The 144179-nt window shown below is 43.2% G+C and overlaps 2 protein-coding genes across 5 annotated transcripts; one reads left to right on the top strand and one right to left on the bottom strand.

Moving 5' to 3' along the window:
• The first annotated feature begins 23568 nt into the window (after nucleotides 1–23568).
• brd10 (bromodomain containing 10) lies at nucleotides 23569–102403 on the top strand. Of its 3 annotated transcripts, none has more exons than XM_078214097.1 (8): nucleotides 23569–24655; nucleotides 49504–49704; nucleotides 58791–60247; nucleotides 74208–74290; nucleotides 82463–82552; nucleotides 92198–92313; nucleotides 94747–94868; nucleotides 97795–102403. In XM_078214097.1, the coding sequence occupies exons 1-8, from the start codon at nucleotides 23805–23807 to the stop codon at nucleotides 101448–101450; spliced, it is 6576 nt and encodes a 2191-aa protein (XP_078070223.1). In that variant the 5' UTR covers nucleotides 23569–23804; the 3' UTR covers nucleotides 101451–102403. The 3 variants fall into 3 exon arrangements, with proteins under 3 accessions (XP_078070223.1, XP_078070221.1, XP_078070224.1); XM_078214095.1 differs by having other exon boundaries at nucleotides 94684–94868; XM_078214098.1 differs by lacking the exon at nucleotides 23569–24655 and adding an exon at nucleotides 35195–35283 and having other exon boundaries at nucleotides 94684–94868; nucleotides 97795–102402.
• A 7643-nt stretch (nucleotides 102404–110046) lies between these two features.
• On the bottom strand, nucleotides 110047–139360 carry mlana (melan-A). 2 transcript variants are annotated; one of them, XM_078215340.1, is made up of 5 exons: nucleotides 118761–118868; nucleotides 118363–118460; nucleotides 111284–111380; nucleotides 110677–110790; nucleotides 110047–110267 (listed from the first exon to the last, which is right to left on the bottom strand). In XM_078215340.1, the coding sequence occupies exons 2-5, from the start codon at nucleotides 118434–118436 to the stop codon at nucleotides 110199–110201; spliced, it is 354 nt and encodes a 117-aa protein (XP_078071466.1). In that variant the 5' UTR covers nucleotides 118437–118460; nucleotides 118761–118868; the 3' UTR covers nucleotides 110047–110198. The 2 variants fall into 2 exon arrangements, with proteins under 2 accessions (XP_078071466.1, XP_078071467.1); XM_078215341.1 differs by lacking the exon at nucleotides 118761–118868 and adding an exon at nucleotides 139266–139360 and having other exon boundaries at nucleotides 110058–110267.
• Nucleotides 139361–144179: the final 4819 nt, after the last annotated feature.

The raw sequence follows: 144179 nt of genomic DNA, 5'->3' as shown, positions 1-144179 counted from the left end.
TGAGGGTCATCTGCCCTTTCCAACATTCCAGACTTCATTCACCTAGCGGGGTGGCCAGTTATAGAGTCGTACAAAGAACAAAGAACAGTACAGCACAGGAAACAGGCCCTTCGGCCCTCCAAGCCTGTGCCGCTCCTTGGTCCAACTAGACCAATCGGTTGTATCCCTCCATTCCCAGGCTGCTCATGTGACTATCCAGGTAAGTCTTAAACGATGTCAGCGTGCCTGCCTCCACCACCCTACTTGGCAGCGCATTCCAGGCCCCCACCACCCTCTGTGTAAAAAACATCCCTCTGATGTCTGAGTTATACTTCGCCCCTCTCAGCTTGAGCCCGTGACCCCTCGTGATCGTCACCTCCGACCTGGGAAAAAGCTTCCCACTGTTCACCCTATCTATACCCTTCATAATTTTGTACACCTCTATTAGATCTCCCCTCATTCTCCGTCTTTCCAAGGAGAACAACCCCAGTCTACCCAATCTCTCCTCATAGCTAAGACCCTCCATACCAGGCAACATCCTGGTAAACCTTCTCTGCACTCTCTCCAATGCCTCCACGTCCTTCTGGTAGTGCGGCGACCAGAACTGGACGCAGTACTCCAAATGTGGCTTAACCAGCGTTCTATACAGCTGCATCATCAGACTCCAGCTTTTATACTCTAGTCATATAGTCGTAGAGGTTTACAGCATGGAAACAGGCCCTTAGGCCCAACTTGTCCATGTCACCCTTTTTTTTTTAAACCCCTAAGCTCGTCCCAATTGCCCACATTTGGCCCATATCCCTCTATACCCATCTTACCCAAGTAACTGTCTAAATGCTTTTTAAAAGACAAAATTGTACCTGCCTCTACAACTACCTCTGGCAGCTTGTTCCAGACACTCACCACCCTCTGTGTGAACAAATTGCCCCTCTGGACACTTTTGTATCTCCCGCCTTTCACCTTAAACCTATGCCTTCTAGTTTTAGACTCTGCTACTTTTGGAGAAAATACATTGATTATCTAGCTGATCTATGCCCCTCATTATTTTATAGACCTCTATAAGATCACCCCTCAGCCTCCTATGCTCCAGAGAAAAAGGTCCCAGTCTATCCAGCCTCTACTTATAACTCAAACCATCAAGTCCTGGTAGCATCCTAGTAAATCCCTTCTGCACACTTTCTAGTTAAATAATATCCTTTCTATAATAGGGTGACCAGAACTGTACACAGTATTCCAAGTGTGGCCTCATCAATGTCCTGTACCACTTCAGCAAGACATCCCAACTCCTGTATTCAATGTTCTGACCATTGAAACCAAGCATGCTGAATGCCTTCTTCACCACCCTGTCCACCTGTGACTCCCCTTTCAAGGAGTTATGAACCAGTACTCCTAGATCTCTTTGGTCTGTAACTCTCCCCAATGACCCACCATTAACTGAGCAAGTCCTGCCCTGGTTCAATCTACCTAAATGCATCACCTCGCATTTATCTAAATTAAACTCCATCTGCCATTCGTCAGCCCACTAGCCCAATTGATCAAGATCCCGTTGCAATCCGAGATAACTTTCTGCTCGTCTGATAACCAGTTATCAGAAGTGACAACCTGCCATCCATGTTATTTAATGATCACTTATCTTTTTCAAATGCAAAGCACTATAATTAATCATTGTAGTAAAATCAGATACAACAACGCTACAGCATTTCATTATGACAGTGAAATAGACAACATCTTTTGTACTTACCTTTCAGTTCTCACCTCCAAATCATGTTTTACCTATGGCTCACAACATCTCAATGCTGCTGTGATTCATATCTTCCACTAAAGTTCATCCTCCTCCATCAAAACTGTGGAAGATTTGAAATGCCCACTTCCACAATGGTGCTAGCAATATTGGGACAACAGCATGTAGGTTCCTGACCCATCCCCTTACCCCAAGCCGAAGAAAATTCCCGGCATTGGGAATACAGGCAGGATCCTGGATTTTTAAAACCCAGCTGAATCACTTTGGCTCCACATTGGATCCGGAAAACCCTGCCCAGTGTGTGCAATTCTGAAACCTTGAATAAGAGGAATGGATGTAGCTGAACTGGGAATGAGGCATCATGAAGTCCGAAGCATAGGCTTGGTGCTAAACATCAGATGGTTCCTTCATGAAGAGTTAAGGTGAAGGGGTTAAGAATCATCTGGTGCCTTGATGAATATTTTTGTCATGATAGTAATATAATTGCTCTTCATTTTGACTCAGAGACGAAATAGCTGACACTGGGAGAGGCTAACAGTAAAGGGATGTGTTCAGATTGAACAAGAAGAAAACATATTATAAAAGTACTTGAATGAAGTTTATCTCTCATACAGATCACTTTGTGAGGTGGAAGATTATATCTTTATACATATAATATATAGTCCCCTGGTTATGTGATCAAAATCTAAGTTAAATGACATGCCACATTATCCCTATTTCTTAGTATTTTGAAGTCCTATTTTAGTGGCACTAATTCCACAGAGGACCGAACAATAGCCAATCTGGATTCCAAAATTATGCATCCGAGCCTCTGATCCAACAGACAGTTATATGCTCTGTTGACGTACCAGTAGTTTTGGGGGTAAGTTTCTGATCATCATATAGACTAGCAGCCCATTCTGAGCCCTGCAACGCTGTGATCTGCTTGGTTCAATTAATTCACCCCTGTACCCAAATAGTGCTATATTCTTTGTGTCAGAGGGGTGCAAATTGAATAATCCTATGGTAGAATATGTTGGTACCTGGACTAATATTGCTGAGCTGCTTGCATGGTATTGCCGATGCCTGATTTGTGATGTGGCTGACACTGCTGCTTTGTGGATCTACGTACTTGGAGGTCATGATCCGTTCTTTGCTGTGAACAGAATTAGATTCGCGTCATAACTACCAACTATGAAGACAAAAAATATATTGACACAATAATTTAGGATGAAATAATGGTTCACTTTTATATTCCACAAAACTTGCAAAGAAACAGTTTGATATTTGTAAGAGTCATAAATGCGAGGAAAACAATAACCACAATTAATTTGCCTCTACCTTCCTTTAATGAAAATCTGGTCAACTTACCCTACAGCCATCAGCTTTTAAACTCACAGGAATCCTTTGAGTAATAACCCTTTCTTGAAAATCTTTTTCACTTTTGAAATGCTTCCCTTTGTCCCAATCTGTGAAAAATTGCATAAGTAACCTCTTCCTGTAGTTTCATAGAATAACTACAGTGCAGAAAGAGGCCATTTGGCAGATTGAGTCTACACCAACTCTTCAAAAGAGCATCTCTCCAGGCCCTCTCCTTGTAACCCCACATATTTACCCTGCTAATCCCCTGATGCACCATCAATCAAGCAAAGACTAGTTTGTATGCAAGAACAAATAGGCTTTTATTAGCAAAAGACTTGGAGCACACCCATGTCGATGAACTGGTCCAGACTGAGGCAGGAGGTGGGGAGCAGTCGCCTTTATACCTGGACCGGGGGGGGAGGAGTCCCGGGCAGGGCCGGCAGGGACGTGTCCAGGCATGTCACACACACACAGGCAATAAGCTAACAGTGGTTTACCACATCCCCCTAACCTACACATCTTGGGACAATAAGGGGCAATTTAGTATGGCCAAGCCATCTAACCTGCACATCTTTGGACTGTGGAAGGAAACCAGAGCAGCCGGAGGTAACCCACGCAGACACAGGGGGAACATGCAAACTCTACAGCTATGTGGTCATTTTATACATAAGCTGGGTGCACAATTAGGTTTAGTATTTGATTAATCAAATCTAGTGGGATAAAATTGAAATTAAGGAGAGCACATGAACATGTAAAAGTTCCAAACTATCATTAAATTAAAATTAGATAGATATAAATAATGGGTTAATTAATCTATACAATAAAGGAGCTGATAAACAAAAACAAGGAGCATCGCAGAATAAAAACAAGAATTGGCGTCCCTTAAAAAGAATCCTCCAGTTTTAATTTTATGGTAATTAAATTATTAAATAAATGAAGCAATGTTATATTGGGATAGCAATGCGGGTAATGTATCACAGTTGCACCGTGTGGGATTTGTGGAGAGCATTACGATCCTGGGCATCTACACCTTCAACAAACATCTGCAAATTGAAGTGATTTAGCTTAGAGTTGTTGAGCCAGAGTCTGAGGTACAGACATTGCAGTTAATCAGGGAGGTGGAGATGTACCTGGACACTAGATTCAGGAGGAACTTAGACGTTTTAGGTTAGGTCGTGAAGCAGGTTTGGTTAGTGTTCAGGGACAGAGGGATGTGACCACGACTCAGGCAGGTGATGGGGACCCCAGGTGTAGTGCTGGAGGAGACTCAGCCTTTCCACTTATCCGAGAGGCATGAGACTCTTGCCGCCTGTGCGGATGAGGCCAAAGGCGGCAGGACAAATGAGCAAACTCAATATTGCATCAGGTACAGGAGGTCGTACAATGGGGTGGGATTCTATAGGAATATGGTCGTGATAAGAGACAGTAAATCCAAGGGGTAGATACTGTTCCTATCAGCTACAACTGAGAGTTCCGAAGGTAATGTTGCACCCCAGGCTAGGGTTCAAGACATTTTCTTACTGTTGGAGAAGAACATGGAGCGCGAAAAAGAGGATCCAGTTATTTTGGTCAATCCAAGAACCAATGACATAGGTAAAACAAGGAATGAGGTTGGGCTGAAAGAGTCTGAGAAGCTGGGGTCAAAACCAAAACACAGAACCTCACAGGTAATAATCTCAGGATTACTACCAGAGCCATTCACAAATTGGCATAATGACAAACAGATTGGAAGAGTAAATGCATGGCATTTGTGGGAAATAGGGGTTACATTTCACTGGGGAAGGAGGAACATGCTCCACTTAAACCAGCTGTAACAATCAGGCTGCAACCAGAGTCCTGACAAATCCTAACGAGGGGTTTAAAACAAGTTGAAGAGGCGAAATGGGGGGAGGTGGAGTTGATTCAGGAAAGGGTAAATTCAAAAGCACTCAGAATAATCTGAAAGCTGTGAAGCTAAGTACTGATCTGGGTAAAATAAACAGCGAGTCAGCAAGGAACAGAGTATTTAAAAGTAATGGGCTATTAGTGACTAAAATGACATCAGGGAAAAATAGAGCAAAGTAAAAGCTAATGTTACTCTACCTGAATCCACAAAACAACTAATTAGAATTAAAAGCAAATAGAAATTAATGGGCTTGACCTATGAGACATTCCAGAGATGTGACTGTAGAGTAACCAAGATTGGGAACTAAACATTCCAAGATAGTTAGCTTTTAAGAGAGATTGGCAAAATGGAAAAGGAAGGAGGGCTATCCTTGATAATAAAGGATGGGATAAAGAGAAAAGATCTTAGACGGCGAATCAGGAAGGTTAGTCAGTTTGACTAGAGCTGAGAACAAGGGGCTGAAAACCCTGATGGGAGTATTGGCCCTTACTGTTGGGCAGAACATAATTGTGGAAATTAAAAGGACATGTAACAATGATAACTATAGTAATCATACAATCCTACAGTGCAGAAGGAGGCCATTCAGCCCATCGAGTCCGCACCGACGACAATCCCATCCTTGCCCTATCCCCATAACCCCACGCATTTATCCTAGCTAGTCCCCTTGACACTAAGGGGCAATTTAGCATGGCCAATCCATCTAACCCGCACATCTTTGGACTGTGGAGGAAACCAGAAGATCCAGAGGAAACCCACGCAGACACAGGGAGAATGTGCAAATTCCACACAGACAGTGACCCAAGCCGGTAATCGAAACCGGGTCCCTAGCGTTGTGAGGCAGCAGTGCTAACCACGGTGCCACCATGCCGCCCTCGGAAGGTATTTTAATCTTCATGAAGACTAGGCAAACCTAAGTTGCAGTGATAGTGTGGAGGAGGAGCTCATGAAATCTACCCAAGATAGATTTATAGATCAGTTTCTAGATGTATTTCGGGAACCAACTAGAAAACAGGCTATTTTAGATTTAGTATTATGTCATGAAGAACCTTTGTAAAAAGAGCCTCGAGGGGAGTGTGACCATAATATGATAGACTTTATATTGAGTTTGGTAATGATTTATTTACGTCAGAAACCAGGGCCTTAAGTCTGAACAAAGAAAACTACATTGCCATGAGTGGCAAGTTGGTTAAGGTAGACCGTGAAACTAAATTAAAAGATATGACAGTACATGAACAATGAGAAACATTTAAAGAGAAAATTCATAATTTGCAATAAATATACATTGTCTTATGAAATAAAAATCTCACAGTTAAGGTGTTTTAACTGTGAATAACAGAGAAAAGTCAAAGATAATGACCCAAATCTTCTGTTATCTGGATTGTCACAGAATGGTTGCACTCCAGAAGAAGTGCTACGAGACCCCTACGATGTCCCAGAGCAAGGACTCTGCAGCCAAGAGAAAATGCTGGAAAATCTCAGCAGGTCTGGCAGCATCTATGAGGAGAGAAAAGAGCTGACGTTTCAAGTCCAGATGACCCTTTGTCAAGGTTTTCAGATGCCAACAGCCGCAGTAATTTACTTTTATTAAGGACTCTGCAGCAACTGCCTGGAATGTTTCAACATCTGATGAACGAGTCCACTGTGTTTGGAACCCTCTGACAAAGTCTCTAACTCTGAGTTAGCGTCAGAGTTCCATCTTAGTCACCTGGATAGTTACTCAGGAAACGTGAGACTGAAATATAAAGGTCTAACTCCTGGGTAATTATACAATTATAATTATCCTCTCTGATCCTCTGTGACCCTCCGACTTTTCCTCACTCTCCAAGTCTTTCTGACCCTTTGACTCTCCCTGACCCTCCCACCATCCTGTCTCCATCCCTGACTTTCTGACTCTACCCAACTCTCCGAAGTCCCAACCCCAACTCTCCGACTCCTCTCACCCTCTGAATCCCCCCCCTTTTTCTCCAAACACTCTCCAACCCCCTCTGACTCTCTGGGTGGGATTTTACAGCCTTGCTTGTCCCAAAACTCGTAAAATCCTGTCCAAGGTCAACGGACCTTTCCATGGACTGCCCCTCGTTTGCTCCGATTCCTGAGATGGGCGGGACAGTAAAATTCTGATCTCTAACTCCCCCTGACCCTCTCACTCACTCTGACTCTCCGACCCCACATCAACCTTCCTATCCCCTCAATTCCTCCCTGACCCTTTGACTCGCCCAACCCTCTGACTCCACTCATCCTCTGCCCCACCCCCCCCCACTCCCCCGACTCTCCAATTGCTCCCCAACTACCCTTGATCCTCCTGCCCCTCCTTCACCGTCCAACTGCCAACCTCTCTGATTGACCCTCTGACTCCTCTCACTTCCTCTGACCTTCCAATTCTCCCCGTCACGACCTGAACACTTTGCTGCCCACCACCTCCCTACAACACACACCCTGTCACCCTGCCACCTACGCTCTAGCCGCCCTACCCACCATGCTACCTTATCCACCCTGCCCAGCTAGCTTCCTACTATCTTGCTACCCTACCACCCTGTCATGCAACCCACTTACCTCACTCACTCTCATTCACTAACACATTGAAAAGGAGTTTCAACATCCCAAAGCTTTTCAGTGTCTTAATGAATTTAGTATGGCCAATGTCATTGGTCAACACGTCTTTCAGACTGTGGGAGGAAACTGGAGCACCCGGAGAAAACCCACGCAGACACGGGGAGAATGTGCAAACCCCGCACAGACAGTGACCCAAGACAGGAATCGAACCCGGGTCCCTGGCGCTGTGAGGCAGCAGTGCTAATGAAAAGAGACAAGTAAATCAGGCCTGTCCAATCCATGGTGTGCAGGCCACATCCAGCCCCTGATGCCCCTCTTCGTGGCCCCTGGAGTCAGTTTTCAAAATGCCAGTCAAATGGACAAGCTGGAGTGGGGGATTCTGCAAGGAGCTGCTCCCCCAATCACAGGCCACTACTCCCCATATTTGCTGCTGATGGGCTCGCGAGTGATCGGAGGAGCAGGAAACACGAGCTGCAGCGATGATGCAGGAGAGAAAGAGCAAGGAGAGGCTGGCTGACAGGGCCCGGGGAGGAGAGGCTGGCTGACAGGGCCCAGGGAGGAGAGGCTGGCTGACAGGGCCCGGGGAGGAGCGGCTGGCTGACAGTCCCCCAGGGAGGAGAGGCTGGCTGACAGGGCCCCAGGGAGGAGAGGCTGGCTGACAGGGCCCCAAGGAGGAGAGGCTGGCTGACAGGGCCCGGGGAGGAGCGGCTGGCTGACAGTCCCCCAGGGAGGAGAGGCTGGCTGACAGGGCCCGGGGAGGAGAGGCTGGCTGACAGGGCCCGGGGAGGAGAGGCTGGCTGACAGGGCCCGGGTAGGAGAGGCTGGCTGACAGGGCTCCGGGGAGGAGAGGCTGGCTGACAGGGCCCGGGGAGGAGAGGCTGGCTGACAGGGCCCCGGGGAGGAGAGGCTGGCTGACAGGGCCCGGGGAGGAGAGGCTGGCTGACAGGGCCCGGGGAGGAGAGGCTGGCTGACAGGGCCCGGGTAGGAGAGGCTGGCTGACAGGGCTCCGGGGAGGAGAGGCTGGCTGACAGGGCTCCGGGGAGGAGAGGCTGGCTGACAGGGCTCCGGGGAGGAGAGGCTGGCTGACAGGGCTCCGGGGAGGAGAGGCTGGCTGACAGGGCTCCGGGGAGGAGAGGCTGGCTGACAGGGCTCCGGGGAGGAGAGGCTGGCTCTCAGGGCCCGGGGAGTAGAGGCTGGCTGACAGGGCTCCGGGGAGGAGAGGCTGGCTCTCAGGGCCCGGGGAGTAGAGGCTGGCTGACAGGGCCCGGGGAGGAGCGGCTGGCTGACAGGGCCCCGGGGAGGAGAAGCTGGCTGACAGGGCCCCGGGGAGGAGAGGCTGGCTGACAGGGCCCGGGGAGGAGAGGCTGGCTGTCAGGACCGAGGACTGAGACAATGCAGAGCCCGAGATCACAAGAAGAGTTGATGGGGAAGAGGTTGGCGGGCATGTATGAGAGAGAGAGAGGTAAAGAGGGGTGAATTTTCCCGTTCCGCCCATCAAGGGAATTGTAGTGGGCGAGGGGCGGACCATGGAAAAGTCCTTCGACTTCGAGCAGGATTTTCCAGTTTGAATGAAGACTCAGCAAAATAATTCCGTACAAAGGGAGGCCTGCATTGGCTTCCCCTGCACTGTGATGAAGGACTCTGAGCACAGCTGCACTCCTCATTTCTGAAGAGGGTCAGTTCAGAATTTCGAACCAGAAATGTGGGGCTCCACCTCAGCGAAATAATAACAGGAGCAGAGTGGCAAGGCAACAGTGATTGCAACTCTGCGCAAGGTGGAGAGAAGAGGCTTCTAATGTTGTCAATGAGCAAACATGAGGATGGTGAGGATTTTCGAATTGAACAATGGATGGCCAAGAAATTGGTCCAGAAATAAAAGGGAATATGAGAAAACGAGCAAGAGGAATAAAAACAGATTGTAAAAACTTCAATAGCTATTTAAAAAGGTAGAGATGACTAAAAGTACACATTGATCTATTAGAGACAGTAACCGGGGAAATTATAACAAGGAATAGGAAATGGAAGACAAATTAAATACCGGGCAGGATTTTCCAGCGGTGCTTGCCCCAAAATCAGAAAGTCTCGCCCGAGGTCAATGGACCTCTGCATGGTCCGCCCCCCACACCCGCTATGATTCCCATGGCAGGCGGGGCGGGAAATTTCAGGTGAACAACCTTGCATCGGTCTTCACAGTGGAAGTATTCAGAAATGTTCCTGAAAGATTCTAGTGGAGTCCTTCACTGAGGAGCGTAAGAACGTAAGTGATTATTCTTGTTCTGTCTGTGTAACTGTGGAAACTACAATATTTTACTAAAAGGAGTGTAAGAAACGTAGGGCAGAATTTTCCAGCCCCGCCTGCCACTGGGATTGTCTGGTCCTGTTGAAAGTCAATGAACTTTTGAGTGGGTCACCAAATCTCTCAGGGCCAGAAAATGAAAGAAATAATACTGGGGAAATTAATGGGAGTAAAATTCGACAGATTATCTGGTCCCGCATTGCCTTCATCAAAGAACAAAGAACAGTACAGCACAGGAAACAGGCCCTTCGGCCCTCCAAGCCTGTGCCGCTCATTGGTCCAACTAGACCGTTCGTTTGTATCCCTCCGTTCCCAGACTGCTCATGTGACTATCCAGGTAAGTCTTAAACGATGCCAGCGTGTCTGCCTCCACCACCCTACTTGGCAGCGCATTCCAGGCCCCTACCACCCTCTGTGTAAAAAACGTCCCTCATCTGAGTTATACCTCGCCCCTCTCACCTTGGGCCCATGACCCCTCGTGATCGTCACCTCCGATCTGGGAAAAAGCTTCCCACTGTTCACCCTATCTATACCCTTCATAATTTTGTACACCTCTATTAGGTCTCCCCTCATTCTCCATCTTTCCAAGGAGAACAAGCCCAGTTTACCCAATCTCTCCTCATAGCTAGGACCCTCCATACCAGGCAACATCCTAGGACTACAGAGATAGTGAATACATTGGGGGCAATTCTCCCATTCTGGCCCAATAATTTTTGGTGGGTTCGGTCGGGAGATTCGTGTGAGCGCCGATTCGTGGGATTTGCGCATGTGTTCCCGAAGCATGTGCGTTTCCCACCCCTGGAAATCAGATGTGATCGGGACCACGCAGGAAGCCAGCGGGAAGTCATTTTAATCTATTTTCAATGTTATTTGCATGTAATCATCGGGCCCGGGACTGAATTCTCCGGCCCGATAGCATCTCCCACCCCGCCAGTACAAATTCACTCTGACGGGGTTTAGAGTAGCTCCCCACTTTTGGGGAACTAGTGGGAGACCCCGCTGGAGTGAAAGGGGGCAATCAGGGCCCTTCAGGGGGTCGGGCGGGGGGGGGGGTTAGGGTCTCCTGGGCATGGACACCCTGGCAGTGCCAGCCTGTAGCCCCTGGCACTGTCCGCGGGACAAAGTGTCCATGCTCAGGGCGCACTTTGGTACTGCCCACCGGGCATGAGGCAGTGCCAAGGGGGCGGGGGCTCGGGGTAGGGCCTTGGGTGCAGCACCTAGGTGCGATCGGTGGGGATCCAGCTGCCACTCTGCCATTTGGATCCGGTCGGGACTGGAGGGAGGCCAGTGATCGGGGTAGGTTATAGGAGGGTTCTCCCATTTGTGTCTGCCTCCTGTGGGGGGGGATGACTGCCTCCTGGGGCAGGTCTATTTCCTGGGGGGGGTGTCTACTGGGGTGGAGGGGATCATCACTGCTGGGGGGGGGGGCTAGAGATCAGGGCGCTCTGGAACCGAGGGGGGCTTGACGCTGGCCAAGTGGCATCAAGCAGTACCCATGCCCGGGGGCACCATGGCACTGCCCACTGGATATCGAGCAATACCAAGGGGGTGAGGCCAAGGGGGTGGAGCTTAGGAAGGCAAGGGGACGGGGCCTAGTGGACAAGGGGGTGGGGCCAAGGAGGCGATCGGTGGGTGAGGGAAGTTCAGCTGCCACTCTGCATTGGGAATGGGCGGAGTTGGAGGGAGGCCACAATCGGGGCGGGCTGGGGGGTTGGTCTGCCGGCGGGGTACACCTCCCGGGGGAGTGGGTCTGCTTCCCGTGGGGGGAGGGGGGGGGGTCTTCCTCTCAGGGGGGTCTGCCACGGGGGGGGGGTGGGGCGATTGCCACTGCTAGGGTGGCGGAGGGGCTGGAGATCGGGGCGCTCTGGGACAGGGGGTTGGCTATGGCCCGGGAATGTTTAGTGCGGGGTGCAATCGGATTGCAATCAGGCCGGGGGGACGGAGGGGCAGCACTGTGGGGTTCCGGGCTGGCCAGCGATCAAACTGGCCAGCAACCTGCGATCTGACAGATTGGGGCTACTGCGCACGCGCAGAGTTCTGGAGCTGTCAGACTCTGGCGGGAATAGGCCCCCCCCCCCAACGCCCCGGGTTTTAATGATATTCATGATTGAGACCTCTGCAGTAAACAGAGTGAGGAGATTCGAGTCTGAAGTTCAACTGAAAAAACAGTCGTGATTTGCACCAGTTTTCTTGCCAATTCAGCACTTTTGGGAGAATCGCTCCCACTATTTCTGATCCTCTTAGTAAAATATTGTGCAGTTTCCACAGTTACATAGACAGAACAAGAATAATTACTTTAAGTTGCAAGTGAACTTGTTTCAATCACATTATACTTTTTAAAAGTAACTAGAAGTGCTCTGCTGTGGTTAACACGTTGAGCACGGTGGCACAGTGGTTAGCACTGCTGCCCCACAGAGCCAAGGAGCCAGGTTGCATTCCAGCCATGGATGTGCAGATTAGGTGGATTGGTTATGCTAAATTGCCCCTTAGTGTCCAGTGATGTGCAGATTTGGTGGATTAGCTATGGAAGATGCACAGGGTTACAGGGAGAGGGGAGGGCCGGGGTGGGATGCTCTTCCGAAGAGTTGGTGCAGACTTGATGGGCTGAAAGGCCTTTTCTGCAACGCCGGAATTCTATGGTTCTACGGAATACTGCAGGAAGGCAGGTGAAAGCCACATTGCCTCCATTAAATACAACCTATAGTATTTCCATATCTTTCTGCCTGTTATGGGGAGGGGGGAATGGAAAAAACACCGTTGCTAACTTTAAGTTACATACTTCTGCTTGACTAGAAAAATAGATCGGTCCCTCCGTTGAATATACCGTCTGTTTCAATAATCTCAGTGTAACACATGAGGGCTGCTGATTTTCACTCCTCGTCCTTTCTCACTCAGCCAAACTAAAGCATGGAATTTGGAGCAATGAAGCAGAGGTCAGTCTGCTCAGCAATGATCTAATCTCGGCTGCAGAAACTGTTTCTAGTTGTACGGTGTTTATAATGGGTATTTTTATTTTCTTTAGCTCCCCTGGCCACGCACTGTTCTTGGCAAAGTTGGTGAACTCGCTCACGGGGAACTGCGCTCCGCCCCTGCCTTCCAAGCAAAACACAAGGACAGGATTGTGCTTCTAGGTTTACCAGTATTTTCTTTTTGTCTACTGATATGGAATTTAATCCGCTTCTCTTCGCATACTGTAAGGTGGTATTAAAAAAAAAGGTTCATGCGAAAGCAAAATGTTTGAAATCAGAAATAAAAACAGAAAATACTCAGCAGGTCTGGAAGTATCTGTGGAGAGAAACACAGAGGTAATGTTTCAAGCTGCCAATCTTTCATTAGAACTGGAAGAATGTTCGCCATGCATCAGGTTTTATGCAAGTACGGAGGCAAGGAAAGAGAAGAAGCAAAGGGTAGGTACCTGTGTGATAGGGGTGAAGGCAGAGGAGATTAAATAACCAAAGATTGTAATGCAAGACAAAATTAGATGGCAAAGGGACAATTCAAGAAAAAAATAGGAATCGATGTTTGGACGGGAAAATTGCACCAATTATCTGAGCTGCCTTTTTTCAGCGTGCATGGAGATTTTCCAGTTTCCCAACAATTTTCAAGTGATTTTTGAGCAGAGGAGGTGGAAAATGTGGCAAGCGGGGTTTCACTGCCAGCTCCCTGACCTCCTCCAGGTCGGACCATTGTTGCTCACTGTCCGGATAAAGGATTTAGACTCGGGGAATCAGATGTATAACTTCAACATTTTCGATGAGCAACAAATTGGAGGACATAGTGTTACTGAACTTGCAGAATAGACACATAGTTGGCAAGTACACTTCATTGTAGACAAGTGTAAAATAATACATTTTGTAGGAAGAGAGAGGTAGAACTGAAAGGTAGAGAAGATATGCTAAACTTGTATAGCACTTTTGTTAGACCACAACTGGAGTACTGTGCACGGTTCTATCTCCAAATTGTAAAAAAGATGTAGAGCAGTGACGAGCAAACCTTTTCATCACATCCAGGTGTGGAAATTGTATTGGGGCCATAAATGCCCAAGAAATGAATAATTAAAATAATTTCTCGCACAAGTAAATGTTGAATCTGTGTATGGTTTGCTTCATTTATGCAAAGACTTAATTTTAAGATATTTCTGCCTATGTAACTAACTCTGCTAAGCTTAAAAAATTAACTTGATTACATTTTAAAACTCAGAAGGCATGCTGGGTTAACTAGAAATTGACTGCATTTTTGAAGAGTATGATGGAAGCAAAACAGGCTTTCATAAGCCAAACAAAGCTTTTCATAAACAACATCTGTGAGGCCAGTTTCTCCAAGTTAGAGACAGCATGTGCCAAACAATTTCGATAACAAGATAACGAATCACATATATTGTAGTTTCAGCTCTATATTTTCAGTTGAGTCCAATCCAGTTTAGCTTTGTTCTTGAGTTCTGTTTTTGATCAGTACAGGACTGGCAGAAGAAGCCAGTCTTTCTCTCTCTCTAGCTTTTTTCTCTTTCTGTTCGCTTTTGTAATGATTTAATTTTAAGTTCTGTTCAATAAAAAATTCATTCAAAACTCCGTACCAGTGCCATCTTCGTCTATTCAAAGGTATGAATGGTCCCTACAGTAAATATAAAACTTTTATTATGATAATTATAGCATTTTATTTCATTTAGCAAATACAAACCTCCAAAGCCAAGCAGCAGTCCAATTTTTCTGACATTAAGTTGATTAATCCGCCACTTAAATCTGTAGAGGCGACACACCTCAGTCATGTTTTTCCAGAAGGGGTTTGTACTGTCTCCCCGGCAGTCAGGGTTGACTGCTGACAGGCCTTGGCCTGTCCTGAACCTGTTTAACAAGGACCACTCTCGCTGTGGTAGTACGAGACCTGCCATTTGGCAGCTGAGGTTTGTCACAAGGAACTTGTCTGTGACTTCTCTTGTTCCCCATTCCTTGATCCAAAGGATGTTGGCTGGTAAATCTTACTCAGGAAGGATGCTCCATATGGTGCTCCATATTGTACCAACATAACAATGCATTACAATAATTAAAGCAAACCTTTTTCAGGCCCTCTTGGCTCAAGGTGAACAATGCAATCAAAGGCATCAAAGTCCAAAGTCAAATCTGCAAAAAGAAGCTGTGACGCTGGCCAGTTAATTAGGATTCCGTGAGATTTGTGGTATTCCAGCAGGGAAAATGTGTTTACACACGTGGGGAGAGCCAAAGATTTGTGTGCCAGCTTGCAAATGTTTGGGAACTTAGATTCACTCAAGGAAACATTAAATTAATCCAGCTTTTCTGGATTGCATTTTTCCTTGAAGTTGATATCTTAATGTTAGATATGTCCTGTTACATCTGTAGTTTAAGGATCTGGCACATAAAGGGTTAAGGTGGGACTGAGTCAGCACCGCCCACACTGCGATGTAAGAGAGCACATGACCCACACCTTGGGGTCAGGCTAGTGTTGGACGAGCAAGCATGGGGATTGTTCCTAGCTTGGATCTTTACTTGCACTTATGTATATGATTTCTAGTAGTTAATAAGATATTCATCATTGAACTACCTAAGACTATGTATACCTACTAAACTATGATCAACGTCTTATACCATTGTCAGCCTTTTGATTGATTCTTGCACTCCTTGGGCCTCCAGGGAGTTATATGAAGCAGATCTCTTACATTTTCATGACTATAGGGTGTTAGGGAATAATAGATTGCAGCCAGAGAAAGTTAAATGTAGCCAAGAATTCAACCAAAAAATTGATGTAGAGAAGTGCAGTCAGTCAGGTCTCTACACAACAGCCAGACCAGGTTAGGATGGCAGATTTCCTTCTCTGAAGGACATTAGTGAACCAGATGGATTTTGATGATAATTGCTGATAGTTTCATGGTCACCTTTACTGAGGCTAGTCTTCAAATTCAAAATTATTAATTGAATTTAAAATCCCCCAGCAGCTATGGTGGGATTTGAATCCATGTCCCGGGGCGGCACTGTAGCACAGTGGTTAGCACTGCTGCCTTACAGTGCCTAGCACTGCTGCCTTACAGTGCCAGGGATCTGGGTTCGATTCCCAGCTTGGGTCACTGTCTGTGTGGAGTCTGCACGTTCTCCCTGTGTCTGTGTGGGTTTTCTCCGAGTGCTCCAGTTTCCTCCGACAGACGTGCTGGTTAGGTGCATTGACCATGCTAAATTCTCCCTCAGTATACCCGAACAGGCGTTGGAGTGTGGCGGCTAGGGGATTTTCACAGTAATTTCATTGCAGTGTTAATGTAAGCCTACTTGTGACACTACTAAATAAACTATAAAACTATAAACTCTGAGTTACTAGTCCAGTGACGTTACCACTACACCACCATTGCCTCATAATTATAACAGAAATATAGATGCAAGATTTTTTTAATAGCTTATAGATATATATCCATTATAGTGAGCATTCTGCAGTGTATTACTATGTCAATTCAGATCCAAGGGTCCCAGGTTAAAATACTGTGCTCGAACTGATCGAATCCAAGACAGCTGCTATTGCTGTACTGCTTTCCTCATCGTTAAAAAGGACACCAGCTTGAACTTGTTCACCGTCTCTGGGAGGCTGACTAGAGTGCCAACGCACACTGTGTCGGATTGTGTATGAAGAGTAGCTGCTTAGAAAAGACACTGAGGGACTACCAGCACTCATGGCACCAAATCTTAGCAAGAATCAGCACCTTCAGGTGAAAAAATGAGAAAATTGGACAAACCAAACAAAAACAGAAAATGCTGGAAAATCTCAGCAGGTCTGGCAGCATCTGTGGAGAGAGAATAGAGCCAATGTTTTGAGTCTGGATGACCCTTCATTTGAGCTGGGGGAAAGGTGTGTTGAGTGGTGGCATCATGCTGGAGTTGGTGGAAATGGTGGAGGATGATCCTTTGAATGCTCTGATGAAGGGTCATCCAGACTCAAAACTTTGATTCTATTCTCTCTCCAAAGATGCTGCCAGGCCTGCTGAGATTTTCCAGCATTTTCTGCTTTTGTTTCAGATTCCAGTATCAGCAGTATTTTGCCTTTAATATGAAAGTTGACTTGACTTTCCGATTACATTTTTAAAACCCAAGTAAAAAATAAGCTGAAGTTTTGAAAGTCCAGCGTGTGTACTTCGAAACCTATCACACAAACTGAAACTGCAGTAATCTAGTCACTTACCTTGAATGCACACTTTCCCTGCGCTGCTTTCCGTGCTCCTGTGTATGCACTCACCTCCTCCAACAAAGCAGCTGCACCCCTGGAGAAATGCTCACTTCCGACCACAATATTGCCTTGAACAACTTCCATTTGAACCCTTGGCATGGCCACAGACCGTATCAGAATAGTTTGCCCATCCCTGAGACAGAAGTACTGGTGAAGGTGCAGAGAAGATTTGCTCGAATTATACCAGAACTGAGAGGGTACGCTTATCAGGAAAGTTTGAACAGGTTGATGTTCTTTCATCTAGAATAGAGAAAACTGAGACGTGATCTAATAGAAGTCTTTAAGCTTGATAGAACAGAGGTAGATAGATGTTTCATTTTCAAGAGGAGAACAGAACTGGGGGCCATAAATATAAGATAATCACCAAGCAATCTAATAGGAATTTCAGGAGTAACTTCTTTACCCAATGAGTGGTTACAATATGTAACTTGCTACCAATAGTTGCAGTTGAGGTAACTAATATAGGAATTTTCACAGTATAGGGGATTTTCACATCCTCCGGGTGCTCCAGTTTCCTCCCACAGTCCAAAGATGTGCGGGTTAGGTTGATTGGTCATGCTCAAAATTGCCCTTAGCGTCCTGAGATGCGTAGGTTAGAGGGATTAGTGGGTAGATATGTAGGGATATGGGGGTAGGGCCTGGGTGGGATTGTGGTCGGTGCAGACTCGATGGGCTGAATGGCCTCTTTCTGTACTGTAGGGTTTCTATGATTTCTATGATTCTATGAATAACTTCATTGCAGTGTTAATGTAAGTCTATTTGTGACACTAATAAATAAACTAAACTAATATAGGTTCTAGATAAATAGATGAAAGATTTGTTAACCAAGTTTGGGGAGTCAGTGGCGTAGTGGTAATGTTGCCGGATGAAGTAATCCAGAGATCTGGGTTATTACCCTGGGGGTATTGGTTCAAATCCCACCATGGCAGCTGACAGAATTTAAATTCAATTAATACTTCTGGAGTTGAAAGGTGTTCTCAATAATGGTGACCATGAAACCTATTCGATTGTCATTAAAATCCATCTGGTTCACAAATGTCCTTTAGGGAAGGAAATCTGCCATTCTTACACTGTCTGGCCTAAATGTGACTCCAGATCCACAGCAATGTGGTTGAGCCTTAACTGCCCTCTGAAATGGCCCAGTAAGACACTCACTTCAAGGGCAATTAGGGATGGGCAACAAGTGCTGACATCCACGTCCTGTGAAAGAATAAATAAAGTTAGATGAAGGGGAGTGGGAGGAGTTTCATGTGGAGCATAAACCCGTGCATAAAGCCATTAGACCTGCTTCTGTGATGTCAATACAATGTCATTTTAGAATCATACAGCACAGAAGGAAGCCACTCGCCCATCGTGCCTGTGCTGGCTCTTTGTAAGAGCTACACAATTAGTTCCACCCCCTTGCTCTTTCCCCATAGCACTGCAATTTTTATTTCCTTTTTAAGTATTTAACTGATTCTCTTTTGAAAAATTACTATTGAACCTGCTTCCACCATCCTCTTAGCATGCAATCCAAATCACAACTATTCAGTATGTAAAAAGCATTCTCTCTTTACCCTTCCCGCCCCCTGTTCTTTTGCAAATTATCTGAAATCAGTGAGCTTCCTGGCAGTGAAAACAGTTTCTCTCTAACTACTCTTATCAAAACCTCTCATAATGTTGCAACTTGGACTGCACCTTCCATTAACCTTCTCTTCAACAAAGAGAACAATCCCAGCTTTTCTGGAGTCTCCACATAACTGAAGACCTTCATTAGCATTCTTGTAAATATTTTCCACATCGTCTCCCAACACCTAAATTCCCTTCCCAAAGTGTGCTAGATTTGGACACAATGGGTGTACTTTTACAGGACCGGTGGAGGCAGGTTTTTAAAAAAGTTTTATTTATTAATGTCACAAGTAGGTTTACATTAAGACTGCAATGAAGTTACTGTGAAAATCCCCCAGTCGCCACACTCCGGTACCTGTTCGGGTACACTGAGGGAGAATTTAACATGGCCAATGCACCTAACCAGGACGTCTTTCAGACTGTGGGAGATAACCGGAGCACCCAGAGGAAACCCACAAAGACACAAGAAGAACGTGCAGACTCCGCATAGACAGTGATCCAAGGCGGGAATCGAACCTGGATCCCTGGCAGCAATGCTTACCACTGTGCTGGAGGTAGAATCGGGAAGGAAATCGGAAATGTTGGCGTCGGGTTGGTCGGCCTGGAGGAACATCACCGGCGATGCCTCTGCAAAATTCTGCAAATTCAATGGCAGGACAAGCGCTCCAGTATCAGTGCCCTCTCTCAGAACAACATCCTTGGTATTGAGGCACTGGTTAATCAGCTACGTTGGGCGGGCTTCGATGTCTGCATGCCTGATGCACGACTCCCCAAACAAGCTCTCTACTCCGAGCTTCATCAGGGCAAGCAGTTACAGAGAGTTACAGAGGAAACCTTTCAAAATGTCCGCAAAGCCTCTCTAAAAAGATGCAACAAGCCCACCGATTTGAGGGAATCTTGCTGAAGATCATCCAACCTGAAAAAGAAGCATCCGCAAAGGTGCCAACTATTTTGAACGTCTCCATAAAGGCCCAGGTGGAGGAGTGTACCAAAATCCAAGCATCCCACCCACCCGCCTCATCAAACACCACCTGCCCCACCTGAGGCAGAGTGCAGATCCAGCACTGGAATACTTAAATCACCTCAGGAACCGCAACCCGGAGTGGTAGACAGCCATCCTCGGTCCCAAGGGACTGCCTAAAAAGAGAAGCCGATGCATTCCCTCCTCCAATTGATCATACCAGATTATGAGGATGATTGGGGGACAGGGAGGACTCCACTGGGATCTTCACAGCCTACCACTGAGTCCAGCAGCGTACTGGAGGCAGCCTCCAGGCAGCAGACCCGATGGCCATCAGGAACGACTGTATACACGGCTCAAAGAGATCCACCAGAGGGGCTTTCCATCCCTCTAGCGGGGCCTACTGGCTTCATATCTCACCATTTCAAATATTGCTTCATGTCTCCAGGCACGTCTTCATGATGATGCACTCTCCTCGTTGCCTGAGCAGCACTCAGCTCTCCTGTTGGGGCTGCCAACCTTCCTTAGCGACATGTCCTCAGATTGCAATATATGTACAAAGTACTGCAGATGCTAGAAGTCTGAAATAAAAACAGAAAACGCTGGAAAAGCTCAGAGAGACAAACAGAGTTAACTGGAGGAATCTCATCCACCCTACTCTGGCATAGATACTGTATTTGACCTGTCAACCATATAATTCTTTCAAGTGGTATGATTGATCAACATTGCCAATAGTCCCCATCCCTCCCTTCTTTCTTTCACTGTCAATTCTGAAAGCCTTGTAGCCTATTTCTATCTCCGTAACATTGTCCAACTGACTTCGCCTCTTTCTCAGCTCATCTGTGGCTGAAACTCTCTTCATGCCTTTGTTACCTCTAGACTATTCCGCTGTGCTCCTGGCTAGTCCCCCATGTCACCCAAAACTCTGCTTCCCCTAAATTAACTCACAGTGAACCCAATTCACTTATCACCCCTGTGTTGATCTGATCTTCTTACAAAGTTCAGTGTCATACTTTGTTTTATGATGCAGCATGGTGGCAGAATGGTTAGCACCGCTGCCTCACAACGTCAGGGACCCGGGTTCAATTCCCGCCTTGGGTCACTGTCAGTGCGGAGTTTGCACATTCTCCCCATGTCTGCATGGGTTTCCTCTGGGTGCTCCGGTTTCCTCCCACACTCCAAAGATGTGCGGGTTAGGTTTACTGGCCATGTTAAATTTCCCCTTAGTGTCAGAGGGATTAGCAAGGTTAATACGTGGGGTTGCGGGGATAGGGCCTGGGTGGATTGTATTTGGTGCAGACTTGATGGGCTGAGTGGCCTCCTTCTGCACTCTAGAGATGCTATGATTCTTCTATTCTATGTAAGAAGTCTCACAACACCAGGTTAAAGTCCAACAGGTTTATTTGGAATCACGAGCTTTCGAAGCACTATTCCTTCATCAGGTGAGTGGAGAGGTAGGTTTCCACTCACCTGATGAAGCAGCAGTGCTCCGAAAGCTCATGATTTCAACTAAACCTGTTGGTGCTGTGAGACTTCTTACTGTGCCCACCCCAGTCCAACGCCGGCATCTCTACATCTACTCTCTGTCCCTTGGGATATTTTATGTTAAAGGCCCTAGTGAACCAGAGAATAATTACAGCACAGAAGACCATGCGATCCATCGAGTTCCAATCAACTCCCTGCAAGTGTTGTTCAGCTAGTCACACTCCCTGGCAATTACTTTTTTTATTTCAGGTGCTTATCCAATTCCCCTTTGAAAGCCACAATTGAATGTTCCCCCTCCACACTCTCAGGCAATTTTATTCTACAGCCTATCCACTCGCTTGATCAAAATAATATGTTTTCTGATGTTGCCTTTGGTTCTTTTGCCAATCACCTTAAATGTGTAATAAAAACGGAAAGTGCCGTGGGAAAAAAAACACAGCAAATCTGGCAGCATTACAGAGAAACAGAGTTAACTGTTTCGAGTCAAAGTTGATCCGTCTTCAGAGCTCGCCTTAAATTAATGTCCTCTGATTCTCGACCCCTCTGCTAAATAAACGTTTGTTGTTGCAGTATGCTAGTATCTGCGGGGCGGGGCGGGGGGTTGGGGGGGGGGGCTTAATAATAAAATGGAGGGCAAGGAAAATAAAATATTAAAAAGAAACTTGGAAAAGAAAGTTAATCATAGAAACCCTACAGTGCAGAAGGAGGCCATTCGGCCCATCGAGTCTGCACTGACCACAATCCCACCCAGGCCCTACCCCCACATATTTACCCGCTAATCCACGCATCTTAGGATTCTAAGGGGCAATTTTTTACCTGGCCAATCAACCTAACCCGCACATCTTTGGACTGTGGGAGGAAACCGGAGCACCCGGAGGAAACCCACGCAGACACGAGGAGAATGTGCAAACTCCACACAGACAGTGACCCGAGCCGAGAATCAAACCCAGGAACCTGGCGCTGCGAAGCAGCAGTGCTAACCACTGTGCTACCGTGCCGCCCCTAACGATGCAATGAACGAAAAGACAAACCCCAAATTGCATCAATGGTCTCAGGAACGGAAGGTGTATTGCGTACCCTCCAAAGACCATCTGTGCATTAGCATCTGTGAAGAGAGAATAGACCCAACGTTTAGAGTCAGGATGACTTTGTCAGAGTTCAGATGCTGTCAGACATGCTGAGATTTTCCACATTTTCTGTTTTTGTTTCGGATTCTAGCATCCGCAGTAATTTGCTTTTACTCTCCAAAGTCAAGTCTGGATGAGGCAAAAGAAGGAAAATTCTCTGGGACAAACAGCTTCCACCTTAAGCTTCGGAGAAATTTGGATCAATGATAACAATTCCCATTCTAAAAGGTTTCTAAAAAGGCACTGACTGATTCTGCTGCTCCTATAAATGGCCCAGTCACTGCAGTCCTGGCAATAAACCTTTACAGAAAATGCTGGGGGGAAAAAAACTCAGCAGGTCTGTCTTGGCAGCAAAGTTAAAGTTTATTTATTAGTGTCACAAGTAGGCTTACATTAAGACTTACATGAAGTTACTGTGAAAATCTCCCAGTCGCCACACTACAGCACCTGTTTGGGTACACTGAGGGAGAATTTAGCATGGTCAATGCACCTAACTAGCACGTCTTTCGGACTGTGGTAGGAAGCAAGGGCACCCGGACGAAACACAGGCAGAACAGGCAAATTCCACACAGACAGTGATGGAAGCTAGGAATCGAACCCAGGTCCTTGGCGCTGTGAGGCAGTAGTGTTAACCACTGTGCCACCTCTCTTTTGGAGAAAGAAACATGAATTAGATGTTTTGAGTCCATGTGACCCTCCTATTGAACTTTGAAAAAGTTTGTGGAAGGCCATTGCAGAGGTGCAGTACAATTTGGAAGAATCTCTGAATAGGGCAATTTATATAGGTAATATTTATAATAAAGACTAGTGCAATATGATTTAGTACAAAAAGCAGCATCTTTATTGAATTGTACACTTTGCCTTTTATTTGTATGTAACTAATATTGGATTTTCACAGTAACTTCATTGCAGTGTAAATATAAACCTACTTGTGACACTAATAAATAAACTTTAACTCACAATGCCTGTTGCAATGAAACGCTATGTACGTATCACCTGCAGAGACAGGTTGCAAACCTCTAACGATGCTTGGAGTGAGCGACCTCACCCCGCACGGCCGCCTCGCCAGCACCGCGCTGTCCAATGGCAAAAGGCCAGTCCCTGTCAATCAAAGATGTTAACCAATGGCGTGCGGACTCTTGCTGTCAACCAGAGGTCTCAGCCAATGGCGTTCGGGCGGTCCGCCTTCAATCAAGCGGGCCGACCAATGGCGTGCGGCCAGCTACTGTCAATCAATGATTTTAACCAATGGTGTGCGTCCTCTTGCTGTCAATCACGCGGCCTCAACCAATGGCGTCCTGCCGATGGCTGGGAGCCAGCTGTCAATCACGCTGCTCCAGCCAATCGGAGTGAGCGGGGACAGCGAGCAGAGCCAGGCCGGAGCCCGCAGTGTTGGAGAGTGAGGCGGACAGGCGAGCGGAGCCGAGCCCGGGGGCTAGAGAGGCCGAGTCAGGGTTAGACCCCCTCCTCCCCATCGGGAGAGGGGGGCTGGGAGCGAGTCCCCCGGCTCCGGGGCCTGTGTCAATCAATCGGACTCCCCCACCTCCCGCCCCCCCCCCCCCCTCTCAACCCCCGGCATCACTCCAAGGCCAGGGCGGCCTGGGGCCGGGATGGAGGAGGAGGCGGCGGCGGCGGCGGCGGTAGCAGGTGATGGAGGAGGGCCGGCCGCAGCGACCCGCGGCCCGCGGAACAATGAGCCCGCGGCCGATCGCGAGGACACGGGGCCCGAGGACGAGGCGGGCGGGAGGAGAAGCAAGAGGCCGCGGCCTGCGGGAGAGGAGCCGACGGGCCCGGGGGAAAGAGCGGCGGACTCGAGTTCGGCGGAGTCACCGCGGGACGGAGGCCCGAGCGACGGCCACGACCCCCAACGGCAGCCGGGGCCCGAGACCAGGGCCCAGGCGGCGGCGGCGGGACCGCGGACGCGCTCGGCCAGCGGCCGGCTGCCCCGCGCTAACGGACTGGCCAGGCGGCCGGACGGGCCGGGGGCTGCCGGCGGCGGCGGCAGGTGTAAGGCGGCCGAGCCATCACCACCACCACCGCCCCCCGAGCTGGGCAAGCATCAGGCGGACGGTGAGGGAGAGGGCGGCGAGAGCGACCCAGAGCAGGAGGCCCCCAACCCCAGCTACGAGTTGCAGCAGGGCCGGCGGATCCTGAGCGAGTTCCTGCTCGACAAGCACAAGAACCTGACGGCGCCCTTCGCCCAGGCCGGCGAGGCGGCCGCCGCCGGCGGCGGCAGCGGCAGCCTCCTCCTCCCCCCTCAGCAGCAGCAGCAGCCCGTCTGGCTGCACAAGATGGAAGAGAAGTTCCAGCAGAACCAGTACCTGGGCATCACCGACTTCGTGGCTGACTTCAGGCTGATGCTGGAGAGCTGCTACCGGCTCCACGGCGTGGACCACTGGCTCTCCAGGCAGGCCCAGAAACTGGAGATGATGCTGGAGCAAAAGTTGACGCTGTTGTCAAGGTGAGTGTGAGCTCCCAGAGAGGCGAGGCACTTATGCCCAGGCTGCCTACACACACCAACAAGACATGGTTCGGCTTGGGAGGGAGGGGAGGATTTTAAAAGTTCGTGTTTATTACTGTCACAAGTAGCACAGTGGTTGGCACTGCTGCCTCATGGTGCCAGGGACCCGGGGTTCGATTCTTGGCTTGGGTCAATGCCCGTGCGGAGTCTGCAGCACGTTCCTTCTCCCTCTGTCTGCGTGGGTTTCCTCCGGGTGCTCCAGTTTCTTCCCACAGTCCGAAAGACATGCTGGTTAACCTGGTGTTGTGAGACTTCTTACTGTGGTTAGGTGCCAGGCTAAATTCTCCCTCGTTGTGCCCGAACAGATGTCGGAGTGTGGCGATTAGGGCATTTTCACAGTAACTTCATTGCAGTGTTAATGTAAGCCGACTTTTAAAGTTTATTTGTTAGTGTCACAGGTAGGCTTACACGAACACTGCAGTGAATTTACTTTCAAAATCCCACAGTCGCCTGTTTGGGTACACTGAGGGAGAATTTAGCATGGCCAATCGACCTAACCAGCACATCTTTCAGACTGTGGGAGGAAACCCACGCAGACGGGGAGAACGTGCAGAGTGGGCTCAGACAGTGACCCAAGGCAGGAATTGAACCCTGGTCCCTGGCGCTGTGAGGCAGCAGTGCTTTATCCAGTGATGGGGACCAGCATTGGTTCAAATGTTGACATAAGGCGACCGTATTCTTCTGAACCCCTTCTAAGCTTCATCCTCGTTATTCAGATGATCCACCCCTTCACTGTCTTTACTCAGACTGCCACCTCATTAGGGCTGAGTTCTCTCTTATTTGACTGTGTGGGTTTCCTCCGAGTGTTCCGGTTTCCCCCCTCAGTCCAAAGATGTGCGGGTGAGGTTGATTGGCCATATTAGATTGCCCCTTAGTGTCCCAAGATGTGTAGGTTAGGGGGATTAGCAGGGTAAATAGGTGGGGTTACAGCGATAGGGGTTGGATGGGATTGTTGTTGGTGCAGACTTGATGGGGCCAAATGGCATTCTGCACTGTAGGGATTCTATGATGTAAAAAAGTTGTGTCAGACTCCAAACCTTAACTTTGTCTCTCCTCAAAGAGGCTGCCAGACCTGCTGAAATTTTCCAGCACTTTCTGTTTTTGCTTCAGATCTCCAGCATCTGCAGTATTTTTGGTTTATTTGACTTCTACAAATGGACTGAGTGGGTGGGAGGAGGGGGGGGGGGGGGGGCGTGAAACCATCCCATGTGAATACTGGCGGTACTGAATCTTACAACCATACCAACCTCTGCCCACTGCAGTGATTTTCGTCGTATTCTGCCCATTTGGCCCCCATGGGAATTTGCAGAACAAACAGGTCCAGGAAGGCAACTATCAGGGCAGCGCGAGAACCATGAACTATGTGCGACGGTCCTGATGTGCTGCTGTGATCATGCTTCACACTGGCTTAATCATTGCAGTATTATTGAGAATCATCCAGTCGCTGGATACGTTCACTGACAGAATCACAGAATCTTTACTGTGCAGAAGGCGGCTATTTGGCCCGTTGAATCTTCACAAGCTCACTGACAGCATTCTCCATAATCCCATTCCCCTGTCTTATCCCCATACCCTTGAGCATTCATTCTTTTCAGACAACAACCCAATTGTCTTTTCAGTACCTTGATCGAACTTGCATCCACCACACTTTCAGGATGTTCATTCTGGACCCTAACCACCTGTGGTGAAAAAAAATTCCCCATGTCACTCGTACTCCTTTTGCCCATTATTTTGAGTCTGTGTATTCTAGTTCTTGATGTACTCTTGAGGGAGAACAGGTTTCCTGTCCGTACCCTCCACTTGAATACAGTGGAGCCCCGATTTTACACGCCCCGATTTTTTAGTGCGAAATCGGATATTATGCGATCGCGCGACGGACGCTTTTTAAAAAACTATTTCCAGTTTAGTGAATTAGCGCGACCCCGATAACATTCACGATCACATTTTATGGACCCCAACCACCGCGTTAAAATGGAGCTCCACTGTGCTTCTATCAAATATTTTCTCCAAGGAAAACAGACCCAATCTCTCCAATCTTTCCTCATAGCGACAGTTTTTAAATGCTGGAATCATTCTTGTGAATCTCCTTTGCACTTTCTTCAATGCCCTCACATTCTTTCTCAAGTAAGGTGCCTGGAACTGGACTCAGTACTCCATATGTGGCCTACTTGGTGGCTTATACAAGTTCAACGTAACCTCATTGCTCTTGTACTCAGTGTCCCTATTAATAAAACCTAGGATACTATATGCTTTGTTAACAGCTCTATCAACATACCCGACACCTTCAATGACTTCTATACACGCAAACTGAAGTTCCTTTGTTCCTGCATTTTCATAAGAGTTTGTCCCTTTATTTTATGCTGTCTCCACATTCTTCCTGCCAATATAAATCATCTCACGTTTCTCTGTATTGAACTTCATCTGCCACCTATCTGCCCAATCCACATATAAAATGTTGCCTCTTTGAAGTTTCTATATCCTAAAATAGTGACCCACTCGTTACTTTATCTTTGGAATTGGAGTGAACAAACGTAAACCGAGAAAGCGAAGAGAAGGTAAATCTATATATTGGAATTGCCAGTGCAAGGAAAATCAACTGCAGTTACAGTTTGCAAAGCTTGAACATGCATACTGTTTTGATACTATGAAATCAGTCCTCCTGCAGTAAACCAGGTTGATTCTGAAATCTTGGAAGTGGTGTTGCTCCTTGAAGTAGTACAGTTTGTGTGGTGGGAATGTCAGGGGAAAAATTGCACTTTATTTTGCCTGAAATTACCACCTATGCACTTTGTGTAGTGATACAACAACCAGTTCACACTCAGCAGAATGTCCCATTAGTTTGATGTTTTGAGGGGAGGAATGTTGGCCAGGGCGCCAGTAGAACTCCCTGTTCTTCCTAAGTGCTATGGGATGTTGCAGATTGATCTGAACAAGCCGATAGAGGTTCTGTTTAAAGTCTGCGTGCACCTTCAGTATTGCATGGAAGTTATAGACTGTTTATATACTGCTGTCTTGACATGCTAATTGAACCCAAGGCCCTCTGATTCAACTTGAGTGCCACCACCTGTACCGAGTTGGCATATCTTTTGATTTGTTAATTTCAAAATGTATGTCACCAATCCACAACATCAGCCTTCTCCAAATGTTCTGTAAACACACAACTTTCTGAATAAAGGTGCGTGTCTGATTAAGCAACTACAGTACTGTTTTGTCCTTGCAAGCATCCCGTCATCTTGCATTTTAGTGACCATTTAACTTGTATTAGTATATTCTGTACTATGCCTGCCCCATAGTGGAGTTCACAAGTGCAAATCTGAAAACATTTCTTGTTGAATCAGTAAGTGTCTGCTCTTCAAGCAAACTAAAGATTTTGGTCTGAAGGGCACAACTTTACCCTCTGTAGTGAATTTTAGGCAGTTCTTTCAGATGCTGAAGTGATTATAAGTTGCAGGAGCTACAACCAACATTGAAAATACAATCACACAATTTTTTACATGTTCTTTCATGGGATATGGGCTTTGCTGGCAAGGCCAGCATTTGTTACCTATTCCTTAATGCCCCACCTTGTTGATCTGGTGTAGGTACATCCACAGTTCTTTTAGGAGTCAAGTGCTCGTTTTTGACCTTGCGTTGGAGAAAGAACAGCAATGATAGTTCGGGGGGCAGAATGATGTATAACTTGGAGGGGAGCATGCAGATGGTATTCCACAATATTTGTGTATGTTTCTTGATCCAAATTGCATTTTTGAGGTAGTTTGGCTGGGATCCAGTTGCCTGACTTAAATGTTTAACTTGAAAAATCAAGTTAACTTAGTGCTTCAGCATAGAACAGGCATGCTGTTTCTCCAAGATCTATATAATATGCTTTCAGTTTGTTAGCCATGCCCTACCTGTGCTATTTAGTGATCAACAACACCTGATGGTCTTTTTGATTGGTCTTCTCTTTCCCTTCGTCAGGGTACTTTCAAGATGTTGGCAAAATATAAGAGGTGACTGCTTTCTCTCGAAGCCATTCTCACCCTGGAATCTGGCTAGAGAACTTGTTTCATTTGAAAAAAATTATCTTTACTTGTCAAGTCCAATTCTTACAAATTTCAGGTTTCCATCATTTCTTGCATAGTTGTTTTGCAATTTAACCTTTTGTGTCTTATTTCTGTTTAGCTTGTGCCAATTTTATTTTCATTTGTGACTCAACCCTAAAGGGCGGCATGGTGGCACAGTGGTTAGCACTGTTGTCTCACCGTGCCAGGGGCCCGGGTTCAATTCCTGCCTCAGGTGACTGTGTGGTATTCCTCCGGGTGCTCCCGTTTCCTCCCACAGTCTGAAAAACATAGGTTGACTGGCCATGCTAAATTGTCCCTTAGTGTCAGGGGGATTAGCAGAGTAAATATGTGGGGTTACAGGGATGGGGCATAGGTGGGATTGCGTTGGTGCAGGCTCGATGGGCCGAATGACCACCTCCTGGACTGTAGGGATTCTGTGAAAATATTCTATTTTCTCTTGGTCCTAACTTCTATGTTCATCAGTTAGACTATAAGGCATTGTGGCTCTCTAAATTAATTTTAGAGCACTTGGTCTAGCTCTATAAATATGTACCATAGATAATGAATGATGTGCTATGTCTGTGTTCTATGTTTCTATAAGGATCAAAGCATCTGGGGGGGGGGGGGGTGAATCAGGATATTGAAGGGGGGGGGGTGAATCAGGATATTGAATTTTGATGATCAGCCATTATCATAATGAATGGTGGAGCAGGCTTGAAGGGCTGAATGGCCTACTCCTGCATCTAGTTTCTACATCATTTGGAACAGAAAGGGGAATGCTAAAGCATCCATCATAAACATTTTAATCTCCAAAATTAGCACTTCTCAACTATGCACCCCCTCAATTGATCATGTAGTACCTACATCCCTGAACTGTCCATTTTCCAGCTTCTGACTGAAGTATTTTCTATAAACTGTTCACCTTTTCAAGGTTCAACCTGTGTCCCTTGATTCTAAAGTTTCTAGCAATCAATGAGACATCCTCACAATAGCGTGCTGGCAAGAGTTGTAAAGTGTACTAGATATGGACATACCATTGCCTAATGCAGACTCGCAGATGTTGGGATTTGTTAGTTCATTATAGACACTGTGATACTAATTTTAATGAGCTATCTACCATTCAACTCGTATCACTTTAATGTTGGGCCGGTAGTCTCTCATGACCATTTAGTTTATATTCCCACGTGGGTTTCCCCGTGTTAGTTTTGCTATTCCCATTGGATTAAAATCTTCCCAATTGTTTGAATCTTTCCTCCTCAGGTTTGGTGTAACATGTAAACCTCAATAACTTTGCTTCTGTTCCCAACTGTTTCGTAACTGATTTTGTGAATACATCTGAATTTATCCATGCAGGATCCCCTTGTCTTTGTTCAGTTTTCTCTGCCTATCAGTGGTTTATTTATCTCATCAATTTGAATGCAATCCCAGCCTGTGTTGGATTGCTGAACTGAGTTAGGGTAGCAATTGACATCCTCAAGTTGGCCTCAGATACGAACTAACCCAGATAAAGCCTCTGTTAGGTCCAACTTCTTGTCTCGACTTAGCATTGAAGAGTGGCCACTTGAATAAGGTGCCTAAGGCGCCAGACCTCGAGGTTTGGTTCGCACCATCATCATAGCAAGCAAGAAATTGGTTTGTGGGAAGGAGCAATATTCAAACTGGTGCGCTCCCTTAAGAAAAAAAAATGTTCACAAAATCTCTACCTCTCATTTACAAGTGTATTTCTATTATTGACCCATCTCTTGATTCTGGGGCATGAATATGAGTTTGACAACTTCCTCTGATCCTTCTCCATAAGTGGTGAATATTTGAAGGATGTTCAAAATTTGGGAGGAAGTAAACTTTAATGATGCCAATGTCTTGTCCTGATCTGATTTATATTATGATCAAGAGCAGTAACACTAGCTGATTTTATTACCATCTTTACCTCTCCCAGTTTTGGGATACAGATACTTGTGTCTATTATTGCTAGACTAAGATCTGACTCGGCACAGCGCAAAGATCCAGTTGGAGGCTGGTGCAAGCAAGGAAAGCTGGAGGTGACATCTTTCTGACGTGTAATGAGTGATATTTCTTCGCCGTAATGATGAAAAACTCAAACAAAAGCACACACATCTGTATATGAGTATACGTTCAAAACTAGAGCGTATGATAAATGCCATTTATATAATGACATTTGCACATTTAATGGGGAGGCAGTGGCGTAGTGGTATTGTCATGGGACTAGTAGTTCAGAAAGCAATGTCTGGGGACCTGGGTACATATCCCACCGTGGCAAATGGAGAAATTTGAATTCAACGAAAATCTAGAATTACAAGTCTAATGATGACCATGAAACCATTGTCGATTGTCGGAAAAACCCATCTGGTTCACTGATATTCTTTAGGGAAGGAAATCTGCCATCCTTATCTGGTCTGGCCTACATATAACTCCAGATCAGCAGCAATGAGGTTGACTTTAAATGCCTGCTGAAATGGAGGGCAGTTAGGGATGGACAATGTATGCTGGCCCAGCCAGCAACACTCCCCCCCCCCCCCCCCCCCCAAGTCTCATTTTGGTTTTGTATTTATATTTTTCAGTTGAAATCTGGTTCTTTTGCACACAGCCCTGTGTTCAGGCTGTTGTTTCCGTACTGATATCGCCCATATTTTTCAGTCTTTGTTAGTTCAGAACTGTCAACAGTTGGTAGTGTTGTGTTTTTATTGATTGTATAAACATATTGGAAGGAATTTGAAGAGGCAACTTCAGGTCTTATCAGTGAGGAATTCAACTTTGCTTTTCAGTCCACAATGTCTGAACGTCTGCATTTTTCCAACATTTGCAGCTTGATTATAGAATCATAGAATGGTTACAACACAGGAGGCCATACAGCCCACCATTTTCTACCTGCTGTCTGCAAGCCTAGTCCTTCTCCTCTGGTGTCCTGCAATTTCTTTTTCCCTGTTCAGGTGCTTATCCAATTCACTTTTGAAAGTCACAATTGACTCTGCCTCCTTGGTACTCTCCGGCACTGTGTTCCACATGCTACGTGAAGAAATGTTTCCTCTTGTCATCTTTGGTTCTTTTGCTAGTCAATGTCCCCTGATTCTCAACTCTATTGTCAATGGGAACAGTTTTTCTCTATCTACTCAGACCTCCTCATGATTTTGAACACCCCTCAATCAAATCTCCTCTCTGCTTTGTTTTTACTAAGGAGAGCAACCCAATCTATCCAATTAACTAAGTCCATCATCGATGGAACTGTTCTCAAATCTTTTCTGCACCCTCTAATGTCATCGCATCCATCCTTCTGGTGCCCATAATTGGACACAATACGCCACTTGAGGTTGAGTCAGTGTTTTATTAAGGTTCACCATAACCCTCGTTGCTTTTGTGCACTCTCTCTAAGACCAGGATGCTGCATGCCTTTTTAACCTGCCCTGCCACCTTCAGCAATTTGTACGCAAATATGCCAGGCCCCTCTGTTCCTGCACCTTTTTCGAATTGTGCCTTTTATTTTGTATTGCCTTTCCCTATCAAAATGTATTACTCTGTATTAAACTTCATCTGTCAGATGTCTGCTCATTCTAGCAGCCTGTTTGTCTTTTGTCACTCGCTTCCTCACAGTTCACAATTTTGAAATTGTATGCTGCTCACCTAAGTTTTTAAGTCAGTTAATATATATTAAGATAATCCTAATACCACTGTGCATCTTCCTCCAGTCCCAAAACCATGTTCACCAGCAACTTTCTTTTCTGTCACTTGTCCAACTTTGTAACCATGCTACACTTTCAGTGGCATGTTATCAAATGGCTTTTGAAAGTCCATCTACACCACACCAGCCACATTACCCTCATCAACCCTCTGTTACCACATCAAAAAGAACTCGAGCAAGTTTGCCCAAAAAATTTGTTTCCTCAATAATTAATTAATTACTCAACCATCAATTATTTTGTGTCTACAACAGAGCCTGTATATGTTACACAACAAGTAGTGGCAGATTTAGCGTTGGAAGCTGCTCTCAACGTTAGTTTTTAAACTTCAATTGCAAAGTAGTGGATAAAGATGAAATTTGTTCTGTTTGGTTGGTGCATAACTGGAATATATGGATTCTGGCTTTTATAATCTAATGTTTTGTCATTTTCATTACGTTTTGGCTGTGTGTTTCCTAGATCCTACTTGCATGGATTATAGTCCATTGCAAATGATAGATCCCTAGTGTGCTTACAATTTTGGCAGATTGTATGGAGAGGCTGTAAGGATGGATAATGGAGAAAAAATCTTTACTAGCTTTATTTCTGACACACTCAATATCACTTTCAATTTATACATTTGTTCCTTATGTAATTCATATTCAATATAGTTTTATGGAAAGCATGTACTTTGTCTTAATCATTATGTTGTTTTAATGAGCCCTTTGATATCTTGGGGAGAAAGTACAGAACAGAGAAGAGAGGAAACAGCAAGGTCTAATAGCTTGATTCTGCCCTCGGCAATGCCAATGCAGCGGATATTAAAATGATCATTTTCACTGGTTTCTTTCTTGTTCAAATACTGAACTCGAGTCCAGAATAGAATTGCTCAGTTGTGGGGTCAACGCTAGCTGTATGTTTTTCTCCCAATGTTGACAAAGAATCTCTCTCAGTATCCATCCCCATTAAATTGGCAGCTTGGGCAGAATTGTGCTATAGATCGATTGTAACAGTGGTCTGCAGTGCACATCTCCATTGGACAACATGATAGATTGTTGCTGGCTTGTGGCTGACTCTCTGCCCATCGGTTCCACAGGACAACATTCCCAATATCTTGGTTAACGATTGTCCTTGCTAGCACCTGTGTTAATCCCCGCTGCACAATTATTGGACTCTGATCCTGGCTTCTCCCAGCTGGCTCCATGCTGTCTACAGTTGATTTTATCCATCCACAAAACCTAACCTAAGAAACTTGAGACTTCAGTTTTGGACTGTTGCATATTTTTTCTTCTGCATTCTCTGAACAATCCCTTGAGCTATTCTTTATTGATTCCTTTTGAGCAGGAACCCCGCTTTATAACCTTCCCAATTGATGTGTTTGCTGGGTGCCAATATCACTACCATCCTTCTTACCCCACTTAATACTCAACAGATGCACCATAGAAAGCATTTTTTCTGGTTGTATCACAGCTGGTAAGGCTCCTGCTCTGCCCAAGACCGCAAGGAACTACAAAAGGTCGTGAAAGTAACCCAATCCATCACGCAAACCAGCCTCCCATCCATTGACTCTGTCTACACTTCCCGCTGCCTCGGCAAAGCAGCCTGCATAATTAAGGACCCCACGCACCCTGGACATTCTCTCTTCCTCCACCTTCCGTCGGGAAAAAGATACAAAAGCCTGAGGTCACGTACCAACTGACTCAAGAACAGCTTCTTGCCTGCTGCCATCAGACTTTTGAATGGACTTATCTTGCATTAAGTTGATCTTTCTCTACACCCAACTATGACTGTAACACATTCTGCACTCTCGTTTCCTTCTCTATGAACAGTATGTTTTGTCTGTATAGCACGCAAGAAACAATACTTTTCACTGTATGTTAATACATGTGACAATAATAAATCAAATCAAATCATTGCCTTTCTCCTGCTTTCTTCTGGAAAGCCTGAACAATCATCCACAATGCTGTATCTAAATACTGCCTTTGACCAAACCTTGATTTACAAGTAACAATATTTTTCCCTTTATGAATCCCCTTGACTGGCTATGGCTCTTCATCACCAAATGACACCTTGGTTTCTTTCCCTACTTCGTTAAGACTGATTAAAGAACATGTTGCCTTAGTACATTTTTTTTTGCTCTTACGGTTTCTGTCAACTGCTGAGGACCGTTCCACCCCACTTTCAACATCCTGGGGATGATCAGAAACTGAACTGGACTAACCATACAAATACTGTAGCTACCAAAACCTGTCAGAGGCTAGGAATCCTGTGCCAAGTAACTTGTCTCCTGATTCCCCCAAAGCGTGGCAACCATCTACAAGGCACAAGTCCTGAGTGAGATGTAATACTCTCCACCTGTCTGAGTGAATGTAGCTCCAGGAACACTTAATAACCTCAACATCATCCAGGACAAAGCAGCCTGCTAGATTGACACCCCATCCACATTCACCCTCACCACCCGAGGCACAGTGGCAGCAGTGTGTATCATCTACAAGATGCACTGCAGGAATTTAGCACATTCCAAACCCATGACCACTACCATCTAGAAGAGCAAGGCAGCAGACACATAGGAGCTCCACCACCTGTAAGTTTCCCTCCAAGCCACTCACCAATCCTCACTTGAAAATATATTGCTTTTTCTTCAGTATCACTGGGTCAAAATCCTGGATCTCCATTCCACTGTAGATGTACCTACACCTCTCAGACTGCAGCAGTTCAAGAAGGCAACTCACCACCACCTTCTCGAGGGTAATTCAGAATGGGCAATAAATGCTGGCCCAGCCAGTGATCCCCACGTCTCATGAATGAATAAGAAACAATTCTATGCTCCTTCTGCAGCATCTTCCAGATACAGGTGCCACCTTGCATTCTTTGCTTTTCTGACCATTGCCAAGTTTGCATATTTTCTCTGCTGTTCTCCCATTAATGGGCAAGCTTTCAGCCATCATGGTCTAACTCGCTCTTCAATGCATTCCACCATGAGCCATTGCTCTCTCCTTTAACAAAAATACTGCTACTTTGTGTCCATTTTGTTGTCTTCTCCCTTTATTTAAACGAAAGCCATGGACATTTTCTGCAGCATTGAGCGCTGTGAGTTACTTGTATCAAAAACAAAATATTGATGAAATTTTACTTGATGCTTGGTATTTAGATACTTGTTCTATACTGGTGAGAAGAGGGGAGAAATCGAATTCGGCATGATAACTTAAAGGTTTTAATAAAGTCACGCAAATCATACATTTTCTGGACGTTTTATCGCCATGGGGCTCCATTGGTCAGAGGATGGAGAGTTTCTTCACTTAAAATGAGGCTTTGGAATTTCTTGGGGTCCAGGATACAATTTAAGCTTGAGGTTGATGCCCATCATGATGTCAGCACTGCTTCAGAGTAATTGGTGAGAAGTCTCACAACACCAGGTTAAAGTCCAACAGGTTTATTTGGTAGCAAATACCATAAGCTTTCGGAGCACTGCTCCTTCGTCAGATGGAGTGGAAATGTGCTCTCAAACAGTGCAAACAGACAAAATCAAGTTGCAAAATACTGATTAGAATGCGAATCCTACAGCCAGCCAGGTCTTAAAGGTACAGACAATGTGGGTGGAGGGAACATTAAACACAGGTTAAAGAAATGTGTATTGTCTCCAGACAGAACAGCTAGTGAGATTTTACAAGCCCAGGAGGCACCCACATCAGAGTAATTGGCCATAGAGAACACCATCATTGTGTTTAACATTCAGTTCTGTACTATAGTTGGACAAAATTGTTCTCAAATCATCGGGTTTATTCCTGGCAAAACTGTTTATTTGAATTGTGTTTTTTACAGTAGTTGATGGAGAATATTGGATAGGATGTTGGCTTTTTCAAGGAGTGCCATGAGATTTTTAACATCTGCCTGAACTGTTAAATTAGTTGAAACACACAACAGACTGATTCTATGATTATTTAATTTTAAACATTTTTGGTTGCACAAAATTACTGATCTCTCATAACTATGAAATATTAGACCTGAAGTTTTCTCTGATCTGGTTGGTAATATTTGGCTAAAAACTTGCCTGATTATTCTTGGACTACTAAATTGTCTGAGACACCAAAAACCTGTTTCTTTTAACTTTAAGTATACTCAATAATGAAACATCCGCAGCCCTCTGGGTGAAGAAATTTCTATTGGGTGGAACAGTAGTTAGCACTGCTGCCTCACAGCGCCAGGGACTCGGGTTCGATTCCTGCCTTGGGTCACTGTCTATGCAGAGTCTGCACGTTCTCCCCGTGTCTGCGTGGGTTTCCTCCGGGTGCTCCGGTTTCTTCCCACAGTCTGAAAGACGTGCTGGTTAGCTGCATTGGCCATGCTAAATTCTTCTTCAGTGTACCCAAACAGGTGCCAGAATGTGGCAACTCGGAGATTTTCACAGTAATTTCACTGCAGTGTTAATGTAAGCTTACTTGCGACGCTAATAAATAAACTTAAACTTAAAAAACTCATGATCAGCCCATTATCCCGAGACTGTGCCCCTGATTTTCATCGACTCCAGTTTTGTTAGAGCTCCTGGGTGCTACACTAATATCAAGGGCACTCACTCTTACCCACCTCTGGAGTTCAGCTCTTCTGTCCATGTTTAAGCCAAAGCTGTAATGAGTTCTGAATTATTCCTGGCACTGTAGACACTATGTTCTATCACTTTGATCGAGTGCAGACTGATGGGGGGGTGATAATTGGTTGGATTGAATTTGTTCCTCTTTTTGTGGACTGGGTTAATTTTCCACAATGTCTGGTAGATGTCATTGTTGTAGCTATACTGGAACAGCTTGACTAGGGGCATAGCTAATTCTGGAGCTCGAGTTGTGTATTGGAGACGTATACGCAAGACGGACCTTGGTTAAAAACAAATGGAGCGTTATTGATGGTGTGTGATCTTTTCCTTGGCTGTCGCTTCTCTCTCATTCCTATGCTAGGTCTGTTACATCATTTCTGGTGCGTACATTAATACAGCATAGCTGTGGTGAGCCAATAGGAATAAATACAAATACATAACACAAGTCTTCAGTACTATTGCCAGAATGTTGTCAGGACCCATAACCTTTATCGTATCCAGTGTCTTCAGCCTTTTTTTTTTATATCATGTGGAATGAATCCAATTGGCTGAAGGCTGGCATTTGTGAAGCTGGGGACCCAGGAGGAAGCTGACTGAGATGGTTCATCCATTCCGTACTTTCTGAAGATTGTTGCAAATGCTTCAGCCTTGTCTTTTGCACTGATGTTCTGGACGTCTTCCCCTCATTGAGGATGGGGATGTCTGTGGTGCCTCCTCCTGTTAGCTGTTCATGACTGAATGTGTCAGGACTACAAATCTTTGATCTGACCCATTGGATCGCTTGGCTCTGTGTATTGCGTACTACGTCTGATGTTTGGCAGTATACAGTCCTGTGTTGTGCTTCTCTAGTTTGGCACCTCATTCTGATAAATCTGGTGCTGTTCCTGGCAAGCCCTTCACTTATTGAACCAGCGTTGATCCCTTGGCTTGACGGTAAGGTGGAGTAAGGAATATGTTGGGCAGAGAGGTTACAGATTTGAATGTGGTGAATATAATTCTGCTGATGCCATGAGGCACTGTGGCCCAAGTTTTGAATTGCTAGATCTGTTGTGAATCCATCCCATTTAGCACGGTACTTAATGTCACAGCATGATAGAGGGTTTTATGACATGATGTATGTGTAACTATAAGGGGAGTATGAGTTAAACTGCTGTCAATCACTGCCACCTCAACAGGATGTGATGTATTAGTCCATGGCTTGTATTTAGTCATGATGTGGAGATGCCAGCGGTGGATTGGGGTAAACACAGTAAAAAGTCTCACAACACCAGGTTAAAGTCCAACAGGTTTATTTGGTAGCACATGCCACTAGCTTTCGGAGTGCTGCTCCTTCGTCAGGTGAGTAGGAGTTCTGCTCATAAACATAGAACAGTACAGCACAGAACAGGCCCTTCGGCCCACGATGTTGTGCCGAGCTTTATCTGAAACCAAGATCAAGCTATCCCACTCCCTATCATCCTGGTGTGCTCCATGTGCCTATCCAATAACCGCTTAAATGTTCCTAAAGTGTCTGACTCCACTATCACTGCAGGCAGTCCATTCCACACCCCAACCACTCTCTGTGTAAAGAACCTACCTCTGATATCCTTCCACATCTCCCACCATGAACCCTATAGTTATGCCCCCTTGTAATAGCTCCATCCACCCGAGGAAATAGTCTTTGAACGTTCACTCTATCTATCCCCTTCACCATTTTATAAACCTCTATTAAGTCTCCCCTCAGCCTCCTCCGCTCCAGAGAGAACAGCCCAAGCTCCCTCAACCTTTCCTCATAAGACCTACCCTCCAAACCAGGCAGCATCCTGGTAAATCTCCTCTGCTCTCTTTCCAGTGCTTTCACACCCTTCTTATAGTGAGGTGACCAGAACTGCACACACTATTCCAAATGTGGTCTCACCAAGGTCTTGTACAGTTGCAGCATAACCGCACGGCTCTTAAACTCCAACCCCCTGTTAATAAAAGCTAACACACTATAGGCCTTTTTCACAGCTGGATATGGACCTGTGGATATGGACCCCAAGATCTCTCTGTTCCTCCACAGTCTTCAGAACCCTACCTTTGACCCTGTAATCCACATTTAAATTAGTCCTACCAAAATGAATCACCTCACATTTATCAGGGTTAAACTCCATTTGCCATTTTTCAGCCCAGCTTTGCATCCTATCTATGTCTCTTTGCAGCCTACAACAGCCCTCCACCTCATCCACCACTCCACCAATCTTGGTGTCATCAGCAAATTTACTGATCCACCCTTCCCGCCCCCTCCTCTAAGTCATTAATAAAAATCACAGAGCAGAGGACCAAGCACTGATCCCTGTGGCACTCTGCTAGCAACCTGCCTCCAAGCCGAAAATTTTCCATCCACCACCACCCTCTGTCTTCGATCAGATAGCCAGTTACCTATCCAATCGGCCAACTTTCCCTCGATCCCACACCTCCTTACTTTCATCATAAGCCGACCATGGGGGACCTTATCAAACGCCTTACTAAAATCCATGTATATGACATCAACTGCCCTACCTTCATCAACACACTTAGTTACCTCCTCAAAAAATTCAATCAAATTTGTGAGGCACGACTTGCCCTTCACGAATCCGTGCTGACTATCCCGGATTAATCCGCATCTTTCTAAATGGTCATAAATCCCATCCCTAAGGACCTTTTCCATCAATTTACCAACCACCGAAGTAAGACTAACCGGTCTATAATTACCAGGGTCATTTCTATTCCCTTTCTTAAACAGAGGAACAACATTCGCCACTCTCCAGTCCCAGGGGACTTATCGACCTTCAGTTTATTCAAAACTGCCAGGACATCCTCCCTCCGAACATCTATTTCCTCCAGCCTATTAGCCTGTAACACCTCTTCCTCAAAAACATGGCCCCTCTCCTTGGTGAACACTGAAGAAAAGTATTCATTCATCACCTCGCCTATCTCTACTGACTCCATACACAAGTTCCCACTACTGTCCTTGACCGGTCCTAACCTCACCCTGGTCATTCTTTTATTCCTCACCATAAGAGTAAAAAGCCTTGGGGTTTTCCTTGATCCGACCCGCCAAGGACTTCTTGTGTCTCCTCCTAGCTCTCCTAAGCCTCTTTTTCAGCTCATTCCTTGCTAACTTGTAACCCTCAATCGAGCCATCTGAACCTTGTTTCCTCATCCCTACATAAGCTTCCCTCTTCCTTTTCACAAGACATTCCACCTCTTTCGTGAACCATGGTTCCCTCACTCGGCCATTTCCTCCCTGCCTGCCAGGGACATACCTATCAAGGACACCCAGTATTTGTTCCTTGAAAAAGTTCCACTTTTCATTAGTTCCTTTCCCTGACTGTTTCTGTTCCCATCTTATGCCCCCTAATTCTCAGAGCATATAAAGACACAAACTCAATTTACAAAATAATGGTTGGAATGCGAGTCTTTGCAGGTAATCAAGTCTTAAAGGTACAGACAATGTGAGTGGAGAGAGGGTTAAGCACAGGTTAAAGAGATGTGTATTGTCTCCAGCCAGTACAGTTAGTGAGATTTTGCAAGCCCAGTCAAGTTGTGGGGGTTACAGATAGTGTGACATGAACCCAAGACCCCAGTTGAGGCCGTCCTCATGTGTGGAACTTGGCTATCAGTCTGCCACAGCAACCTCTGCAAGACGTGCCGGATCATCGACACGGGGATGCCATCATCTCACGTGAGAACACCATCCACCAGTTACACGGTACATACACTTGCAACTCGGCCAACGTTGTCTACCTGATACGTTGCAGGAAAGGATATCCCAAGGCATGGTATATTGGGGAGACCATGCAGACGCTACGACAACGGATGAATGAACACCGCACGACAATCACCAGGCAAGTGTTCTCTTCCTGTTGGGGAGCACTTCAGCGGTCACGGGCATTTGGCCTCTGATCTTCGGGTAAGCGTTCTCCAAGGCGGCCTTCACGATACACAACAATGCAGAGTTGCTGAGCAGAGACAGATAGCCAAGTGGCTTGTGCTACCAAATAAACCTGTTGGACTTTAACCTGGTGTTGCGAGACAACTTATTGTATTTAGTCTGCAGCAGCAGAAGTCAGACATGTATACTTAGTGTCCTGGTTAACATTTGTGCATACTCTTATCTTCAAATAAGGAACCCACATTATTGTTTTACCCAATCCTTGTGTGATTGGTATGATTAAAAATGTTAGCGGGTATCTTCTGTGTGAAGACAACAAGTAGGTCAAGTGGCCAGTCCGACCAGTCTAGTGAGGAACAGATGCATCTGTGACAGGTAGATTGATGAGAATACGGACGAGGTAGTTTTTCTCCCTTGGTTCCCTTGCCACCAACCAAAGCCCAGTCTGTGTCTTCCATGACTGAGCCAGCATCGTCAGTAGCAGTGCTACTGAGCCACTCTTGATGGACATTGAAGTCCCCGATCTAGATCGGGGGGGGGGGTGTGTGGGGAAAGCAGGCAGGCAGCTGGTAACTAGCAGGACCCGTGTTTGACTTGATACCACTCTTGGTGATGGACACTGAAGTAGTGCTAATGTCACTAGATGAGTAATCCAGAGGCCCAGGCTAATTAGGAATAGACAATAAATGCTGGACTTGTCTGTGAAACCCACATCCATGAAAGAATAAATAAAAGTAAATGTCAGGCTGTTGCTTCACTGGCCTACGCAACAGGTTTTCCAATTTTGGCACAAAGACCCCAGATTTCAGGAGGACTTTGCAGAGTTGACTGAGTAAGTGTGCTGTTGCTGTTTCTCGTACCTAGATCAATGGCCGATAATCTATCCAGTTTTATTAGTAAACCAAATATTGTTCAAATCCTGTATACCCGTAGTGGCTGGATTAATCACCTGGTCGGATTAAATATTGCAACTAATGTAAAGCCAAACTAAGCTAAATCTGTTGTGTTACAGGAATGCTGTTTTTTCTCTCTGCCAATGTTCTTCTGTTCTGAATACATTGAATAGTTAGGGTGAGTACCTTCTTCACCACATGTTATTCATGTGGTGTAGCTTTGGTGGTGAAGGTTGGCAGGCTATTTGACCATGAAGTAAAACAGAATTTGTTCCTGTCTATACAGGACATATATATGACATGCATTTGTTGGGTAGTAATTGGGAGTAGGAGCCCTCTTTTATTGTTACTCGTGCCTCCTAACCAAGGGTCACTGAAATAAAAAAAAATTCCGCTTTATGTTGACTAGGGATTTAACGTGGAACCTTACTAATCTGAATGGCTTATGACTATCTGCATTGGGTTTCTGAGTTTTTAGAGAGCAAAGGAATGTGTGCGTGTTCACAGAAGCATCTCTGAAAATTGTTCATTTTTGTTGAGTTAATAACCATTATTAAATAACTATTCAATAACCAGAGATCATGGGGTTAGGATCATTGGTGAAATATCGAGAGGAGAAATTAGAATTTTTTCGCTGGGTTGTCAGAATCCGGAATGTTGTATATGAAAAGGCAGTGGAAATCGATTTCATAATTTCATAAGTGAGTTAGATAGTTGCTTGAGGATGAGAAACTTGTTGGGCTAAGGACAAAAAGGGGTGTTGGACTGAGCATGAATGTTCTTTCAAAGAGTGAAAGATATCAAAGATCAAATAGCGGCAGTCTGTTCTGTAAACTATGATTTTAACACATTTGTTTCTATTTGGGTGATACAAAATCAATTTGGTGTCTCATTAACAGGTGACTTGAATTGATTTGTTGGTCCCAATGGCAGCAGTTTGCACCAGTAAACAAATGCCTTTAAATCTATGCTTAATTGTCTATAAAATTTCAGGTGTTTACCAAATTCAATTTGAACTATGGCAAATGTCAAGTTTATGTTTTGAGTTACAATGGGTAAGAGTGTTAATAGGTGGGGGCAGGAGATATGTTACTCAACATCTTAATCATTGCATAATTTCATAACTTGAAAGGAAATTTTAACCAAAACTGATAAAACTAACCAATGATGATGGTTATCTTCCATTGAAAATTGAGGCACAATAAAAACGTATTGAAATTTACTGTGGGAGACTTGCTTTTTCTGTATTATTGCCCAGTTCTGTCCATCTAAAACCGAGCAAACTGAACAGGCTATTAGTCCATCTTTCTGGGAAGGAGTAACTCCTTGAAGGACTATAGAATGAATAAATAGCTGGAGTCCACGAAGGGCCAAAAAGTATTAGAGAGATAGTTGTTATATAGCTTGTGCATCAGTCCACATCATGTGTGGGACATGACAAGGACAGTAAGAAGTCTCACAACACTAGGTTAAAGTCCAACAGGTTTATTTGGTAGCAAAAGCCACTAGCTTTTGGAGTGCTGCTCCTTAAGTGAAAGTGGGAGTTCTGTTCACAAACAGGGCATATAAGGGCACACACTCAATTTACAAAATAATGGTTGGAATGCGAGTCTTTACAGGTAATTACAAGTTTGTAAACTGAAATCCCACTCACCTGATGAAGGAGCAGCGCTCCGAAAGCTAGTGGCTTTTGCTACCAAATAAACCTGTTGAACTTTAACCTGGTGTTGTGAGACTTCTTACTGTGTTACCCCAGTCCAACGCTGGCATCTCCACATGACAAGGAAGCGGGCCGCCATGAACAACCATGGCCATTACAGGGATTAAACCTGCGCTGTTGGTGTCATTCTGGATCCAACTGTCGCATTCTAGCAAACTGAGTTTGAGGACAATAGGAGAATTTAATTAGCTAAAATTTTCGGCTTTGTCATCCAAAGGATATCTCAAATTAAGAAATGGGTCCTAGTGGCCCCCGACTTTATTAAACATTTGCTTCTCAGGACTTTCAAAAGATCTTTAAAATTCTGTCAGTTTTTGTTTGCTGATTAATTGGCAGTGCTAATTTGAAAGGGTTACTAATCCTGTCTTTGCATTGAAGCTGAACTAATGAACTGTTAACACTGGAATACCCTTGGGCGAATGACTATATCTGTCTCAGGTATGTTAATTTACCGCTCGTCTAAGTAATTCTTTCAAGCCAATACTTAGTACTGCACTCTAATGCCAACTTTGATTGTTGTGCTCAAATCTTGAAACAACCTTTTGAGTCAAAAGGCAGGAGTGCTATCAATTGGGCCACAGCTGACATTGACCATTTGACCATTCCTATCTCATCCCAGTATAGTTCTTATTGATGTTTATTTCCAGTTGTTTACTTCATTGGTGCCTGAAGTTCGCCTTTCATAAACTTCAATGTGTCTCAATTCTGTTCACGTATTGTTCCAGTTCTGTTGACTTCTAATGGCTCCCTGTACCCCACTAAATTTCTGGCATTCTTACCTGAATACACACAATTTACTTGATCATCCTCAAAAGTTACTGTTTCAACAAAGTACAAGGCAATCTCCCCTAGGTTGCTCCCCCATTCCAAGTTAAGTCTGTGTCAGAATTTAGAGCCTATATCACTGCAAGTTTATCTGAAATGGGTTTAATGGTGCTGGTAGAATTCTGAGGTTTTGGGTGTATTTTGGAAAAATTTAGATACAATTGTAGACTCATACTGGAGACTGTTTGACCCATGTACCTGTACCAGGTTATACTTTGAAAGAGGTGTCTCAATCACTCCACATTCCTGACCTTTCCCCATAGCCTTGCATATTTTTCTGAAGTATATATCCAATTTCCTTTTGAAAGTGAAACATGAGAAAATACTACATGTAAAGCACTTTCGGACATCCAGAGAATGTGAAAGGCACCATGTGATACGCAAGGCTTTTTTAATCTTCTGATATAAGGGGAACACTTAAAGTATCTCTTGATTCTCCACATAACTGAAGTCCTCATCCCTAGTATCTTCCTGTAATTCTTCTCTTACAGTCTCCAAAGCCTTGGTATCCTTAATTAAATTTGGAGTTCCAAAGTGTTTTATCTTTTGACCACTGGTACATGCCATGGTGTGAGGTGATTCACTTTGGAAGGAGTAACAGGAATACAGAGTACTGGGCTAATGGTAAGATACTTGGTAGTGTGGATGAACAGAGGGATCTGGGTGTCCATGTGCATAGATCCCTGAAAGTTGGCACCCAGGTTGATAGGGTTGTTAAGAAAGTGTACGGTGTGTTAGCTTTTATTGGTAGAGGGATTGAGTTTCGGAGCCAGGAGATCATGCTGCAACTGTACAAAACTCTGGTGCGGCCGCATTTGGAGTATTGCGTACAGTTCTGGTCGCCGTATTTTAGGAAAGATGTGGAAGTGTTGGAAAGGGTGCAGAGGAGGTTTACCAGGATGTTGCCTGGTATGGTGGGAAATCGTATGAGGAAAGGTTGAGGGGCTTGAGGTTGTTTTTGTTAGAGAGAAGGTTAAGATGTGACTTAATAGAGGCATACAAGATGATCAGAGGATTAGATAGGGTGGATAGTGAGAGCCTTTTTCCTCGGATGGTGTTGGCTAGCACGAGGGGACATAGCTTTAAATTGAGGGGTGAGAGATATAGGACAGATGTTAGAGGTAGGTTCTTTACTCAGAGAGTAGTAAGGGCGTGGAATGCCCTGCCTGCAGCAGTGGTGGACTCGTCAACGTTGAGAGCATTCAAGTGGTTATTGGATAAACATATGGATGATATTGGAATAGTTTAGATTGGTACCACTGGTCGGCGCAACATTGAGGGCCGAAGGGCCTGTACTGCGCTGTTATGTTCTATGGAGATTTGAATCACAGGAAATTTGAATGTCTTTGTCTGAACCTTCATGTCCCCATTTGTTCATGCAATAATTCTTGTAGTGTTGAGTTATCCCTCCAAAATCAGATCAACCAACCAGATACTAAAACATAAATAGCTTTAAGGTTGATTGGACATTTGAGGCTTCCAAAACACTAGGCGCTGCTTGTGGTCCATGAGGTGTCGTTAACAATCTACTAAACAATATTGCTGGTGAAACTCCAATGCTGTAATTGGCTGTCTCAGTAACGTAAAATCCCACTGCTTACACAATGCTTGTAATTTACCTTCCCAAGCTTATTACTCTTCCCTAATGCTAATACTTTGGGTTTCTCCAGTTTGAAAGCAGAGTTATTTATTTACTTGATTTGAAAAGGCTTTGTGCTGCATATTTTGTCAGCAGAAAAATGAGAGGTAAAATGAGATTAGCCAGCTTCAACAAAATTCATAATTAGCACAAATCCACAGCACACAACTGCTTGCATCTTGGTGAGAACTGATGTTGCTCATCGAGACAGGCCACACAATGTGAAACCAGTGCAGCCCATTGCTATTCTGAGATGGGCTTGAGTCTGGTCACTTAGCAGTGTAAAAGGAGCTCTGTTAGCTCTTCTATGCTATACCTGACCTAGTAATTTATTATGGTGATGGTAGTTGTGAGATATGGTTATGTGTTCCATTCTTTGTCATTTGTAGTAATGTTGTGTCAGCACTCAGAACATTCACAAAAATATTGGCAGAATGGAATCTGAAAATGAAAAATTCTCATTTACTTACGGAAAGGTTTTTCAACCTTGTTTAAATTGTTTATTACTTGGTATCATATTTAATCAATAGAATTGAATTGGAAATATCCCCCCTAATTTCTTCAAGGTTTTTAACACCTAGTTTTTGTCTTTGTTGCCTAGTTTTTATCTTTGAAATCTGCTACATGTAGGCTATTAAGTCTGACTACAGATGCTCATGATGTGGAAATTTTCCCACCAGTACTACTTTTGTGTGGGTGAGAGTATGGGAACTACTCCTGGAAAATTGCAAGATATGTAAAAGTTTTGGTTTAATTTGATCTCGGAAGTAGCAGTGAATATTTCTGGACACTTACTACAATTTACTGATTTTGAACTTTTACTTCTACAAAGTTTCTGTTGTTAAGTGTCCCAGATTCTCAAATTCCAGAATCTTCACAGTTTGCTTCTGTCGGCTGTCATATTTTATTGATTTTCTTGACTTGCTGTTGCTTCATGCCTAATGTGACTTAAGAATTTTGATCAAGTTTGAAGTGCTGTTTCCCAGTGCCACGGCAAAGGCAAGCTCTTGCTCCAGTTTGGTCTCTGGTGTCTTATGAGTTGTGGTCTGATGCAAAGCTCAGGATGTCAGGCTGGAGGCAGTAGTGGACAGGAAAGCAGATGGAACATGTCTGTGATATACTTGTAATATCAACTATCATCTGCTCTGATTTTAAAATGGCTGTGGGAGTTTGAACAGAGGCAATAGAAAAAATTGTTCAAATGAATTGCCTGGGTTTATGGATATGTGTTGTTGACAAATGATCTATTTTAATTTGCCGCATTATCCCTTTGATGTGCAATCAATGAATATTGAGTGGTTTTAAATTCCTCTTGGTTCATATGCTGACAATTTCCAAAAGGCATTTATACAATATTTACCAATTCTCTTAGCGTGAAATTAGAAGGGAACAAGCAATCATATGCTGGTCCCTTGTTTTCTAACCAGCATGGTGTAGAATTCTCTAGGGTGCTTTTTCTCTAAATAACATTTTAAACTCTTAAGAGTGCACGAAATGTGTGAAATATTGAAGCATGTAGCTCAGAGTAGTTTCATTTTTCCTTTTGACTTAAATGTTCTATTGTTATGTATTGTCAGCATTGTTACTCTACAGTCATCTTGTAGAAATATATTTTCAGTATGCAGGGTGACTTTATTGTCCAGGGCGGCACGGTAGCACAGTGGTTAGCACTGCTGCTTCACAGCTCCAGGGTCCCGGGTTCGATTCCCGGCTCGGGTCACTGTCTGTGTGGAGTTTGCACATTCTCCTCGTGTTTGTGTGGGTTTCCTCCAGGCGCTCCGGTTTCCTCCCACAGTCCAAAGATGTGCGGGTTAGGTTGATTGGCCAGGTTAAAATTGCCCCTGAGATGTGTAGGTTAGTGGGTAAATATGTGGGGGTAGAGCCTGGGTGGGATTGTGGTCGGTGCAGACTCGATGGGCCGAATGGCCTCCTTCTGCACTGTAGGGTTTCTATGATTTCTATGATTCTATGATTTCTATGATATACAATGAAAATCCATGTCACAAAAACCTTTTGCTCTAAGCTCCACTGTGGAAACCCAGCTTCATGTTAGTCCTTAGAACCTTGGTATCTTGTTACGTACACTTCCCAAAATATTCTGAGCAATAACTCCTGGTAGCATAGTTGTAACGATTTGAAAAGATCTTTATAAAACATGAAATATAAATAAATACCTTCTATTAATTGCTCATAAGATTTGCCAGGTTATTTTGTTGTGTTAATCCATAGTACTAATTGGTCTGATCTGCTTGGTTATAGCTCATTGTGAAGTTGGATTACTTTGGGGCACTGTTCAATTTTTTTGCCCCCTTTTATAAGCAAAAAGCCAATCCTGAAAGGCGCATTTCAAATGACTAAACTGTAAACTTCAAATTCAATATACTCTGTACTGAAGGCCTAATTTATTACAAGCTGAAAGGTGGGAGTATTCCAATTAGTTTCAACTATGAGCATGTAGAACTGCTCTGTTATAACTTGTGGCACTGACTTTGGGCTTCAGTCAAATTGTTAACATTATGAATCGTGTCAGGAATAGCAATAAACAAAATACAGCAAATAAAAAAGTATTTCCTCTATCAACATTGACCTGTTATGGATTAATGGTTACATTGTGCAGCTGCTGCTGCCAGAGTTCTCAAAGCCTTCCAGTTTCTTTTGGAGTCCGCAGATGCACATAGAGGTTCAGCAGATAAAAGCTTGGAAGATATTCTGTCTTATTGTTTCTTCATTCCCCTTATTGATTCACAGTCTCTTAATCTGTGGTTTACTGGCTGGGCACCAGTCTGTGTGGCTCCATTCCAGGATTGGACAGACTGCGGCTGATGAAATTTCTGAGGCTGACTTTCCGTGGAAGTTTACAATTGGTCAGGCATGGCTGCTGCCTGGCAATAGAGTTGTTCGTGCCATGCCCAAGTTATGTTCCTGTAAAGAGTTCTTAACACTGGAGGGTTGGATTTTTAAATACAGGCCAACTAAAATTTTGGAGGGGGGGGGGGTTAAAAAAAGGATTTATTTCGATCCTTTACTTTATTTCACTAATTTGAGCAGTATTCTTTATATTCACCATTGCAATAATGCCTTCTCTATTAAAATATATATGATCTTCCTTTTACCAAGCATGTCCTGCAGCTTCCTTTGAACAAAGGCACAATAGATCAACAGTGTGTACAAAAAATTCTATCTTCAAAGTTAAGTACTTTACACTAACCTCCTTTTCTACATGTGTTGTCACAGGATGTGTATATTTTTGTGTGGTCATTGTGCAACTCAGTAAGCTTTAAGTAGCTACAAATTTGCTGCTGGAGGTAGTCATGTGGGAACAATATGGTGGATTGAAAGCAATATAAAATTGAAAAGGTTTTGGCGCAAATAATTTCTGTACCCCAATCTATGTATTGATACTAATGTGTTAAATAAGTCTAATGGGAAGACTTTACCCATTAATTCAACTCCTCCAATCGACTTGTGTTACCATTTTCATGTCATTGATTGTAGTTTATTTTATGCATACAAGGCCACTGAGAGAGAAGACGACAATCGCAGTGACGTCGAAAGGCCGTTATGGTTTAGAAGAGGAGCGAGGAGCAGTGTGCACTTCCACTCGTCGACGTTCCATGCCCCGCAGCTTAGGGGGCATGTCGACAGGCGTTACTGAGTCCATAATGATTCAGGCTTTGCGACAAGAAGAACAGCAGCGAGCAAGGGAAGAAAAGAGGTGAGATGTTCAACAAAACATTTTAAAATTAAGCCTGTGCTGCTACTTTTAAATAGAAGCCTCTAACTCATTAGCCCTATGCCCGTATGTGCTGCAAATTATACCTCCCCACTTTTCCTAATGCCTTAATTATTCCCTTAGTTTTTCTAATATCCGAGTAATGTTTTGTCTGCAGCTGCAAAAAGTTTATCGCTATTTAAATTCTTGCCTTTCTTAATTTTGATAACTGGATCAGTCCCCTTTAATATTCCTCATTGCAGGGATAACAGCAGTAAAATTATATAATTGATCATGTTATAGATTAGATTGAAAGTAATACACATCGGACCAGGTAGTGTGCTGATTGATGATGCCTTTCACCTAGGGTACCTCAGACAGAAATGTCAGAAGTGTTTCATTGGCTGGCAAAAACTTTCAGTTGAGATTCAGCAATATAAACAGTTTCTAGAAATTGTAAACCCTTATTTTCGACTCGAAATCTCATGAGGCAGAATGGTGATCATTGTGAGAAATAAGAAGGTCATCCTGATGAGGATGCACTTTGCAGACTTAGCATAAGGAAAAATTGGGGTAGTGTTAAAGGAGCTTTTGTCAAACCAGCCACACACCTGAGAGTACTTGCTGTTAATGTTGAGTACCGATAGGAGAAATATTTCATTCCCTAATGTTGATATCTCAGAACACACAAAAATTACCAATAAATTTAAATTTGGCGAATTCTGTACTGGTGCATACATCTCAACTATTCAACTTTATGAATAAAGATAAAATTAAAACAAGTAATTTCCACAAAACAATTGAACTTCAGGCATAGTTGTCGAATGGTTCTTGCTGATTTTTGTTTGCATTATCTGATAGAAAATGAGCTCTAAGTAGATTTCTGTGGGCTAGTTGATTATTGACATGCTTTTTGTTTTGTGATTCGCTCCTGAAATCTTAAAGAAATGGGTTTCATGGATATTTTGGTACTGGCGGGTCATTTAACCCATTGTGTCTGCCTATGGCAGTTTGTATCAGTTAATTTCATTCCCTGGGAGTATTACTCTGCTACGTAATGCTGTTCTGAACCACCTCTCACATTTGATTAATCCACTAATTATTATCTCGTCACTTTATTTTTGTCTCGAAACATAGATGGAAAGACCAACAGAAAACTGCAAGTTATATATCAGCTTGTAACTTTTTTGCAATTTATTAGCCATACGATTGACATCCAGATTTGAGATATTAAACTATTTTCAGTGACCCTCAGCACCCTTAGGACCTGGGGGAAACATTTATAGCTGACTTGGCGTTGGGTAAAAGCATCATGAAGATGCAAACACAACCCTTTTGCGTTGAATGGAGAAGTTTCGTCCCTGAGGTTTGTTTGGTGCTATGGCTCTAGCATACCCCACCTGGAGGGTAAAACCTGCATTTCCTGTCATTGTGTGCCCAAACCTCTTCGCTTAGGGATTTTGCATTCGCTAAATAAATGTGCTCAATTATAAGGTGGTAATTGGCCATCCAGGAAAATTGCAACTGTTTTGCATGCTGATGCAATATGAAGTGATTGATCAATAGGCAACAACTTTGTTTCAGTATTACTTTATGGGGGGTTGTGGTGGAGAAGGAGTGGCTGTTTGTGCAACTCGCTATTTCCTGCTATTTTGGCATTGAGGGCATCAAATGTTAATCACACCCTGTGAAATGGGTGTTCGTGGCTCGGGAGGAGTCATTATATTGGAGGCCATGGAAAGACTAATGTTGGGACAAGTATTTAAGTATACTATGAAAGGTCTGACGCTGGGAAGTTCCGAAGAACAAAAGGACCTTGCTGTCTTTATCCATAGATCTCTGAATGCGGAAAGGCAGGTTAATAGGGTGGTGAAAAAGGCATATAGCACGCTTGCCTTTATCAGTCGGGGTATAGATTACAAAAGCAGTGAGGTCATGATGGAGCTGTATAGAACTTTGGTGAGGCAGCAACTGGAGTATGCAGTTTTGGTCACATTATAGGAAGGGTGTGATTGCATTGGAAGTGGTGCACAGGAGATTCACCAGGATGTTGCCTGGGATGGAACATTTAAGTTATAAAGAGCGGATGGATAGGCTTGTTTTCTCTGGAGCAGAGAAGACTGAGGGACGACCTGATTGAGGTGTTCAAGATTGAGGGAATGGACAAGGTAGATGGGGAGTAGCTCTTCCCCTTAGTTGAAGGGTCAGTTTACGAGGGGACACAAGTTAAAAGTGAGGGGGTGGGAGGTTTAGGGGGGATTTGAGGAAAAAAAGTTTTACCCAGAGGATGGTGACGGTCTGGAATGCACTGCCTGGGAGGGTGGTGGAGGTGGGATGCCTCGCATCGTTTAAAAAGTGCCTGGAACGCCATAACATTCAAGGCAAGTGGGATTAGGTGGGCAGGTCAGCACCTTTCATGCATCAGTGTGGACTCAATGGGCTAAGGGCCTCTTCTGCACTGTAGCATTCTGTGAAGTATAGTGTTTTCTTCCTGCTGGCTTGAGAAGCGAGCACCATCATTGCTATCAGTGTGTTCCTGAACATGTGTTCCCTATCTGTTGAATTTGGAAGTGAAGAACTACCTGCAGAGGAATATCAAATTATGTAGGAGAGGTGTTCTGTGCTCACTGCCCAGTATCTGCAAATACCATTAGTATGTTGATGGCCAGTTCCTCTTCCCAAGGAAAGCTGAAGCAATAGACTCAATAGCTATATAAACATATTAATATTTGACTAACCATAATGTTGTCCTTCCTTAGAAGCACAATAATGTTATTCCAGTAATGTTATCCCTGTCAAAGTAGATATGTCAAGTGATCAGCTAGCAGTGTCGTACCTGCCAGATCGCCAGCAACCAAATGTAACATCTGGCGCATCTATCTCACGAGAACTGTGGAAAATTGGCACCCTAGGGTTTGTCAAGAGAGCTGTCTCATCTGAAAAGGACACCTGAAGCTAATGTGCGACATGGTCTTGACATATCATGGCAGCAATGGTCAGCTGTGGCCTTCAGCTTGGTTCCACTTTCTTGTAAGCACCCTACAATGCTGATGTGTGGGGATGATGCTGTGGAGTGGTAGAGAAGGCAGCTCTCCTTGCAATACTTAATTTCAGTACCTCCTCCATATCAGCCATCAAACAAAGTCAGGTGTTGTGCTGTTTCATAACAAGCCTATAGTCTCATGGCTGCAAATTGATTTATTTCCTGCTTTTTTGCCTATTTTAGTCCTTTTTCAGCCTTGGCAAAGTCTGCTCATGGACTGAGATGTCTTTTGAGGCACATGCGTAAGAATCTGTGCTGCCTTATTGAGCGACATTCTCTTTATTTGTATATTTATTCCCTTTACCTGAATTCTAATTGGATGCAAATTTTCTGCTCTTGCCATTGGTATGCTCCTTTACCTCCAGTGCTGTTTAAAGCATATATAAAAGAGCTGACCATTGAGAGTTGCTAAGAGCTGTTTGGACTTAAGCTACCAAAAGCAGAGGCTTGGGGCTGATCAAGTTACTGATCAGAAACCTATGAATATTGTTTTGTTTTTTCCCTTTCCAAGCTGGGGCCATTTATACTTTTCTGGCTGGGATTAGCTAACACAGCATTGAACAGGATCACATCTGGAACCATCCTGATCTGTACAGATCAATCCCATGCTGGCCAGTATATTACACAGCTGGAGAACCAGTACTTTTCCATTCAAGTGTGATCTGCTTGTTTTCGATAAGGAGGAAAATTCGTCCCAGTTCTAGACATTAAACCGATATTTCACCTGTGTGAAACAGATTGTATTCAAATATTAAATGTGGTTTAGTAACCTCAAGCTTTAGCATAGCCCAGTTCATTTTTGCCTCGTATGGTTATAGCACATCTGGATTTAAACTACTCGTGTTTCTCTCTGCTCCGTTATTCCGAGATTGTAATCTGGGTACACTTTCCTATCATCACTTGTATTACACGATAATGTCCAAATTCATAATTTCTGTCAACTTTGATCAATCAGGGCAGGATCTTGAGTGCAATGGATCACAAGATCCACAATGCCTTGCACAGCTTCTTCACAATCATACACCAGGCTATCCTACATCTTCCATTTAATCTTGTTAGTTTATATAGTGGCACAGTGGTTAGCACTGCTGTCTCGCAGCGTCGGGATCTGGATTCGATTGTAGCCTTGGGTGACTGTGGAGTTTGCACATTCTCCCCATGTCTGCATGGGCTTCCTCTGGGTGCTTCAGTTTCCTCCCACACTCCAAATATGTGCGGGTTAGGTTGATTTGCCAGGCTAAATTGCCCCTTAGTGTGAGGGAGACCAGCAGGGTCAATGGCTTGGGTGGGATTGTTGTTGGTGCAGGCTCGATGGGCTGAATGGCCTCCTTCTTCTGCACTGTTGGGATTCTATTTTATGGAAATAAACTTAAGTACATATTGAATAGGGGCACAAAGGGTTTGCTTGTTTTTTTTACGCTTGCATTAGCTTCAATTGTACCTACATTGGTATTTGAATTTCCATTATTGATGTGCCTTGGGAATACAACCCAAGTTGCTCAAATGACACCTAGTGGCAGAAATCTAGTACTGTCTGCCCCCTATTAAACACAATTACAATTAAAGGCCCAGCTTAAGAGAAAAAGAGACAAAGTTTTTAAAATTTCAAAGATTATCAGTTGTATTTTTTAAAATTAAAGTGTAAATTTATAGTGAATTTTCAAATGAACCCGTTGGTAAATACTCTTGGTGTAGTACAAGACCATACAGCTGAGTGGGGACTTATAGGGCTCACTAGTTTAGTTCTTTCTCTTTAGTACAATTTCAAGGTTATCTGAACTTGCCTTTGAATGCTACCCAAGAAGCTGAAGTGGGGCAGCACGGTGACACAGTGGTTAGCACTGCTGCCCCTCAGTGCCAGGGACCCGGGTTCAATTCCAGCCTCAGGTCACTGTGTGGAGTTTGCATATTCTCCCCGTGTCTGTGTGGGTTTCCTCCGGGTGCTCCAGTTTCCTCCCACAGTCCAAAGATGTGCGGGTTATGTTGATTGGCCATGATAAATTGCCCCATAATGTCAGGGGGACTAGGAGGGTAAATATGTGGGGAAACGGGAATAGGGCCTTGGTGGGATTGTGGTCGGTGCGGACTCGATGGACAAATGGGCGCCTTCTGCACTGTAGGGATCCTATGATACTATGATACCAAGGACTTAGTGTTCAAGTGGGGGCTGGAAAACATGTAGTGTACAACTGCTGTCTCCAGACCATGGTTATTTGGAATGTAATCAAATAATTCTTAAGTAAATGTGTTTAGATTAGTTTTTCTTTCTTTAGGGGCTCAAAGATTGGTATGGGGGGGAAAATGGGTTTCAATTCATAGGGTGCTAATGCCAGTACAGTGGAAAGAAGAAAACATTAGGTTTGCCTTCACCTGAACAATGGCAGGAAGGTGATTGATTGAAGCAGTGGAAGATGGTCGGGCCTAGCACACTACCCTGAGGAACTCTTGCAGCGATGCTCTGGCACAGGGATGATTTGCTCCATCAGCCACAACCATCTTCCTTTGTGCTCTTTATGAATCCAGCCATTGAAGAATTTTCCCCCGATTCCCATTAACTTCAAATTTGCTAGAACTCTTTTCCAATACAGCTGTGATATCACAGGCAAGTCACTCCTACTTCATTTCTGAATTCAGCTCCTTTGGCCATGTTTAGATCAAGGCTATAATGAAGTCTGGAGCCATGTGATCCTGCTGGAAGCCGAACAGGTCGGTGAATAACTGCCACTGTGGATTGTGATAGACCTTTGTGGTAGGGGTGGTTCGGATTGGATTGGTCCTGCTTTTTGCGGACAGGATATATCCGATCAAATTTCCACATTGTCTAGTAGATTCCAATGTTGTCACTGTACTGAAACAGCTTAGTTATAGGTGCAGCTGATTATTGAGCAAAGGTCTTCACTATTGTTGTTGTCGGGGCGTAAAATCTTTGATGCATCCAGTGCTCTCAACCATTTCTCGATATCACGTGGAGTAAATGGAATCAACTGCTGTGATGTTGAGGATCTTGAGACGACATGAATTACCCACTCTGGCATTTCTGACTGAAGATGGCTGCAAATTATTCAAATGCTGGACTCCATCGTTGAGACGGGGATATTTATGGAGGTCCCTTCTCCCATTTTTTTAAATTGCTCACCACCATTCATCGCTAATGTGGTAGGACTGCGGAACTTTGTTCTGGCTGACTTTATAAAAAATCACTCTAAACAAATCACTTGCAAATGTGTTCTGCTGTTTATGGTTAGCAGCAGAGCAAATGTAGTAGTGAGCAACTTTGCAAGACTGTTGTTTTTTGTGACCATGCAAAGCTGAGAGTTTAAACTACTTAGTCTCCCCTGTAGAGGCCAGGAGTTGAGGTGAGTGCGCTTTAGTTCTTGACTGGGAGGGTAGGGAGGAAAGAGTTGTGTGAAAAGGCAGGCTTTCAACAGTTTAAAAGAAACAAGCACCTACCTACCACTCAATGTGCAAGGCATTTTCTGATTGGCAGAATGAAAAGGTAAATCAGAGGCAAAAACAAGTGAGTTGCTTGAAGTTCTGTTGCGGTCATATGTCAGCAGCAGCATTGTGTGATAAGTGGAAATTTGGAAAGCAGTGGATTTGAAAAGTGGGAATATTTTATTTTTCATTTTATAATGTCTGACCTATTTAATTTGAGTAATATTTGAAGCTTTTCTTGATCAATGCAAGATTTTTTCATATCCCAAATCAGTTTTGTAGAATATAATTAATTTAAGTTTGTCTCTTCACAAGCATGAATCACATCTCTGGTTTCTATGTTAGTACAGATCAGATAATGATGGTGAAAAAAAGACTTTCTAAATTGAAATCTTGAGTAATGAGATTGGCATTGGAATATTTAATTTTTTGCCAACTCTGTACGCTGCAAGGGATTGTCAGACGGATTGCCTGCTCTGATTGTTAGATTGGCCTCTCCAGCTCCATTTTGTTAATCACAATAACCCTGTTTATAGCCAGTTCCCCAACACAATATTACAGTGACATCCCAATATCTGCCTTTTCTCCTGGAGTACTCATTTGCATAACCCTTGACATTTATCCTGCATGTAATTTACATTCAAATAGTATCAATTATCTAAAATTAATCAGTTTTGCTGTATCCCATCCTCAAATTTTAAATGATTGAAGCAGTGGTGACAGCTAGAGAAGGAGAGATACTTAATATAAATGGGCACTTAAAAGCGCACTTCTAAGAATCCCATACTTGGATGAGTAGTTAATTAGTATAATTATTAACTAAAATATATACAAGTAGGTTTATTTATCAGACCATGTGTTTGAATAATTATTTTTGTGAATAATTTTAATTAAATGTGAACATTTAAAACATTTTGAATGAACCAACATAGTGCATAACTACTTGTCATTTATTTAACTAAGTACTATTTCAAAACTACAATCCTATTCGGAAATGCCAGAATTTCCAAATGAAGCTAAACAGCGAAAATTAAAATACCCATTTCTGCAAGGGTAATTTTATGGGAAACATGATGGGCAAACAAAATGGGGAATAAAATTTATATCACTTTCTCTGTCTTTGTTCTTGATTGTCGTGATGGTAAAAAGACAATGGTACCTGAACTTAATCCTTAGAAAGTTCATGAAACAAGCTGTATTAGCCACTAGAAATTTGGCCCAGGTGCAGAAGTACCTGTTTACTGCTTTGCCTGATGATGGTGTGAATGAGAGCAGTATTTTACTAGGGGATTTTAGCTGAAAACCTACATCCTGTCCCTCCATCTTATGGTGTAATCTATTTCAATCCAAAGCAACGCTAATGCTATTTAATTATTTTCAGTTTTCTTTTAACTTGTGGATTTGTTGTTGGAGTATGTATTATGTGGAGAAATATGCAATTTGTTCTTTAACCTATTTTGTGACACCATCTGTGAATATAACCGCTGCTAGGGTTGTGGTTCACTGTATGGTTACTTTTGGCTGTACCATCATGTAATAGCACTTAATTTGCAAAATAAATGCTGGCAGTATTTAATTCCGGGAAAAGATTTATAAGTGCACCAATACAAAGTTTTTAAATAGATAATTAACAATCAGCATGCTGAATTCTTAAAATTCTGGAAGTTTGTTCTTCTTCATGGAATGTGGGTGGGGATGGCAAGGTGAGAATTTGTTGCCCATTCCTAATTGCCCTTGAGAAGCATGGCTTAATCAGCATATATTGCTAGAATCCCGCTTGAAATGTTAAACCTGTTTTAGAAGTTAACAGATGCATTTCTTGAATTTCTGTGTTATGGTAATATGCGTATTATGGAACTGTAGATATTTGTGAATATTGCTGAAAAAATACATGCTGCTGAAGCTTTGCATCTTTACTCATCAGGAAACCTGCAAGAGTGACAAAGGTCAGAGGCAACAACAATTAGCACTACATGAGAAAAGAATGCTGATTGGTTGGCAAGTTGATTCTGTCAATGTGTTACCATGGAGAATGCACCAGGAAACTACTGGCACCCATGCTTTTGTTTAATTCAAAAAAGCATGCTGCCTGGACATATTATTCCTGCTTGCAGAGAGCACGTCCCTGTGTATGAATATATTTAGCTTTTAGCAAGCATATGTTAGCCACATTGTGAGCCAGATGATTAATACACTTTGCACAGAATTTACTGAATAATCACATCTAATGTGTTCTCAGTTTTAGTCAAAGCTTACTAGAAGCTATATATATATATATTTTTCGTACATTGGGGACTTGTCCGTATAAATATAAAGAACAAATCCAGCTATTGTGCTGTTTTTGGATTAAACAAAAGGATTAGGGACAATAATTCTCTGGTGCATTCTCCTTGGCAATGCCTCATCCAGAGACTTCCAAGCAATCGGCATCCTTTAGTCGCGCAGTGTAAATTATTGCTCCTTGTGAATTTTGGTATTTTTGATTCTGTTCTGATGAGTGCAAGATGAAAAGCTTCAAGCACATGTCTCTCTTTTTTCAAATTCTACTACCAAGCAACAAACTGTGGGTACCTTCATTTGTTGACCTAATGTGGTGGTTTTGTATTTTCAGATTGCGTGAACAGGAGAGGAAAGAGGCAGAAGAAGCTATCCAAAAAGAGATTGAAGAATGGGAGAAGAATCTACGAGCCCTGGCTGAACCTACTCGCATGGAAACACTTTGGGAGATTCCTGCCATTGGTCATTTTCTGTGTCTGGCTCAGCAGATCCTTAATTTGCCTGAAATTGTCTATTTTGACCTTGAACGTTGCCTTCTAATGCCCCAGTGTAGTGGTTTTCTGGCTAAGATAATGACTTCTTTACTGAGCCCTCACCATCGTCGAGCAACTTTGCACCGGAAGCCACCATTGCCCTACAAAATGTGGGAAGCTGCACTGAAACGAAGAGTACTTCATTGGTATGCTGTGGTCAGCCAAGCAGAAAACCATAACCTACATGCTGAGAAACTGGGCCTCAGCCCACAGTTTTTCTGCGTTCTGGGGGAAACTAGCCCTCTGGAAATGAAAGCTTTCCACCAGTTACCATTTTACAAACGAGCTTGGTTATTGAAAGGCTTGTGTGATTATGTATATGAAACTCAGAAAGAGGTCCAGGATGCAGTTTTGGCGCAGCCAATCCATGAATGCAGGGAAGTGATACTGGGATATGATTCACATGAGAATGCCTATGTCCATTTCCCGCAGTTTTGTGGTGCAGACCTACGGATTTACAAACAATCTCCTCTTCCGCCCCCTGAATTTCCTATTCCGACTATCAAAATCCACAGGATGTCACAACAGAGATCAGGGGAGACAAAAAGTGGACTTTCTTCTGAAAACCATGAGAGCCCAAAAAGTAATAAAAAGGAACCCACTACCAAAACAACACCAGATTCTAAAAAGTTCAATGAAGGACTTGACTCTAGTGACCTGGAGGATTTTTATTTAAAAGTGGAATCCGATTCCCAGTTTCTTTCTCAAGAAGGTGAAGGTGAAGATGAAATAAAATTCAACTGTGAATGTAAAATCCATAGAACTTCAGCAGTGAAAAAAGAAAATGTTGGTTCGTGTAAAGAAAACTTAGTGAAGCCTGCTAGCCCTGGCGAGGTTGTGGGGTATGGGGAGCCTCTTAGCCCAGGAGAAATTAGAATAACTGAAAATGGGGAATTTTGTACAGATGACCCCGAACTAAGAAAGGGTGTGAAACCATTGACTGAGAAGGCAATCAGAAGTTGCAAAACACTCATTAATGGAAGCCATTCTGAAAATTTGGATGTAAGCTGTCTGGTTGGTAAAATAAATAATATTTCTGCAAAGCATTTCTTGGGGAAAATCGAGGAACTCGAGATAGTTAAGCTCCACGTCAAGAAAAAGAAGAAGAAGAAAAAGAAACTGAAAGATGCTGTGAGTAAAGTTTCACAGTTGAGGCCAGATATGGTTTGTCAAAATCCAATGAAGATTCGGAAGCCAGGAATCCAGAAGAAATCCCTATTGATGAAAAAGAAAACAAAACACAAAAAGCACAAGTCTGGTTAGTGGCCTCTCTGGTTTTCTATTTTGTAGGAAAATGGAAAGATAAGTAAAGCAAGTAAAAGTCAATTTTTTATGTTCAATATCTTTAATATTTGGCATGGTGTGCCCGGGATTCATTGTTATAACCCACGTCTGTTTCATTCGTCCATGTCACACCAATAGAAAACAGGCATTTGACCTCTTGAATGTGTTTATTCAATGAACTACTATAAGTGACAGCTGCAAGCGCATCATTTTGCTGGTTCCAGTTTATCACCATGGAGCACATTGAACAAGTGTTTGATGTGCTTATAGATGTAATGTCGGGATGTTTTTCTACATTTGATGTAGGATATGTAAATACTGTAATTGTGTAATCGGTTTAAAAGTGGTTGACTTGGCTAGAACCATGAAGAGGTTCAGCAAAAGCCATTGCTATTGTGAGTTTATATTTACCCGTGAACACACTCTCATGTGGATCTAGACATTTTCATTTGTGTTCAGAAGGTGGGTATCTCTTGTATATTCCTCGATAAGAGGGTCTGGCTGGCGACAGTTATAAAGCAGTGCGAAATATCACTTGGGAATCCTTCGGATTGCTTGAAGATTTACGCTCACAAAAATAAAAGATTCACTTTAATAGAATTTGGAGATGGCGTCAAACACTAAGTGTATTGGATGATGAAGCCATAAAGGTCCAAGGCACAGCCACTTGGATGAGATGCCAGAGATTTGCTGACACCTGTGGAATATTAACTCGGCACAAGTGTCACCTTCAGAAAAGAGACACATTTGTAAAGGAAAACAAATTGGCACTTAAACAGCTGTAACAAATTCTAGCCATATTTATGGACACACAAATAGTCTATTCAGTCCAAGCTGTCTCCTTTGCTATTTTGTTTGGCATGGCAGCTGTATTTTTTTAAGATAAAAACAAACCACTGCGGAACCTGGAATCTGAAACTAAATCAGCAAGTGCTGGAAAATCTCAGGTCTGACAGCATTTGTGGAGAGAGAATAGAGCCAACACTGGGTCAGGGTGACCCTTTGAAGAGTCATGTAGACTCGAAGCATTAGCTCTCTCCTCAGATGCTGTCAGACCTCCTGAGATTTTCCAGCATTTTCTGTTTTTGTTTGTGTGTTGGTATTTTTTAACCTCGGTTTCTTGTCTTTACTCCATGCCTTTAATATCCTTGCTTCCCCAATACATATTGTATCTCAATTTTAAAGTTTATCAATTTATTTTGCATCTCTGACCCTCGGTTGCACTGCATTTTGCATTAGAGCAACCTGTTGAAGATTTTTACGGATTTACTTTTTAACGAAATGCCAATGTTGTAGAATTCTTCTGAGTCAGGAGGTCCTAAGTTCTATAATGGAGTCGGAAGCATATCTGGGGTGATGTCTAAGTGCAGTGCTAAAGAAATGGTATCTTGTGGGATGAGCCACCTTTTGGCTCGGAAGAAATGTTAATCTTCAATCTTGTCTCCAGGTTGATTAGTTCAACTTTAGTGCATCTTCATAACCAAGTTATTCCATCCCACATGTGATCCGAATGAATGGTTATGTTTGCTGGCCAGCTCCACTTTATTTTCAGTCTTGATTTTTTTTGGACTTAATTATTTTGGATTACTTCTAGTGGAGACCCAAGCTTGGATGACCTCAAATATCTTTATTAGCCACATTCTGTCTAGTAAGCTTATAGGTTTAGTGTCTCAATTTGTTATAAAAATTGCATCTGCCATTATTTTGCCACTTGCATAATTTGGTTGCACTCTCCTTCACAATCATTATTACAGCACAGAAGGAGGCTGTTCAGCCAGTCGTGTCTGTGCCGGCTCTCCTTGGGAGCAATTTACCCAGTCTCGCACCCTGCCTTCCCCCTGTAGCCCTGCACATTATTGTTCCCTCTCGAATGCTTCGACTGAACCTGACTCCACCATACTCTAAGGCATTGTATTCCAGATACTAACTGCTCTCCCCATGAGTGTTTTTCCTCATGTCAGCATTGATTCTTTGCCATTGCCTTAAATCTGTTTCTTTGTTCCCAATCCTACCGCCAGTGGGAACATATCTACCTACTCTGTCCAGACCACCCTCTCAATTTTGAATACTTCCATCAAATCGCCACTCAACTGTCCTCATCCCTGGGACAGTTTTTGTAAATCTTTTCTTATTCTTTTTAATCTTTTCACCTCTTTCTTGAAGGTGCAATAAACCAGTTGAGGCTGCATCAGCATTCCTGACAAGTTTAATATAATCTTGCTTTTATACCTGCCTCTGTTAATAAAGCCTAGGATGCTGCATGCTTTATTAATTGTGCTCTCAACCTGTCCTGTAGTGATTTATGCACATGTTCACCCAGGTCCTTCTGCACCCCATTTAGAATTGTACTCTTAATTTTATATTGTGTCTCCTCATTCTTCCTACCACAATGAATTACTCCATTCTTCTCTGCATTAAACTTTATCTACACCTGTCTTCTTATTCCACCAGTCTGCCTGTCATTTTGAAATTCTGCACTATCCTCTTCACAGTTCACAATGCTTCCAATTTTCGTATTGTCTGCAGATTTTGAAATTGTCCTGTACACCCATTGTCTATACCGTAGGAAGAGCAAAGGCCTCGACACTGAGTCCTGGGAGTGCCCCTGCAAATCTTCCTCTAATCTGCAAAAACATCCATTAGCCGCCACTCTGTTTCCAGCCAACTTTGTAACCATGTGTTATTGTCCCTTTTATTCCATGAGTTATAACATTGCTCACAAGTCTGTTGAGTGGCACTTCTTCAGCTGTCTTACTGAAGTTCATGCACATCACATCAACAGCATTATCCTCATCAACCTTCTTTGTTGCCTCATCAAAAAAACAAGTATGATTTGCTCTTAATAAATCCATGCTGACTTTCCTTAACACACATTTGCCCAAGTGATCATTTCTAGAAGCTTCCCCACCACTGAGATTACACTGACCAGTAGGTGCTGGGCTTTTCTACACCATTTTAAACAAGAATGTAATATTTGTAATTTTTCCAGTTCTTGGGCACAATTCCTGAGTCTTAAGGAAAACTGGATAATGATGGCCACTGTGGACTGTGTTATCCATTCTCATTTGCCTGAGTATTCTTGGATGCATCTCATCCAGTCCTGGTGTCTTATCAATTTTAAGTACAGACACCTCATTTAATATCATCTGTTTATCAATGTTAAACCCTGCGACTGTCTGAATTACCACCTCTTTCACCATGACCTCTGCAAGATTTTGTTCCTCGGTAAAGACAAATACAAAGGCCGGAACTCTACCACCTCGCCCGCCAAAGAATCAGCACGGGCGAGGGTCCAACAACGGAAATTTCCATTGACCTCAGGTGGGAATTTCTGCTCTCACCTGAGCAAAGCCATAAAATCCTGCCCAATGTGTTTAATACCTGACTGTGCCTCTTGCCTTCATGCATAAATCCCCTTTTTTGTCCCTAATTGACCCCACTACACTCTTACTGCTGTTTTGCTATTTATATGCTTATAGAAGACTTTTGGACTTCTTTTCATATTAACTGCTAGTCTCTTCTCTTACTCTCTTCACTTCTCTCATTTGTTTTTACTTCCCCTCTGAACCTTCTATATTCAGCTTGGTTCTCAGTTCTATTGTCTACCCTGACATCTATTGTAAGTATACCTTTTATATTTCTATCTCTTCTGTCGTCCTTTGAGCTCTGGATTTGTTGGCTCTGTCTTTCTACTTGGTGGCAATATACTTTGTCTGTTCCCAAATTATCTCTCTGAAGACAGCCTGTGGTTTAGATGCCATTTTACTTGCCAATCTTTATCCTAGATCAACTGGGATCTGATCCATTATCATCCCATTGAAGTTGGCTTTCCCCACAGTTAATCATTCTTATTCTGGATTGTTTCTTGACCTTTTCCACAACTAATCTAAACCTTATGATGCAATGATCACTGTCCCCAACGTGCTCTGCTGCTGACACTTGATCCACTTGGCGAGAACCAGGTGTGGCAGTGCCTCCTTTCTCATTGCACTGCAGAAAAAATTCCTGAATGAACTCTTGCCCTCTCTGCTCTTTACACTTCTGACATCCTAGTCTTTACACTAATTAAAAGTTCACATTTTAATGTTCTAATTCCTGTACCTCTCTGTAACTTCCTTGCGAGTTTGTTCCTCCATATTCACTAACTCCTAGCTTAATATATCTGTAAACTTTGATAGCCTTCCCCCTATTTCATAATCCATTTTTATATGCATTAATAAATAAGATGTGAGAGAGCATCTGGTATATCATTGCTGATTCCGGGGAACATTACCTCAATCCAAGAAAGTATTTTTTTAAGCCCAACTTGGCCTCCAACCTTAAACAGTTCCAGATCCATATACTGTTGCATTTTAATGTTCTGTATCTCAGTATTAGCTGGTAAGCTCACGAGAAGATTCATCAAATGTATGCTGAGAATCTGATACGACATCTATTGATAGTTGTTTAATCACCATCACAGTAACTCAAATGGCTTTGTTCAGTTTATTGGGAATGACCTTGCGTGACAAAAATGTACTTTATATCTGTATTGAGTTTGCAATTTGGAGTAATAATTGCTAGAAACAGTATGTAATGTACCTAAGACCAACATTGCTTTCTCAACAGAAGGATCACAAGCTTTAACCAAACAGGTTGGTTGCTGAAGATTTCACATTGTGCACTCCACAAACTAGCACCTTAGGCCACAAGACATAGGAGCAGAAGTAGCCCATTTGGCCCATCGAGTCTGCTCTGTCATTCAATGGGATCATGACTGATCTGATATAATCCTCAACTCCACTTTCCCGCCTTATCCCCATATCCTTTGATTCCCATACTGATTAAAAATCTGCCTATCCCGGCCTTGAGTATACTTAATGACCCAGCCCCTACAGCTCTCTGCAATAAAGAATTCTACAAATTCACTACCCTCAGAAGAAATTCCTTCTCATCTTGGTCTTAAATGGGCAACCCCTTACTCTTGATATTCTGTCCTCTGGTCCTAGACACTCCACAAGGGGAACAGCCTTTCAGCATCTACCTTGTCAAGTCCCCTGAGAATCCTATATGTCTCAATAAGGTTGCCTCTCTTTCTTCTAAATTCCAATGACTAGAGGCCCAACCAACTCATCCTCTCCTCGCAAGAAAATCTCTCCATCCCGGGATCAACCTAGTGAACCTTCTCTGGACTGCCCCCAATACCAGTATAACTTTCCTTAGATAAGAGGATCAAAACAATTCACATTATTCCAGGTGTAGTCTAAATAGTGCCTTGTATAGTTTTAGCAAGACTTCCCTATTTTTATGTTCCATTCCTTTTGAAAGAAAGGAGACCATTTCATTTTCCTTCCCAATTACCTGCTGAACTTGCATGCTAGCTTTTTGTGATTTATGCACGAGGACCACTAAATCCCTCCATTTCAATAATATTTAGCTCCTTTATTCTTCCTACCAAAGTACATAACTTCACATTTTCCTACATTATATTCCATCTGCAAGTTTTTACCCACTCACTTAACCTGTCTGTACCTCACTTGTAGACTGTCATCCTCACTACTTGTCTTCCCAGCTATTCTTGTGTCATCCGCAAACTTGGCAATAGTACATTCGCTTCCCATTAGGGGATTTTCACAGTAACTTCATTGCAGTGTTAATGTAATCGTATCATAGAAATCATAGAAACCCTGCAGTACAGAAAGAGGCCATTTGGCCCATCGAGTCTGCACCAACCACAATCCTACCCAGGCCCTACCCCCATATCCCTACATATTTTACCCACTAATCCCCCTAACCTACACACCTCAGGACACTAAGGGGCAATTTTAGCACGGCCAATCAACCTAACCCGCACATCTTTGGAATTTGGTATTTGAGACAATAAATAAACTTGTCCAAGTTATTAATTGGATACAAAGGGCTGCATTTGGGGTGGGTGGGCAGTGATTTGACAATTAACTCAGAAGTTACCCTCTGAAGCTGACTAGCAGTTTAGTGCGGGAATCGTGATGTTGCAACCTGCGCTGAGTCACAGGCTCCGTTGTGGTACCTCAACCACTGTGTTGACAGTCATTGAAATCAGTGAGAATTTTAACTTACTCCCATATTGCTGTTAGAAATCCTATTAAAAGTTGCACCTTGTTCAATCAAGTGTAGAAAGGGGGTCAATGGCAATGTGATTAAGAACATTTGAGCAGAACTTGTCCTGAAAAAATAATTTTGTAGTGTTGTTGAATGATGTTTGTTTTTAATATTTGTTCTTTCCGAATACTGTTATTTTAGCTTGTACCTTACATAGTGCTAGAGGTGAAATTCTCACCAGAGATATATCTCAGCGAGACTTGCTTTGAGTCAGCCATGAGCTATTTTGCCACAAATGGTTATCTTGAATGCTAATTATTTAATTCATTAGGTCTATCACATTGTTATCATCAAGACTGGCTGAGATTTCAATGTTGATGTGGGATCATTGCAAGAAGCTAGTGATCTAGTATTGTGCTTTGTGTAAGTTGATAGGTTATGCATGATTTTGCAACAATGACTAGGGACCTCTGTTTTCCTTTAGTTTTGGTGCAAGGCCATCATGCAAGATGGGTTAAATTGAAGCTGCAACAACCAAATTTCTCGATTTTAAGAGAAAATGCCATGCTTATTTGCTACAGCAGAGTGTAGAAATTGATGTTTTCACTAACATTCTTTAATGTTTAGTTATCTGTATATGAAAAAATCAAATTGCTTATTGGTTTGAAGCTGAAATCTAGCTGTAAAAGTGTGTGTTATTCAATCTGCTTTTCAAAGAGTGGAAAATCAGCTGGTAACACATGATGCATTCTGGTTTACAGAGTAAGTGTTCTCTTATTATCCAGAGTTGTGCTCGTATCTGCCAAGATATTGGGCAGGGAATGCTCGCTCTGGATTATAGGGGACAAGCTATAGCTGGTGATGCTGAACCCAAACAAATACAGGAACACAAAATATAGAAGCAGGAGTAGACCAAGTGGCGCATATGAGTCGGCTGTGCCATTCAATACGTGATCCTATTAACTCCATTTTCCTGCCCGTTGCCCATATCCCTTAGTTCCCCAAAACCTCAAAAATCCATCTATCCCAGCCTTGAATGTATTTAATGATTGAGTGCTCACAAGCTTCGGTGTATTGAATTCCAAAGATTCCAAACCCTTTGAGTGAAGAAATTTCTCCCTTTCTCAGACCCAAATATTGGCCCCTGATCATGAACCTGTTCCCTGCCACTCTATCCTATCAAGCCCCTTCAGAATTTTGTAGGTTTCAGTGAGATTTCCACTCATTCTTCTTAACTCCAGTGAAAATAGACCCAGTTTGTTCATCTCTCTTCATAGGACAGCCCCTCATCACAGAGACCAAGCTGTACAAATATATCCTTTTTTAAATTTAGAGGCCAAAATCTCTCTCAGTATTCCAGATGAGGTCTCTTTTCAAAAAAAACTGTGTGACTGTAGTAAGACTTCTTCATTCCTGGGCACCAATCCTCTTGCAGTAAAAACCAACATGCCATTTGCCATTCTATTTGCTTGCTGCAACTGCATGCTAACTTTGTGTTCCTTCTACAAGCATAACCCAAAAATGTAATGCCTAATTTTCAAAGAACCAAACCGAAAGCCTGATTATCTTAGAACTTCCTAAATACTTACTCTGTCCTGATGTTTTGTATCATAAAATTCCCAGATTTGTAGTTGATCATTTGGTCCTGCTTTCTACCTTTTGGTACTAACAGGGCTGCGTTCTTTTTGTACCTGTGAAATAAATACTTGTATTAACATAGTACTCAAGTGTGAGTGCAGAGGCGACATGGGCTCTGCGAAGAGAGTAATGGGATTTGGAAGGGGAGTGGTGGAGTTGGTTACTGAATAGGGCAAAGAGGAAGCTTTAGACAGAACTTTTGAAGTTAGAAAGAGAGAATCAAAGTGTAAAGCTTTTAAGAAATTCTGCAAGAGAGCAGCATTTTAATAGCAATAATATTGGCCTTTGGTAGAATCCAAAGGTAATGAGCAATATTCTGGAGTTCCAAACATGAGCCATTTGGGTTAGAATGTATGTTTGAGGTAAATTCTCTAGCTAGGATTAGAAAATGTGAGTGGAGGTCTTAAAATTATCTTATTGCAGCTTAGATATATAATGCACAAGAAAACTTGGTGAATGTAGGATTTTGTTCAGTAGCGGACTTGAGCTGCAGATTTCAGCATTAAGTTGGAGTTTATGGAGGTGCAAGTGTTGAGATCAAGGAGGAAGATTTTGGGAAAGAAAATCCTTAAACCTCAATCCTCAGTAGGCCGAGGATAACTGCAATGTTCTAGTGAAGTTCAAGGTAAGCTTGAGGAGCAACATTTAAAACTTGACATTTTCAATAAATTTTAAACTAATCTCTGTTCCATTTTCTTTCCTTTGCTTTAGTCAGCAAGGCGCTAGGCACTTGTTTTGTTTTTTTTCTTGTGACATCACTGTTCCCTTTTGCCCTGGAAGACTAACTCTATTGTCTTTCAGTCTCTCACTACTTTCACCCTATCGCAGACCTTCTCTTTTATCCTTGTCTCAAAACCATTTGCATCTCTAACGTTTCACAGGCATCGGCTCCCAACCCTTTCTACTGGTGGTTCGATAATAAGCTGTTCTGACTGCATCTGATTGTGTCAGACAGGCTATTGTATTTACTGTATATATAGTTTGGCTGCCATGCAGTTGAGAATCTTCATTTATGGTTGCACATCAGCAGCTGAGAACTTCCAACAATCAGGCAGCCAGGAGTAGGTGAAGAGGGGAAGCGGGCATGAGAAAAGTGGAAACCATTCTATCTCTTTCTCCACCCAAACACCTAGTCCCCATCTCTGCCCCTCCACAATTTCAGCCGCTGCAACCCCTAAATCCCTGGACTGACAGTTTCTGGCTGCCGTGGAATGTTGATCTCTTTACATAGCATCCAGAACTGCAGACAAATCCTTCTATTCCTCAGACAGCAATGCAACCTTTCAGTCTCGAAGATAGAGGGGTTTGTCAGCTGCTGTGCATGCTGGATAAAGAGATATTCAACACAAAATTTGTTGCTTACCCGTATTGTTTCATGCTTACCCTATATTCAGTGAGAGGCAACTTCCTCCCCTGTCAAACTCCTTCAATAAGATCGCCTCTCATTCTTCTAAACTCCAATTAGAATAGAACCAGCCTCAATGCCTTATGTTGTCAACTGTCTTGGTGCATTGAAGACTGCCTACAGTTTGTAATTTAAGTCTTTGTGGATTCAAGAAACAATTTGTATCTATTAATGTGTTTCTGGACTGTCAGTAAATGTTTGCTTGCTTAGGTTACACAGTGATTCCAATTTTATCACGATGGATTGATGCAGAAGGTCCTTAAGTTGTTGGAAGTTACAGTAAAATAAATCCCACAATGCACAGATATTCAGTGGAAGTCATCGAGCACAATTGGAACATAGACTATTTTGAATTTGAATGGCAGGCTTGTTACTTAGCAATGGCAGTAATATAGCAGGTGTTAATAGAGAAACATTTCAGTTGTGCTTTTGTTGTTTTCCAGCAGATGGAGTCATCTTTGTATCTCCGGTATTTGTAAAAATGGTTATTCTCTCCTTCAGGGTCACAATAATTGGATGTGCAAGAGCAAGTTGTTCTTGTCTAAGACTGACTGACAGAGCCACACTTTTTAAATCACTAACAATCTTATTGAACTAGTTTTTGAAATTTGTCTTTCAGGTCATGCATGACCCCAAGCTTCATTGGACACTAATGCTGTGCATGAATAGAAAAATTTGGACACACTTGCAGTTACATATTTATTCATTTGAGGTAGCAAAGGGAGGCGTTTTAATGTTGCTTTTGACCTTAATTACCTTTACTTTGAATGTTGAGTCTCAAGCAGCACTCCTGCGGTACAATGTGTGCGTGTGCAGCTGCATAGGAATCTGTGCAAGCCTTGTTCCATGTTTGCACACATGCACGATTTAAAAGAGGTTTAAAGGTGTTGTGGACAACAAGTAGATTTTGAAGGGAACATTAATCTTGTGTAACTTAGAGGTTCAAGTACACCTGAAAGAGCCAGTTGCTAGTACAGTTGCAGCTTAGTGAAGCCAACACTGCTATGTGGAAAATGCAGACATCCCTGGATACATCAGGCAAAGATCTGAAGCATGGTTAATTGTTAAAATTTTTGTTTTAATCACAACGAATGCAGAGTTGTTATTTCAGTGTTTTCCCCTTGGGTTTTTCAGAGTTAGGCTTGATTCGGGTTTTGACAGGAAAAGTCATGTCCCTGGGCACATCAAAGATCTGAATGTCCTGTCCTGGAATTCTTTTCCAAAGCTCACAGGTTAAACACCCCTGTTTTGCTCTAGATGGCCTGATAAGGGAATAAATGAAGCAGACAGAAACAAATCTGCATCAACATACAGGGAGACAATTTGGAACTTTGCACTCAGTGTATCTCAGTTGTGTTAATCAAAGATCTTTTGAGTCTGAGAGATACTTTCTCAATTAAATTAATATGTGCCTGCTTGTCTGCAACATTTGCAAAAATATTTTAAATACGGTGTCAATTACAAACTGCTTGTTGCCTAATAATTGTGTAACCCGGTAAATTGTGTGACATGTGTACCAGTGAAGCTAGTTTTCAAATTTTATTCTATTTTGTTTCCTGCTCTTGACGCACACGGAATCCTAATTTTTGAAACTTGGGATCGGATGCCTATTTCTGATTGCACAACAATAAAAATTACCAAAGCAAAATAGTTATTTTGTAGAACAGAACTTGAACATTTCTGAAGAGCCATGTTGTGGAAGCTTTTCATCTTGCACTTATCAGTGGCAATGCAAGAATGCCAAACTTCAAATGATCACAATTTACACTGCATGAGAAGAGAGTACTGATTAGTTAACAAGTTGACTCTGATTTGCCATGGAAAAAGCAATGGGGAACAATAAGCTCCCCAAGTTCCTGGACTATTCAAACAAGGTGCAAGATTGGAACCTATCCTTTTGTTTGCAGACAACAGGTACCAGCATATGAATGTATGTTGCTTCTAGCAATCGTAAATGAGCCACATTATGATCCCAACTAATTATCTATTGCACTTGGAGTTGTTCCGCAAGTGTGGTTCTGCCCAGTCACAGAGTCACATCTGACAATAGATGTTTTATTTTTTTGGTTTTGCAAGCGTGGACTGTTTAAGTGCAGTGTGTATTCTACCTATTAGGACCAACTGAAGGAATATGCTGTTAACCTTTTGAACAAAGCCAGTGGTAGCAGCTTTGTTTCTGTGCATGATGGGCAGATTATATGCCTACAGCAAGAATAGATCTATGGGCACCCTAGAGAAGGTTTGTCTACTTCAATACGTTTGAACGGAGGATTTTTCTGACTGGGTGTAAAAGGAAGATTTTGGCAAGTTGCACACTCAGAATAAATCTCCTACAAACACTGCCAAGCCCAAGAATTGCCCAAAATCTGAAACTACTTTCACTGAGTCGAACTCCTCCAGGACTTGCATAAATCAGAATATTATTGAAATTTGCGTCGCCATATATCCATGGTACAGACGCACAGATCCGAGTGATTATATGTAATGTAACCACGAACCAGACTGAATGTAGCTGTGAGATGCATATGTTAAGGGAGATATAGTGCCCATTAAATTATAGAAAATTTGGCAGAGTATTCGGGCCATTTCTTTGCTTTTTTTTCCCCCCATAACTTTTAATATTTTTATCTTATCATCTTTTTCTTTTGAATAACTAGATTGATGAAGGTACAACAGTCATTTATTTTGAGGCAGTCTATATTGTACTTTGAATTAATCTCCTACGTTTATATACACTTGTTGATAATTGCGGACCAATGGAAATAAAGCAAAGTGTAACCAGTGAAAGGATAAACACAGGCGTATGTCATTTGTGAGTCACCATCCTAATAACTTCACCCACTCCCCACTTAATGCATTGAAAAGTCATGAGTTGGTGAACACAGAATTAGCTGAGGACATTTGGCACATACCTCCACCACACTGAGTTAACTCAATGTTATTACAGTTATGCAGTTCTTGTTTGGACCTTTTCCCTGCTTGGTTGATGTTCTGAAACTACAAATCTGCAAAAAAAAAATATTTTTATCAAGAGCTTAAATCTCGCTGCATCGCTGCAGAGATTTGAAGCCAATCCATATCCAACAACCTACTCTGAAAAACCCTGCTCACTTTTGACAGCTGTAATAAATTCCATCACAGCAGCTGAAATGATCCGCACATTTTAAAACAATCATCAGAATTCTAAATAAATCAACCCATAACATTTTAAGTTTTCCCTATTCCCCAATGTTAATGGATCCTTTAAAAATTCCAGGGTCTGGATGAATATCTTTTCCAAAAACTAATCAATTCTTCATAGAATCATAGAATCCTACAGTGCAGAAAGAGGCCATTCGGCCTATCGAGTCTGCACCGACAATCCCATGCATTTACCCTAACTAGTCCCCCTGACAAGGGGCAATTTTGCATGGCCAATCAACCTAACCAGCACAGCTTTGGACTGTGGGAGGAAACCGGAGCACCTGGGGGAAACCCACGCAGACACGGGGAGAACGTGCAAACTCCACACAGTGACCCAAGCCGGAAATTGAATCCAGGTCCCTGGTGCTGTGAGGCAGCAGTGCTAGCCACTCTGCCACTGTGCTGCCCCTTGGACCATATCCCACCTGTGGACCAAGTTTAATTGTAATCTTTTCATTCATTTTTTTTTCCGATTATAGTTGTTAACGGACCAACAAATGGGCAAAAACATTATCACCTTCAGTGAAGGAGGTAAAAAGTTAGGCTGACACATTAGATGTTGCAGAAAGGTGAAGCTGTTTTTTTTTTTGATGTATGGTGGGAGGCACAGCCACATTCTGTCATATTCCATCTAACTTGTGCTAAAGTTAGTGCCGCCTGTGTGTGCTGAGTAGATAAATGCTTGATCACTGAGCCACGCACATCAGATGGACTCTGGCTAACTCATCCTAAATCAGGAATTAAAACAATGAGGGTGTTGGGTTCTGCAATCTGTCTGCTTCTGATGTAAAGCTTGGAAAAATCAGCTAGGTTTTCTGTTACTAATTCACCACTAGTTGATAGCACATGTATGTGGTATATCTGATTGCTCTTGACATCCATGTTCTCCACAGTCAAATAGCCTGTCAATCCTGTGTCTGTATTCAAATACAGGAATAGTCACTTCAGCGAGGCAACTGGTCTCTGAGGAGCTGGTGAAACTAGTTGAAAGAAAAAGGAATTGACATTAGAATATCACTGAAGTAGGATAATTGGTGGCAGTGAATTGCAACCCAATTAATCATCGTCTGTTCATCAAATAATTTTTTTTTAATGGTTTAACTGCAATATCTGGAAATGAATTATCAAAAACATTTCATATTTGTGACATGATGTGAAGCCAATATATGTGCCTTGACAGTTTTATTTTCAGCATTAGTTTGTAAGAGACGAAAGGCTATAATATAACAAAATATAAACAGAAAAGACTGGAAAAACTCAACAGGTCTGACAGCATCTGTTGGGAAAGAAATATTTAACATTTCGAGTCCTTATAATGCTGTTTCCCTCTCCACAGATGCTGCCAGATCTGAGTTTTACCGGCATTTTCTGTATAAAAAGCATCCGCAGTAATTTGCTTTTATTAATACACATATATCTGTATAATTTATCAAGGTAAATGCTGCAACTTGCCACCGTAATTCCTCACACAACACTGGTCCCTGCATTTAATGTTTGTATAATAGTTGCCTTAATTGGTGAACTTAACTTCTCTTTTAAGTTTACAAGAACATTTTTTGCTTTGAAACATGAACTTCAGTATAATTGATGCTTAATATTCTGAAGAGCTCTAGTTACTTCAATGTGCTTATCTCATGCATGTTCACAGCAAAGAAACCAGATTCTGAAAAGGCAGACGAGAAGAAGAAGAAGTTGATACCACCACCATTGCCTACAATGCCACAGTTTCAGGTGGGTTTACGAGCAAGTTAGCAACGCTTTAGGTAGCAACTTGGATAAGCTTCAAAAAATGGAAGTTAATGTCAGAAACCCTAGTTATAGTTATTAGTAATATGTGGATTTAATGCAGATTTGTTCTGCTATCAGATTAATTCACTATTGTGTTGGACAACATTATCTACTATTTTTATTATAGACAAATTGCTTTCACTTTGTTATTGGATTTATTTTGACAGCACCTACCATCCCAACCCATTTGTTTCTCCCCATTATGTTGCATTTAACATCACCTCAAGAAGCTATGGTACCAGAGTGCCTGGCTGGATATAGACTGTGTTTACTTCTGGTTCGGGAGCCAGCTTCTTAGCCTTGATTTTGTGTGTTATATAGGAAGTTTGGTATACCATGTCTTTATGCCTTTAGTCTCTTAGGCACTTGAATCTAGGGTTCTACTAATTGATGAATTGTCACATAGTTTAGCTCATCAGTCCCTGAATATTTCTTTGGGGCAATAGCATTGATTTTTTTTCCCATGTGGACATTAATGAAATTTGTTCCTGGCAGTCATGTCTCCTCATTAGACACTAAAACAGGGATGTCTTTTATCCATTTGAAATTCACCCTGAAGTTTTCAGATAGCCTTATTATTTATAACTGCACAACATGAAAAGTCTAGGGTGCTGGGTGTTTGAGTAGTGCGAGTGGTTTGACAAAAAATCGTTTTACTCAATTATCTGTTTGCCTTTTTAAAAAAAACTTAAACTAGATTCAAAGAGGAACTGGTTCTATTTCTGGTGGAAGGTGCTCATTTGTACCAGTGTTATTGTAAAAGCAATGGTGCAAGCCAGAACTCGTTGCACACCAGACTAACCCCGCCCCAAAGCCCAGCCCAAACTACATGTTTCTGGAAGGCATGAAATGTTCACATACAATTCCTTCAGGCTAACCAAATGAAGATATTCATGGTTGTTGTTGGACTCCTCAGAGTCACAAAATAGTGTTTTTGTAAAGAAGCACTTTTATTTCTTTCCTTTTTACTTTTAACTCATAATTTGTGCTATTATTATCTTTCATTGGGCTGGGATTTTGGAGTGGCCAGAGAGCAAACCTGGAGGTATTCGATGGCAAAAGCTCTCGTATTGCCTAAGCTATGTACTCAAATAGCTGATGCTGATTTACGTTTGGATAAACTCCAGTATTAGTCTGAACTGCTGGCTCCCATTAAAATCTGTCAAACTGGCTTCTCTGGTGATTTACTTGATTAAGTCACTGACCAGTTTATCAGTACAGATTAGGAAGATGCCTCAAACCCCAACTGCTACATGGGAAGATAGTGGCCTAGTGGTAATGTTACTGGACCAGAAAGCCAGACTAATCTATGGTTTCAGATCCCACAGCAGTTGGTGGGATTTAAATCCAATTAATAAAAATTGAAAACTAGTCTCGGGAAAGGTGGCCATGAAACTATCATTGATTATCATTAAACCCATCTAGTTCACTAATGCACTTTAGGGAAGGAAATCAGCTGGTCTGGCCCAGCCTACATGTGGCCACAGACCGACAGCAATGTGGTTGTCTCTTATCTGCTCTCAGTTCAAGGACAATTCAAGAAAGGCAACAAATACTGGCATTGTCAGCGACACCCACATCTCATCTTTTTTAAAAAAAAACTGAGTTAGTTGATCTCAGCTAGAGATATGTTTCAGTGGCTGAGGGAAAATTGGCCAAGGTTCATCCTGTTGATGCTCTCGGTTCTTGCCAGAAAAAGACATTTGTGGCTTTTTGGTGAACATGTTCTGATTCATTTAAATTGTTTGTCGCTCAATGTGTGAAAATACCCATTTGGATGGGGCACCGTCAGATCTGTCCGAAACTGCAAAATATCTCAGCAAAGTGTCTATGCCAAGGAGACAGAGGGGCTGGGAAAAGGGGAAGAACAACAGCACAAACATATGGGGTCATTTTATGAAATACTGAGAACCCCTCCATGACCAAAGTACTCGAGGCTAATAACGAAAACATAATGTTGATCTCAGAGAGTAGAGCGCAAAGTTCCTGCATTGACAATGGAGGAAGGTTTTAAAGACACTTTCACAGAAGCAAAGTAATTTGAAAAGAAAATACCCGCACAACTCATTTCCATTTTTGTCTGGCAGCTAAGTTGCTGCAAACTGCTGGCGCAGACGCAATGGGCTAAGTGGCCTCTGTGTTGTGAAATTTCTATGATTAATGCAAGAATTAAAAATTGATTAAGTTCTTAAAGGCTGACTCCACTGACTGTTCACAAAGGGATGAATAAATTCATAAATTAATGACAAATAGATAATTTAGTGAATTTAATGCTCATAATGCATTATAGTTAAATAAGTAAAGTTTATTTATTAGTGTCACAAGTCACCTAACATTCACATTGCGCTGTGAAAATCCCCTAGTCGCCACACTCCGGCGCCTGTTCGGGTACACTGAGGGAGAATTTAGAACAAAGAAAATGTTATCACTGCAGGTGATAACTGCAGATAACACTTATGATGAAAGTGAGGAGGTGTGGGATAGAGGGAAAGTTGGCCGATTGGATAGGTAACTGGCTGTCTGATCGAAGACAGAGGGTGGTGGTGGATGGAAAATTTTCGGATTGGAGGCAGGTTGCTAGCGGAGTGCCACAGGGGTCAGTGCTTGGTCCTCTGCTCTTTGTGATTTTTATTAATGACTTAGAGGAGGGGGCGGGAAGGGTGGATCAGTAAATTTGCTGATGACACCAAGATTGGTGGAGTAGTGGATGAGGTGGAGGGCTGTTGTAGGCTGCAAAGAGACATAGATAGGATACAAAGCTGGGCTGAAAAATGGCAAATAGAGTTTAACCCTGATAAATGTGAGGTGATTCATTTTGGTAGGACTAATTTAAATGTGGATTACAGGGTCAAAGGTAGGGTTCTGAAGACTGTGGAGGAACAGAGAGATCTTGGGGTCCATATCCACAGATCTCTAAAGGTTGCCACTCAAGTGGATAGAGCTGTGAAGAAGGCCTATAGTGTGTTAGCTTTTATTAACGGGGTTGGAGTTTAAGAGCCGTGGGGTTATGCTGCAACTGTACAGGACCTTGGTGAGACCACATTTGGAATATTGTGTGCAGTTCTGGTCACCTCACTATAAGAAGGATGTGGAAGCGCTGGAAAGAGTGCAGAGGAGATTTACCAGGATGCTGCCTGGTTTGGAGGGGAGGTCTTATGAGGAAAGGTTGAGGGAGCTAGGGCTGTTCTCTCTGGAGCGGAGGAGGCTGAGGGGAGACTTAACAGAGGCTTATAAAATGATGAAGGGGATAGATAGAGTGAACGTTCAAAGACTATTTCCTCGGGTGGATGGAGCTATTACAAGGGGGCATAACTATAGGGTTCGTGGTGGGAAATATAGGAAGGATATCAGAGGTAGGTTCTTTACGCAGAGAGTGGTTGGGGTGTGGAATGGACTGCCTGCAGTGATAGTGGACTCAGACACTTTAGGAACATTTAAGCGGTTATTGGATAGGCACATGGAGCACACCAGGTTGATAGGGAGTGGGATAGCTTGATCTTGGTTTCAGATAAAGCTCGGCACAACATCGTGGGCCGAAGGGCCTGTTCTGTGCTGTACTGTTCTAAGTTCTAAAATTACAGCACAGGAACAGGCCCTTCGGCCCTTCAAGCCTGCACCGACCATGCTGCCTGACTTAACTAAAACCCCCTACGCTTTCGGGGACCATATCCCTCTATTCCCATCTCATTCGTGTACTTGTCAAGACGCCCCTTAAAAGTCACTACTGTATCCGCTTCCACTTTCTCCCCCAGCAACGGGTTCCAGGCACCCACCACTCTGTGTAAAACATTTGCCTCGTACATCTCTTTTAAAACTTGCCCCTCACACCTTAAACCTATGCCCCGAGTAATTGACTCTTCCACCCCGGGAAAAAGCTTCTGACTATCCACGCTGTCCATGCCCCTCATAATCTTGTAGACTTCTATCAGGTCTCCCCTCAACCTCCGTCGCTCCAGTGAGAACAAACCAAGTTTCTCCAACCTCTCCTCATAGCTAATGCCTTCCATACCAGGCAATATCCTGGTAAATCTTTTCTGTAGCCTCTCCAAAGCCTCCACATCCTTCTGGTAGTGTGGCGACCAGAATTGAACACTATATTCCAAGTGCGGCCTCACTAAGGTTCTATAAAGCATCAACATGGCTTGCCAATTTTTTAACTCAATACCCCGGCCGATGAAGGCAAGCATGCCGTATGCCTTCTTGACTACCTTCTCCACCTGCATTGCCACTTTCAGTGACCTGTGTACCTGTCCACCCAGATCCCTTTGCCTATCAATACTCCTAAGGGTTCTGCCATTTACTGTATATTTCCTATCTGTATTAGACCTTCCAAAATGCATTAGGTCACATTTGTCCGGATTAAACTCCATCTGCCATCTCTCCGCCCAAGTCTCCAACGGATCTACATCCTGCTGTATCCTCTGATGGTCCTCATCGCTATCCGCAAATCCACCAACCTTTGTGTCATCCGCAAACTTACTAATCAATCCAGTTACATTTTCCTCTAAATCATTTTTATATATATATATATATATATTACAAACAGCAAACGTCTCAGCACTGATCCCTGAGGAACACCACGTGTCACAACCCTCCATTCAGAAACGCACCCTTCCACTGCTACCCTCTGTCTACTTTGACCGAGCCAGTTTTGTATCCACCTTGCCAGCTCGCCTCTGATCCCATGCGACTTCACCTTCTGCACCAGTCTGCCATGAGAGACCTTGTCAAAGGCCTTACTGAAGTGCATGTAGACAACATCCACTGCCCTACCCGCATCAATCATCGTCGTCGCTTCCTCAAAAAACTCGATCAAGTTCGTGAGACACGACCTCCCCTTCACAAAACCATGTTGCCTCTCACTAATACGTCCACTTATTTCCAAAGTGGGAATAAATCCTGTCTTGAAGAATCCTCTCCAATTATTTCCCTACCACTGATATAAGGCTCACCAGCCTGTAACTACCTGGATTATTCTTGCTACCCTTCTTAAACAAAGGAACAACACTGGCTATTCTCCAATCCTCTGGGACCTTCCCTGTAGCATAGCCAATGCATCTAACCAGCACGTCTTTTGGACTAGGAGGAAACCGGAGCACCCGGAGGAAACCCACGCAGACACAGGGAAAACATGCAGACTCCACACAGACAGTGACCCAAGCCAGGGATCGTACCCGGGTCCTTGGCACTGTGAGGCAGCAGTGCTAACCACCGTGCCGCCCGTACATAGTAGTTCACAGTGACATATGTGTAGTTTATTTGTCAAAATTGATAATTCGTTGCAAACTGATTATTTGGCTAAGTATTTGCTGAACCTTTCAGTTGTTTCCTATCAATCACATAGTTGACGGTACAGAAACAATCTCTAACTTTTTGAAATTATAATTCTGAATTAATCCTCCAAGGGTACTTTAAACTTCCAAGACTATTGCATACATACTGTTAATGTAGAATGTGGGAATATTCATTAGATCTCCTGGTTAAATAACTGTACACAAACACTGGTGGGATGTCTTAAGTGAATAGTCCGAGCCAGCTCCTCACTTTCTTGCTGCCTCTTGAATGCTGTAATAGAGGGAAGAGTCAAAAGCAAGAGAAGATTGGGTAGCTTAAGACACATAAAGGAGGGGAATGAGAGCCATTGAGTAAAGAGCAAAGTAGTGAGTGGGAGGGAAAGAGCAAAAGCAGAGAAAGCATTGTTACCACATCCAGTAAGATAGGGGGATGCAAAGGTTTAGCATCTTGATGAGTTAATTCACCGAGAACCCACCAAATCAAATAGTTTTGTTTAAATTATTAACTGACTTGAACAACCCATGAGCAAAGGTATGGCTTTTCCTTGTCCCTACTTTCACTTTGTTGTTTATACCCTATTTATACAGTAGACTTTTATACACTTGACTTTTTATCTCTGGTTCTATCTTGCTACAAATAAAACTTAATTTTAGCATGAGTATAACTGACTTGTGTGATATTTTCAGCATGGTGGGTGGTACCTGGAAAGATGTAATCTTCAGTTCATGGGGTATGTGGGTGTGCTTGTAGAAAATGCTTTTCACGTGAACACTAGTTTATAAACTTGCATTCAGGTAGCGCTATGCTAAAAAGGTGACAGCCCATTCTTTTGTATTACATCACTCCCACCCTACTGAGTTCAAAGTGCATCTAATTTTCCCCTCTTTGTCAATTTGCTGCCCTTAGTGTATTCTTGCTATGATTTCCTAATTGAATACAATTTCTTGGGATGGGTGACTGGCTGCCTCTCCATCCCTCACCAAAACAGACAGACATGTAATGAGCTTTGGTGATTAGCTTTGTACGGCTACATGAGCACCAATGATAACTAAGGGTCCTGTCCTCCTTATCTATCCATACGTGCAGTACCAGCTATCATTGAACCTAGGATCATTAAAGCCCATTTCAATGCCACTTTGGCCTCCTTATTAGGAAGATTAACTAACTCGGCAAAGGCTGAGAAGCAACCTTGAACTTTTTGTATAAGCAGTAATTTGCTATTTTAATCAGCTTAGCAGTCTGAGGGCACAATGACTTGTGTTGATTTTTAAAAAAAATAGTTTCCTTTTCCCAATGCATGTCATTCAGTGTTGCTTACTAATCATCTTCTAGCTGTTCAACATTGGCAAGTGAATTTTCAGAAGGCTTTTGACAAGTCCCACTTAAGAGATTAGTGTGCAGAATTAAAGTGCATGGATTGGGAGTAGTGTATTGAGATAGATCGAAAACTGGTTGGCAGGCAAGAAACAGTAATAATAAATGGGTCTTTTTCCAAGTGGCAGCCAGTGACTAATGGTGTAACGCAGGGGTCAGTGCTAGGCCCCCAGCTATTCACAATATATATAAAGGATTTAGATGTGGTAACTAAATGTAATATTTCCAAATTTGCAGATGACACAACCTGGGTGGGAAGGTGAGCTGTGAGGAGGACGCAGAGATCACCAGTGTGATTTGGACAAGTTGAGTGAGTGGGCAAATGCATGGCAGATGCAGCATAATGTGGATAAGTGTTAGGTTATCCACTCAGGTAGCAAAAACAGGAAGACATTGTTATCTGAATGGCTGTTGAGAGAGGGGATTGTGCAGTGAGACCTGGGTGTCCTTGTACACCAGGCGCTAAAAGTGAGCATGCAAGTGAAGATGGCAAATGGTATGTTGACCTTCATAGTGAGTGGATTCGAAAGCAGGGATGTCTTGCTTCAGTTATACAGGGCCTTGGTGAGACCACACCTGGAATATTGCATACATTTTTGGTCTGTATCTGAGGAAAGATGTTCTTGCTATGGGAGGGAGTGCAACGAAGGTTTACCAGACTGATTCCTGGGATGACAGGACTGATGTATGAGGAGAGATTGAGTCAGTTGGGATTGTATTCACAGGAGTTTAGAAGAATGTGGGGTATTTCACAACCTATAAAATTCTAAAAGGACTAGGAGGGTAGATACTGGAAGGATGTTCCTGATGGCTGGGGAGTCTAGAACTGGCGGGGGGGGGGGGGGGGGGGGGGGGGTGGGGGGGCAGGGTCACAGTCTGAGGATATGGATGGGGTAGACCATTTAGGACTGAGTTGAGAAATTTCTTCACCAATAGAGCGATCAGCCTGCGGAATTCTCTACCACAGAAAGCAGTTGAAGCCAAAACATTGCATATTTTCAAGAAGGAGTTAGGTATAGCACTTGGTGCTAAACGGGTCAAAGCTAATGGGGGTAAAGTTCCTGATTTGGATGATCAGCTGTGATCATAATGAATGGTGTGGAGATGCCAGCGTTGGACTGGGGTAAACAATGAATGGCAGAGCAGGCCCAAAGGACTCGATGGCCTATTCCTGCTCCTATTGTCTATGTTTCTAAGTTCACCCACATGCTTTCTGTGAACGTACAATCATTTTACACAGTTGGATATGTCTTCTTCACATTGTGATCTCAATATTTTCAAATGGCACATTTGCTTTGGTTGTTTCTATCAAGAAAAATGTATGGAATGTAAGAAATTAGTTTGTCTGGATGCCATTAACTGTAAAGTACTTTTTGTGAAGTTTGTCCATCCTGATGGCGGTACTAGAGCGCTAAAGTCAGTATTTTTTTTTACTTCTCTGTCTAGCTCATTTGCACTAGTCTTGATGAACTCAGGGAACTCATTGCCAAAATGGAAGGAGAGCTAAAAGAACTGGAAAGTAATAAGAAGAAATCTGTAAGTAACTGATCTCTTTGCTCTGGATCAAAATTTGAAAATCAAAAATGCTCCAATGAATTGTACTTCCTGCACTACTTCATCTTTGTTGCAGATTCAGAATGGCTACTTTATCTTGTAAGTTACATCGTCCAAAATTAATTTGTGTGAAGTCTTTATCATCATGGTTAGGCACTATTTAAGTACAACTATTTGTTTTGTGTAGAAATTTGAGTATTTTTAAAAGTTATATTTGTGGAAAATCAACTATCTTGAGTTTCCTTATATAGACCTCTATGAGAAGGGAACTACCTAATTGCGTATCTAAGACATGGCAGAATGCAAACTGTTGCCAGATTATATTTTCTGCATATAACATCCACCATTTTATATTGGAACATTTGATGAAAACTCCAGTTCTGTGCAAGCCTGTTTTGAAACCATCCAAATTGCTTGAAGTGTATGCTGCACACACTAAAAATTTTGATCTATTTTTCTTCTGTTTTGATCCCCTCTTTCTCTCTCTCTCTCTCTCCCATATGTTGCTAAACCTCTGCTAATATTGATTTTTATTCACCTTGTAATGAATTTAGAATCCAAATAATGACCCTTGTGATATAATTGGTAAAAGTTGGGGCCAAGACAGTGCTCCTTAAATGGATCAAGGGATGCAAAGGGCAATTAATGAGCTACAGCTACCTGGAAAGAGGTGATGCATGCTGATGTTTTGGAACTATGGACAGGAACAAAACAGAGTTTGCTGATACTAAATTGGGAGAGTTTGTATAAAAAGAAGTGAAGAAATATGGGCTAGAGGAATCTGCCTAGATTATGGGGATTAGGCCAAGAAGTGGGAGATGTTTTGTATTGTAAAATATGAAACCATAAAGGCAAGGTAGGAAACGAGCAGTGTGATTATGAAAATAATTGAATTATACAGCACTGAAGGAGGCCATTTACCCTAGTATGCCCGTTCTTTGGTAGAGTAATCCAATTAATTCCACACCTGCAGTTATTTCCGCTTCAAGTACTTGTCCAGGTCTCTTGGAAAATTATTATTGAATCTGTTTTCACACATTACCTTTTCACACATTGGCCAGAACTCTACCACCTCGGAATCGGCGCGGGTGAGGGTCTGACAACGGAAATCTCAGTTGACCTCGGGTGGGAATTTCCGGTCTCGCCCCAGCAAGGCTGTAAAATCCCGCCCATTCTGTTCCTGTCATTGTAACTCATGTAAAAAAGTTGCTCCTCATCACACTTCTGGTTCTTTTGTTAAGCATAAATTGGATCTGTGGTGAATCTGTTTGCCGGCGGTGAAGTGAATCTGTTGGTCAGGATCGTGGCTTGCATGGCATCGTGGAACAAGTGGAAGATGGCAGCCAAAACGGAGGGGGTCACTCCAAAATCCCTCATGCTTGACAGTGTCAAAGGCCTTTGTGATGCCAAGGAAGGCTATGTACAAGGGCTGGTGCTGTTCTTGCATTTCCCAGAAATTGACCACGCGCAATCAGCTTCGCTGGGCAGGCCCCATCGTCTGCATGTCTGACATGAGACTCTGGAAATAAACGCTCTACGTGGAACTTTAACACCACAGTGAGCCCCAGGAGGGCTGAAGAAACGCTTCAGGGTTACCCTCAAAGCCTCTTTGGAAAAATGCAACATCCTAACTGGAATCCCTGACCCAAGACTGCTTGACGTGGAGAAAAAGCATCTGAGGAGGAGCCGAACACCCTGCGTTCCCTCTCCGAAAGCAAGCTGAAGCCAAGTATTGACAGTGAAAAGTAATGTATGGCATCCCAGGCACCCACCCACCCGTTCCTCCAACTACTGTCTGTCCCACCTGTGACAAAGACTGTAGGTCACACATTGGACTCCTCAGTCACCTGGGAACTCGTTTATAGTTTGGAAGCAAGTCATCCTCAACCCCAAGGGACTGCCTAAGAAGAAGGTGGTTTATAAAGCTAACATCACAAAAACTCCTTTAACAGCCTTCTCAAATTGTCATGCTGTCGCCAAAGGTTTATGTGCATACACCCCCAGAATGCCTGTTCCTGAATCCTTGTGAGAATTGTATCATTTAATTCCTATCGCCTCTTTTCGTTTTTCGAGAACATATCACTTTGTGAAACAGTAGCCAAGGTAAACCCAGATGACCATTGGCTATCTCCCTTTGAGGGGAGAGCTGACTCATGGTGATTTAACCTGAAGATCACCACAGCTCAGGCAAGGGGCAAGATTAAAAAGGCAGGACCTTAATGAATAACCTCAGCTGGTATGGGAATTGAACCAGCGCTGTTGGCATTGCACTGCATCAGTAAACAGATATCCAGCCAACTGAGCTGTCAGGCTAACAGAAGGATACTTGTACTGGAAAAATACAGCTTATTGGTGACTTCACAGAATATTTAACATTCATGAAAATATAAATGGGATTCGATAATATTCATTATTAATGTTATCTGTGGAACAAGAGAACAGTAAGAAGTCTCACAACACCAGGTTAAAGTCCAACAGGTTTATTTGGCAGCACTAGCTTTCAGAGCCTCAAGCTCCTTCAGGTGAGTGAGGACTCGTGTTCACAAACAAGGCATATAAAGACACACGCTCCATTTACAAGATAATGGTTGGAATGCGAGTCTTTACAGGTAATCAAGTCTTAAAGGTACAGACAATGTGAGTGAAGAGAGGGTTAAGCACGGGTTAAAGAGATGTGTATTGTCTCCAGCCAGGACAGTTAGTGAGATTTTGCAAACCCAGGCAAGTCGTGGGGGGTTACAGATAGTGGTGACATGAACATCATGAACAAGAGAACGTCCATTCATATCGACAATGTGGTAAAGAATTGGAAAAGCCTGTACTGAAAGTGGATAGTAAAAATCATGATTTTAATATGTATTATGGGGCAATTGAATAATAGAGGTCAAACTGGTTAAGACTGGGTTCTTGACCCAGGCCCAACAGTTGGATATAGTCTTTTTTTCCGGTCTGATATAACACTTTCAGAGAGAAGGCTTGTTGGTTGAATTCTGTCTAGTGATGTATTATGAGCAACCTAGAGCTTAATTGGGAAAAACACTCCACTTTTTATTGAAATTTGCCATGGATCTTTCCATTTTTTCCCCTTCCCCAGGAATTAGTGTTACTTGCAGTTCGAGAGCATAATGCACAAGATTGTACAACTCAATTGATTGTTAATAGGTTTTATCTTTCCTTCATTCATTACAGTGTGCTTTGGTGCCATCCTGTACCTGTATAGTTTAATTTGTTTAACTGATCAATATTTTGGTGTGTTGGTTATATTGACAGCAAACTGCAATTGGCAAATTAGACAAATTCTACTATTGAGAGATTAAAAAAATAAGAAAATTGGGGAACTCGTCGGCAAAGTTTTTGTAGCAGACGGTGGTCTCTGGTGACCCATAGTTGCAAGAGACACAATGGCTGGACTTTTACGGCCATTCCTCGCTGCAAGCAAGGACAGAGAATTTGGTGCTCGGCCAAATCTCCATTCATTGCAGCAGGACCAGAGAATCATGCCGGCGTGAATGGCTGGAAAATTCCACGCAATATCTCTGATTATTTTTTGGGTAGATGGGGGGAATGCCAGAAATCCTAGGAACCTGGGTGCTCTGTGAATTTAGTATCAGGACTTCACTAACTACTTTTTGTTTTCTGCCTGATTAACTGGTTTCCAGGCAGGAAAGCCTGTGGTTGAATACTACAGCCAGGAACTGTTGGTGACAGTCCTCAGCAACCAGGGAAGATTGGGAATTGGTGACTGGGCAGTGAACCAACAATCAGAGGAGTGTACTGGGAGGGAATGGGTGGTGATCAAACTGGCAGTTGAGAGGGAGGGAAGATCTGCAACAGATTGTGGGCCTGGAAATTTCATTAGATGGCAGGGGAAGCACTCCTGTTTCTTCTGGCCTCAAAACAGTGCTATAAAAAGCACTTTACTTTTGCATCTGGCTGCTCCTGCCTCTCTCTCGCTCAGATTTTGCCAACTCTAGGAAATCTGTGCCCAATACTTAACTTCATAGTTGCCAACGTATCTTAAACAAAGCTTGATTCACATATTGTAATTAAGGACCTGCCCCTCAAGTGGATTACTCAAATGACCTCTGTGGTTAAATGGACACCTACCCAACAGTTGGGGACTTGTTTTATGAATTTGATGATTTAACTCCCCCATCATCTATTGTGCTGGGTGGGGTTTGAAACCCTGATGAATTCCTAATACATTATTTGACTTCCACGTGATCTAAGGCAATCACGTGTTTAAGGTTTAACCACTGTTTTTGGATTTGAAGAAAGAATGCCAGATGTAAGGAAACCTGAGCTTTTAAAAATAAAATTGGTTGTGACTTAAGAGGGGATTAATATTGGGGGCAAAGCTTGTTGATTGTGAACTGAGTGTTAAGAGCAAAACTGACACTGTTATCCAAGATGGCATGATTTCACTTAGGGTCTAATCTGGCACTAGACCAGACACTGGGTTGAAGTTGTATTTTCGCCAATAGTCACTTCAAGCTAACCACTATAACTGTGTAACAAATGCACACTCAATTTGTTTTTGCAGTTCTGTCTAAATTGACTGTGGCTCTTGTAGTTTAATATTGCCTCTCATCCAGTATGAGTGTGAAACCAGTGTGTTGTTCCCAGTGTAGGATGTGGGAGGTCCTGGAGGCATCTGGCCTCCCGGACATCCACATCTGTGAGGGGTGTGTCGAGCTGCGGTTCCTGAGGGACCGTGTTAGGGAGCTGGAACTGCAGCTCGAGGATCTTAGGCTGATGAGGGAGAATGAGGAGGTGATAGACAAGAGCTATCATCAGGTGGTCACACCAGGGCAACGGGAGGAGGCCAAGTGGGTGATGGCCAGGAAGGGTAAGGCTAGGGTGGTTGAGAGCACCCCAGTGGATTTGCCCCTGCACAACAAGTACTCCTGCTTGAGTACTGCTGGGGGGGACAGCCCGCCTGGGGGAAGCAGCAGTGGCCGTGTCTCCGCAGTGGAGTCCAGCCCTGTAACTCAGAGGGCTAAGGAAAAGAGGAGGAAGGCGGTATTAATCGGGGACTCGATGGTGAAGGGGACAGACAGGCGTTTCTGCGGAGGTAGGCGGGATTCTCGCATGGTGGTCTGCCTCCCTGGGGCCGGGATCCAGGATGTCGCTAGTCGCGTCCCGGAAATCCTGAGGTGGGAGGGAGAGGAGCCTGAGGTAGCGGTACATATTGGTACCGCTGATGTGGGTAGGAAGGGAGAAGGGGTCATGAAAAGGGAGTACAGGGAATTAGGGAGACAGCTGAGAAAGAGGAAAGCAAAGGTAGTAATCTCAGGATTACTGCCTGTGCCACGGGAAGGTGAGGGCAGGAATGGAGTGAGGTGGAAGATGAATGTGTGGCTGAGGGACTGGTGCAGGGGGCAGGGATTCAGGTTCCTGGACCATTGGGACCTCTTTAGGGGCAGGGGTGATCTGTATACAAAAAACGGGTGGAACTTGAATCACACGGGGACCAATATCCTGGCCGGTAGGTTGGCTAAAGTTACTGGAGAATTTAAACTAGATAGGTTGGGGGGAGGGGAGCTAGAAGAGTTGACTAGGATCAAGGAACTAATTGATGGGGTGGAGGATGCAGGGGTAAGGGGAATTACAAAATTAATGGTAGAGGAGAGGGTGCAAGTGAATGAAGGCGGTAATTTAGATAAGGGAGTAGAGGGAGAGGGTGTTCGCGACTCATCAAAGCGGGTCCAGATAAAAGCTGGAATAAGGACACTTTGCCTGAATGCACGAAGCATTCGGAACAAGGTATATGAGTTGATGGTGCAAATCAGCACGAGTGGGTACGATCTAGTGGCCATTACAGAAACGTGGCTGAAAGGTGACCAGGACTGGGAGATGAATATCCAGGGGTATCAGGCGTTTAGGAAGAATAGACAGGAAGGAAAAGGTGGTGGGGTCGCGCTATTAATAAGAGATAATATCAGGGTAGTACTGAGGGATGACATAGGCTCTGAGGAACAAAACGTGGAATCGTTATGGGTAGAGATGAGGAATAGTAGAGGGAGAAAGACACTAGTAGGTGTGGTATATAGGCCCCCAAATAATAATGTTGAGGTGGGGAGGGCTATAAACAAGCAGATAAGGGATGCGTGTAAAAACGGAACGGCAATAATCATGGGGGACTTCAACATGCACATTGACTGGCAGACTCAAGTCGGTAAGGGTGGAATGGAGGAAGAGTTCTTAGAATGCTGTCGGGATAGTTTCCTTGAACAGCATGTTACGGAACCGACGAGGGAACGAGCTATTTTGGATCTGGTATTGTGTAACGAGGTAGGTAGAATTAAGGATCTTATTGTGAAGGACCCTCTTGGGTCTAGTGACCACAATATGGTCGAATTTCTGATTCAGATGGAAGAGGAGAAAGTTTGGTCCCAAACCAGTGTCCTCTGTTTGAACAGAGGGAAATATGATAGGATGAGGGATGAATTGGCTAAGGTAGACTGGGAGAGCAGGCTGGCAGGTAGGATAGCTGAGGAACAGTGGAGGATTTTTAAGGAGATCCTTTTCAGTTCTCAGCAAAAATATATTCCAGCAAAAAACAAGGATTGTAAGAAAAGGGAGAACCAGCCGTGGATAACGAAGGAAATAAAGGAGAGTATTAAAATAAAAACAGCTGCGTACAGAGTGGCCAAAAATAGTGGAGAAACAAGTGATTGGGAAAAATTTAAGAAACAACAAAGAGAGACTAAGAAAGCGATAAAGAAAGGAAGGATAGACTATGAAGCTAGGCTAGCAATTAATATAAAAAATGATAGTAAAAGTTTTTATAAATATATAAAAAGGAATAGAGTGGCTAGAGTGAATGTTGGACCCTTGGAGGACGAGAGGGGGGAGTTAATAGTGGGAAATGAGGATATGGCTGAGTCTTTAAATAAGTTTTTTGTGTCGGTCTTCACGGTGGAGGACACAAATAGTTTGCCAAATATTAACGATAGAGGGTTGGCAGCAGGAGAAATACTTAATACAATTAATGTAACCAGAGAGGCAGTGCTGGGTAGACTAATGGGACTGAAGGTGGACAAGTCCCCGGGTCCGGATGGAATGCATCCCAGGGTATTGAAAGAAATGTCAGAGGTAATAGTGGATGCGTTAGTGATTATTTATCAAAACTCGTTGCATTCTGGGGTAGTGCCGGTTGATTGGAAAACGGCTAATGTTACGCCGCTGTTTAAAAAAGGAAGGAGACAAAAGGCGGGTAACTATAGGCCGGTCAGCTTAACGTCTGTAGTAGGGAAAATGCTGGAATCCATTATTAAAGAGGAGATAGCAGGGCATCTGGATAGAAATGGTTCGATCAATCAGACGCAGCATGGATTCATGAGGGGAAAGTCGTGCTTGACGAACATGTTGGATTTTTATGAAGATGTGACTAGGGCGGTTGATGGAGGAGAACCGGTGGATGCGGTGTTTTTGGATTTCCAAAAGGCGTTTGATAAGGTGCCCCATAAAAGGCTACTGAAGAAGATTAGGGCACACGGAGTTGGGGGTAGTGTGTTAAAGTGGATTGGGGACTGGCTATCCGACAGGAAGCAAAGAGTCGGAATAAATGGGTGTTTTTCCGGTTGGAGGAAGGTAACTAGTGGCGTGCCGCAGGGATCGGTACTCGGGCCGCAACTATTTACCATTTATATAGATGATCTGGAGGAGGGGACGGAGTGTAGGGTAACGAAGTTTGCAGACGACACAAAGATAAGTGGAAAAGTGAATCGTGTGGAGGACGGAGAAGATCTGCAGAGAGATTTGGACAGGCTGAGTGAGTGGGCGAGGATATGGCAAATGGAGTATAACGTTGAGAAATGCGAGGTTATACACTTTGGAGGAAATAATAACAAATGGGATTACTATCTCAATGGAAACAAATTAAAACATGCTACCGTGCAAAGGGACCTGGGGGTCCTTGTGCATGAGACGCAAAAGCCCAGTCTGCAGGTACAACAGGTGATCAAGAAGGCAAATGGGATGTTGGCCTATATTGCGAAGGGGATAGAATATAAAAGCAGGGATGTCTTGATGCACCTGTACAGGGCATTGGTGAGGCCGCAGCTGGAATACTGTGTGCAGTATTGGTCCCCTTATATGAGGAAGGATATATTGGCATTGGAGGGAGTGCAGAGAAGGTTCACCAGGTTGATACCGGAGATGAGGGGTTTGGATTATGAGGAGAGGCTGAGGAGATTGGGTTTGTACTCGTTGGAGTTTAGAAGGATGAGGGGGGATCTTATGGAGACTTATAAGATAATGCGGGGGCTGGATAGGGTGGAGGCGGAGAGATTCTTTCCACTTAGTAAGGAAGTTAAAACTAGAGGACACAGCCTCAAAATAAAGGGGGGTCGGTTTAAGACAGAGTTGAGGAGGAACTTCTTCTCCCAGAGGGTGGTGAATCTCTGGAATTCTCTGCCCACTGAGGTGGTGGAGGCTACCTCGCTGAATATGTTTAAAGCGCGGATGGATGGATTCCTGATCGGTAAGGGAATTAAGGGTTATGGGGATCAGGCGGGTAAGTGGTACTGATCCACGTCAGATCAGCCATGATCTTATTGAATGGCGGGGCAGGCTCGAAGGGCTAGATGGCCTACTCCTGCTCCTATTTCTTATGTTCTTATGTTCTTATTTTGGATCATTAGGTAGTAAATAATCCTAATCAACTAATTAATCTGTAATACTGGATTACTTGTGTTTTTGTATGTTGGAACATAAAATGCATTTGACTTTACAGATGCATAAGTCAGTTATTAAATTTATGCTGACCTAGAATAACATAGACCTCTGGATCTCAAGGCATGCATCCTGGGGGAATCCGGGACTATAGGAGAAAAACAAAGCACTGGCGATTTCATAAGAACTGTGGGGAATTGGTTTGCCCGCTTTTCTTTCACTTTGGGGATCTCGATGTAAATCTAGCCCACACTGATGAGTTCTCAGTTTCTCTGACTGTAAAGCTTCTACATGAGATTATTTTCATAACCTTAGATATCCTAATACTTGACATAAAGCCAATGCTAGTTTGGTAGTGAAATTGCAATATTGCTGAAAGGTTTCTCTCTCTCTCTCGCAAGTGCACTCACTCTCTCTTTCTCACGAGCACTCTCTCTCTCGCACGCACTCTCTCTTGCACGCACTCTCTCTCACGCGTGGGGAGAGAGAGAGAACGCTCTCTCTCGCACTCTCTCTCTCAGAAGGAAATTTGGAGCTCAGGTGCACAATTGGAGGCTAATTCTGAAGCCAATGGTATTATACTCTTAACACTGGAATATTTGATTCCTGGGAACACCAAGTGAGGAAGAGTGAACCATTCCCTCATCAGAAAAATTCACAACTGTTTAAGGAAAAGTTAGTTATAATCCAAAAATAAATTGATTTAAAAATTACCCATGATTTGAGATGTCATTGTTTATATGAAGCTTGCTTTTCTCAATGTAAAAGTACAAACATTATACTCAGTTCTCAGGTTAGTAAGTCAGAAGGCCAATGTCAGTTTGACAATTCTAAAACCTTATTGCACTGGGGGCCAAAAAGTGATCCAGTCAAGTCAGAATAGAATGTTACACTCTGATATAATTACTGTACATGTTGACCTTAATATGAGAATCTTTTTATCTGCAGGAGAAATGGTTTTTCAGACGACAAGCTTTAAAAGATTTACATGGTACCCTAGGACGACTGTTGAATGAACTGTTGCCATGGGAACAAAAACTAATCAAGGCTTTTCAACGAAATCGGTAATATTTGCACTATTGTGCCTTTTTGTCCTCCTGTCCTCTCTCTTTTTGAATCCTTTTAATACAGTTAATCATGTTGGGGAACGGTTTCACAGTCCTTCATTAATGTGTCCAAGCGGCTGAACTTCACAGCATAGAAACAGATTAGTTCTCTCTCAAAGTACTTTTCACCATGAAGTACTTTGTCTAATCTCATTCTCCATCCAATTTCCCATACTGCTTAACATTTTTTTCTACTAATTATTTTGTTTTCTTTCTAAAACAATATATAGCCTCTGCTTGAATAACTTTGACATGCATTAATTTTATATTCTTGTAAAAAGCTTTTTTTCTCTAACTTTTCCCCTTTAATTCTTTTTGTGATCATCTTAAATCTGGAGAGAATACCTCTTCATTCCTTGTCTTGTACTACCATCCACATGCACCATTATGTTTCATCAATGACCTTCCTTCCATCATAAGATTAGTAGTAGGGATGTTCGCTGATGGATTGCACAATGTTCACCATTTGCGACTCCAGATACTGAAGCAGTCTGTGTCCAAATGACTGGGAAAATATCCAGCTTGGGCTGACGAGTGGCAAGTAACATCGCTCCAAGCAACTGTCAGGCAATGACCATCTTGAACAAGTGAGAATTTAACCATCACCCCTTGACATTCAACGGCATTACCATAGCTGAATCCCCCACCATCAACATTCTGAGGGGATACCATTGACCAATACTGAACTGAAGTAGCCATATAAATACCTTGGCTACAAGAGCAGGTCAGAACCTGGGAATCCTTTAGTCGTATTTAAGCGCATAACCATCTCTGGGGTGGTGAATCTTTGGAATTCTCTACCCCGAGGGCTGTGGAAGCTCAATGCTTAAGCATGTTCAAGATAGAAATCAATAGATTTCTGGTGACTAATAATGTCAAGAGGAATGTGGGAAAGTACCATTTTGAGGTAGACGATTAGCCAGGGTGCAGTTGAATGACAGAAAAAACTCGACAGGCTGAATGGCCTACTCCTATTCCAATGTTTCTATTTATCAGCTGTATGGTTTCATTGCATGTATCCTGACCATGAAATACCAGAATTCATCAAATAAATTACATTATTGGAAATGTGTTCTAAAAAAATATAGACAGTTGTTTAGTTTTAATGATGCTGGAGATTTTGGTGCTTGGTGTGGGGAATATTCCAGAACTATCACTAAATGCCGATCTTCTGGTCGTGTTTCTGGGTCATGTGTTTCTGTTTTTGCGATCTAGTGGGCTGGGATTGTGCATTTGTACCACAATCCTATCCTTTTGTTAATGGATTTATGATATTGCTACATGAAATACAGAGGGAGTGTCTCTTCCAAGTGAGCGGTTTGAAGGATGATACCATTTTAGACTGTGTATAGAACTTTCATAAAATCATACAGCATGTAAAGAGGACGAATGGTAATCTGACAGATGTTTGCATGTATGTGAGGAACTATCTGAAATACATAGTTTGGGGAAATGGGAGCCAAGCATATTTGTATGAATCGGATGAGACGTTAAACTGAGGTCTGGCTGTTCAGGCAGCCATTAAAGATTTACCACTGTTTGAAAAGCAAGCAGTTCTCCCAACGTTTTGGTAGCATCCCTCCCCCAATAGGCATCCAACAACGTGAGCTTATTTTCTCTTTGCTGTTTGTGTCTTCTGGCTGTTGTACAAAATTAACTCTCATTTGCTTACATAAGTTCCTGAACTTCAATATTCAAAGTTCTCCCATGTTTGAGAGATTTAATAAGGTGCTTCTTGAACGTGCAACTTTTTAATTCCTCAGTTACATGATTTCAGTGAAAATAAATTGTTAAATTCAACAATTCGCTGACACCTCGTGGTCTGGTACAAGCGTGCGTGTTTATTAGGAGTTCCTTCTCTGTCTCTTATAAGATGTTCACAGACTGTTCTATTGTTCTCTCTCTCACAAGTATCATTATGCATTATCATAAAGAACACCCATTCACATTCATTGGCTAATTAAACATATCTGCGCAGGTGGTCGACACTAATTGGTTCTGATCGGTGGTCATGCATTGTTCATGAGATAGTGGTCCCTGCCAAGGCTCGCTGATCATGAGCTGGGAATGTGCGCAACACATTTCAGCATGTTGTAACCTTGTAACATGCTCCAGCACAAGTGAAACCAGAAACCTCAGCTTGATTTACTCAGCAGGTTTTATCCCATGAGAAAGTTTTAGTATGAGTACATTGTAGAAAATGTTATAAAAATTATAAAGGAAATATAAAATAAAACAGTTGGCTTCCCACAGAATGAGTGTTTTGCATGTGTGCTAGCAGTCTGGAAACTTATTTAATGAAACTTTACTTTTTTTTATCTTTTAAAGAGCTCGAATGAAGAAAGACTTTGATGACTTTAAAAAACAGCCTGATAATGATGTGTTCCTTAGAGATCTCTTGCCAAGTGAAGAAATGGATGGAGAGTTTATAAAAGACATACTTCCAAATGAAGCAGGGTCCTCAAATTTTGCTGATCATCAAGAAATAGTGAAGAAAGAATGTTCTGATTTAGGTATCTGCGTCTTTTTAACTTTGAGTTTAGCAGATTATATAAGCACTTTTGTGACATTTGAATCAAAAACAAGCATTAGCAAAAGCTTGCACTTCATCCTCAATATCTAATGACACTTAAAAGGGACAATTACATAACCAAGTGAATTCTAGTTCTGTTATGTTGTCATCAAAAGTTCAGAACCATCTTTGTATACAAAAAAAATTCAAAAAAATAAACTCAAAGTGGGTTATTGTGCTCAGAATCCCACAGGTCATGTGTCTTGGTGGCTGACTAGCTACAGCAACTGGCTGATTTTCACATCACCAAATATATTTTGCATACAGAATAGCATTGTTGTCATTTGTATTTGGCTTCTGAAGTTAATGAATGCAAATCTTTATTGTATATCAGCCATGTTTGATTTACTAATCGGATGGGATGATCCTTGGGACTCGCTCATTTTTGTCAAGAGATCATTCAATTGTTTTACCTCTTCCACCAAAGTCAGAATTATAATTTTGTTTAGATGCTTGAAGAGCCCTTTGTAAGTATATAATACAGAAATCTTATAAAAGGACAAGCTTGAGGGTAGTTTTGACCTTCCTAGGTCTACTTTTTCTGCAGTTCCTCAAGTTTCCATATGGTGGCATATGCAAATTTGTCATTGGGAGTAATTCTGCGGGTGGTATGGTGACACAGTAGTTGGCACTGCTGCCTCACAGTACCAGGGACCCGGGTTCAATTTTGGCCTCGGGTCGCTGTCTGTGTGGAGTTTGCACATTCTCCTCATGTCTCTGTGGGTTTCCTCCAGGTGCTCCAGTTTCCTTTCACAGTCCAATGATGTGTGGGTTAGGCTAATTGGCCATGCTAAATTGCCCCATGGTGTCAGGAGGATTAGGAGGGTAAATATAAGGGGTTATGGAAATAGGGTCTGGGTGGGATTGTGTTCGGCTCAGACTTGATGGGCTGAATGGCCTCCTCCTACACTGTAGGGATTCTATGATTGCATAGATCTACCTGCAGAGGATAACACGTTTTGAATGTCTCTTCTAACAGCATGATTACCTCCATGAAGATGCATCCCCATATAACTTAAATCTACTTATGTTCACCCCTATGATGATTGGAGGATACCAGATGTGGAACAAAAATTGACTAACTGATGTGGGTAGTGGGATTCTTCGAATACTTGTGTTCCAATGAGAACAACCCTGCCTAACCGCCCTTGCAGATAATGATGCTCTGGAATTTGAGTGGGTGGTGCTAGGGTTTGGGAGTGGAGGTGGTGGGTGGGGTGTGAAGAGATTAAGTTAGGGTTAAGTGGTTAATCAGTTTCTGTTTAGCTTCACAGAAAAATGAAATTATGTAGGGTGTACATTCTGGTAGTTGTTTGCCTGTTGCAGGAGAAGACTACATCTAGCACTACCCAGCTGCATGAATTTTACATGTTTGGACTAAACACTTGGGTTGGATCTTAACTTCAAAATCAGGTGGGTTAGTTTGGGTCAGAGGTTAAAATTTTAAGAATATATAAAACAAGTGCTGATCCTGCCTTAATGGAGGCAAGGTGTAGATTGATGGCTGATCCACTCACATAAGTAAAACTGGATATTTAAATAATAAAATGAGGCCATGTGCCTTCATATTTTTAACGCATCAGCCATCCCCTTGGAAACCCAGAAGTTAAAAGAAGTGGAGAAGGGCCCAATCTGGGAGGCAATTGCAATTACATCACTGCTCAAGCAGGAATATTTTCTCCAGGCTTAAGCTACCCAATAAAGCCCCAACCTCAACTACACAGTTTGCCTGCTCCCCACCATCACCAATAGACTCCACTTGCCCAGTTAATTTGGCTGGATATGCAGGGGGGAACCTGCATGAAAAAAGAGGGTCAACGTTGTGTCTGGGAAATTTGTAGGTTTCCTGACCTCAGTACAGCCCCCTCACACAGTGCATGTCCAAGCTAATATCCAGGCCTAGGCTTTCCCCATAATCTATCAAGGTAAACTCTACTCTGTCATTGTGTGAAGGATCTGTCATCAGTTGGATAATTAGGGTAACTCAGTATCTCAAAGCCATTCCTAAGCAGCTATGTTCAGTTTTGTTTTTGGTAATTTGTTCAACCTAATTAGGCTGTGGGTGTTTACCTTAGAGCAGAGAAGGCTGAGGAGGCACTTGATTGAGATGTAAAAAATTGAGGGACATAGGAAGAAAAAAAAATCCCTTTGTGGGGTCCATAACCAGGGGGCATCGATTTACAGTAAGGGGCAGGAAATTGAGGGATTTGAGAAAAAACCTTTTCATCCAGAGGGAATCTGGAATTCACTGCCTGAAAAGGTAGTAGAGGCAGAAGCCCTTGCAACATTTAGATGAGCACTTGAAACATGATAGCATACAAGGCTTATAGGCCATTGGATTAGAGTAGATAGGTGCTTGATGGCCAGCACAAACACAGAGTTGAAGGGCCTCTTTCAGTGCTGTAAAGCTCTGTCACCCTGTAACTGTCAATTTCAGACATTCCCGGATATGATCATAAAATTGATTAAATTGTGGGCAAAAGCCCCATGATCAGACAGGGAAAAAATATTTCCATTTAGGATATGAAACTGGGGTCAATTTGGAGGCTGTTTTATTTGTTGCACATGCATATTAAAATAAGAATAAGCATGAGAAAATGTGGCTCATCAGATTATTTTAACTAGTCTTAAATAACAAAGATCAAGCAGTATGGCATCAGATTTTAACAGTCTTTATGATTAGCTTACAATTACTACCATCACTAGCGTTTTCTGCAACAGGTGGTGGTTAACAGCATAAATACAGTTAGGTGTTTATCTGATGTACAGTACTGGCAACATCAGATAAATACCTAACTATATTAGTGACATTACAGGATTGTCTGTATTTCACTAGTGTTTATCATTAACTATTTTGTATGTTTCAGATGAAATGATGCAGCCAGACCTGGAGATACCTGTATGTAAACCGAAACCCATTAGAAGAGAATGTTCCAGTAAAGAAACACAGAAACAAACTTTCAAGAATCCTAAAAAGCAAATCAGATGTAGTGATCTTGATGAATGTTGGAAAGAATCCCCTCCTTGTAAAAAGACTAAACTAAGCACAAACGAAGCTGCTGCAGATCACAACATAGTAAATGTGTCATCTGCTTCTGAGCCTGGAAATCACGCTATTGAATCAAAATCTGCAAAAATACAACTTCCAGTTGAATCAGTTACCAGCGTGAGCAAGCCAGATGAGCATTCTGTGAAGTTAGATGCTTCAAAAGGTGAGATGACTAATGTATCAAGGTCAGTTGTACAGAAAGGGACCAAACCTATTCAAGCCTTACTTGCGAAACATAATGGGAACAAAGTGACCTTAACCAGTCAGATATCCTCCTCTGTGAGAGAGGCAAGCAATCCAGAAAAGAAAATAACAGCAGTTGCAACGCACCCAAGTCCAGCAAAGCCCTGTTTACCACCTCTTGCATCTTCTAAAGGGCCACTACAGATGGTGTATAAAATGCCTGATGGATCTTGTGTTCCAATTGATCTGAGTAGTGGCCAGATTAAGATTGCAGTCCAGCCTGTTATTGATGCAAAGACTGGAGAGAGGATCATGCAGCAGGTACTTATTGTACCCAAAAACCTACTGGCCCAACAACAAGATGGCAAATCTGTTGAAAAAGAAAGTCCACCCAAGGCACGAAAGGAGCTGGAGAAACGAACATCAGTTGGCTCTCAAACTGCTGATTTGGGGCATTCTCCTTCAATAGACCTTCAGTCTCTGTCACCTGCTCAAGTTCAGTCACAAATTTCTAATTTAAGGCAGGGTAGGAGCACTGCGGGTTTAACAACAGTAATGACTTCGGTTAGTCAGCCAACAAAAGTTGTATCATCTTCGTGTAACTTTTTAGCATCATCAGTCATTGCACCGCAAGGAAGGAAGGAAGTGTCTGCAGTTGTGACACCTTCAGTTACGCCATCAAATACTAGAGGTGGTCAATCAACTATTCAGCCAGTAACACCAACAAAAACACAGAGCAGATCAATAAGTAATACTGGAACTGCTCAGAGCTTCAACTCGCCGCAGTCCAATGAATTAAGTGAAACAAAGCAAGAACTTAAAACAGTCTGCATACGAGATTCTCAGTCCATTTTAGTTATGACACGGGGTGGAAACACAGGTGTTGTTAAGGTACAAAGCAACTCTGACCAAAACTCACCTAATTCTATTACTCCGAGGCCAATATTTACTTTCTTACCAGAGGTTCAGAACCTTGTGGTATCAAAAACACAACCATTGTCACCATTGACCTCCTTTCTTGTTCCAGCACAGACTTCCCATACAAACATTGGTCAACTTCCTGTTTCCAGTTCCCTTTCATCTGTTTCACTAGGTCTAAACCAATTGGGTGGGGAATCAATTAAATTAGGGTCTTGCAATACTGTGAATAATGCAGGAGTTGTACCTGTTCATGTGCCTCTGCCCACAGTTTTGTCAACGGTTTCAGAGAGTTCAACTGTGCGCACCAGTACCCACAATGCCTTGAATTTAGTTAGCGGTCCTGTTGGTGGTTTATCTAGTGAAGGTCCAGTCCAAAATAAGGTAACAGCTCAAGCGCCATCATTGCAATTCTCACTTGATACTGCAAGTGGCAAGCAATTATTTCTGTCACCACCAGAATGTAATAAATCAGGAGGTAGCACATTCTTGGCTGGAACTGCAATGCCCAAACTTGTGTTGGTTCCAAATCCCCCTGCTACACCTTGTGGCACGGGTCCAGTCAGCATGGCACCCACAAACGCGCAACCTCAAAAGTTAGTCCTTATGAGTCCATCTGTGTCTTCAATGTCCTCCTCTTCCAACTTAGTATTAACCAAACCACCCCAACAACAGCTTGCTCCACCTTTAAACACGACACAGATGGCAGTGAAAAATGCAGACCCTTGTCAGGTGGTGCTGGTACCTTACACTGGGGAAACACCAATCAAAGGCAATTCGTTGCCTGGTCCGTTTCAGGTAAAAGAAGTTAAAAAGGGAAACCCAGCCCACCTTATAAGAAACAGCATTCAGAAAATTCCAGGAATCAGCATTGTGCCGACTATGTCTGCAAAGAGCGGGGAGGGATTGTCGATCAAGAATACTATTTTACCAACAACTTGTGTGAGTACCTCAGCAGCTCCTTCAGTTGTGATGGGAAATCCAAGCTCTACATCTTTTGGGAGTTCCATTGGAATTAAAATGTGTGTTAGAAATGCATATACAGTCGCGACAACAGCCACAGGTGCAACTCTTCCAACACCAACTTTTGCAACATTTGGTTCACTTCCCACTGCTTTGCTTAAAGGAAATGACAATATGTCTGGATCTAATCAAGGGATGTTATCAACGAGACTTCCTGTTGCTATTTCGACGGTGAAAGCTGAGCACCTTGCTTCCTCAATGCTTCTTGCATCAGCACAGCCAAAGATGTCACATCAGTCATTGACTCCTTCTCTTTCTCTGCCAATTACAACTGCTTTACCAAACCCAATAACAATCACTTCAAAGGTGGTACCAACAAATACTCAACCAATAAGTACAGCCTTTTCCCCACAAATTACACATTTTTCAAAAGACAGTTGTCAAACAATCATCCGTTTTCCAAGTCCAAACACAATAACATCGCCAACCAATACAGGTACTGTTCCGAGGTTTGCAGCTGTGCAAGCAGCACCTCGCCTGAATACATCTACCATTGCTAATGTGTTGCCTCCTGCTGGCTTGAGTCTCAACTTGGCACATCCAACAACGGTGCACAGTTTAACAAAACATCCAGTAAGTACTAATACAGTTACTGCAGCTCCTTCTCTAATACAGCCAGTAGCAACTGTACCATCCTCTGTCGGCAAAACATCAGGACCATTAAATGAATCTTGTATACGGCAGAAAATAGTTATCAACACAAGTACTCCTTTGGCACCAGGGACTCAAATACTCATTAACAATCATCGATTTGTTGTTCCACCTCAAGGCCTTGGATCTGGTAGCCATGTCCTGCTGATTTCCAATACACTGAAACCAAGTAGTTCTCAAGCTGTAAATTTAAATCCAGCAACTCCGACAGGAACTGATGTTACATCTGCATGCCAGAAGGCAAAGATTGTATCTGCTATCCCCCACCGTTCTCAATCCTCTCCATCTTGTGTTGTTCCACCTGAAAAGTTGCTTCAAAACCGATGTGCTCAGAGTGCTGCACAAACAGTAACAGCTGTTTCAAGATCTATTCCGCCTACAACAGGATCGATGCTGATAAGTAGCCCTACACCAAGACAAATTCAGACTGCGGTTTGCAAATTGCAAGCCCCTACAAGCCAGAGTGCCACTGTTCTTCCGGTAGACACTTCCTTCAGTAAGTTACTGGTCAGCCCAGAAGGAGCTGTTTTAAATGCTATTAATACTGTGGTTAATCCCGTTGCTAAAGTGGTGTCACAACCCTCTCTGACTCATGTTTTGGGCAGCTCAAGTGCAAATGCTGCTGTGGTCTTCCCTGCGTTTAAAGCATCTGAAGTAGTCGACCCCAACAGATCCGTTTCAGCATCTTCCAATCTTTGAACTACAACTGCCTGATATCCAAGCAATGGGGACTGTGAGAACCTTCAGTAGAATTGGAATCATTCTCCAATTATGTTTTGGTTTTTGGGAGTAAGGCACAACTTACTAACAGTAACTGAGATGTCTGAGAGGCACAAGTATTTATTTAGTCTGCAAAGATGTTTTCCCTGTGTTGTATCTGTGAAATCTGTGTATTTCAATGTACAAAAAAAACAATGTTAAAAATTGTAAGACAACAAATTTGAATGGACTTGTAAATTTCCTCTGGTTTATAATTTTAACAAAGCATAGCAATTTTAGTGATTGCTTACTGTGCACTCAAAAGCTTCTTGCACACTTGCAGTACGACCTGTATCAATGTCTACATCTTTGGTGTGCTGCAATGTTCTACTTTTAAGTGTGATTTTTTTTTTTAAAAGCGCAGTCAAAAAAAGCATACAACTTGTTTATATGCTATTGCTTCCTTTTTAAGTATTTAATATAGAAAACCTCTGCAGTCTGTTGTACAGTTGTAAATACTTTTGAACTCAAAGTTGTACTAAAGTGAATGTATAAAAGAATTTTGCTAATTTATTTGTTTCTTGTTTATATAATGTATAGGTTTTTAAGCTGTTTAGTAGCTTTTACGGACCAGTGTTTAGAAAAATGCAGACAAATCTGCATGATTAAAAACGTGTGCAATTGTTATTTATGTGTTTCTTATATTGTTTTTATTTAAATACAAATTCTCTCCCCAGCTATAATTCTATATTAATTCATTTCCAAGTTTGCAGCAATAATTGTTGCCCGGGATTTTGACTAAGTAGGTCACGCCTTGTCTCTCTCCATTTCCTTGTAGTTGGATATTAGAGGGCAATACTTCCAAGTTTCGATAAAGCTGTTCATTTTATTTTTATTCTATCTTTTTCATAACTTTTCATGGAAATAGTCTGACAATTGTTGGGTTGTGAATATTGCCAGAGAACGAAACTGCTAGCCTTAGGAAAATTGGAGTTCCGGCAATCTACAACTTCTGACTGTACATTTTGAGCTTATAATGCCTCATTGACAAAGATTATCCACTGATGGTGTGACGTGGCAAATGTTTTTGTAAGAAGGACTGTCTGTTCTGCATATTCTGGTCATTGCTGTCTTCTGGAAGAAGATATCTAGTTGTATCCTGCTTTGTAAATGCTTGTTCAAAATTGTCCTTCTATTCCTCAATTTGTTCTTGCCTAGTTTTAGATTCTTGCAAACTATCATAACTTTTAATTTAATAAGCTCCTGTCCTTATCTTTATTTAACTATTTGAAATGTCCTCTTTATTTTCCCTAATATAGAAATGAAGGGGTGACTGTGCATTTCTGGTACACCCACCTTGCCTCGATTGACAAAAGGATAATTCTTGTTCATTATCATATTCTCTAACAGTGCTCTTGTATTCCATCACTCAGGAAATCTAGTCCCAAAGTTTTATTCTTTGGTGCATAACCATATCTATGGGAAATGTTCACACAGCATTGGCATATTATTAAAAGGTCTTCATGAATTTGTTTTGTTTTCTCTTGAATCGGCACTTAGGGACATTAGTTACTGGATAAACCTCAGTAACGAATTATCCATTCAGCGACATGGCTGTGTAGGTGGAGTAGTGGATTGCATCTCTCTACTGGATCCTGCCCGGGTAGAATTTGAATTTCCGCTATTTAAAATGCGGCTGCTTCTTCAGCCCAGATTTGGCAACGCTGCTATCTTTGAGCGGTTTGTGTTATTTGACATTGTAGACTTAATTTGACTTGACGACTCAGGATAATGTGCTTCACTGTTTCAAAATTGACCCGAAGAGGTGAGTTCTCTTTGGCTTTAAGCAATTTTCATATATTTATTATTCGGAGCATTTTCTTTTAAAAGATGAAATCTGGATTCTTTCTTCAGTCCCAAAATACATTTGACATTGCATCTGGAAGTCTTCCACTTCACTAACTTAATTTGATTAAGACAGGTCTTGAGTTTTTTTTGTTTTGCCTGCCCTCTACCCCACACTACAAGGTTCTTTTTTATTGGTTTTAATTTTGTTGCTTGGCTATTTTAAGCAACAGCTTCAATAAGTGCATTTCTTTTATCCAGCAAAACAGTTTTAAAACAAGCTTTCTTGACAACTACTTCCCATTAACTTCTATTTAATGCTAAAGTTAAGCTTTTCTAATTATACAATAACATGCAGACATGGGAACATAGGAATTAGAAGCAGAAGTAGGCAAGTTCAGCCCTTCGAGCCTGTTCCACATATCTCTCCCCCTTTTTTAAATTAGAAATATGTCTATCTCCCTCTTGAAACTATTTAACGATTCAGACTCCACTGTGCTATGGGGCAGCGAGTTCCACAAATTCACCGCTCTCTGCACGAAGTAGTTCCTCCTTATCTCCGTTTTAAATCCACCGCCTCTCCACCTACACCGGTGACCTCTTGTTCTAGATTGCCCCATAGGAGAAAACATTTGGTCTACATTTACTTTATCAATGCCTTTTAAAATTTAATATACCTCCATCACATTCCACCACCCCCCCCCCCCCCCCCCCCCCCCCCCATCCTTCTAAAAACAGGGAGCACGTACAAACTCTGCACAGCCATCCAAGGCTGGAATTGACCCTGGGTCAATGCTGTGGGGCAGCAGTACTAACCACTGTGCCACCAAGCTCCCCCTTGTCCTCCTTCCCCAAGGTGTGCAGGTTAAGTTGATTGGCCATGTTAAATTGCCCCTTAGTGTCAGGAGAATTAGCAATATAAACACGTGGGGGTTCCAGGAGAGAGTCTGAGTGGGATTGTTAATGCAGGCTTAATGAGCTGAATGGACTAGGAATTCTGCACTGTAGGAATTCTTGATTAGTTATTAACTTGCAACGTTTTGTCTTGGTCTTTCTGCCCCCCTTGCTCTGTAAATCAGAGTACAGTGTAAAATTTACTTATTGTGGTGTAGTCTTAAATTGCTTCTGTTGATCTGTCAGTGAATAAGCATGCAAGTGTGTCCTGTAGTTTTATGATCTGATCTTTCATGTGTATTCTTCCTCCATGTGGGACAAGATTTTTCTCCTCTTGAAAGATTTCTCCACAGGAACAGGAGTAGGCTATTCAACTGATGAAGCCTATTCAAACTAATTAGTGACTCACTTTTGCTCCAAATATCTTATCAATTTTGGGTTTGAAAGTTTCATTTCATCCAACACCTACAACCCATCTAGGAACTGACAGTTCCCGATTTCTATTATCCATCGTATGAAGAATTGCTTTTCAATTTCACTGCTGGATGGCCGAGTTTTAATTTTAAGATAATGCCTCCTAGTTCTAAATTCTGACATGAGAGGAAAAGGTTACCTGTATCCATCCTAGTTAAAATATACCTATTAGATTGCCCCTCAATTTTCTGTACTGATAGGAGTATGCACTAAGAGTGGGGACATTTGGTCCCACTGAAAGTCAATGGATTTTTGGCTGGGCCATCACTTCTCCTGTGACAGTTCTGCCATGATGGGGCAGGAAATCTGTGGCCTAAATTTTCATGACTTTATCCTTTTAAGTAATGTGTTGTATTCCTCCTCAAACTAATCTTTCCTGTGGTATGGAGACTAAAACTGAGTACAGTATTCCAGTTGGGCTCTGACCGAGGCTTGATACAACTGAAACATCATTTCCATAACTTGGTATTCCAGTGCCTTTTGAAGTAGAGGCCAACATTTCCATTTGCCCTTTTGACTATGTTTGTACCTGTCCACTAGCTGTCAGTGTTTTCTGAATGTGGACACCCAAATCTCATTGCTCTTCTATAGTTAATTTCTCTGTTTGGATGTTACCCCAATTTGTTGCCTTGGATTCAGTGTGAATGACTTTGCACTTTCCCACATTGTGCCTTGGTTTTCCCCACCCACTTTGTCTCACCACCTTGATTGGCACAGTATCCACCATTTTAACAGTTCACTCCCTCCATCACCAGTGCATAATGGCAATGTGTGCCATTGACATGATGCTCTGCAGCAGCTTGACCAGGCTCTTTTGACAGCACGTCCAAATCAGTGACCTAAAGGACATGTAAATATCTCCACCTACTAGCTGCCCCTCAGACAGCTTTTCAACCTGACTTGAAAATATATCACTGTTCTTTCACTTGGGTCAAAATCCTGGAGATCCCTCCCTAGCTGTACTGTGGATCTAGCTGCCCAACCAGAACTACAGCGATTGAATAAGATGGCTTACCATTGTTATCTTAAGTAATGTGGGATGGATAATAAATACTTGCCTTGTCAGTGATGCCCACATCCCATGAATAAATATAGAAACTGTTCAACTTACTGTCCTTCCTAATTTAGTAATCAGTTTATTCTTTCACCCAAATCATTGATAGGTGTAAAAAGCCAAAGTCTTGGTATAGTTTCCTGTAGCACACTTGCACGCCGCCAATCAGATTGCACGCTTTTTATCTATCTCTGATGTCCCAGACAATTTCCAGCGTGTTACAGGGTCGCCTTTAATTTTGTTTGTTTTAATTTTTGCTGATACGTTGTGCCATACCTTATTAAATGTTTTCTGACAGCCTATCGAATTAACATCCATAGACATCACCTTAGTGACCTACTCAAATGTTTAACTAGGTGAATCAGACATAACTTGTCCTTCACAAATCTCTGCTAGTTCTTTTTAATCATCTCATCTCTCCAGGTACTCAGTCACTCTGTTCCCCAATGACAAATTCTATTCACTTCCCCAGAACTGACAGCCTAGCTAGTCTAATTACCAGGTTTCTCTCTCTCTCTCTCCAACCATTCTTAAATAATGCAGAGTTGGAACAAACCTGACACAAATCTGCAGTTGACGGCCAGGAAAGCACTGATGCATCTGTTGATTTGGGGGTGCAGTGAGCAAAGAGGAAAATAACTCACTGATCTTTGATTTACGTGTCTCCTAATGGCACCCCTGGCAGTATAACCCAGTGTTTTGCTACTCTGTCCACCATGTTTTGAGTTTGCCATGCTGTCCTAACATGCCCCAACACATCAGCATTGTTTGGTTTCCTTGACTAGTTTTTAAAGATGTTTTATTTGTGCTTTAATTTATAATGTATGATTGGACTAAGAACATAAGAAATAGGAGCAGGAGTAGGCCATCTAGCCCCTCGAGCCTGCCCCGCCATTCAACAAGATCATGGCTGATCTGAAGCGAATCAGTTCCACTTACCCACCTGCTCCTCATATCCCTCAATTCCCTTATCGATCAGAAATCTATCTACCCGTGATTTAAACATATTCAACGAGGTAGTCTCCACCACTTCAATAGGCAGAGAATTCCAGAGATTCACTAGCCTCTGAGAGAAGAAATTCCCCCTCAAATCTGTTCTGAACCGGCTCCCACTTATTTTGAGGCTGTGCCCTCTAGTTCTGGTTTCCCTTCTAAGTGCAAAGAATCTCTCTACCTCTACCCTATCCAGCCCCTTCATTATCCTATATGTCTCTATAAGATCACTCCTCAGCCTTCTAAACTCCAATGAGTACAGACCCAATCTGTTCAATCTTTCCTCATAAGCTACACCCCTCATCTCCGGTATCAACCTGGTGAACCTTCTCTGCACTCCCTCCAAGGCCAATATATCCTTTCGCAAATAAGGGGACCAAAACTGCACACACTACTCCAGTTGCGGCCTCACCAGTGCCTTGTATAGTTGCAGCAAGACCTCCCTGCTTTTATATTCTATCCCCCTCGCGATAAAGGCCAACATTCCATTCGCCTTCTTGATCACCTGCTGCACCTGCAGACTGAGTTTTTGCGATTCATGCACAAGGACCCCCAGGTCCCTCTGCACAGTAGCATGATGTAATTTTTCTCCATTTAAATAATATTCCAATTTACTATTATTTCTTCCAAAGTGGATAACCTCACATTTGCCAACGTTATACTCCATCTGCCAGATCCTCGCCCACTCGCTCAGCCTATCCAAATCTCTGCAGACTTTCCGCATCCTCCACGCAATTCGCTTTCCCACTCATCTTTGTGTCATCAGCAAACTTTGATACCCTGCACTCAGTCCCCTCCTCCAGATCATCTATGTAAATTGTAAACAGTTGAGGCCCCAGTACCGATCCCTGCGGCACGCCACTGGTCACCAACTGCCAACCAGAAAAGCACCCATTTATTCCAACTGTCTGCTTCCTGTTAGATAGCCAATCCTCAATCCACGCCAACACCTTACCCCCAACTCCGTGTACCCCAATGTTCTGCAGCAACCTTTTGTGAGGCACCTTATCGAATGCCTTCTGGAAATCTACATGGACCACGGCAACTGGATTCTTACCACCCCATGTAGGTGCCAATGACATAGGCCAAACAGGAACAAAGGATGTGCAGAGGGAGTATGAAAAGCTAGGAACCAAATTAAAAAGCAGAACCAACAAGGTGGTAATATCTGGATTACTACCTGAACCACACGCGAATTGGTACAGGGTCAATAGGATTAAGGAGACGAATGCGTGGCTCAAGGATTGGTGTGGGAGGAATGGGTTCGAATTCATGGGGCATTGGCACCAATATTGGGGCAGATGGGACCTATTCGGATGGGATGGTCTCCGTCTGAATCATGCTGGGACCAGAGTCCTGACAAATTGTATAACTAGGGTCGTTGATAGGGCTTTAAACTATTAAATGGGGGGGGGGGGGAGAGGGGGTATGGGGAATTACAAAATCGAAGGTAAAGGAGAGAGTACAAGTGCAGGTTAATGTTGAGGACATTCAACTAGTTAAAGGAGTAGAGGGCTCGGGAGGAGTTAGTAGCGTTTCAACAAACCGGGTCCAGATAAAGGCTGGCATAAAGACACTGCCTGAATGCACGAAGCATTCAAAACAAAGTAAATGAGTTGATGGCACAAATCCATACAAATGAGTATGATCTAGTGGCCATCACAGAAACATGGTTGCAGGGTGACCGGGACTGGGAACTGAATATCCAGGGGTATCAGATATTTAGGAAGGATAGATAGGTAGAAAAAGGAGGTGGGGTAGCTCTGTTAATAAAGGATAATATCAGGACGGTAGTGAGAGACGACATAGGCTCTAAGGAGCAAAACGTGGAACTGTTGTGGGTGGAGATAAGGGATAGTAGGGGGAAAAAGACACTGGTAGGCGTGATCTATAGGCCCCCTAAAAACACCACATCCACCGGTTCCCCTCTGTCAACCACACTAGTCACATCTTCATAAAAATCCAGTAAATTCGTCAAACACGACTTTCCCTTCATGAATCCATGCTACGTCTGCTTGATCGAACCATTCCTATCCAGATGCTCTGCTATTTCCTCTTTAATGATGGACTCCAACATCTTCCCAACTACGGACGTTAAGCTAACCGGCCTGTAGTTACCCGCCTTTTGTCTACTTTTTTAAACAGAGGCGTAACCGTAGCTGTTTTCCAATCAGCCGGCACTACCCCAGATTCCAGCGAATTTTGATAAATAACTACTAACGCATCTGCTATTACCTCAGCCATTTCTTTCAGTACCCTGGGATGCATTCCATCCGGGCCCGGGGACTTGTCTACCTTCAGTCCCATTAGTCTACCAAGCACTACCTCTTTAGTAACAGTAATTGTATTAAGGACCTCACCTCTCACCAACTCTCGACCTCTAATATTCGGTAAACTATTTGTGTCTTCCACTGTGAAGACCGACACACAGAACTTATTTAAAGTCTCAGCCATTTCCTCGTTTTCCACTATTAAATCCCCCCTCTCGTCCTCCAAAGGTCCAACATTCACTCTAGCCACTCTATTCCTTTTTATATATTTGTAAAAACTTTTACTATCTTTTTTTATATTTTGAGCTAGTTTAGTTTCATAATCTATCTTTCCTTTCTTAATTGCTTTCTTAGTTGTTCTTTGTTGGTTTTTAAAGCTTTCCCAATCCACTAATTCTCCACTATTTTTGGCCACTCTGTACGCATCTGTTTTTATTTTAATTCTCTCCTTTATTTCCTTTGTTATCCACGTCTGGTTATCCCTCTTCTTACAGTCCTTCTTTATCACTGGAATATATTTTTGCTGAGTACTTAAAAAAATCTCCTTAAAAATCCTCCACTGTTCCTCAGCTGTCCTACCTACCAGTCTACATTAGCCAATTCCGCCCTCATCCTATCGTACTCCCCTCTGTTCAAGCAGAGGACACTGGTTTGGGACCCTACTTTCTCACCCTCCATCTGTATCAGAAATTCAACCATATTATGATCACTCAACCCAAGAGGATCCCTCACAAGAAGATCCTTAATTCTACCTGTCTCATTACACAGTACCAGATCTAAGATAACTCGCTCTCTCGTAGGTTCTATAACATACTGTTCAATGAAACTATCCCGACAGCATTCTAAGAACTCTTCCTCAAGCCCTCCACGTCCAATTTGAGTCGAACAATCAATATGCAGGTTAAAATCCCCCATGATTATTGCCGTTCCATTTTTGCACGCACCATTATTTGCTTGTTTATAGCCCTCCCCACCTCGAAGTTATAGTAAAATTTAAACATTTCACCAATATCCTTTGGTGGAAGTTTTGAAGAATGCAATCCTGGAGTTGGTGTATAAATCATTACATTACTCAATTTTGGTTTATTTCAGCACACACACATGAGACATCAGTACGTAAGTGACTAATATATAGAAAACAAAGATTACATTGCTATTTAACCAAGTCTGAGATGATGAAGATTCATCAGCGGTTCTGGACCAATGTACATTGACAATTTAAGGAGAATATACTGGTGGTAATTGCCCTGAAGCAATTTTCTCATATGCAGGAGGAGCATTTGGAATCTGTTAAGAGAAAAGAATAGGGATTGATTTGATTTTTTTTAGGATGCTTAATCTATGATGCAAGAAATGATGTAGTTTAATACTGTAAACCATGCTTAATTTTTACAAATTTTAATTTGCGCACTTATGTGGTAGCATAGTAATCTCAGGTAGATTGATCTTCGTCAGTTAAAAGTGCTTGGACACTTATAAAGATTCAGCCTGTAGTGCATACTGCCTTTGAATTTTTTCTTGGCGTGCCTAGAAAACTCTATACATTATCTTAACATCCGGGGATAGAATTCGATCTTCTAGCTTACACAAAATGTCAACACATTCAATTTTCCAAGAAAGCCACGTGCAAATTTCTAATTCTGAAAAATATAAATTCCTCCATTTGATAAATTTGGGGAGAAAAGTACAATTTTACCAAATTTGATCGAGTGTAATCATTCAGAGAATCTTTGGTCTCGAAAGGGATTCCTTCTTCACTGTGATGTCTTGCCATCAAAGAACCCATGGCAGTGTTGGACAGATGTCGGTTCTGAAATTAGAAGGGTATTACTGAATACACCTCGAAGCAGTGAAATGCCAATCCATGCAACATCACTCAAAAAGGGTGTGTGGTAAATAACACAGTATGAATTAATGGATATAATTTTCAAACTTTCCACATTTTATGGAGTGTTTACTTTGGGGAAAACAAATTGGTTATCATTTTGCTATAAAACATTTAGGTTAATTATAATACAATCCACGGGTAGAACTGCTAATGCAAGTACAAATTGCAAAATCTATACACAGACTGTGTACAGTTCCAGCATCATAGTTTGCAGGTAAGCTATTAGAAGTTGGAATTGCTGAAGCCTTGAGCCTGAAATCACGCTAGATCTGACTTAACCACTAAACAATTAAAATCAGCTATGTAAATTCTTGAGAGTAAACTATTCTACTGCACGTCCTCCCAACCTGTATATTATACACTCAGACTTTTAGTTAAAAACAACTAAGTCAAATATTCTTCATAAAAGTAATACCTGGAGGATCAAGTACCCATTACGTTTCTTGTAGTACCAGCATCCAATTATCAATAGAGCTGCAAGGATTATAACCAGAAGAGCAATGCCTAAAGCCCTGAAAAAGAGAAAAACAGAAGTGACAATTCAAATATTGCTTTTATCTATCAACTCTGATACAAAATGCAAATTGTTCATTTATTATATTCCCCAAAGTGCACCTTTATCAGTAATTATTAGGAAGATTTACTGCAAAACCAATCACAACTGTCTGTTTGGGAGTGAAGCAGCAGTAGACATTTAGCTCCTCTATCTTATTCTTTTAAATCCTGATTGACCTGTATGTTAACTTAAGTACCTGACTGGTTCTGGAGGTGTTCTAATATAACACCTAATATTTCCGAAAATTTCAGATAATCCCCAACCTCAATAAGTGCGTGGGGTTATAGGAATAGGGTAGTGGAGAGGATCTGGGTGGGAGGCTCTTTTGGAGACTTGGTGCAGACTCGATGGGCCACATGGCCTCCTTCTGCACTGACGGGATTCTATGGTTCAATAGCTGTTTTTTTTTCGGGGGGGGGGGAAGGGTAGTGATAAGGTGTGGGGAAGAGTTCCAGATTTCCACATCCCTTTGAGATTTTCCAGTATCATTCCAGAATGGTCTTGGTTTAACTTTAAGCTTATACCCTTAAGCTTATTATGGACAACAACAACCCAACAGAGGGGATAGCTTCTTATCCTCCACCCTATCTTTTAACGATCTTAAACATGTCATTTAGATCACCTCCTTAATTCTACATTCAGGGGAATAGCAGTCTGGTCTGCGCAATCTAACTCCTAAATCAACCCTTTTTAGCCCTGTTAACATTCTGATAAATCTGCGCTGCACCCCCTCCAGGCCAAGATATCAAAATATGACCAAAAACTGTGACTGGCAGAGAATTCTCTCCTGTTGAGCATGGATTTACCATGATATACTTCATGTGAAAAATTGTCATTTGGCTGTAATCTTAGAATTTAGTAACCCCGAACAGGATTTTTGGATGGCAGAGTTTCTCACCCTGCTGCTCCGAGAATATAGGGAATACATTCCCCCAATGCTGGCTGACCTGCAGCCATAACACACTGTGGAAGCGTAAGTTAAAGGGGTGGTGGGTGGGTGGGGGCGGACCTCTGCCCTGATTTGCCTACACAGTGAAGGTTGTTGGGCTACCCACCAGGCGTAAACAGCACCCTGGGTGAGATGAAGCACTTAAGTGGCAATTACGGGGCTGCTTAAGGCCTCAATATTCCCATGGCAAAGGGGATGCCATGAAATGGGCAAGCCACAGACTGCATTTTACAAACCTCAGCCTCCTTCAAATCCACCAGACTTACGGTTTGAATGTTTCAACCATTTATATGCATCGGGCAAGTGAAAAATTGAGTCAAAATTCTAAAATGGTGTTGGATTTACTTCACTTGATCCAATACTATGACAGTTGTTTTAAGTTTATCTTTTGTCAGTATAACTTCTGTCTTGATAACCTGTTTATAAAAGAATGTTCTATAAATGAGAGTAAGAATTTTTTAATGACGATCCAGCTGATTGGTGTTTAAAATCCATATGGTTGGGAGCGGGACTGATGAGGGTGGAGTGGGGGAGGGGATGCAGATAGGGAGGGCAGAGTGGCACAGTGGTTAGCACTGCTGCCTCATAGCGCCAGGGACCCGGGTTCGATTCCCGGTTTGGTCACTGTCTGTGTGGAGTTTGCACATTCTCCCTGTGTGCGTGTGGGTTTCCTCCAGGTGCTCCAGTTTCCTTCCTAAGTCCAAAGATGTGCAGGTTAGGTGGATTGACCATTCTAAATTGCCCCTTAGTGTCAGGGGGACTAGCTATGGTAAATGCATGGAGTTATGGGGATAGGGCCTGGGTGGGATTGTGGTCAGTGCAGATTCGATAGGCTGAATGGCCACCTCCTGCACTGTATGGATTCTATGATTCTGATTCTAAGATAGTGAGGAAGAGAACATCTAAATATTGAGCTATTAACACCTTCAGACAAAAAGTTTTTAAAAACTCATTTACGGGATGTGGGCATTGCTGTCTGGGCCAGTATTTATTACCCGTCCCTAACTGCCTTCCATTTCAGAGGGCAGTTGAGAATCAACCACGTTGCTGTGGGTCTGGAGTCACATGTAGGCCAGACCAGGTAAGGACGGCAGATTCCCAGATGGGTTTTTACGACAATCGACAATGGTTTCACGGTCATCATTAGCATTTAATTCCAGATTTTGAATTCAAATTTCACCATTTGCCATGGTGGGATTTGAACCCGGGCCCCCAGAACATTACCTGGAATTTCTGGATTATAGTCCATTGACAATATCGCTATGCTGCCACCTCCCCTACAAATGCCAATTTACAGATATATTGGCACAAGAGTGGCATTTAAGCCTGATTCATAGAGATAACTTCTGCCTGTTTCAGACCTTTGCCCATTTAGCCTTGTGGTGCTGTTGATGTATTTTTAGTAAAATGATATAATAAACCCTCTAGGTCATCACCTTGAATGAAATTACTTAAACGCTCAATTGGTGATTTTGTTTTCCATTTCGAGCAATAAATTGCAGTTTAAAGGGGAATTGTCTTCATAGAGAAAGTACTTACTTTAAACTTGGAGGTGAGAGAGGCACAAAACCACAGAGCTTTATATTGAGGCTTTTGTGTCACAATGTCACATGTGGTTGTAATCTTAGCTTTAATGGAAATTAAACTTGAGGGGCCCATTAGGTCTCACACTGAGTGCACAGTCTTGGTAGATTCAAATGCATAGTTATGAGCAACAATCATCCCGTTAGTAATTTTCCTCACAGCAGAAATTTAACTTTGTACTCAGGGCGATCCTGAAGTTATCAACCATTTCATTGAATGAGTCATAGAGGTTTACAACATGGAAACAGGTCTTTTGGTCCAACTTGTTCATGCCGCCCCTTTTTTTTTAACCACTAATCTAGTCCCAATTGCCCATGTTTGGCCCATATCCCTCTATACCCATTTTACCCATGTAACTAAATGCTTTTTAAATACAAAATTGTGCCCGCTTCTACTACTACCTCTGGCAGCTTGTTCCAGACACTTACCACCCTCCGTGTGAAGAAATTGCCCCTCTGGACACTTTTGTATCTCTCCCCTCTCACTTTAAACCTATGCCCTCTAGTTTTAGACTCTCCCACTTTTGACTATCTAATCTATGAATGGAGATCATATCAGACATAACAATGGGAATAATAGTAAAGGGAAAATTTTGAGTTAATCGGAGAGAGCCAAGATGTTATGTGGAAAAAGGAAGATTGGTTCTTGATTTATCTAATTGATTTAAAAAAAATGAATAACAGGTTGATTATGGAAGAGCAATGGATGGTGTACAAATGTTTTTTTTTTAAAAAAAGCTTCTTAGCAGTACCATATAAAAGGCTAGTTAACAAAATTGAGGTTCATGGAATAGGAAGGGTCAGTGTCAGCTTGGATGAAAATCTGTTTTGAGGATAGAAAATAACAAATCGTGATAAACGTGTGTTTTTCAGCCTGGAGGATGGTGACCATGGTATTCCCCAAGGATCGGAGCTAGGATCAATTTTTTGATATTGGATATTGAAATCCAAAGTAAAACATCAAAATTTTGCCAATAACTCCAAACTTGGAGATTTGGCTGACAATGATAGTGATGCCAATCTACTGCAGCAGGACACAGGCCAACAGAATGGACAGACAAGTGGCAGATGGAATGTCATCCAAGAAAGTATGAAGTGACGCCTTTTGGCAAAAGGACTAGGAAGAGGAAATAAAGAACTAAATGACATTGTTCTAAAGAGTGTGCAGGAAGTTGGGGGTTCAGGCATATACATCTTTGAATGTGGTAGGAAGTAGAGAGAAGTTAGCAAAGCATTTGGGACCTTGGGCTTCCTAAAAGGGGTATTGAGTACAAAAGTAGGAAAGTTATGCTGAACTTGCCGAAAGTTCTTGTTAGTCTACAGCAAGTGTATTGCATCAAGTACTTGTCACTGTATTTCAGTGAGGGCACTTGAGAAGGTGTAGAGGAGATTTACCAGAATGGTTCCAGGGATGATAACATTTAATCATAGAATCCCTACAGTGCAGAAAGAGACAATTTGGCCCATCAAGCCTGCACCAATGACAATCCCACCCAGGTCCTATTCCCATGTACTCACCCTAGTCATCCCCTAACCTACACATCGTGGAACACTAAGGGCCAATTTTGCATAACCAATCCACCTAACCTGCACATATTTGGACTGTGGAAGGAAACCAGAGCACCCGGAGGAAACCCACGCAGACCTTGGAAGAGAACAAACTCCACACAGACAGTGACCCAGGCTGGAATTGAACCTGGGCAGCTGGCGCTGTGAGACAGCAATACTAGGCACCGTGCCACCCAGATACAAGATTAACTTTGAGAAGCTGGGGTTGTTATCCTTGCAGTAATGGGATTGACAGGGGATTTGATGAAGGCATACAGGATTATGATAGGGTTATATAAGGTAAATAGAGAAAAGCTACTCACATTAGCTGATGCAAAGGGGAAGAGGTTGGTTTAGCTCAGTTGGTTGGACAGCTGGTTATTGATGGACTGTGATGCCAACAGCGCAGGTTCAATTTCTGTTCAATTCCCACCTTCTCAACCTTGCCCCTCGCCTGAGATGTGGGGATCCTCAGGTTAAGCCACCACCAGTCAGCTCTTCCCCTTGAAGGGGAGAGTAGCCTATGGTCATCTGGGACTATGGTGAGTTTACCTGGTATATGCGGGCATAAATTTAAGGTTTTGGGCAAGAGATGCAGAGTATGTGAGGAAGAACCTTTTAAGCAGCAAGTGCTAATAAACTGGAACTCCCTGGGTGGTGGAAGCATGGTCAAAATTTCCCAGTGTGCTCACAGCGGGAATCATAGCAGGCAAGATAGAAAATTCGGCCTACTATTTAAAGGTCCATCGAGCTCGGGCAGGAATTTGCGGCCTTGGGTGCCCGGGGCCGCAAATTCTTGGAGCGGGGAAAATCCCGTCCCATGTATCATTTCAACAGGAAAGTGGATGGGCACATAAGGGGAATAAACTTACATGGCCACGGGAATAGAGTGGGGTTAATTGGATTGCTCCACAGTGAACTAGCATGGACCTGATGGACTGAATGGTCTCCTTCTGTGCCTTAACACCACAATGCTAACTGTAACACACATCTGGCCTACCTTTGCATTGCACAAGACCTGCACTCATGTTCACTGAGTCATGGAAACTGGGCTTCACTGAGAATGATTTCCTGCAAGGCCTGCTGAAAGTAATTTGTATTAAACCTGGGTTTGGAGTGATGGGCGGGGGCATGCTACTCTAAACTAGTGTAGGTCTCTAGTAATGCAAGTGCAGCTTTAGAAACTGAGGAAATAGCAATGGTGCCACAGTAGGGATCGTGGCTACTTTCCAATTCATCCTCCACATCTAACTCTCTCTCTTCAGCATCCTTGTTGATCAAGGTTGCTTATCCAGGCCCATGCCAAGATATTAGAATTGGACAAGGCAAGAGAAGTAAGCTGCAAGATCTACCTCGGCTAGTGAGGGGTTTGAACCCATGTCGTTGCAGTAGTTCTGCAACATGCACGAGCCATTTAGCCAACTGAGCTAATCGCCTCACCTTCAGCTGAAGCTCAGATCTTTTATTTCTGTTCTGACATCTTTCACAGAGAATTGCGTAGTATTTACAGGTCACTCAATCTAAAATGTCAGCGCTGTTGCTTTATTGAGCCTGCTGCCATCTTGCCCTTGCTCTTAAATGCACCCTTCAGTGGGGGGATTCTGTCAGTTCAAAGTACAAGTTTATTTACCAGTAAATTATAGAGCTACAGCTAATTGTTTAGGATTCAATACAAATGTATTTAAACTACACCATCAAATTTACTGGACACGATCCATTTAAGATCACGCATTTATCACTTCAATTCTGCATGGAGGCTGGAAGAAGGTTTCAGTATTAATGTCACAAGTAGGCTTACATTAACACTGCAATGAAGTTACGGTGAAAATCCCCTAGTTGCCACACTCCGGCGCCTGTTCGGGTACACTGAGGGAGAATTTAACATGGCCAATGCACCTACCCAACACGTCTTTTGGACTGCGGGAGAAAACCGGAGCATCCAGAGGAAACCCACGCAGGCAACATGCAAACTCCACACAGACAGTGACCCAAGCCGGGAATCGGACCCGGGTCCCTAGCACTGTAAGGCAGCAGTGTTAACCACTGTGCCACCATGTGGATCAGACTGGCAGTTGCACACTAAATCAACAGTCATTTGGACTTTTTTTTTGAAGAATATCTTGCCCCTTTGTCTTTCTTGGCGATAGCTGTATGAAAATTATTTTCCCCTCGCTTAAGAGACTTAAGTACTCAAGCTTAAGTACTCTGCTTACAACCCCTGTCCTATAAATCCAACAATGTCTATTTCTACACAGCAATAGTGGAAACTTGGGAGACATTTCAATCAAGTCAGATAACAATCAACCAACAAAGTAAATTAATATTATATCAATGAATGCTTTATACAGCAGAGTTCACTCACTGTAACTTACTGATAAACATAAACCAATTTTAATTGAAGGGACACATTAATTTAATGCCTAAATCAATTTAGCAATGTTGTGAGACTGTCATCAGATAATGTTAGTGACAGAATAACACTACAATCATAGAATCCCTACAGTGCAGAAGGAGGCCATTCAGCCCATCAAGCCTGCACTGACGACAATCCCACCCAAGCTCTATCCCTATATTTAACCCTCGTGTTTACTCTGCTAATCCCACCGACACTAAGGGGAAATTTAGCATGGCCAATCATCCTCTTTGGAGTATGAGAGGAAACCGGAGCACCCGGAGGAAACCCACGCAGACACAGGGAGAACGTGTAAACTCCACACAGACAGTCACCTGAAGCTGGAATTGAACCCTGGTCCCTAGACCTGTGAGGCAGCAGTGCTAACCACTGTGCCACCGTGCCGCCGCCCCTGTTAAGGTAATCGATAAGCCTCTGTTTCCAATTAAGGGATGCTCAGACTTACTCTTCTGATTTGAGATAAGGTCCACCTCTCCCAGGGCCAAAAACTCCTTGCAGAGGGAAATCACCTTTTGGCATTTCTGAGGTTTAGTATCAGTTCGCCTAAGGAATAAAAAAAATGTCTAAGCAAGAGCACAAATTCTTCACAAAAATGTAAAACATCAAATCTATTTACAAATCAAATCTTTCCACCATTTAATATATAATGAACATTAAAACAATACTCGATGAAGATTAAACTCCAGAATTCTTTAATCATATTATGAAATAATTAAATTTATATAGTAGCTGCAATCACATCATTGAATGCTGAATAAATTTTATACACTTAAATGTTATTCCATTGAATTAAAACTAATAGACTAATTTGATTGCATCAATTGTGAACACCAGCAACTTTACCCGTGTTAGAATCTTTGCTGGTGTCTGGTAAACTCTCGATTCCTAGACTGTGTAGCAATGGTACTACTCACATAATTCTTTGTTTCCCTTCTCCTCCTCTTCCGAGAGGAGTTCTCATGACTATCATGAGATCGAGACCTGACCGTTGGACATTTCTTTGCTCTAATTGGCATGAATAAGTGGCATACCAGCGTGCAAAAATCTAAGATAACCATCAGCAGCTTCTTTCAACTCAATGTGCTGTCTGTTTTAATAACATCAAGTAGGCATAAGACTGAAACTCAGTTCTGAGTCCAAACAGGACCTCCTTGTTGAATTTTCCAGCATGTGACTTTCTTAATTGCTGCTTGCTATATAAAGGGGACAAGCTTTCATTAAATAGCTGCGGATTCACCTCATTCATGCATAAGTTATCAATCATTATATCGGTCCCTGCCTCCCAATTTCCCAAACTTGTCCCAGCCACAGTTCTTGATGTTTCTGATCTGTGCTGCGATATGTTTAACTGTTTTGTTTTGTTTTAGTTTTCTGGTACCTCATCTGTAAAGGTATTCTCCAGGCCTGAGCCGAGGTTGTGAGTGTTGTCAGGATGTTCCATTGCGGAGGACATCTTGGATTGTCAGCCGCATTCCATTGGAAACGAGAGTTCATTTATTAATACTGCCCGGTTGCAGTTGGGACTGCCAAGTCACAGAGGGAGTTTATAATGCATGTTAATGCTTCCAAGCCGTAATAACATTTATATGAACTGAAGCCGTGATCTCATACCCACACTGTACTAAACTCTGGGCAAGTCATTAGGAGGCCCAGAGGACACCTACTGCATTAGAGGTATATTCCATCTAATATTGAATCCAAGGGGTGTGAGATTACATTGCTCCATTCCCACTAGTCTGGGATGAACACCAGAATTTTAATTACAGGGCATTTATGGAGCTGGATTTATAGCAATGCAGCATATGGAAGACTTGCAAAGGTTAACTGAGTGTTGGCGCATGTAATAGAGTACAAATAACTGACCATATTGCATACAGCAAACGTTAAAAATGTTCTTGCCACCCTGGTGTCAAAATGTCAGTGCAATTGATACAACAATTCGCTGGAGAGGTTTGCCATTGGCCTAGATGACCATAGGTTGCTCTCTCTCCTTTGGGGGCGAGAGCTGACTAGTGGCGATTTAACCTGAATATCGCCACACCTCAAGCGAGGGGCAAGGTTGAGAAGGGCAAGAATGTTGTGCTTTCGAGAGGCCAGTAGCCTTAGCGTCATGTGGACCAGAATGCTGTTTCCATTGTTTACCCTGCATGTAATCTTGTCTTGGAGCTTCATCAGATTGGCACTTCTATTTCAGGTATGTCTGCTGCTGCACCTGGCATGCTGTCCTCATTGAACATAAGAACATAAGAAATAGGAGCAGGAGTAGGCCATCTGGCCCTTCGAGCCTGCCCCGCCATTCAACAAGATCATGGCTGATCTGAAGCGAATCAGTTCCACTTACCTGCCTGCTCCCCATATCCCCTAATTCCCTTATCGATCAGAAAACTATCTACCCGTGATTTAAACATATTCAACGAGGAAGCCTCCACCACTTCAATGGGCAGAGAATTCCAGAGATTCACTACCCTCTGAGAGAAGAAGTTCCCCCTCAACTCTGTTCTGAACCGGCCCCCCCTTATTTTGAGGCTGTGCCCTCTAGTTCTGGTTTCCCTTCTAAGTGAAAAAAATCTCTCCACCTCTACCCTATCCAGCCACTTCATTATCTTATATGTCTCTATAAGATCACCCCTCATCCTTCTAAACTCCAACGAGTACAGACCCAATCTGTTTAATCTCTCCTCATAAGCTACACCCCTCATCTTCGGTATCAACCTGGTGAACCTTCTCTGCACTCCCTCCAAGGCCAATATATCCTTTCGCAAATAAGGGGACCAAAACTGCACACACTACTCCAGTTGCGGCCTCACCAGTGCCCTGTACAGTTGCAGCAAGACCTCCCTGCTTTTATATTATATCCCCCTCGCGATAAAGGCCAACATTCCATTCGCCTTCTTGATCACCTGCTGCACCTGCAGACTGACTTTTTGCGATTCGTGCACAAGTACCTCCAGGTCCCTCTGCACAGTCGCACGATGTAATTTTTCTCCATTTAAATAATACTCCAATTTACTATTATTTCTTCCAAAGTGGATAACCTCACATTTGCTAACGTTATATTCCATCTGCCAGGTCCTCGCCCACTCGCTCAGCCTATCCAAATCTCTCTGCAGACTTTCCGCGTCCTCCACGCAATTCGCTTTCCCACTCACCTTCGTGTCATCAGCAAACTTGAATACCCTAGATTCAGTCCCCTCCTCCAGATCATCTATGTAAATGGTACACAATTGAGGCCCCAGCACCGATCCCTGCGGCACGCCACTGGTCACCAACTGCCAACCAGAACAGCACCCATTTATCCCAACTCTCTGCTTCCTGTTAGATAGCCAATCCCCAATCCACGCCAACACCTTACCCCTAACTCCGTGTACCCCAATCGTCTGCAGCAACCTTTTGTGAGGCACCTTATCGAATGCCTTCTGGAAATCTAAAAACACCACATCCACTGGTTCCCCTCTGTCAACCGCACTAGTGACATCTCCATAAAAGTCCAGTAGATTCGTCAAACACGACTTTCCCTTCATGAATCCATGCTGCGTCTGCAGCCAGGTTGGTTCCCTGGCTTGATGGTGATGGTAGAATGAGGGATATACCAGGACACGAGGTTGCAGATTGTGGTTGTACACAAATTCTGCTGCTGATGGTGGTCCATAACATCTTGTGGATGCTCAGCTTTGAACTGTTAGATCTGTTCTGAATGTAAGCCAGTTAGCACGGTGGTGCTGCCATATAATACCCCTACCTGTACCATTATGGACAGATAATCTGTCACAGGTGACAGTATGACTATCCAAGGCTGTTGCTTGACGAGTCTATGTGACAAACTCTTAATTTAGGCACACGCCGCAAGTTGTTAGTGTCGGGAATCTGTCGAGCAAAAGGCCCTTTGGGATGTGATTTATCCCCCGAACAGGTAGGAATCTGCCTAGCAACAGCAATAACCAGCATTCTAAAGGCACGATGAGATGTGAGTGGCCCAGTAACAAGATTAGCAGGCATCTAGACATATTCAGGGGTAAATTGCCCTATCAGTAGAAACAGGGTAAACACATTCTTCTTAGAGTGAAGGGCAAGGCTGGCAGAAGTCGGGAACACTGGATGACTCGGGATATTGAGGCCCTGGTCAAGAAGAAGAAAGAGGCACATGACATGCATCGGCAGCTGGGATCAAGTGAATCTCTTGAAGAGTATAGGGGGTGTAGGAGTAGAGTTAAGAGCGAAATCAGGAGGGCAAAAAGGGGACACAAGGTTGTTTTGGCAGATAAGGCAAAGGAGAATCCAAAGAGCTTCTACAAATACATAAAGGGCAAAAGAGTAACAAGGAAGAGTGTAGGGCCTCTTAAGGACCAACAAGGTCATCTATGTGCAGATCCACAAGAAATGGGTGAGATCCTAAATGAATATTTCTCATCAGTATTTACTGTTGAGAAAAGCATGGATGTTAGGGAACTTGGGGAAATAAATAGTGATGTGTTGAGGAGTGTACATATTACAGAGAAGGAGTGCTGGAAGTCTTAAAGCGCATCAAGGTAGATAAATCCCCGGGACCTGATGAAGTATATCCCAGAACGTTGTGGGAGGCTAGGGAGGAAATTGCGGGTCCCCTAGCCGAGATATTTGAATCATCGATAGTCACGGGTGAGGTGCCTGAAGATTGGAGAGTAGCAAATGTTGTACCTTTGTTTAAAAAGGGCTGCAGGGAAAAGCCTGGGAACTACAGGCCAGTGAGCCTCACATCTGTGGTGGGTAAATTGTTGGAAGGTATTTTGAGAGACAGGATCTACAGGCATTTAGAGATGCAAGGACTGATTAGGGACAGTCAGCATGGCTTTGTGAGTGGAAAATCATGTCTCACAAATTTAATTGAGTTTTTTGAAGGGGTAACCAAGAAGGTAGATGAGGGCAGTGTAGTTGATGTTGTCTACATGGACTTTAGCAAGGCCTTTGACAAGGTACCGCATGGTAGGTTGTTGCATAAAGTTAAATCTCACAGGATCCAGGGTGAGGTATCTAAATTGATACAAAATTGACTTCTTGACAGAAGCCAGAGGGTCGTTGTAGAGAATTGTTTTTCAAACTGGAGGCCTGTGACCAGCGGTGTGCCTCAGGTATCAGTGCTGGGTCCACTGTTATTTGTCATTTATATTAATGATTTGGATGAGAATATAGGGGGCATGGTTAGTAAGTTTGCAGATGACACCAAAGTTGCTGGCATAGTGGACAGTGAAGAAAGTTATCTCCAATTGCAACAGGATCTTGATCAATTGGGCCAGTGGGCTGACAAATGGCAGATGGAGTTTAATTTAGACAAATGCGAGGTGATGCATTTTGGTAGATTGAACCAGGGCAGGACTTACTCAGTTAATGGTAGGGCGTTGGGGAGAATTACAGAACAAAGAGGTCTAGGGGTACATGTTCATAGCTCCTTGAAAGTGGATAGGTGGACAGAGTGGTGAAGAAGGCATTCGGCATGCTTTGTTTCATCGGTCAGAACATTGAATACAGGAGTTGGGATGTCTTGTTGAAGTTGTACAAGACATTGGTAAGGCCACACTTGGAATACTGTGTGCAATTCTGGTCACCCTATTATAGAAAGGATATTATTGAACTAGAAAGAGTGCAGAAAAGATTTACTCGGATGCTACCGGGACTTGATGGATTGAGTTATAAGGAGAGGCTGAATAGACTGGGACTTTTTTCTCTGGAGCGTAGGAGGCTGAGAGGTGACCTTATAGAGGTCTATAAAATAATGAGGGGCATAGACAAGGTAGATAGTCAATATCTTTTCCCAAAGGTAATGGAGTCTAATACTAGAGGGCATAGGTTTAAGGTGAGAGGGGAGAGATACAAAAGTGTCCAGAGGAGCAATTTCTTCACACAGAGGGTGGTGAGTGTCTGGAACAAGCTGCCAGAAGTAGTAGTAGAGGTGGGTACAATTTTATCTTTTATAAAGCATTTAGATAGTTACATGGGTACGATGGGTATAGAGGGATATGGGCCAAATGCGGGCAATTGGGATTAGTTTAGGGGTTTTAAAGAAAAAGGGCGGCATGGACAAGTTGGGCCGAAGGGCCTGTTTCCATGCTGTAAACCTCTATGACTCTATAAAGTGTGGTCAGCAATTGGAACTTTCTTCTTTATGTATGGGATGCTTTGTCTGTATTGTATGCAAGAAACAATACTTTTCACTATGTACTAATACACGTGACAATAACAAATCAAATCAAAAATTCTTCTTAAGGTGCAAGTTCATACCTTCACTGAAACAACAAAGGATGGCTTCCCAGACCTGATCGCCTGAGCTGCATTGTGCGGTAACCATGAGCTGGATTTGACTTATAGAGTTATTAACGTGGATATTTTTGGGAAAAGGAATGTCCCAGTGAGTTCAGGGAATGTGGATATAGTTTGAGAACAAGAGATCATCTCTGAGAAATGGTATATGTTTAATCATTCATATACTGAAGTGTCATAGTGTATTATATAATCTTTCTTGTCATGTAATTTTCTTCTTTTCTTTTACTATAATAAATACACTTTATTAATTATTTATATAAAGACTGCACTGTTTTCTCACTGGGTATTATATTGCTCCTCACATTAATCCAAAAAAATCTGTACCATTATGAACCAACGTTCCAAGTTGGGACACTTTCACGTAGAACTTTAATGTGGTTCATAACATGAGTGAGAAGGATTTTACAGGGTAGACGGGGCAGGATGTACATTTGTTGTGTTCACTGGAATCATTTCCGGGTTCATCTGGTTTTATTATTAAATCTTTTTGTATCGGTTTGATGTAATTGTGACTTGCTACCCCATTTAAATGGGCAGTTTGAATCAACCCACACTGCTGTGCGTATTTAAAGTAAAGTTTATTTATTAGTCACAAGTAGGCTTACATTAACACTGCAACGAAGTTACTGTGAAAAACACCTAGTCGCCACACTCCGGCACCTGTTCAGGTACACTGAGGGAGAATTTAACAAGGCCAATCCACCTAACCAACACGTCTTTCGAACTGTGGGAGGAAACCGGAGCGCCCGAAGGAAATCCACGCAGACACAGGGAGAACGTGCAGATTCCGCACAGACAGTGACCCAAGCCAGGCATTGAACCCGGGTCCCTGGTGTTGTGAGGGAGCAGTGCTAACCATTGTGCCACCGTGCAGTTAAGATGAAGCGGCACATTTACAATCACATTCTAAAGGATCAGAAAATGGAACGTATGTTGTTTGCAAACACAGCTTTTATTTGACGGAAAGATGAGATACATTTGTCACACAACAGCTGTGGTTACAATTCTATTGACAATATTGTGTATATTAGTTTCTATAACTGTTTTTGTATTTCTGTCAGACATGTGCCTATGCCTCTGTAAACCCACCCCTGAAGATAAACCCAACATTGACAGAGTCACGTGAGAAAACTGAAGTTACAATTGAAACAGCAAAGAGTGCAAGGATGTAGGGACATTGGAATAACAAAATATAGGAAACATAAAAAACCATTCAGGCCACCAAATCCAAATCTGCCAAAGATCAGGTACAAATTGTCCTATCATTGACCCTTTCATGGTTCTTCAAAGAACAATAGAAGTTCAATTGCAAAAAGGGAAAACTCTAAAATTGGTTAAGAACAAAGTCTGAAATAAAGCACAAAGGTTTAAATTTGTCGCAAACCCTTCAGGTCTATATGAGGGTGCTGTTTTTCAGTTTACAATGTTATTTGCAACCTCGCAGCTTACAATTTCAACTGTGTCCCAGGACTGTTGCTGCTCCAGAAGAGTCACCATAGAATGTTTACAGCACAAAGGAGGCCATTTGGCCCTGCTATGTCCCTGCTGGCTGTCTGCAATGCAACTCACATACTGCCATTTCCTTGACTTTTCTCTGTAGCTCTGATTTGTTTTTCCTCTTCAGGTAATGATCGATTCCCTTTTGAATTTCATGCCTCCACCACACACTCAGACAGTGCATTCCAATTGCTGACCATACTTTGTGTAACAAACAGTTTTCTCTATCCTGCCCAATGCTTCTTTTGCTAATTACCTTAAATCTGTGCCATGTGGTTCTTGACTCTTCCACCATTGGGAACAGTTTCTCTTCATCTGCTTTGTCCAGACCCCTCACAATTGGGAATGTCTCTATCAAATTTCCTCTCAACTTTCTCTTCTCCAAGGAGAACAGTCCTAACTTCTCCATTCTATCCATGTAACTGAAGTACCTCATCCCTGGAACCATTCCGGTGAATTTTATCTGCACTCTCTCTAATGCCTTCATATCCTTCCCAAAGCGCATTACCCAGAATGGACACAATACTCCAGTTGAGGGCGAATTGGTGTTTTATAAAGGTTTATCATAACGTCCTTGTTTTTGTACTCTATGCTCCTATTTATAAAGTCCAAGATCCCATAAGCTTTATTAAGCGCGCTCTCAAGCCACCCTGCTACCATTACTGATTTAAGTTTAAAGTTTATTTATTAGTGATACAAGTAGACACACTGCAATTAAGTTACTGTGAAAATCCCCGAGTCATCACACTCTGGCACCTGTTCGGGTACTCTAAGGGGGAATTTAGCATGGCCAATGCGCCTAACCAGCACAACCTTTGGACTGTGGGAGAAAACTGAAGCACCGGGAGGAAACCCACGCAGACATGGGGAGAACGTGCCGGTGCCGCACAGACAGTGACCTGAGCTGGGAATCAAACCCGGGTCCCTGCTACTGTGAGGCAGCAATGCTAACCACTGTGCCACCGAGATATATGCACATATACTGTCAGATCCCTCTGCTCCTGCACCCCTTTTAGAATTGTACCCTTTATTTTATTTTGACTCTCCATGTTCTTCCTATCAAAATGAATCACTTCAATATCTCCGGTTAAATTTCATCTGCCACTCGTCCAATCCATCCATCAACCTTTTTACATCCTTTTAAAGTTTAACATTATTCCCTTCAGAGTTTACAATACTTTCAAGGTTTGTGTCCTCCACATAGTTTGAAATTGTGCTCTGTACACCAAAGTAATGGTTCTAACAGGCACCCATGGGGAAACCCTACTATCAACCCTCGTATTTCTCCCTCTTCAGCCCTGTAGAACAATCATACTGACTCAAAACTTTAACGCTATTTCTCTTTCTACAGATGCTGTCAGACCTGCTGAGATGTTCCAGTATTGTCTGTTTGTGTTTCAGATTTTCAGCGTCTGTAGTATTTTGCTTTTTCATGGCTGGGTCCCATATGGTTCCCATGGCAACACAAAAGTCAGAGGAGTCAAAGGAGAATTTATTCAAATGTAAGAAAACATTCAGCCAGGCAGAAGAAAATGGTGGCGGATGGAAACTGGCTGGATCTATGTCCAATGAAGAATCTGAGACCCCTAAGGTCACCCTGATGGGAGAATAGAGGGTCCACGGTAAAACAGTTAGGACCAGAAAAGTGGGAATTGTTAAAGTCTTGGATGTCGGTCAGAAGAGGCAGCGCTGAGCCTTTCCCAGCGCGTGTTTCACGTGGCTCCCTGTTAATTGGCCAGTGGGATCTTGATCAATTGGGCCAGTGGGCTGATGAATGACAGATAGAGTTTAATTTAAATAAATGCGTGGTGATGCATTTTGGAACCAGGGCAGGACTTACTCAGTTAATGGTAGGGTGTTGGGGAGAGTTATAGAACAAAGAGATCTAGGGATACAGGTTCATTGGTCCTTGAAAGTGGAGTCACAGGTGGACAGGGTGGTGAAGAAGGCATTCAGCATGCTTGGTTTCATTGGTCAAAATATTGAATACAGGAATTGGGGTGTCTTATTGAAGTTGTACAAGACATTAGTAAGGCCACACTTGGAATACTGTGTACAGTTCTGATTACACTCCTCTGTCAAAAAGGAGGCCCAAGCCATATTGGAAGCTGTACGGCACTGGCGCCACTACTTAGCTGGTAAATGATTCACCCTACTCACGGACCAACGGTCAGTTGCATTCATGTTTAATAACACGCAGCGGGGCAAGATCAAAAATGATAAAATATTGAGGTGGAGAATCGAGCTCTCCACCTACAATTACGACATCTTATACTGGCCCGGGAAGCTCAATGAGCCCCCAGACACCCTATCCCGGGGAATATGTGCCAGCGCACAAATAGACCAATTGCAGACTCTCCACAATGACCTCTGCCACCCGCGGGTTACCAGTTTTTTCACTTCATTAACCTGCCCTACTCCATTGAGGAAGTGAGGTCTATAACCAGACACTGCCAGGTCTGCGCAGAGTGCAAGCCGCATTTCTATCGGCCAGACAGAGCACACCTCATAAAAGCCACCCGCCCTTTCGAAAGCCTAAGCGTCGACTTCAAAGGCCCCCTCCCCTCTTCTGACCACAACATATACTTCCTCAACGTCATTGACGAATATTCACGTTTCCCCTTTGCTATTCCCTGCCTGGATATGACCCTGGCCACGGTCGTCAGGGCCCTGCACAGCCTCTTCACCCTGTTCGGTTTCCCTAGCTATATCCATAGCGACCGGGGACCCTCCTTTATGAGTGATGAGCTGCGACAGTACCTGCTCTCCAAAGGCATAGCCTCGAGTAGGACCACCAGCTACAACCCCAGGGGTAACGGACAAGTAGAGAGGGAGAATGCGACAGTCTGGAGGGCCGTTTTACTAGCTCTGAGATCTAAAGATCTTCCAGTCACCCGCTGGCAAGAGGTCCTCCCTGATGCACTACACTCGATTAGATCACTCCTTTGCACAGCTACCAATGCTACCCCTCATGAAAGAATGTTTGCTTTCCCCAGAAAGTCCTCCTCGGGGACCTCACTACCGTCGTGGCTGACGTCCCCAGGCCCTGTCCTGCTCCGGAAGCACGTGAGGACCCATAAGTCGGACCCCCTGGTCGAAAGGGTCCAACTCCTCCACGCCAACCCCCAATACGCCTATGTGGCGTACCCTGACGGGCGGGAGGACACGGTCTCTATTCGAGACCTGGCACCCGCAGGTGCCCCAGGGACCACTACGACCCACAACCTCATACCCCCAACTCCCAATGTTGTCCATACAGCACCAGGGCTGCAGCGCGCTTCCCTCGCCCCCGTATACAGCATGCCTGAGCCCCAGGAGCCGCCACCATGCACCCGACAATCTGAAGGGACTACAGACGACTCGAGCGACTATGACCTGGCGCCTGAACCAACACCGCGGCCACCTGAACCGACACCACAACCGGCACTACGGCGGTCGCAGCGGCAGATCAAGCCCCCAGAGAGACTGAATTTGTAATTCTGCAAATATCGTTCCACCCACCTCACCCCCGCCGGACTCTTTTTTTAAACAGGGGGTGAATGTGGTAAACCGCTGTTAGCTTATTACCTGTATATGTGACATGCCTGGACACATCCCTGCCGGCCCTACCCGAGACCCCTCCCCCCCCGGTCCAGGATGCTACCAGGACTTGATGGTTTGAGTTATAAGAAGAGATTGGATAGACTGGGACTTTTTTCCCTGGAGCGTAGGAGACTTAGAGATGATCTTATAGAGGTCTATAAAATAATGAGGGGCATAGATCAATTAGGTAGTCAACATCTTTTCCCAAAGGTGAGGGAGTCTAAAACTAGGGGGCATAGGTTTAAGGTCAGAGGGGAGAGATACAAAAGGGTCCAGAGGGGCAATTCTTTCACACAGAGCGTGGTGGGTGTCTGGAACAAGCTGTCAGAGTTAGTAGTAGAGGCGGGCACAATTTTGTCTTTTAGACAGTTACATGGGTAAGATGGGTATAGAGGGTTATGAGCCTAGTTTATTGGTTAAAAAAAGGGGCGACATGGACAAGTTGGGCTGAAGGGCCTGTTTCCATGCTGTAAACCTCTATGATTATGACTCTATGAGATGAAGGGAGGAAAAGTGTTGAAAATAGGGAGAGGAGAAATGAGTTCCATGCTGAAGTGATGAGCCCACCACAACAGTCCTGATTGCTAATCTTGAGAGAAACAGAAGTAGACTGTAGGGTCAGGGAAGCCATGAAGAGACGCTCTCCAGATATAGGCTGTGACAGTCTGGGAAATAATGATTTGATGTTCAGTGGTAGAATTGTAGAATCATAGAATCCTTACAATGCAGAAAGAAGCCATTCTGCACTGACTCTCCGATAGAACATCTTACCCTGGCCCACCTACCGCCCATCCCTGTAACCCCACACATTTATTTCCGTAATCCCCCTAACCTACATACCTTGGGACACTAATGGGCAATTTAGCATGGCCAGTCTACCTAACCTACACATCTTTGGACTATGGGAGGAAACAGGAACACCCGGAGGAAACCCACAGACATGGGGAGAGCATGCAAACTTCACACAGTCACCCAAAGTTTGAATTGAACCCAGGTCCCTGTCACTGTGAGGCAGCAGTGTCAACCATTGTCCAAAGATGTGTGGGTTAGGTTGATTGGCCATGCTAAATTGCCCCATAGTGTCAGGGGATTAGAAGGGTAAATACATAGGGTTACAGGAATAGGGCCTGGGTGGGATTGTGATCGGTGTAGACTCGATGGGCTGTATGGCTTCCTTCTGTGCTGTAGGGATTCTATGATTCTATTTTATTATTCTGAATATAACTGCACCAGTGCCTCCCACAGATCGATTTTCACAGGTGAATGTCAAAGATCCCACAACACTAATTCGAAGAAGAGCAGGGGAGTTATCTCTGGTGTTCTGGCCAATACTTATCCCTCGATCAACATCACTGTAGCAGATAGTGTGGTTCATGATCTTCTCTCTGCAAGGTCAGAGATCGATTTGCCCAACCGACAAGAGGTGATTGTAAATGAATTCACAGAAAATATGAATGATTTGGAGCTGGTGATGTAAAAAAGCCATCTAAACTGAAGATGACACCAGGCGGGATGCAAAGATCTTTAAACAATTGGGAAGAGGCAAATCAAAAATAAGAGGGGTAGGATATGGGAAGTGACACTCAGCATATATCGGTCAGCATAATGAGACTGGAGAGTGAAACTAGTGTGAATGTAACCTATTTACCTCAAAGATAGAGACCACAGCAGTGGATGCGAATCTAGGTACTTGGGAGTAGTTCACTGACATTTACCCCTGCATCAGGATGGGTACTTGGATCTTGGGGCAAAACAAAAAGAATCCCAGGAGGTAAATGTAAGACTTGCATTTATGTAGCACCTTCCATGGATGGCATGGTGGCACAATGGTTAGCACTGCTTCCTCACAGCACCAGGGACCCGGGTTCAATTCCAGCTTTGGGTCACTGTCTGTGCGGAGTCTGTATGTTCTCCTTGTGTCTGCGTGGGTTTCCTCCGGGGGCTCTGGTTTCCTCCCACTGCCCAAAGATGTGCTGGTTAGGTTGATTGGTCATGTTAAATTGCCCCTTAGAGACCCAAAGTTAGGGGGATTAGCGGGGTGAAGATGTGGGGTTACAGGATAAACCTGGGTAAAAGTCGGAGCAGACTTGATGGGCCAAATGGCCTCCTTCTGCACTGTAGGGATTCTATGATTCTATGAACTGGACATTCCAAAGCACTTTATAGAAAATGAATCACTGTTGAAGTGTAGTCACTGTTGTAATGTAGGCAACACAGCAGCCAACTTAGACACAGCAAGCTCTCACAAACAGTAATGTGACAATGAGCAGAATATCTGCTACAGTAATGTTGATCGAGGGATAAATATTGGCCAGGATACTAGGGATAACTCCCCTGCTCTTCTTCGAATGAGTGTTGTGGGATCTTTTACATTCACCTGTGAAAATAAGTCTGTGTGAGGCACTGGTGCAGAAATACCCAGAATAATATCATAGAATCCCTACAGTACAGAAGGAGGCCATTCGGCCCATCAAGTCTACACTGACCACAATCCCACTCAGGCCCTATCCCCGTAACCACATGTATTTACCCTTCTAATCCCCTGACACTATGGGGGCAATTTAGCATGGCCAATCAACCTAACCTGCACATCTTTAGACTGTGGGAGGAAACCGGAGCATCCTGAGGAAACCCAGGCAGACATGGGGAGAATGTGCAAACTCCACACAGACAGTCACCCGAGGCTGGAATTGGACCCGGGTCCCTGGAGCTGTGAGGCAGCAGCGCTAACCACTGTGCCACCGTGCCGCCAATATGTATAATTCCCGTTGCCATACTATTAGCAGAGATATCCAGGTATTGAAAGTAAAACAGAAACAAGTGAACAAGTTGATCCGCAGCTTAAGCTGTGAGCCTGGCACTGTTTACCTCGGAAAAGGGAAAGCCTATGGGAGGTATTATTCGAGTATTAAAGACTCTTATGGGAATAGGCAAATTGAACTCTGATAATATTTTCAAGTTTCCCAAAAACACTGGAACCAAGCAATACAGCTTAGAAGATGTAAGGTGCCCAGATGTTTCAGGTTAACCACTTTACTCAGGGATGGTAAACGTGCAACGTATCACCCGGAGAAGCAGTGGAAACAGATGGTGTTAATATATTTGAGAGAATTGAGGGAGAGAGCAATGGAAAGGCATTTGATTTGGGGCTTGTCAGATAGACTGCCAGTCTTTTCTGCTCCTTTGCTGTTTTTCTATTTGACCCTGACAGGTTAGGGTGAAACAAGAACAGAAAATGCTGGATAGCACCTGTGGAGAGAGAATAGAATGAACATTTCAAGTCTGGATGACCCTTCATCAGAGCTGGGAGTTAGGGTGAAGGGTCATCCAGCTGAACTCTCTTTCTCTCTCCACAGATGCTGCCTGACCTGCTGAGTATTTCCATCGTTTCCTGATTTTATTTAGGCTATGGAGTGCTCAGCTGTACTTAGCTGATGAGTTAGAGATTATTTATTGTAAGCTGTGGAATATTGTGAGCTACACACTCATTAAATAATAAATTAAACGTGGTTTTTTGAGGTAACAGCTATATAAAGAAGCAATTAAATTAGAAAATGAGGAAGTGGAAATGCAAGAGAATAATAAACTGGACATATAATGATCGAGTTAATTATATAAAGGATATATTTTTAAACTTAAGAAATTAGTCCTAAATTGTCTCAAAGTGCTTTACTCACAATTATTTTTTAATTCAAATATTTTTTTCTTGTGTGCTAACATGGTGGCCATTTTGTCTTTTTGTCCAAAGTGAAATGTTTGCCAGGGCACCGGGAGAATTCACTTCTTTTTGAATAAGGTTGTGGAATTTTTAACTTCCATTTGAAACACTGGAACAGGCAGACAGGGACACATTTTCATGACTCGACTGAAAAACAGCTTTTTTTCTAATAATTTGAGGTCATCGGAAATTTACTAGAAAATACATAGGCCAGAATTTTCCAACTGTTCATGGCAATGGGATTTTCCCATTCCACTGCTTGGAATGGAGATTTGGCTGGCCACCAAATTCTCCGACCTCGCTACAGCGGGAGGGTGGCATGAACGGCAGGTAACATCGTGCCCATATAGTCCAGTCCAAATACTGTCAAATACCAAGTACCTCAGCACTGCAAAACTGGCCCCTTCTTTCCAGGATATAATTTTTCAAAACTTCCAACAATATTTTAACAATATACACCAACAGCTGTCAACAATTATGCACTTATTTGAAACAAACTGTAAATACAAAACTCGATCAGGTATGGTTAATTGTGGCAGGAGTCAAAAATGTATTCCATGTGCTCTGCTTGCCCAACCTTGTAACATAACTCCTTTCAGAATTGCAATTAAGAAACTGGTTAAGCAAGTGAACATTCTTTGCAGTGATCCCACCCTGACTAAAGGCAGAAAGACAACTTTATATAGTATGTCACTGTGTAATATTTTACTCAGTATTTGACAGCAAATCAATTCAAAACACATTTGAACAACAAATCAATTCAAAACAGCATTCCAGTCACAAAAACTCAACGAGTAGTGTTGTATAATCTAGTACAAGATAAGGATGAAAGAGATGTTGGACTATACTCAATGCTGACCATGCCTGAAAGAGCAGCAGTGTGCTCAACCCTATTGTCAAGTTAATATAATTTAAGTCTGAGGCCTCCATGTTGAAGTAACATGGGGCTTTGGTCAGGTTAGAATTACTACACTGCAGAAGGAGGCCATTTGGCCCATCGAGCACTCTGTTCAGTGGTGACTGTCATGGCTTAAGACCCCTAACCTTAACCCTAACCTTAATTTTCAGGCCTTTTGATTCCCTAGTAGCTATGGACTGAGTTTTGAGGATAGGTTAAGAAGAAATCTTGCATACTTCAGCCTTGCAAAGAGGCAAATCAGAAGGGACTTTAGTCATGGAACATAAACAAAATTTTTTAAAACTTGCATTTTTATAATCCCTTTCATCTCAAAGCACCTCACAGCCAATGAAATACTTTTGAAGTGTAGTCACTATTGCAATGCAGGAAATGTGGCAGCCAATTTACACACAGCAAACACCCATAAATGCCACTGGGATAAAGACCAGATAATCGGTGTTTTATGATATTGATTGAGGAATAGATATTGTCCAGGAGAATGGGGATTACATCCCTGCACTTCTTCGAAAATAACGCTGTGGGATCTTTTGCAGCTAGCCGGGGGGGCAAATGGAGCTTTAGTTTGATATCGCATCTGAAAGATGGCACCTCTCATAAGGCAGCACTTCCTCAGGACTACACTAAAGTCTAGACCTTTGTACACAAGTGTTGGAATGGGAATTGAACCCTCAATCTTGTGACTTAGAGGTGAGAGTGATACCAGTTGTGAGCCACAGCAGATATTGAAGAGCAATGGCAGGGTGATGGAGGTAGGTGCTAAATTGGAGAGAAATAGTAGGGTTTTCAAACACTGATAAACTAGATGGATCAAATAATCTCCCGCATCTGTAATAAAAACAGAAAATACTGGAAGTGCTCAGCGGGTCAGGTAGCATCTGTGGAGAGAAACAGAGTTAATAGAAACATAGAAACTAGAAGCAGGAGCAGGCCATTCGGCCATTTGTGCCTGCTCCACCATTGATTTTGATCATGGCTGATCATCAAATTCAATATCCTGATCCCCTCCCCATATCCCTTGACCCCTTTAGCCCCAAGAGCTATGTCTAATTTCAGACAATGTTTTGGCCTCAACTACATTCTGTGGTAGTGAATTCCACGCATTCACTACCCTCTGGGTGAAGACATTTCTCCTCACCTCAGTTCTAAAAGGTTTACCCCTTATCCTCAAGTTACGACCCCTAGTTCTGGACTCCCCGACCAGATTCTCCAACGTCACCCACAGCTGGGATTCTCCTGTCCTGCTGCAGTGAATCGAGATTTGGCCGAGCGCCAAATTCTCCAGACTCACTGGCAGGGGCAGCGGGGGTGACTGGCCAGAGAATTCCAGCCAACGTTTCAGGACAATGATGACCCTTTATCAGAACTGTCAGTATATTTCCAGAATGTATCTGGTTAGTTTGATATGAGAAAGCTCTATTATATGAAGCAGAGCAAAGACAATATTAGAAATTATCTTCTTCAAGGGTCTGGAGAACATAGAAACATAGAAGATAGGAGTAGGAGGAGGCCATTTAGCCCTTCGAGTCTGCTCTGCCAATCATTACGATCATGGTTGATCGTCCACTCATAACCTTTGATCCCATTCGCCCCAAGTGCTATATCCAGCCGCCTCTTGAATACATTCAATGTTTTGGCATCAACAACTTCCTGTGGTAATGAATTCCACAGGCTCATCACTCTTTGGGTGAGGAAATGTCTCCTCACCTCCATCCAAAATGGTCTACCCTGAATCCCAGACTGTGACCCCTGGTTCTGGACTCCCCCACCATCCGGAACATCCTTCCTGCATCTACCCTGTCTAGTCCTGATAGAATTTTATAAGTCTCTATGAGATCCCCCCTCATTCTTCTGAACTCCAGCGAAAACAGTCCTAACCTAGTCAATCTCTCCTCATACATCAGTCCTGCTATCCCCAGAATCAGCTGGTAAACCTTTGCTGCACTCCCTTGAGAGCAAGAACATCCTTCTTCAGAAAAGGAGACGAAAACTGCACACAATATCCTAGGTGTGGCCTCACCAAGGCCCTGTATAATTGCAACAACACATCCCTACTCCTGTACTCGAAACCTCTCGTAATGAAGGCCAACATACCATTTGCCTTCTTTATCCCCTGCTGCACCTGCATGCTTTCCTTCAGTGACTGGTGCACAAGGACACCCAGGTCCTGCTGCACACTCCCCTCTCCCAATTTACAGCCATTCAGGTAGTAATCTGCTTTCTTGTTTTTGCTTTCAAAGTGAATAACCTCACATTTATCCAAATAATACTGCATCTGCTATTGATTTGCCCACTCACCCAACCTGTCCTCATCATTCTGAAGGATCTCTGCATTCTCATCACAGTTCACCCTCCCACTTGGTATCATCTGCAAACTTTGAGATGTTACATCCAAATCATTAATATATATTGTGAATAGCTGGGGTCCCAGCACCGATCCCTGTGGCACCCCACTAGTTACTGCCTGCCAATTTGAAAAGCACCCATTAATTCCTACTCTTTGTTTCCTCTCTGCCAACCAGTTTTCTATCCATCTCAATACACTTCCCCCAATCCCATGCACTTTAATCTTGCACGATAATCACTTATGCGGGACTTTGTCACTTTCTGAAAGTTCAAATACACCACATCAACTGGCTCCCCTTTGTCAACTCTATGAGTTACACCTTCAAAGAATTCCAGCAGATTTGTCAAGCATGATTTCCTCTTCATAAATCCATGCTAACTCTATCTGACCCTGCCACTGTTTTCTAAATGCTCTGCCATAAAGTCCTTGATAATGGATTCAAGAATTTTCCCCACAACCGATATTAATCTTATTGGTCTATAATTCCCTGTTTTCTCTCTACCTCCCTTTTTGAATACTGGAGTGACATTCGCTATCCTTCAATCCGCAGGGACTGCTCCAGAGTCTATAGAATCCTGGAAGGCGACCACCAATGCATCCACTATTTCTAGAGCCACTTCCTTAAGTACTCTGGGATGTAGATTATCAAGCCCTGGGGATTTATCCGCCTTCAATGCCATCAACTTTCCCAGCACCATTTCTCTACTAATATTGATCTCCCTCAGTTCTTCCCTCTCACTAAATCTTGCATTCTCCAACATTTCTGGCAACTGAACCAAAGTATGTATTCAGTTGCTCGGCCATTTCTTTGTCCCCTATTATACATTCCCCTGTTTCTGTCTGTAGGGGACCTACATTTGTCTTCACCAACCTCTTTCTCTTCACAAATCTATAGAAACTCTTTTTATGTTCCCTGCAAGCTTACTTTCTTACTGTGTCTTCCCCTCCTTAATCAATCCCTTGGTCCTTCTTTGCTGAATTTTAAACAGCTCCCAACCCTCAGACCTATTATTTTTCTTGGCCAATCTGTATACTTCTTCCTTAGATCGGATACTCTTTCTAATTTCCATTGTAAGCCATGGATTGGCCCTTTTACCCATGTTGCTTTTGTGCCAGAAAGGAATAAACAGTTGTTGCAGTTCCCCCATGTGTCCCTTGAATGTTTGCCATTGTCTATCCACTGTCATCCCTTTAAGTAACTCTCCCCAACCTATCAAGGCCAACTCGCACCTCATATCCTCATTGTTTCCTTTATTAAGATTCAGCAACCTAGTCTCCGAATCAACTACTTCACTCTCCATCTTGATAAAAAATTCGATCGTGTTATGGTCACTCATCCCCAAGGGGTCTCGTACAGCTAGATTGGCAATGATTCCCTTCTCATTACACTGTACCCAGTCTAAGGTGGCCTGCTCTCTAGTTGGTTCCTCCACATATTGGTCAAGAAAACCATCCTGTATACACTCCAGGAATTCCTCCTCTACGGTATTGTGGCTAATTTGATTTGCCCAATCTATGTGCAGTTTAAAATCACCATGATCATCGATATTCCCTTATCACATGCATCACTAATTTTGTGTTTAATGCCATTCCCGACATCACCACTGCAGTTTGGGGGGTCTACGTATGACACCCGCTAATGTTTCTGGCCCCTTGGTATTTCTCAACTCTACCCACACAGACTCCATGTTGTCAGAGCTAATATCCTTTCTCACTATTGTGTTAATTTCCTCTTCAACCAGCAGTGCCACTCCACCACCTTTTCCTTTTGTTTTTGTCCTTGCTCCCTCTTTCTCTGTCTCCTTACATAGGTTCCCATCCCCCTGGCATATTAGTTTAAACCCTCCCCAACCACTCTAGCAAACAGTCCCCCTAGGACATCAGTCCCAGTCCTGCCCAGATGTATAACCTGTCCAATTTGTACTGGTCCCATCTCCCACAGAACCAGTCTCAATGCCCCAGGAATCTGAAACCCTTCCCCTAACACCATCTCTTCAGCCATGTATTTATCCATTATATCCTGTCATTTCTACTCTGACTAGCACGTGGCACCGGTAGTAATCCTGAGATCACTACCTTTGAGGTCCGATTTCTTAACTTTCTTCCTAGCTCCCTGTATTCTGCTTTTAGAACGTCATTCCTTTTTAACCTATGTCGTTTGTACCGATGTGTACCACAACCCCTGGCTGTTCACCCTCCCCCTTCAGAATATCCTCTACCCACTCCGAGACCTCCTTGACCTAGCACCAGGGAGGCAACATACCATCTTGCGTCCACAGAAATGCCTGTCTATTCCCCTTACAATTGAATCCCCTATAACTATTGCACTGGCACACTTTTTGCCCTTCCTCTCTGCAGCAGAACCAACCGTGGTGCAATGAGTTTGACTGCTGCTGCTTTCCCTAGAGAGGTCATTCCCCTCAACAGTATCCAAAGCGGTATATCTGTTTTGTAGGGGAATGGCCACAGGAGATTCCTGCACTACCTGCCTATCTCTCTTGCTCTAACTGGTGGTCACCCATTCCCTTCCTGCCTGCGAAGTCTGAGCCTGCGGTGTGACCAACTCTCTATACGTGCTATCCATGATACTCTCTGACTCCACAGTGTCTCCAGCCACCACTCCAGCTCTGAAACTCGAGCTTCCAGGAGCTGTAGCTGGAGACACTTCCTGCACACATGCTGACCCAGGGGACTGGAACTGTCCCCAGCCTGCCACATGGAGCAAGAGGAGCAAACCACGGCTTGGAGCTCTCCTGTCATGTCTTACCCCTTTAAATTCAACTTTTGAACGATGTTTTGTTTCAGCTTATATCCAATTTTCTTGGTCACTTCTTTCCTGCTCCTTGTTACGACCGAATATAACCTTTACAAACGATAAACCACAGAAATGACACGGAAACACTATTGTAGTGTACAACAACAACAACAACTACAATGCCAAGAGTAAAAAGAAAAGTAAAATTTTTACTAACTAGTCACCAACCAATCACTTACCAGCTGGCTGTGACGGCACGGTTCGATTTCCTTCTAGCTCTCACTTGCCCTCAAGTCTCCCTCACAGGTCCATCTCTCCTGAAGATGAGCACCTCTTTCCCCTCGGCACCGAATTCACACTCAGCTCCAAATTCCCGGTACCCTCACTCTGGCTGAAACTCACTCCGGCTGCAGTCTCTCTCCCACCGGCGTGCGCAGGCTCAAATGCTTCTCCCTCAAAAACTTTGCATTTTGGATTATTTTGCACATTTTGGATGATTCAGTGCTTCACAGTTGATGAAGTAGATCTGAAATGCAGTCACAGTTACATAGGCAAATGTGATTGTCACTTTTCACAGAAACAGCAATGTTAGATATTCTATCCTTGTTGTTGGTAGTTCAGGGAGCTAAATATTGCCTAATGCAACTTTCTGCTTATCCTTAAATTGTACTTTTGAATGCCTTAGGCAGACCAAGGTCAAGAATCTTTTTCAAAAGCCAGGATGGCTGACTGCAAAAAACCTAACTGGACTGTCAGAATAAATTACTAATTCAAATTCTGTAATGAGGCTTGAACCCATGTGTCTGTGACTCTGGAACTAAAATGCTATCAGATTTACATTTTCAGATTTAATTTTTTATGCAGACAAATAGCAAATGCTCTTGTATGTAAGGCAATATAAAGTATTCATCTAGACAGAGAATGACGAAAATGCTTTGCATATGTTGCCTCCGAATTCAGATATAGTTTAGCTTTAGCTCCCTATATACATCCTAATTCATTTTGGAAGACCTCGGAATATTTACATAGCAGTTCCTGAAAACCTCAGATTTAATGGGCCCTATTTTATCATTTTAAGTCTAAGTGCTGGGCGGACTTGGAACTGGGAGTGTTTCAGATCTGACTTTTAGACCTGTTCTCAGATGCCCCCATACGCACTCTGCCTGCAAAGAACAAAGAACAAAGAACAATACAGCACAGGAACAGGCCTTTCTGCCCTCCAAGCCCACACCGCTCCCTGGTCCAAACTAGACCATTCTTTTGTATCCCACCATTCCCACTCCGTTCATGTGGCTATCTAGATAAGTCTTAAACGTTCCCAGTGTGTCCGCCTCCACCACCTTGCCCGGCAGCGCATTCCAGGCCCCCACCACTCTTTGTGTAAAATACATCCTTCTGATATCCGTGTTAAACCCCCTCACCTTGAACCTATGACCCCTCGTGAACGTCACCACCAACCTGGGAAAAAGCTTCCCACCGTTCACCCTATCTATGCCTTTCATAATTTTATACACCTCTATTAAGTCTCCCCTCATCCTCCGTCTTTCCAGTGAGAACAACCCCAGTTTACCCAATCTCTCCTCATAACTAAGCCCTTCCATACCAGGCAACATCCTGGTAAACCTCCTCTGCACTCTCTCTAAAGCCTCCACGTCCTTCTGGTAGTGTGGCGACCAGAACTGGGCGCAGTATTCCAAATGCGGCCGAACCAACGTTCTATACAACTGCAACATCAGAGCCCAACTTTTATACTCTATGCCCCGTCCTATAAAGGCAAGCATGCCATATGCCTTATTCACTACCTTCTCCACCTGTGACGTCACCTTCAAGGATCTGTGGACTTGCACACCCAGGTCCCTCTGTGTATCTACACCCTTTATGGTTCTGCCATTTATCGTATAGCTCCCCGCTACGTTAGTTCTACCAAAATGCATCACTTCGCATTTATCTGGATTGAACTCCATCTGCCATTTCTTTGCCCAAATTTCCAGCCTATCTACATCCTTCTGTAGCCTCTGACAATGTTCCTCACTATCTGCAAGTCCAGCCATTTTCGTGTTGTCTGCAAACTTACTGATCACCCCAGTTACACCTTCTTCCAGATCGTTTATATAAATCACAAACAGCAGAGGTCCCAATACAGAGCCCTGCGGAACACCACTAGTCACAGGCATCCAGCTGGAAAAAGACCCTTCCACTACCATCCTCTGTCTTCTGTGACCAAGCCAGTTCTCCACCCATCTAGCCACCTCCCCCTTTATCCCATGAGATCCAACCTTTTGCACCAACCTACCATGAGGGACTTTGTCAAACGCTTTACTAAACTCCATATAGACGACATCCACGGCCCTTCCCTCGTCAACTATTCTAGTCACTTCTTCAAAAAACTCCACCAGGTTAGTGAGGCATGACCTCCCTCTCACAAAACCATGCTGACTATCGTTAATGAGTTTATTCCTTTCTAAATGCGCATACATCCTATCTCTAAGAATCCTCTCCAACAACTTCCCTACCATGGACGTCAAGCTCACCAGCCTATAATTTCCCGGGTTATCCTTCCTACCCTTCTTAAATAACGGAACCACATTAGCTATCCTCCAATCGTCTAGGACCTCACCTGTGTCCAGTGACGAGACAAAGATTTGCGTCAGAGGCCCAGCGATTTCGTCTCTCATCTCCCTGAGCAGCCTTGGATAGATTCCATCAGGCCCTGGGGATTTGTCAGTCTTTATATTCCCTAAAAAACCTAACACTTCCTCCCTTGTAATGGAGATTTTCTCTAACGGGTCAACACTCCCCTCCGATACACTCCCAGTCAACACTGGTAAATACCAATGCAAAGTATTCATTTAGGATCTCCCCTACTTCTTTGGGCTCTAAGCATAATTCCCCACTTTTGTCCCTGAGAGGTCTGATTTTTTCCCTGACAACCCTTTTGTTCCTAACGTATGAATAAAATGCCTTGGGATTCTCCTTAATCCTGTCTGCCAAGGACATTTCGTGACCCCTTTTTGCCCTTCTAATTCCTCGTTTGAGTTCTTTCCTACTTTCTTTGTATTCCTCCAGAGCTCCCTCCGTTTTTAGCTGCCTGGACCTAACGTACGCCTCTCTTTTCTTTTTGACCAATCCCTCAATTTCCCTGGTTATCCACGGTTCTCGAATCCTATCCTTCCTATCCTTATTTTTTACAGGCACATGCCTATCCTGCAGCCCTAACAACTGTTCCTTAAAAGACTCCCACATGCCAGATGTGGATTTACCCTCAAACAGCCTCTCCCAATCAACAGCTGCCAATTTCTGCCTAATCCCACTAAAGTTAGCCTTCCCCCAATCCAACACCTTAGCCTTGGGACACCACTCATCCTTTTCTATCACTATCCTAAAGCTAACAGAATTGTGGTCACTATTTGCCACATGTTCCCCTACCGAAACTTTGAAGACCTGACCGGGCTCATTCCCCAGTACTAGGTCCAGTATAGCCCCCTCTCTAGTCGGGCTATCTACATATTGTTCCAAAGAATCTTCCTGTACGCATTTTACAAATTCCTCCCCATTCAGACTCCCAGCGCTACGCGATTTCCAGTCTATACCACGGAAATTGAAGTCTCCCACTACAACAACCTTATTTTTCCTGCACCTATCCATTATCTCCTGACATATCCGTTCTTCCACTTCCCTTGGGCTGTTGGGGGGCCTGTAGTATACCCCCAACATAGTGACTGCGCCCTTCCTGTTTCTGAGCTCCACCCACAGTGACTTGTTACACGACCCCTCTGAATTGTCCTCCCTCTACACCGCTGTAATATGCTCTCCAACTAATACAGCTACTCCCCCACCTCTTTTGGCCCCTCCTCTGTCTCGCCTAAAACACTTGTACCCTGGAATATTCAGTTGTCAGTCCTGTCCCTCTTTCAACCAAGTCTCTGTCACTGCAACCACATCCAAATTCCTCGTAAGCATTAAGGCCCTAAGTTCGTCTGTCATACCTGCTACGCTCCTTGCATTGAAGTAGATGCACTCCAGACCTCCAGGCCCAGTGAGGTCATCCTCCCCCAGAATGCTCTTCTTCTTTGCCAGCCTTGTCCTGGCCCCAAGCTCGTCCCCAGCCTCTACACTTGTAGACATAATTTTTTGATCCCCACCCCCCTGCCATACTAGTTTAAACCCACCCGAACTGCACTAGCAAAACTCCCAGCCAGGATATTCGTGCCCTTCCAATTTAGTTGTGACCCGCCCTTCTTGTACAGGTGCCCTCCTCTCTTGAAAACTTCCCAGTGATCCAGGAATATGAAGCCCTCCCTCCTGGACCAGTCCTTTAGCCAAGCGTTCAATTGTACTATCTCCCTATTCCTAGCCTCACTGGTCCTAGGTATTGGGAGCAGCCCAGAGATTGCCACCCTGGAGGCCCTACTTTTTAGCCTATTTCCCAACTCCCTGAATTGCTCTCGTAGGATCCCCCTGCTCTTCCTATCTACGTCATTTGCACCAATGTGTACAATGACATCCGTTTTTTTATCCTCCCGTTTTAATATGCCTCCAATCCGCTCGGAGACATCCAGTACCCCAGCACCAGGTAGGCAGACTACCATCCTGGAGTCCTGTTCGCACCCACAGAATTGCCTGTCCGTGCCTCTAACCAACGTGTCCCCCACCACTATTGCTCTCCTAATCCCTCTCTTTCCTTTCAGGGCCACAGAGCCTGACCGTGTGCCAGTGACCTGGTCACTGTGGCTTACCCCTGGAGAGTCATCCTCCTCCACACTATCCAAAACAATATCCTTGTTTTGGAGGGGGACAACCACAGGTGACCCCACCACTAATTGCTCACTCCCCTCCCCTCTCACACCTGTCGCCGAGCCCTTCCTATTATGAGAGACAGCCACTGGAATACTCTCTGGTATGTTACCCTTATGACCTTTACTCCTCCTAACTGTGACCCACGTGTCTTCCCCCTGAGGCCCTGGTGTAACTACTTGCCTATAACTCATGTCTATTTGTCTCTCATTCTCCCTGACTAGACTAAGGTCATCAAGCCGCTGCTCCAGTTCCCTGACGCGGTCCCTCAGGAGCTGCAGTTCCACGCACCTGGCGCAAATGTGAACCTCCGGGCGGCTAGGTGTTTCCAGGAACTCCCACATCCCACACCGAAAGCG

This window comes from Mustelus asterias, chromosome 6, assembly GCF_964213995.1.
Source record: "Mustelus asterias chromosome 6, sMusAst1.hap1.1, whole genome shotgun sequence".
Classification (NCBI taxonomy): Eukaryota; Metazoa; Chordata; class Chondrichthyes; order Carcharhiniformes; family Triakidae; genus Mustelus; species Mustelus asterias.
This window is presented reverse-complemented; position numbering and strand designations above follow the sequence as displayed.

Bases quoted from the DNA above. Each gene is read 5' to 3' on its own strand.
- brd10 (XM_078214095.1), top strand. From the start codon at position 23,805: ATGGAGGAGGAGGCGGCGGCGGCGGCGGCGGTAGCAGGTGATGGAGGA. The intron at 49,705-58,790 runs GTGAGATGTTCA...TTGTATTTTCAG, and splicing joins CGAGCAAGGGAAGAAAAGAG to ATTGCGTGAACAGGAGAGGA. The intron at 82,553-92,197 runs GTAAGTAACTGA...TTTTATCTGCAG, and splicing joins AAAGTAATAAGAAGAAATCT to GAGAAATGGTTTTTCAGACG.
- mlana (XM_078215341.1), bottom strand. From the start codon at position 118,436: ATGCCAAAAGGTGATTTCCCTCTGCAAGGAGTTTTTGGCCCTGGGAGA. The intron at 110,791-111,283 runs GTATTACTTTTA...TTCTAATTTCAG, and splicing joins ATGGGTACTTGATCCTCCAG to AACCGACATCTGTCCAACAC. The intron at 110,268-110,676 runs GTAAAATTGTAC...TTCTCTTAACAG, and splicing joins ATTACACTCGATCAAATTTG to ATTCCAAATGCTCCTCCTGC.